Raw genomic sequence first — 144,179 nt, 5'->3', positions numbered from 1 at the left:
AAGGACAGGGGGGAGGCTACCACCCATACTGGACCCTAAAGGACAGGGGGAGGCTACCACCCATACTGGACCCTAAAGGACAGGGGGAGGCTACCACCCATACTGGACCCTAAAGGACAGGGGGAGGCTACCACCCATACTGGACCCTAAAGGACAGGGGGAGGCTACCACCCATACTGGACCCTAAAGGACAGGGGGAGGCTACCACCCATACTGGACCCTAAAGGACAGGGGGAGGCTACCACCCATACTGGACCCTAAAGGACAGGGGGAGGCTACCACCCATACTGGACCCTAAAGGACAGGGGGGAGGCTACCACCCATACTGGACCCTAAAGGACAGGGGGAGGCTACCACCCATACTGGACCCTAAAGGACAGGGGGAGGCTACCACCCATAATGGACCCTAAAGGACAGGGGGGAGGCTACCACCCATACTGGACCCTAAAGGACAGGGGGAGGCTACCACCCATACTGGACCCTAAAGGACAGGGGGGAGGCTACCACCCATACTGGACCCTAAAGGACAGGGGGAGGCTACCACCCATACTGGACCCTAAAGGACAGGGGGGAGGCTACCACCCATACTGGACCCTAAAGGACAGGGGGGAGGCTACCACCCATACTGGACCCTAAAGGACAGGGGGGAGGCTATCACCCATACTGGACCCTAAAGGACAGGGGGGAGGCTACCACCCATACTGGACCCTAAAGGACAGGGGGGAGGCTACCACCCATACTGGACCCTAAAGGACAGGGGGAGGCTACCACCCATACTGGACCCTAAAGGACAGGGGGAGGCTACCACCCATACTGGACCCTAAAGGACAGGGGGAGGCTACCACCCATACTGGACCCTAAAGGACAGGGGGGAGGCTACCACCCATACTGGACCCTAAAGGACAGGGGGGAGGCTACCACCCATACTGGACCCTAAAGGACAGGGGGGAGGCTACCACCCATACTGGACCCTAAAGGACAGGGGGGAGGCTACCACCCATACTGGACCCTAAAGGACAGGGGGAGGCTACCACCCATACTGGACCCTAAAGGACAGGGGGGAGGCTACCACCCATACTGGACCCTAAAGGACAGGGGGGAGGCTACCACCCATACTGGACCCTAAAGGACAGGGGGGAGGCTACCACCCATACTGGACCCTAAAGGACAGGGGGAGGCTACCACCCATACTGGACCCTAAAGGACAGGGGGGAGGCTACCACCCATACTGGACCCTAAAGGACAGGGGGAGGCTACCACCCATACTGGACCCTAAAGGACAGGGGGAGGCTACCACCCATACTGGACCCTAAAGGACAGGGGGGAGGCTACCACCCATACTGGACCCTAAAGGACAGGGGGGAGGCTACCACCCATACTGGACCCTAAAGGACAGGGGGGAGGCTACCACCCATACTGGACCCTAAAGGACAGGGGGGAGGCTACCACCCATACTGGACCCTAAAGGACAGGGGGGAGGCTACCACCCATACTGGACCCTAAAGGACAGGGGGGAGGCTACCACCCATACTGGACCCTAAAGGACAGGCTACCACCCATACTGGACCCTAAAGGACAGGGGGGAGGCTACCACCCATACTGGACCCTAAAGGACAGGGGGGAGGCTACCACCCATACTGGACCCTAAAGGACAGGGGGGAGGCTACCACCCATACTGGACCCTAAAGGACAGGGGGAGGCTACCACCCATACTGGACCCTAAAGGACAGGGGGGAGGCTACCACCCATACTGGACCCTAAAGGACAGGGGGGAGGCTACCACCCATACTGGACCCTAAAGGACAGGGGGGAGGCTACCACCCATACTGGACCCTAAAGGACAGGGGGGAGGCTACCACCCATACTGGACCCTAAAGGACAGGGGGAGGCTACCACCCATACTGGACCCTAAAGGACAGGGGGGAGCTACCACCCATACTGGACCCTAAAGGACAGGGGGGAGCTACCACCCATACTGGACCCTAAAGGACAGGGGGGAGGCTACCACCCATACTGGACCCTAAAGGACAGGGGGGAGGCTACCACCCATACTGGACCCTAAAGGACAGGGGGAGGCTACCACCCATACTGGACCCTAAAGGACAGGGGGGAGGCTACCACCCATACTGGACCCTAAAGGACAGGGGGGAGGCTACCACCCATACTGGACCCTAAAGGACAGGGGGGAGGCTACCACCCATACTGGACCCTAAAGGACAGGGGGAGGCTACCACCCATACTGGACCCTAAAGGACAGGGGGGAGGCTACCACCCATACTGGACCCTAAAGGACAGGGGGGAGGCTACCACCCATACTGGACCCTAAAGGACAGGGGGGAGGCTACCACCCATACTGGACCCTAAAGGACAGGGGGGAGGCTACCACCCATACTGGACCCTAAAGGACAGGGGGGAGGCTACCACCCATACTGGACCCTAAAGGACAGGGGGGAGGCTACCACCCATACTGGACCCTAAAGGACAGGGGGGAGGCTACCACCCATACTGGACCCTAAAGGACAGGGGGGAGGCTACCACCCATACTGGACCCTAAAGGACAGGGGGAGGCTACCACCCATACTGGACCCTAAAGGACAGGGGGGAGGCTACCACCCATACTGGACCCTAAAGGACAGGGGGGAGGCTACCACCCATACTGGACCCTAAAGGACAGGGGGAGGCTACCACCCATACTGGACCCTAAAGGACAGGGGGGAGGCTACCACCCATACTGGACCCTAAAGGACAGGGGGGAGGCTACCACCCATACTGGACCCTAAAGGACAGGGGGGAGGCTACCACCCATACTGGACCCTAAAGGACAGGGGGGAGGCTACCACCCATACTGGACCCTAAAGGACAGGGGGAGGCTACCACCCATACTGGACCCTAAAGGACAGGGGGGAGGCTACCACCCATACTGGACCCTAAAGGACAGGGGGGAGGCTACCACCCATACTGGACCCTAAAGGACAGGGGGGAGGCTACCACCCATACTGGACCCTAAAGGACAGGGGGGAGGCTACCACCCATACTGGACCCTAAAGGACAGGGGGGAGGCTACCACCCATACTGGACCCTAAAGGACAGGGGGGAGGCTACCACCCATACTGGACCCTAAAGGACAGGGGGGGGCTACCACCCATACTGGACCCTAAAGGACAGGGGGAGGCTACCACCCATACTGGACCCTAAAGGACAGGGGGGAGGCTACCACCCATACTGGACCCTAAAGGACAGGGGGGAGGCTACCACCCATACTGGACCCTAAAGGACAGGGGGGAGGCTACCACCCATACTGGACCCTAAAGGACAGGGGGAGGCTACCACCCATACTGGACCCTAAAGGACAGGGGGGAGGCTACCACCCATACTGGACCCTAAAGGACAGGGGGGAGGCTACCACCCATACTGGACCCTAAAGGACAGGGGGGAGGCTACCACCCATACTGGACCCTAAAGGACAGGGGGAGGCTACCACCCATACTGGACCCTAAAGGACAGGGGGAGGCTACCACCCATACTGGACGGGGGAAAGGAGACCACTCTAAAAGCTAATGAGACGACATTGAGAGTGTGTGATACCTTTAGATCCATAAAGTCCATATTAACCAGGTTGGTGAAGGCCAGCCGCCCCGTAGAGAGATCTGACAGGGAGACGAGAAACTCAGTTAGTTGGTTTGTTAGCTAACACAGCACACCAGCCTGATGGACATCACTGATCTATCACCTAGTGAAGGACAGGAGCCCAGCCTGATCTATCAACTAGTGAAGGACAGGAGAACCAGCCTGATGGACATCACTGATCTATCAACTAGTGAAGGACAGGAGACCAGCTTGATGGACATCACTGATCTATCAACTAGTGAAGGACAGGAGCCCAGCCTGATCTATCAACTAGTGAAGGACAGGAGAACCAGCCTGATGGACATCACTGATCTATCAACTAGTGAAGGACAGGAGACCAGCCTGATGGACATCACTGATCTATCAACTAGTGAAGGACAGGAGAACCAGCCTGATGGACATCACTGATCTATCAACTAGTGAAGGACAGGAGAACCAGCCTGATGGACATCACTGATCTATCACCTAGTGAAGAACAGGAGACCAGCCTGATCTATCAACTAGTGAAGGACAGGAGACCAGCCTGATGGACATCACTGATCTATCAACTAGTGAAGGACAGGAGAACCAGCCTGATGGACATCACTGATCTATCACCTAGTGAAGGACAGGAGACCAGCCTGATCTATCAACTAGTGAAGGACAGGAGAACCAGCCTGATGGACATCACTGATCTATCACCTAGTGAAGGACAGGAGACCAGCCTGATCTATCAACTAGTGAAGGACAGGAGACCAGCCTGATGGACATCACTGATCTATCAACTAGTGAAGGACAGGAGAACCAGCCTGATGGACATCACTGATCTATCAACTAGTGAAGGACAGGAGCCCAGCCTGATCTATCAACTAGTGAAGGACAGGAGAACCAGCCTGATGGACATCACTGATCTACTAATAATAAATACTACTAATAATAAATACTACTAATAATATTACTACTAATAATATTACTACTAATAATATTACTACTACTAAATGCCATTTTGCAGATGCTTTTATCCAAAGCCTCTTTGTGACACATGGAAACCATTTGACTTATGGGTGGAATGGACCCCAGGACCCTGGTGTTGGACCCACCATGCTCTACAGAACCACACTGGACCCCAGGACCCTGGTGTTGGACGCACCATGCTCTACAGAACCACACTGGACCCCAGGACCCTGGTGTTGGACGCACCATGCTCTACAGAACCACACTGGACCCCAGTACCCTGGTGTTGGACCCACCATGCTCTACAGAACCACACTGGACCTCAGGACCCTGGTGTTGGACCCACCATGCTCTACAGAACCACACTGGACCCCAGGACCCTGGTGTTGGACCCACCATGCTCTACAGAACCACACTGGACCTCAGGACCCTGGTGTTGGACGCACCATGCTCTACAGAACCACACTGGACCCCAGGACCCTGGTGTTGGACCCACCATGCTCTACAGAACCACACTGGACCCCAGGACCCTGGTGTTGGACGCACCATGCTCTACAGAACCACACTGGACCTCAGGACCCTGGTGTTGGACCCACCATGCTCTACAGAACCACACTGGACCCCAGGACCCTGGTGTTGGACGCACCATGCTCTACAGAACCACACTGGACCCCAGGACCATGGTGTTGGACCCACCATGCTCTACAGAACCACACTGGACCCCAGGACCCTGGTGTTGGACGCACCATGCTGTACAGAACCACACTGGACCCCAGGACCCTGGTGTTGGACTGGTGTTGGACCCACCATGCTCTACAGAACCACATTGGACCCCAGGACCCTGGTGTTGGACCCACCATGCTCTACAGAACCACACTGGACCCCAGAACCCTGGTGTTGGACGCACCATGCTCTACAGAACCACACTGGACCCTGGTGTTGGACCCACCATGCTCTACAGAGCCACACTGGACCCTAGGACCCTGGTGTTGGACGCACCATGCTCTACAGAACCACACTGGACCCTGGTGTTGGACGCACCATGCTCTACAGAACCACACTGGACCCTGGTGTTGGACGCACCATGCTCTACAGAGCCACACTGGAACCACAAACCAAGGTAACTGGTACAGTGTTTACCATCTCCATGTTCAGAGTGTCTTCCAGGGAGAGGTCCAGTCTGTGTGTTGGGGCCGAGGGAGGAGGCTCTAGTCCTGGGCTCTGTCTGGTCCAGATTCACCTTCACCAGCATGTCTGAGAACCGGTGGGCTGCTATGAAGTCATCTGCAGCATCTCTGAGAGGATGGAGAGAGAGAGACAGAGGGGATCCATGTGAGCAACATCGTTCACTGAAGCAAACATGGGGGATATTCACATCCCTAACCGCATGCAGGGTGAAGGAGCACTGGGGCTCCTTAACCCTGCATTTCCCCCCCACGGGGCTCCTTAACCCTGCATTTCCCCCCCACGGGGCTCCTTAACCCTGCATTTCCCCCCCACGGGGCTCCTTAACCCTGCATTTCCCCCCCACGGGGCTCCTTAACCCTGCATTTCCCCCCCCACGGGGCTCCTTAACCCTGTATTTCCCCCCACGGGGCTCCTTAACCCTGCATTTCCCCCCCACGGGGCTCCTTAACCCTGCATTTCCCCCCCACGGGGCTCCTTAACCCTGCATTTCCCCCCCACGGGGCTCCTTAACCCTGCATTTCCCCCCCACGGGGCTCCTTAACCCTGCATTCCCCCCCCACGGGGCTCCTTAACCCTGCATTTCCCCCCACGGGGCTCCTTAACCCTGCATTTCCCCCCACGGGGCTCCTTAACCCTGCATTTCCCCCCACGGGGCTCCTTAACCCTGCATTTCCCCCCCACGGGGCTCCTTAACCCTGCATTTCCCCCCCACGGGGCTCCTTAACCCTGCATTTCCCCCCCACGGGGCTCCTTAACCCTGCATTTCCCCCCCACGGGGCTCCTTAACCCTGCATTTCCCCCCACGGGGCTCCTTAACCCTGCATTTCCCCCCCACGGGGCTCCTTAACCCTGCATTTCCCCCCCACGGGGCTCCTTAACCCTGCATTTCCCCCCCACGGGGCTCCTTAACCCTGCATTTACGGTGTTCCTGAATATCATTATCTGCTTTTCAACTTCGGAGCACATGTGCTCCTTGGAAAACAAGTCAGCATAGAGCCCTGCATGACATGACTTTCACTGCTGCTAATATAAAAAAAACTCTTTGATACTCACAGCTCATCTTTGAAGCTGAGGGCAAATTTCCCCTGTTCCTTGTTGTTGGACTGAGAGTCAGCCAGAGAGAACCGACCGTCCTCCAGATATGACGCCTGGACGGCATTTACTCTGGAGAGAAAAGGACTGAGATTCATTTTTTTAGTAGTAGTCAGATAGTTATGAACACTGATCAGAGCTACATAACGGTAACGCTGTATTAGAAGGTTACCGAGCCAGAACCAAAACCCATATAGTTCTGCAGGGCCTTGTGTTCCAGTAACATTGATGTTGGCGTGACGGGTGGTGGGGGTAAGTGGTGCTGCTGACCCACCTGTTGTCGGACCCAGCTCTAATTTTAGCCACGGTGGAGGCAGCTACGGGCAGCCCCAGGGTGGAGGCCAGGGTGACGTTTCCCAGGGTGGCACGGCTGCTGCCCACAGAGGTAGACAGGAAACTGGGGAACGCCTCATCCTCGATGTTGCTGAAACTCTCTGTCATGATGCTGGGCTACGGTTAGGACCCAGCTACCTCAGGTTCTACTGCAGACCATCAACTGAGTGGAGAAAAAAAACATTCAGCACAATTCATGATAAACATGTCAGTTAGACGAGCAATAATTCAAGTTCATAGTGGAAAGTGTGTTGTAGTTAAAAGTGTCATGTAGATTCCTCCTCGTGATGTTCACATGACGGCAATGCCAAAAAGTACCCAGTCAGTTGACTCCAGTCCAAACTCAAAGCTACAAGGTAACCAAAACTAAAACAAAACACTGACACATTGTTCCAACTAGAGGGATATTAGGTGGATATTAGGTGGGTATCAGAGGGATATTAGAGGGATATTAGCTAAATATTAGAGGGATATTAGAGGGATATTAGAGGGATATTAGGTGGATATCAGGTGAATATCAGAGGGACAGATATGATATCTAGATACATCAATGCAGCCAGTCAGTTTGTCGTTGTGGCCTGGCAAAACAAACTTGTATTGACACAGAGGAAAGTTTGTCAAAGCTAGTTAGTTAGCTAGCTAGCTACAAACACTTTAACCAAAGTGGATGAGCACACAAATAAACCGTTTCCTAACTTACTGAATAGTTTAAGGCCAGTACTTCCCCCCCCCCCCAAAAAAAAAAATACCGAAAGTAAACAGAGCTACAAATTTCACAACAAATGAAGAAGTTTGTCTCCCGAGTGAAAACCGACTCGCAATAAATTTACCGAGACGGGGCCGCAAGACATGAAGTCCTCACAGTAATGTTACTGTTTCTAAAGTAGCAACACGTTTAAGTAATTATTACGCTACACAATTAACGAAAAGTTTTTTAAAAAAAAACACACAATAAAGTATTATTAAAGTTAGAAGTGGTAACAAACCGGACCAGTAGCCTCGGAGAAACACGGTATTCGGTTGGATCAATCACCGGAAGCCCGCGCTAAGCAACCATCACTATGGGCGGGACGTAGATAGAAAGAGACGTTTTGATTGGACTAACCTCTATGACCATGTGAAATGGTGTATCACCATTGGATTGTTATCCTGTCATTTTACTTGAATTAGTTCAATTGTAGAGGTATATATATATATATCAGATCAATGTCCTTACCAGATATGGTCCTTACATTTTGAAAGTATAGCATTGGATTGAAGTGCTTCTCATCAACTAATTGTTGTGATATATAGTTAAATTGTATTTAATTTTTTTTGCTCATGAAATGTATGTGATACATATATTCAAAATGTGTAGCACTTGTTGCAGATTCAATAGCATCCATATCATATCATAAATCCTAAGTCTAAGGAGTGGTCAGGGAACTTGCAGGAGTATCATATGTTCCCCACAGCAGCTGCAACCATCACTTGGCTAGCTGACAGCTGCACAGTAAATACAACACGCCATATCTGACTGACTGACATCTTTCTATAGACTTCAGAGATACTCGCTGTGATTTGTGTACAGTATGAGAACGACAGGTAGTTTCATGAGAGAAACCCAGTGGTAGAATGTAAAGTGCTCAGGGCCCCTCAGTCTGGTAGTTTCATGAGAGAAACCCAGTGGTAGAATGTAAAGAGCTCAGGGCCCCTCAGTCTGGTAGTTTCATGAGAGAAACCCAGTGGTAGAATGTAAAGTGCTCAGGGCCCCTCAGTCTGGTAGTTTCATGAGAGAAACCCAGTGGTAGAATGTAAAGTGCTCAGGGCCCCTCAGTCTGGTAGTTTCATGAGAGAAACCCAGTGGTAGAATGTAAAGTGCTCAGGGCCCCTCAGTCTGGTAGTTTCATGAGAGAAACCCAGTAGTAGAATGTAAAGTGCTCAGGGCCCTCAGTCGGCTGATTCACGGCTGACTCACATGGTAGTCAGTCATGGATGGCACATAGTGAGTGTAAAGGCTGATTCACATGGTAGTCAGTTATGGATGGTACATAGTGAGTGTAAAGGCTGAATCACATGGTAGTCAGTCATGGATGGTACATAGTGAGTGTAAAGGCTGATTCACATGGTAGTCAGTCATGGATGGCACATAGTGAGTGTAAAGGCTGATTCACATGGTAGTCAGTTATGGATGGTACATAGTGAGTGTAAAGGCTGATTCACATGGTAGTCAGTTATGGATGGTACATAGTGAGTGTAAAGGCTGATCACATGGTAGTCAGTCATGGATGGCACGTAGTGAGTGTAAAGGCTGATTCACATGGTAGTCAGTCATGGATGGCACGTAGTGAGTGTAAAGGCTGATTCACATGGTAGTCAGTCATGGATGGCACGTAGTGAGTGTAAAGGCTGATTCACATGGTAGTCATGATTGGTACATAGTGAGTGTAAAGGCTGATTCACATGGTAGTCAGTTATGGATGGTACATAGTGAGTGTACAGGCTGATTCACATGGTAGTCAGTTATGGATGGCACATAGTGAGTGTAAAGGCTGATTCACATGGTAGTCAGTCATGGATGGCACGTAGTGAGTGTAAAGGCTGATTCACACGGTAGTCAGTCATGGATGGTACGTAGTGAGTGTAAAGGCTGATTCACATGGTAGTCAGTCATGGATGGTACATAGTGAGTGTAAAGGCTGATTCACATGGTAGTCATGGATGGCACGTAGTGAGTGTAAAGGCTGATTCACATGGTAGTCATGGATGGTACATAGTGAGTGTAAAGGCTGATTCACATGGTAGTCAGTCATGGATGGTACATAGTGAGTGTAAAGGCTGATTCACACGGTAGTCATGGATGGTACGTAGTGAGTGTAAAGGCTGATTCACATGGTAGTCAGTTATGGATGGTACATAGTGAGCGTAAAGGCTGATTCACACGGTAGTCAGTTATGGATGGTACATAGTGAGTGCACACATGCATAGGATACACAGCTACATTGTATAACAGCGTTGGGTTTTAATGTTACTGTGGTGATGCTGTAGTCAGTACAGACATTTAAATGAGCGTTTATTCTTTAAAACCCATCTCATATGCATCGACTAGCCCCCATTTGATTAATGCAACAACATCAGGCTTGAAATTAAACACTCACACAGGAATAACACACACAGGAATAACACACACACACACAGAATAACACACACACACAGAATAACACACACACACACACAGAATAACACACACACACACACACACACACACAGAATAACACACACACACACACAGAATAACACACACACACAGAATAACACACACACACAGAATAACACACACACACACACACACACACAGAATAACACACACACACAGAATAACACACACACACAGAATAACACACACACACAGAATAACACACACACACAGAATAACACACACACACACACAGAATAACACACACACACACACACACACACACAGAATAACACACACACACACACAGAATAACACACACACACACAGGAATAACACACACACACACAGGAATAACTCACACAGAATAACTCACACAGGAATAACTCACTCAGGAATAACTGAATTAAAAAGATCAAATATATCTGGGGAATCATCACTCACAACTCTGGGTGACTACATCTGGGCAGACTGCCAGGGGGGGCAGACTGCCAGGGGGGGCAGACTGCCAGGGGGGGGGGGCAGACTGCCAGGGGGGGGGGGCAGACTGCCAGGGGGGGGGCAGACTGCCAGGGGGGGCAGACTGCCAGGGGGGGCAGACTGCCAGGGGGGCAGACTGCCAGGGGGGGCAGACTGCCAGGGGGGGCAGACTGCCAGGGGGGGCAGACTGCCGGGGGGGGGGGGCAGACTGCCAGGGAGATAGACTGCCAGGGGGGCAGACTGCCGGGGGGGGGGCAGACTGCCAGGGAGATAGACTGCCAGGGGGGGCAGACTGCCAGGGAGGCAGACTGCCAGGGGGGGCAGACTGCCAGGGAGATAGACTGCCAGGGGGGCAGACTGCCGGGGGGGGGGGGGGGGCAGACTGCCAGGGGGGCAGACTGCCAGGGTGGGCAGACTGCCAGGGGGGGTAGACTGCCAGGGGGGTAGACTGCCAGGGGGGTAGACTGCCAGGGGGGGCAGACTGCCGGGGGGGAGCAGACTGCCAGGGGGGTAGACTGCCGGGGGGGGGCAGACTGCCGGGGGGGGGCAGACTGCCAGGGGGGTAGACTGCCGGGGGGGGGCAGACTGCCAGGGGGGTAGACTGCCAGGGAGATAGACTGCCAGGGGGGTAGACTGCCAGGGGGAGCAGACTGCCAGGGGGAGCAGACTGCCAGGGGGGTAGACTGCCAGGGGGGTAGACTGCCGGGGGGGGGCAGACTGCCAGGGGGGTAGACTGCCAGGGAGATAGACTGCCAGGGGGGGCAGACTGCCGGGGAGGCAGACTGCCGGGGAGGAGAATTGTCAGTCAGCACTAGGGCTGTTTATATTATGGAGGCACTATCGTAAACAAAATGTCTAAGAAATCATTACATTTTTGCTTATCAAGATTCACCTGGTTTTATGCACCAACCAAACTGTTCTGGGAGAGGGGATGGTCTTCTTTTGATTAGTCACTAAGAAGCAGAGTACCATCCCAGTCAGCCGTGTTCAGGCAGGGTGTTGAGGCAGGGTGTTGAGGGCTCTAGAGGGTCAGCCGTGTTCAGGCAGGGTGTTGAGGGCTCTGGAGGGTCAGCCGTGTTCAGGCAGGGTGTTCAGGCAGGGTGTTGAGGGCTCTGGAGGATCAGCCGTGTTCAGGCAGGGTCAGTGTTGAGGGCTCTAGAGGGTCAGCCGTGTTCAGGCAGGGCGTTGAGGCAGGGTGTTGAGGGCTCTGGAGGATCAGCCGTGTTCAGGCAGGGTGTTGAGGGCTCTGGAGGGTCAGCCGTGTTCAGGCAGGGTGTTCAGGCAGGGTCAGTGTTGAGGGCTCTAGAGGGTCAGCCGTGTTCAGGCAGGGTGTTGAGGGCTCTGGAGGATCAGCCGTGTTCAGGCAGGGTGTTGAGGGCTCTGGAGGGTCAGCCGTGTTCAGGCAGGGCGTTGAGGCAGGGTGTTGAGGGCTCTAGAGGATCAGCCATGTTCAGGCAGGGTGTTGAGGGCTCTAGAGGGTCAGCCGTGTTCAGGCAGGGTGTTGAGGGCTTTAGAGGATCAGCAGTGTTCAGGCAGGGTGTTCAGGCAGGGTGTTGAGGGCTCTAGAGGATCAGCCGTGTTCAGGCAGGGTGTTGAGGGCTCTAGAGGATCAGCCGTGTTCAGGCAGGGTGTTGAGGGCTTTAGAGGGTCAGCCGTGTTCAGGCAGGGTGTTGAGGGCTTTAGAGGGTCAGCCGTGTTCAGGCAGGGTGTTGAGGGCTCTGGAGGATCAGCAGTGTTCAGGCAGGGTGTTCAGGCAGGGTGTTGAGGGCTCTAGAGGGTCAGTCGTGTTCAGGCAGGGTGTTGAGGGCTCTAGAGTGTGAGTACAGTCTGTGCAGGGACAGAGGGGATTGGGGGGGCTGGCCATGGATGGCCAGGGGGGACTGGGGCAGCTGGCTGTGGGGGAACCAGGGGGCGCTGGACTGGGCATCAGAGTGCTCTATCAGAGAAGGAGGGGGCAGCAGGTGGCCGTACCTGGACCCTGCCCTGGGGGCATCCAGAGGGGGGAAGAAATACCTGAAATCACAGACAGGAACAGGAAACAGACAGGAAACAAGACAACAATGGGATACAAAGAAATAAACAAAAACAGAGAAATGAGAAGTGAATTAAAATAGGAAGAGGGGGGGGGACGTGAACAGGCTACGGCAGCTGTAAAGAACAGGAAGAGGGGGGGGACGTGAACAGGCTACGGCAGCTGTAAAGAACAGGAAGAGGGGGGGGACGTGAACAGGCTACGGCAGCTGTAAAGAACAGGAAGAGGGGGGGGGACGTGAACAGGCTACGGCAGCTGTAAAGAACAGGAAGAGGGGGGGGACGTGAACAGGCTACGGCAGCTGTAAAGAACAGGAAGAGGGGGGGGGACGTGAACAGGCTACGGCAGCTGTAAAGAACAGGAAGAGGGGGGGGGACGTGAACAGGCTACGGCAGCTGTAAAGAACAGGAAGAGGGGGGGACGTGAACAGGCTACGGCAGCTGTAAAGAACAGGAAGAGGGGGGGGACGTGAACAGGCTACGGCAGCTGTAAAGAACAGGAAGAGGGGGGGGGACGTGAACAGGCTACGGCAGCTGTAAAGAACAGGAAGAGGGGGGGACGTGAACAGGCTACGGCAGCTGTAAAGAACAGGAAGAGGGGGGGGACGTGAACAGGCTACGGCAGCTGTAAAGAACAGGAAGAGGGGGGGGACGTGAACAGGAAACGGCAGCTGTAAAGAACAGGAAGAGGGGGGGGACGTGAACAGGCTACGGCAGCTGTAAAGAACAGGAAGAGGGGGGGGGACGTGAACAGGCTACGGCAGCTGTAAAGAACAGGAAGAGGGGGGGACGTGAACAGGCTACGGCAGCTGTAAAGAACAGGAAGAGGGGGGGGACGTGAACAGGAAACGGGAAGGGAAAGAGGAAGTGCAGAAGACACTGTATTCAGCAGAACTAACAGACACGTTACATTTCCCTCACTAACTTTAAACATCAGCTATCTGAGCAGCTAACCGATCGCTGCAGCTGTACATAGTCCATCTGTAAACAGCCCATCCAACTACCTCATCCCCATATTGTTTTTATTTCTGCTCCGTTGCACCCCGGTATCTCTACTTGCACATCATCATCTGCTCATCTATCACTCCAGTGTTAATCTGCTAAATTGTAATCACATTGCTACTATGGCCTATTTATTGCCTTACCTCCTCATGATGCCATTTGCTCACATTGTATATAGACTTATTTTTCTACTGTATTATTGACTGTATGTTTGTTTTATTCCATGTGTAACTCTGTGTTGTTGTATGTGTCGAACTGCTTTGCTTTATCTTGGCCAGGTCGCAGTTGTAAATGAGAACTTGTTCTCAACTAGCCTACCTGGTTAAATAAAGGACTTGTTCTCAACTGAAGGTCTACTACACCTGCTGTATTCAGCAGAACAGACAGAAGACTAATACAATTTAAATTTGATCTAAAAAATAAAGCCAGTATTTCTGAAGCAGTGGCCTCCTGGTCCGTTCAGGGTCACCAGGCTGCTCGCCAGTCAAACGGGCTCTAGATTAACAGCATGCAGGCTGGTGGAGTGTCTTCTGGGGCCAGTCGGACTCCGCAGGCGAGGGCTAAAGGGGATCCTCTGGCCGTTCCTGTGTGCAACAAGCAGCATCCTTCACGTCCAATAGACCACACAGGGATGAGTCCTTATTGAAATGGGACAATAATAATATGCAAGCAAACTATTTAATTTAAAAAATTAGATTTTCTGAATGAAATTGTACATACACACAGTCATGAACAAAATCACAATTCCGATGCATTTTATCAAGATTGACAAGAGTACAGAAAAAACGTTTGCCATTAAAAACCAGAGAAACATAACGCCATACAATGCAACAGGTTAGCAGAGGCTTTTCAGAACGGAGGGGATTTTAATTAACGCAGAATAGTCACCTCAAGGGAGGGATCATTTGGCTTTTCTTATGAACCAATATACAGTACTAGGAGAGAGAGTATAATGTAACTGAATATTGGTGTACAGTACTAGGAGAGAGAGTATAATGTAACTGAATATTGGTGTACAGTACTAGGAGAGAGAGTATAATGTAACTGAATATTGATGTACAGTACTAGGAGAGAGAGTATAATGTAACTGAATATTGGTGTACAGTACTAGGAGAGTATAATGTAACTGAATATTGATGTACAGTACTAGGAGAGAGAGTATAATGTAACTGAATATTGGTGTACAGTACCAGGAGAGTATAATGTAACTGAATATTGGTGTACAGTACTAGGAGAGAGAGTATAATGTAACTGAATATTGGTGTACAGTACCAGGAGAGTATAATGTAACTGAATATTGAAGTACAGTACTAGGAGAGAGAGTATAATGTAACTGAATATTGAAGTACAGTACTAGGTGGGAGAGTATAATGTAACTGAATATTGGTGTACAGTACTAGGAGAGTATAATGTAACTGAATATTGAAGTACAGTACTAGGAGAGAGAGTATAATATAACTGAATATTGATGTACAGTACCAGGAGAGTATAATGTAACTGAATATTGATGTACAGTACTAGGAGAGAGAGTATAATGTAACTGAATATTGAAGTACAGTACTAGGAGAGTATAATGTAACTGAATATTTGGTGTACAGTACTAGGAGAGAGAGTATAATGTAACTGAATATTGAAGTACAGTACTAGGAGAGAGAGTATAATATAACTGAATATTGGTGTACAGTACTAGGAGAGAGAGTATAATATAACTGAATATTTGGTGTACAGTACTAGGAGAGAGAGTATAATATAACTGAATATTTGGTGTACAGTACCAGGAGAGTATAATGTAACTGAATATTGGTGTACAGTACCAGGAGAGTATAATGTAACTGAATATTGGTGTACAGAACCAGGAGAGTATAATGTAACTGAATATTGGTGTACAGTACCAGGAGAGTATAATGTAACTGAATATTTGGTGTACAGTACCAGGAGAGTATAATGTAACTGAATATTTGGTGTACAGTACCAGGAGAGTATAATGTAACTGAATATTTGGTGTACAGTACTAGGAGAGAGAGTATAATGTAACTGAATATTTGGTGTACAGTACCAGGAGAGTATAATGTAACTGAATATTGAAGTACAGTACTAGGAGAGAGAGTATAATGTAACTGAATATTGATGTACAGTACTAGGTGAGAGAGTATAATGTAACTGAATATTGATGTACAGTACTAGGAGAGAGAGTATAATGTAACTGAATATTGATGTACAGTACTAGGTGAGAGAGTATAATGTAACTGAATATTGGTGTACAGTACCAGGAGAGTATAATGTAACTGAATATTTGGTGTACAGTACTAGGAGAGAGAGTATAATGTAACTGAATATTTGGTGTACAGTACCAGGAGAGTATAATATAACTGAATATTGATGTACAGTACTAGGAGAGAGAGTATAATATAACTGAATATTGGTGTACAGTACCAGGAGAGTATAATGTAACTGAATATTGAAGTACAGTACTAGGAGAGAGAGTATAATGTAACTGAATATTGGTGTACAGTACCAGGAGAGTATAATGTAACTGAATATTGAAGTACAGTACTAGGAGAGAGAGTATAATGTAACTGAATATTGAAGTACAGTACTAGGAGAGAGTATAATATAACTGAATATTGAAGTACAGTACTAGGAGAGAGAGTATAATGTAACTGAATATTGATGTACAGTACTAGGAGAGTATAATGTAACTGAATATTGGTGTACAGTACCAGGAGAGTATAATGTAACTGAATATTGGTGTACAGTACCAGGTGGAATATTGAATATAAACTCAGTAATATTAACCGTGTGTGTTAATAAAGCTGTAGCATGTATACCAGCCTTCAGTCATTATTTCATTCAGATTAATTGCAGATTACCAGCAGGTTAATAGGGATTATTACCAGATTATATTCCAGACATTCCTCCACCATGCAAAGATTTTGGCAACTTTTTTGCTAAAATAAAAAATAAATAAAAACCTATTGAAAAGATGAAATTTATTATTTATCAATATGTCCTCCACACATTCTATACATGCTATTATAAAATGAAATCAAAAGAGTAAATTATTCAATTTAGTAAGCCTGTAGGTTTGGCCCTGGTGTGTAAATGTATTGAAAATATGACATATTCTGTGGCATTATGTGAGGACGACAGATTCATCTGTAATTTTAAACTCATCTAAAATGTAAAAAAAAAAAACTATATTCTTCAAAATAACATTCAATGTTCCATCAACATAAAATTGTGTCAACAAATAAAATCACTAACAATTATCGTACAAACCAAACCATCAGTCTGCTGTTGAACTAACATTAAAAAACGGTAGCAAAAAAAAACCCTCCTCCCAAACACTCCTTTTATGACGAGCACACAGGTCTACCACAGGGAGCAACAGGCCTACGTGCTGGGGTCTGGCCTGCTGGGGTCTGGCCTGCCGGGTCTGGCCTGCCGGGTCTGGCCTGCCGGGTCTGGGCCACAAGCCAAGCTCTTTGCATGAGTGCAACACACAGGGCCAGATGTGATCAGTTGACCCAGGGAGGGGAAGGGGGGAGGGGTGGGTCAGCGTTGCAGGGTCAGTCAGGCCCAGAGAGAGCAAAGCAGTCAGTCGCCAGCTCTGGCCCGGGCCGACAGCGAGCGCGGCCTCCTACCTTCCTGCGGCAGAGCCGTTCAGTGCATTCTGGGAGGTCTGGACAGTCGACCCCACCATGTTATTCATGGCACCGGGTTGTCCTGACGACCCGTTAACCGGACTTCCGTCTCCCTTCAGGATGCCTGTACACTTCCAGTTGTCCATATAGTTGGCTGGGGACCAGAAGATGGGAACCAATGAGACAGTGTAAATGTGCGGGGGGAATTTTTACACAGCCACTTCTGTTTTCATTTCAGCTAAACCACGGACTTTAAAAATGACCGGATAGACTTTAAAAGCCTGGTCCCGAACCTGTTGGTGCTGCCTGGATAACTCTAGTGGTCGCCGCTGCAGCGTAGAATGACATAATACAACTAGTTCAGTCGTTTAAAAGATGCCCTCGCAAACATTTGTAACATTTTAGCCTGAAGTTTTGAAAAGGCTGAAACAGGTCCCTGTTTCTGTGCACTACGTCATCCATTCTGTTTCTTGTGCACCATGTCATCCATTTTGTTTTTTGTGCACTACGTCATCCATTCTGTTTTTTTGTGCACTACGTCATCCATTCTGTTTTTTTGTGCACTACGTCATCCATTCTGTTTTTTTGTGCACTACGTCATCCATTCTGTTTTTTTGGTGCACTACGTCATCCATTCTGTTTTTTTGGTGCACTACGTCATCCATTCTGTTTTTTTGGTGCACTACGTCATCCATTCTGTTTTTTTGTGCACTACGTCATCCATTCTGTTTTTTTGTGCACTACGTCATCCATTCTGTTTTTTTGTGCACTACGTCATCCATTCTGTTTTTTTGGTGCACTACGTCATCCATTCTGTTTTTTTTTGTGCACTACGTCATCCATTCTGTTTTTTTGTGCACTACGTCATCCATTCTGTTTTTTTGTGCACTACGTCATCCATTCTGTTTTTTTGGTGCACTACGTCATCCATTCTGTTTTTTTGGTGCACTACGTCATCCATTCTGTTTTTTTGGTGCACTACGTCATCCATTCTGTTTTTTTGTGCACTACGTCATCCATTCTGTTTTTTTGTGCACTACGTCATCCATTCTGTTTTTTTGTGCACTACGTCATCCATTCTGTTTTTTTGGTGCACTACGTCATCCATTCTGTTTTTTTTTGTGCACTACGTCATCCATTCTGTTTTTTTGGTGCACTACGTCATCCATTCTGCTTCTTGTGCACTACATCATCCATTGAGTGCTTTAAGCTGCAATATGTAACTTTTTGGGCGACCTGACCAAATACACATAGAATTATAAGTTATAGATCTGTTATTTTCTATGCTACCCGGTCTTGAATTTGATTTTTGTGTCTTTTACTTTTGTACACCAGCTTCAAACAGCTAAAAATACAATATGGTTATGGACAATATTTCACAGTACAATTATTACACTATAGTCCCATAGTGGGATACAGCCTGTTCAGTCTATACTAGATATATCACCTTCCCAGAGTGGGACACAGCCTGTTCAGTCTATACTAGATATATCACCTTCCCACAGCCTGTTGAGTCTATACTAGATATATCACCTTCCCATAGTGGGACACAGCCTGTTCAGTCTATACTAGATATATCACCTTCCCAGAGCCTGTTCAGTCTATACTAGATATATCACCTTCCCACAGCCTGTTCAGTCTATACTAGATATATCACCTTCCCAGAGTGGGATACAGCCTGTTCAGTCTATACTAGATATATCACCTTCCCACAGCCTGTTCAGTCTATACTAGATATATCACCTTCCCACAGTGGGATACAGCCTGTTCAGTCTATACTAGATATATCACCTTCCCAGAGCCTGTTCAGTCTATACTAGATATATCACCTTCCCATAGTGGGACACAGCCTGTTCAGTCTATACTAGATATATCACCTTCCCACAGCCTGTTCAGTCTATACTAGATATATCACCTTCCCACAGCCTGTTCAGTCTATACTAGATATATCACCTTCCCACAGCCTGTTCAGTCTATACTAGATATATCACCTTCCCACAGCCTGTTCAGTCTATACTAGATATATCACCTTCCCACAGCCTGTTCAGTCTATACTAGATATATCACCTTCCCAGAGCCTGTTCAGTCTATACTAGATATATCACCTTCCCACAGCCTGTTCAGTCTATACTAGATATATCACCTTCCCAGAGTGGGACACAGCCTGTTCAGTCTATACTAGATATATCACCTTCCCACAGCCTGTTCAGTCTATACTAGATATATCACCTTCCCAGAGTGGGATACAGCCTGTTCAGTCTATACTAGATATATCACCTTCCCACAGCCTGTTCAGTCTATACTAGATATATCACCTTCCCAGAGTGGGATACAGCCTGTTCAGTCTATACTAGATATATCACCTTCCCAGAGCCTGTTCAGTCTATACTAGATATATCACCTTCCCACAGCCTGTTCAGTCTATACTAGATATATCACCTTCCCAGAGTGGGATACAGCCTGTTCAGTCTATACTAGATATATCACCTTCCCAGAGCCTGTTCAGTCTATACTAGATATATCACCTTCCCACAGCCTGTTCAGTCTATACTAGATATATCACCTTCCCAGAGCCTGTTCAGTCTATACTAGATATATCACCTTCCCACAGCCTGTTCAGTCTATACTAGATATATCACCTTCCCAGAGTGGGATACAGCCTGTTCAGTCTATACTAGATATATCACCTTCCCACAGCCTGTTCAGTCTATACTAGATATATCACCTTCCCATAGTGGGACACAGCCTGTTCAGTCTATACTAGATATATCACCTTCCCAGAGCCTGTTCAGTCTATACTAGATATATCACCTTCCCAGAGCCTGTTCAGTCTATACTAGATATATCACCTTCCCAGAGCCTGTTCAGTCTATACTAGATATATCACCTTCCCACAGCCTGTTCAGTCTATACTAGATATATCACCTTCCCACAGCCTGTTCAGTCTATACTAGATATATCACCTTCCCACAGCCTGTTCAGTCTATACTAGATATATCACCTTCCCACAGCCTGTTCAGTCTATACTAGATATATCACCTTCCCAGAGCCTGTTCAGTCTATACTAGATATATCACCTTCCCAGAGCCTGTTCAGTCTATACTAGATATATCACCTTCCCAGAGTGGGATACAGCCTGTTCAGTCTATACTAGATATATCACCTTCCCAGAGCCTGTTCAGTCTATACTAGATATATCACCTTCCCAGAGTGGGACACAGCCTGTTCAGTCTATACTAGATATATCACCTTCCCATAGCCTGTTCAGTCTATACTAGATATATCACCTTCCCAGAGCCTGTTCAGTCTATACTAGATATATCACCTTCCCACAGCCTGTTCAGTCTATACTAGATATATCACCTTCCCAGAGCCTGTTCAGTCTATACTAGATATATCACCTTCCCACAGCCTGTTCAGTCTATACTAGATATATCACCTTCCCACAGCCTGTTCAGTCTATACTAGATATATCACCTTCCCAGAGTGGGACACAGCCTGTTCAGTCTATACTAGATATATCACCTTCCCATAGTGGGACACAGCCTGTTCAGTCTATACTAGATATATCACCTTCCCAGAGCCTGTTCAGTCTATACTAGATATATCACCTTCCCATAGTGGGATACAGCCTGTTCAGTCTATACTAGATATATCACCTTCCCAGAGCCTGTTCAGTCTATACTAGATATATCACCTTCCCACAGCCTGTTCAGTCTATACTAGATATATCACCTTCCCAGAGCCTGTTCAGTCTATACTAGATATATCACCTTCCCAGAGTGGGACACAGCCTGTTCAGTCTATACTAGATATATCACCTTCCCACAGCCTGTTCAGTCTATACTAGATATATCACCTTTCCAGAGCCAGTCTATACTATACTATACTATATATACCCTAACCCATCACCTTTACAGAGCCAGTCTATACTATACTATACTATACTATATATACCCTAACCCATCACCTTTCCAGAGTCGAACACAGCCGTCGTCTCCTGAGGAGGCCAGCAAAGTGCTGGTGATGTTCCAGGAGACTCTCCACACCTGGGAGTTGTGGTTGTCAAACTGGGCCACGATCTGAACCTCAAATTTAGTGGGGCCTGTTGAGCTGCTCTCCTTGCTGTCAGACGAGAGAGAGAGAGATATGCAGAACAGGTCAGTGTAATATATGGAGACTGTACAAGCTCAGAATGGGCTGTGATCTATTACTTAGACAATACAGCAAGTTTAACTATATATATATATATTTCAACTTGCTGCATTGTCTAAGTAATAGATCACAGCCCATATACTGACCTGTTTACACTTTTTACTAATGTTTTCTGACTTATAGGAGTACATATTGAGTTATATACAGCTAATATCTATTAGAAAACTCAATATGTACTCCTATAAGTCAGAAAACAGTAAAAAGTGTAAAAAAATTAATTAAATAAATTAAATCAACATTTATACACTCACCGTAAAGGAACCAACTTAAAGATGCGAACGTCCTTGGTTGCTATGGCGAGCACGTGGAAGGACCGCCCCAGGTTCGGGGAGAAGGCTATGTCGTGCACCGCATCAGTCACGGTCATCAATGTCTCTGCTTTCGCATATTTCCTGATCGAAGACGAGAGAGAATTTCCCTCTTAAAAAGTAGAGGAATCTCTAACAACGTGACGGTGCGATGTTGGTAAAGTGAACTAAATGTCTAGAATTTAATAATACTGGAGCGTACATCAACTACGACGTAATACAATAGAATAGCTTTATTTCTCCCAGGGGGACCTGGGGGTTCATGTACCCATCTGCTACACCTGTATAATGTAATAGCCAGGTAATAGGACCGACCTAGTGTTTTCATTGTACTAATAATGTAATAGCCAGGTAATAGGACTGACCTAGTGTTTTCATTGTACTAATAATGTAATAGGACTGACCTAGTGTTTTCATTGTACTAATAATGTAATAGGACTGACCTAGTGTTTTCATTGTACTAATAATGTAATAGGACCGACCTAGTGTTTTCATTGTACTAATAATGTAATAGCCAGGTAATAGGACTGACCTAGTGTTTTCATTGTACTAATAATGTAATAGCCAGGTAATAGGACCGACCTAGTGTTTTCATTGTACTAATAATGTAATAGCCAGGTAATAGGACCGACCTAGTGTTTTCATTGTACAAGCCAGGTAATAGGACCGACCTGGTGTTTTCATTGTACTGACAATGTAATAGGACCGACCTGGTGTTTTCATTGTACTGACAATGTAATAGGACCGACCTGATGTTTTCATTGTACTGACAATGTAATAGGACCGACCTGGTGTTTTCATTGTACTGACAATGTAATAGGACCGACCTAGTGTTTTCATTGTACTGACAATGTAATAGCCAGGTAATAGGAGTGACCTAGTGTTTTCATTGTACTAATAATGTAATAGGACCGACCAAGTGTTTTCATTGTGCTAATAATGTAATAGGACCGACCTAGTGTTTTCATTGTACTAATAATGTAATAGCCAGGTAATAGGACTGACCTAGTGTTTTCATTGTACTAATAATGTAATAGGACTTACCTAGTGTTTTCATTGTACTAATAATGTAAATAGGACTGACCTAGTGTTTTCATTGTACTAATAATGTAATAGCCAGGTAATAGGACCGACCTAGTGTTTTCATTGTACTAATAATGTAATAGCCAGGTAATAGGACCGACCTAGTGTTTTCATTGTACTAATAATGTAATAGCCAGGTAATAGGACTGACCTAGTGTTTTCATTGTACTAATAATGTAATAGGACTGACCTAGTGTTTTCATTGTACTAATAATGTAATAGGACCGACCTAGTGTTTTCATTGTACTAATAATGTAATAGGACTGACCTAGTGTTTTCATTGTACTAATAATGTAATAGCCAGGTAATAGGACCGACCTAGTGTTTTCATTGTACTAATAATGTAATAGCCAGGTAATAGGACTGACCTAGTGTTTTCATTGTACTAATAATGTAATAGCCAGGTAATAGGACTGACCTAGTGTTTTCATTGTACTAATAATGTAATAGGACTGACCTAGTGTTTTCATTGTGCTAATAATGTAATAGGACCGACCTAGTGTTTTCATTGTACTAATAATGTAATAGCCAGGTAATAGGACCGACCTAGTGTTTTCATTGTACTAATAATGTAATAGCCAGGTAATAGGACTGACCTAGTGTTTTCATTGTACTAATAATGTAATAGCCAGGTAATAGGACCGACCTAGTGTTTTCATTGTACTGACAATGTAATAGGACCGACCTGGTGTTTTCATTGTACTGATAATGTAATAGCCAGGTAATAGGACTGACCTAGTGTTTTCATTGTACTAATAATGTAATAGGACCGACCTAGTGTTTTCATTGTACTAATAATGTAATAGGACTGACCTAGTGTTTTCATTGTACTAATAATGTAATAGCCAGGTAATAGGACTGACCTAGTGTTTTCATTGTACTAATAATGTAATAGCCAGGTAATAGGACTGACCTAGTGTTTTCATTGTACTAATAATGTAATAGCCAGGTAATAGGACTGACCTAGTGTTTTCATTGTACTAATAATGTAATAGCCAGGTAATAGGACTGACCTGGTGTTTTCATTGTACTCGTAGATCTGAACCTTTCCACCGTACATCACGTTGCTGTCATCACTTCCCACTGCTATCATGGGAGGGTGGGCGCGAGAGCTAAGGAGACAATGATAGACAGTTATTAAACTAGGTAACATGCTAATAGGCATCAATACAATAGTCCTTTAGTATCTACAGCTGAAGGAGAGACAGTTATTAAACTAGGTAACATGCTAATAGGCATCAATACAATAGTCCTTTAGTATCTACAGCTGCTGATCGACAGTTATTAAACTAGGTAACAATACAATAGTCCTTTAGTATCTACAGCTGAAGGATACAGTTATTAAACTAGGCAGCTGAAGGAGAGCTCCAAATGCATTTTCACAGCAGTGGAACAACTCGAGTAACATCTCGAGAAACTCTACAGCCCTCAAGCTCAACTCTGGAACCTCGAAGCCAGTGTCACTGCATTTTTCCCCCACTAATTTAGACCGGGGACACCAGGTACGTGCAATTCCTTATCGGGTAGAACAGATAAGCAGCAGGCTCCGGACCTGGTCAGGTAAGAGTTGAATACCCAATGCTATAGAGAACGTGACACAGGGGTGTTACAGCTTGTGCCGTGTACAATCAGCAACACTGCCATTGCCTTCCCTGTGGCTCAGTTGGTAGAGCATGGTGTTTGCAACGCCAGGGTTGTGGGTTCGATTCCCACGGGGGGCCAGTACCCCCACATTAAAAAAATAAAAATTAAAAAAAAATATGCATGAAATGAAATGTATGAAATGTATGCATTCACTACTTTAAGTCGCTCTGGATAAGAGCGTCTGCTAAATGACTAAAATGTAAAACGTAAATGCCATTGGTTCATCAAAGCAGAAGTCACATTTCAGTTCATTGGACGTTGTGTACAATTGACAAATAAAATGATATTACTCTTAAAATCACTGACTGGTTTCACCTGTGGCTCAGTTGGTAGAGCATGGTGTTTGCTTACGCCAGGGTTGTGGGTTCGATTCCCACGGGGGACCAGTACGGAGAAGAAAAAAAAAAGGATGATATGTATGCATTCAGTACTGTAAGTCGCTCTGGATAAGAGCGTCTGCTAAAATGACTAAAATGTAAAATGCCATTGGTTCATCAAAGCAGAAGTCACATTTCAGTTCATTGGACATTGAGTTTACAGGAGATCTCGTGCTGCAGGGACCACTGGCTGAGGTTCACCTGGAGTGAATTGGGCCTACATCTACGGACTCAGAGGGAGCTGACCTGGAAGGATTCCAGGAGATACAGGAGCAGCTGAGTTTACAGGAGATCTCGTGCTGCAGGGACCACTGGCTGAGGTTCATCACGTCCGGAGCCTCGTAGATCCTCACAACCCCGTCCGCCGAGCACGTTGTCAGCATCAGACCCATGTGTTTAGGAGCGAACTTCACGTCCGTCACCGACGTCCTGCTGTCCACCAGAGTCGTCCTCTTTATCTAAAAACAGAATGACAAATTCGTTTCCGGATACTGGCACACCTAAGGACACATGTCTCTTTGACCCAATAACTTGGGTAAAGAATCACCTGACAGAAGCGGCTGGATTATAGCCTGGTACAAGATCGTTAAGGACGATACAAATATATGCGGGACGAGGCTCGTAGCTGAATGTCCAGGAGTCTTACCCAGTGGCTTTGCCCTCTCTGTTTGTCGTTAGACTCCCCAACTATCTCCTCCCACACAGCGGCTGTTCGGTCAAAGGAGCAAGAGGCCAGTACCTGTCCAAACTCAGGGTGGGCCCATGTCACCCTCCATACTGACCCGCTGTGTGTCTGCAAAGACGAGTCAAATAACAAAACCTTCATTCTACAGACCATTTCACAATTGAATAAGCAAAAAAAAATAAAAAAGACCTTTCAAAAAAAGGGAGAAGAGCTAGCTACAGCTAGGTCTTGTAGCTAGCTACAATTCAAAGCAAATACTTTTTTTTTTTTTTTTAAACACACTTTTAAATCTTGGCATGTAAGAAATAAAACAGACTTGCCTTCCAGCTGGCAGTGCAGTGCCACTCCCCACTTTCAGTCTTGTCCCAAACCTGAAGGATGCAGAACATTGACAATAGTTCACTAAAACAAGCTGTGGTTACAAGTCTGGGCGTTTTGTTGACATCCTAGCTAGCATAGCAAGCTAGCTGCATGGCTTAGCTGGCTAGCTTAGTTAACGTTAGCTAGCTTAACTGTTTTAAAACGGCAAATATTGTCAGTGAATTACTTCTCTAAAAGTGGGTAATAGTAATCAAGTAAACTAGCTATAGCTGCAGTTCATTTGTTTGCTGAATTAGCTGTTTAGTTCAAAATCAATAAGGTAAAGCGTTAGCTAGCAAGCTAACCTGCTACTAGCTAGCTAGCTAGCTTAGCTCACTAGTTTTTTTTTTTTTTTACCTTGACACTTTGGTCACTTGAACAAGTTGCCATTCTCCGGCCGTGAAAATCGTAGGAAACATCGTGGATTAGATCTTTGTGATCTGCTGCAATGCTACGAGCCACAAACATATTAATTTAGTAGGTAAATTGGTTCCTCCACCGAGCCTCCCCTTCTCCAGAACGGATGCTGCTGTCATGTGGCCGCGGCTCCCAGTCTCGGCGCCAGCAGCTTCACATGGTGACCACAAAGAGGCGTAAAAAACATTTATATTTGCTCGATTCAATCAAAGAGAGTGTAGCTACGCTAAATTAATGTACAATCTTAAATATATTTCGCTGGTTATGGGTGCCAGTCTTTAGTACTAATTTAAAACCATAAAAAACCTAATCATCAATACAACTAAAACACATCAACAAAAAAATAAGAAGTTTATTTTAAGCAAACTGAACATGTGTAAATATTTGTATGAATATAACAAGATTCAACAACTGAGACATAAACTGAACAAGTTCCACAGACATGTGACTAACAGAAATTGAATAATGTGTCCCTGAACAAAGGGGGGGGGTCAAAATCAAAAGTAACAGTCAGTATCTGGTGTGGCCACCAGCTGCATTAAGAACTGCAGTGCATCTCCTCCTCATGGACTGCACCAGATTTGCGAGTTCTTGCTGTGAGATGTTACCCCACTCTTCCACCAAGGCACCTGCAAGTTCCCGGACATTTCTGGGGGGAATGGCCCTAGCCCTCACCCTCCGATCCAACAGGTCCCAGACATGTTGGGATTGAGATCCGGGCTCTTCGCTGGCCATGGCAGAACACTGATATTCCGGTCTTGCAGGAAATCACGCACAGAACGATCAGTATGGCTGGTGGCATTGTCATGCTGGAGGGGCATGTCAGGATGAGCCTGCAGGAAGGGTACCACATGAGGGAGGAGGATGTCTTCCCTGTAACGCACAGCGTTGAGATTGCCTGCAATGACAACAAGCTCAGTCCGATGATGCTGTGACACACCACCCCAGACCATGACGGACCCTCCACCTCCAAATCAATCCCGCTCCAGAGTACAGGCCTCGGTGTAACGCTCATTCCTTTGACGATAAACGCGAATCCGACCATCACCTCTGGTGAGACAAAACCGCGACTCGTCAGTGAAGAGCACTTTTTGCCAGTCCTGTCTGGTCCAGCGACGGTGGGTTTGTGCCCATAGGCGACGTTATTGCCGGTAATGTCTGGTGAGGAACTGCCTTACAACAGGCCTACAAGCCCTCAGTCCAGCCTCTCTCAGCCTATTGCGGACAGTCTGAGCACTGATGGAGGGATTGTGTGTTCCTAGTGTAACTCGGGCAGTTGTTGTTGCCATCCTGTACCTGTCCCGCAGGTGTGATGTTCGGATGTATCGATCCTGTGCAGGTGTTGTTACACGTGGTCTGCCACTACGTGGATGATCAGCCGTCCGTCCTGTCTCCCTGTAGCGCTGTCTTAGGCGTCTCACAGTACGGACATTGCAATTTATTGCCCCAGTACATCACATCCCCACTACTTAGTGCTTGTTTAGCCAGTACATCAACATCCCCACTACTTAGTGCTTGTTTAACCAGTACATCAACATCCCCACTACTTAGTGCTTGTTTAACCAGTACATCCCCACTACTTAGTGCTTGTTTATCCAGTACATCAACATCCCCACTACTTAGTGCTTGTTTAACCAGTACATCAACATCCCCACTACTTAGTGCTTGTTTATCCAGTACATCAACATCCCCACTACTTAGTGCTTGTTTAACCAGTACATCAACATCCCCACTACTTAGTGCTTGTTTAACCAGTACATCCCCACTACTTAGTGCTTGTTTAACCAGTACATCAACATCCCCACTACTTAGTGCTTGTTTAACCAGTACATCAACATCCCCCACTACTAAGTGCTTGTTTATCCAGTACATCAACATCCCCACTACTTAGTGCTGGTTTAACCAGTACATCCCCACTACTTAGTGCTTGTTTAACCAGTACATCAACATCCCCACTACTTAGTGCTTGTTTAACCAGTACATCCCCACTACTTAGTGCTTGTTTATCCAGTACATCAACATCCCCACTACTTAGTGCTTGTTTAACCAGTACATCCCCACTACTTAGTGCTTGTTTAACCAGTACATCAACATCCCCACTACTTAGTGCTTGTTTAACCAGTACATCAACATCCCCACTACTTAGTGCTTGTTTAACCAGTACATCAACATCCCCACTACTTAGTGCTTGTTTAACCAGTACATCAACATCCCCGCTACTTAGTGCTTGTTTAACCAGTACATCAACATCCCCACTACTAAGTGCTTGTTTACCCAGTACATCAACATCCCCACTACTTAGTGCTTGTTTAACCAGTACATCAACATCCCCACTACTTAGTGCTTGTTTAACCAGTACATCAACATCCCCACTACTTAGTGCTTGTTTATCAACATCCCCCACTACTTAGTGCTTGTTTATCATCATCCCCACTACTTAGTGCTTGTTTATCATCATCCCCACTACTTAGTGCTTGTTTAACCAGTACATCAACATCCCCACTACTTAGTGCTTGTTTAACCAGTACATCAACATCCCCACTACTTAGTGCTTGTTTATCATCATCCCCACTACTTAGTGCTTGTTTACCCAGTACATCAACATCCCCACTAGTTAGTGCTTGTTTATCATCATCCCCACTACTAAGTGCTTGTTGACCCAGTACATCAACATCCCCACTACTTAGTGCTTGTTTAACCAGTACATCAACATCCCCCACTACTAAGTGCTTGTTTACCCAGTACATCAACATCCCCACTACTTAGTGCTTGTTTATCATCATCCCCACTACTTAGTGCTTGTTTAACCAGTACATCAACATCCCCACTACTTAGTGCTTGTTTAACCAGTACATCAACATCCACACTACTAAGTGCTTGTTGACCCAGTACATCAACATCCCCACTACTTAGTGCTTGTTTAACCAGTACATCAACATCCCCACTACTTAGTGCTTGTTTATCAACATCCCCACTACTTAGTGCTTGTTTAACCAGTACATCAACATCCCCACTACTTAGTGCTTGTTTAACCAGTACATCATCATCCCCACTACTTAGTGCTTGTTTATCAACATCCCCACTACTTAGTGCTTGTTGACCCAGTACATCAACATCCCCACTACTTAGTGCTTGTTTAACCAGTACATCAACATCCCCACTACTTAGTGCTTGTTTATCAACATCCCCACTACTTAGTGCTTGTTTAACCAGTACATCAACATCCCCACTACTTAGTGCTTGTTTAACCAGTACATCAACATCCCCCACTACTTAGTGCTTGTTTACCCAGTACATCAACATCCCCACTACTTAGTGCTTGTTTATCAACATCCCCACTACTTAGTGCTTGTTTATCAACATCCCCACTACTTAGTGCTTGTTTAACCAGTACATCAACATCCCCACTACTTAGTGCTTGTTTATCAACATCCCCACTACTTAGTGCTTGTTTAACCAGTACATCAACATCCCCACTACTTAGTGCTTGTTTAACCAGTACATCAACATCCCCACTACTAAGTGCTTGTTTAACCAGTACATCAACATCCCCACTACTAAGTGCTTGTTTAACCAGTACATCAACATCCCCACTACTAAGTGCTTGTTTAACCAGTACATCAACATCCCCACTACTTAGTGCTTGTTTAACCAGTACATCAACATCCCCACTACTTAGTGCTTGTTTAACCAGTACATCAACATCCCCCACTACTTAGTGCTTGTTTAACCAGTACATCAACATCCCCACTACTTAGTGCTTGTTTAACCAGTACATCAACATCCCCACTACTTAGTGCTTGTTTAACCAGTACATCAACATCCCCACTACTTAGTGCTTGTTTATCCAGTACATCAACATCCCCACTACTTAGTGCTTGTTTATCCAGTACATCCCCACTACTTAGTGCTTGTTTAACCAGTACATCCCCACTACTTAGTGCTTGTTGACCCAGTACATCAACATCCCCACTACTTAGTGCTTGTTTAACCAGTACATCAACATCCCCCACTACTTAGTGCTTGTTTAACCAGTACATCCCCACTACTAAGTGCTTGTTTAACCAGTACATCAACATCCCCACTACTAAGTGCTTGTTTAACCAGTACATCAACATCCCCACTACTAAGTGCTTGTTTAACCAGTACATCAACATCCCCACTACTTAGTGCTTGTTTAACCAGTACATCAACATCCCCACTACTTAGTGCTTGTTTAACCAGTACATCAACATCCCCCACTACTTAGTGCTTGTTTAACCAGTACATCAACATCCCCACTACTTAGTGCTTGTTTAACCAGTACATCAACATCCCCACTACTTAGTGCTTGTTTAACCAGTACATCAACATCCCCACTACTTAGTGCTTGTTTATCCAGTACATCAACATCCCCACTACTTAGTGCTTGTTTATCCAGTACATCCCCACTACTTAGTGCTTGTTTAACCAGTACATCCCCACTACTTAGTGCTTGTTGACCCAGTACATCAACATCCCCACTACTTAGTGCTTGTTTAACCAGTACATCAACATCCCCCACTACTTAGTGCTTGTTTAACCAGTACATCTCCACTACTTAGTGCTTGTTTAACCAGTACATCAACATCCCCACTACTTAGTGCTTGTTTATCCAGTACATCAACATCCCCCACTACTTAGTGCTTGTTTAACCAGTACATCCCCACTACTTAGTGCTTGTTGACCCAGTACATCAACATCCCCACTACTTAGTGCTTGTTTACCCAGTACATCAACATCCCCACTACTTAGTGCTTGTTTAACCAGTACATCAACATCCCCACTACTTAGTGCTTGTTTAACCAGTACATCAACATCCCCACTACTTAGTGCTTGTTTAACCAGTACATCCCCACTACTTAGTGCTTGTTGACCCAGTACATTAACTGCCTCGTTCCCCTCCACTCCTCCATGAGCTGGGACCCATGTAAATATTATCTGTATACCCATTTGTTTTCTCCTGCCATGGGTTTGTAGCACCTGATAAAGCAGGTCTTGTCTGCTACGTGATATAAAGGACGGGAAACTCATTAACACTGCCCATGAATCAGAGCAAATAACCACTCTTTCTGGCTTAACTTCCTCCACCCACTGCAAGGCCAACAGTATGGCCATCAGCTCTGCCGTATATATACAGCCAGATGATCTGGAATACGTTTCCTGACTTCCTCCACCCACTGCAAGGCCAACAGTATGGCCGTCAGCTCTGCCGTATATATACAGCCAGATGATCTGGAATACGTTTCCTGACTTCCTCCACCCACTGCAAGGCCAACAGTATGGCCGTCAGCTCTGCCGTATATATACAGCCAGATGATCTGGAATACGTTTCCTGACTTTCACCTCATATTCCTGCTCTATAAAACGCTGACCCAGTACTTCCTGTCCTTGGATCTTTTGAACCATCTGTGTATATGGCCACAACATCCTGTTACACAGTATCCAGACGTCTTTTAAACCAATCAGATGGATTAACACCCTCCGTGTCTTTCTGTAGTCCAATCAGATGGATCAATACCCTCCCTGTCTTTCTGTAGTCCAATCAGATGTATCAACACCCTCCCTGTCTTTCTGTAGTCCAATCAGATGGATCAATACCCTCCCTGTCTTTCTGTAGTCCAATCAGATGGATCAACACCCTCCCTCTCTTTCTGTAGTCCAATCAGATGGATCAATACCCTCCCTGTCTTTCTGTAGTCCAATCAGATGGATCAATACCCTCCCTGTCTTTCTGTAGTCCAATCAGATGGATCAATACCCTCCCTGTCTTTCTGTAGTCCAATCAGATGGATCAATACCCTCCCTGTCTTTCTGTAGTCCAATCAGATGGATCAATACCCTCCCTGTCTTTCTGTAGTCCAATCAGATGGATCAATACCCTCCCTGTCTTTCTGTAGTCCAATCAGATGGATCAACACCCTCCCTATCTTTCTGTAGTCTCTCCAGATGGATCAATACCCTCCCTGTCTTTCTGTAGTCTCTCCAATCAGATGGATCAATACCCTCCCTATCTTTCCCTAGTCTCTCCAACACTTCTAGATCTACTATTGGAGGTGGGAGTAGCCATGGTTAATTTACAGGAACAGCTACCGTTGGGCTAAACTCCCTTCCATACAGTCCCATCTCCTTCGCCTGGGTATTACCCCACCCACCCACAAAGCTTGTGTTCTGTCTTCGCTCATGTTCCCTGCATGCCTGTAAAATCCCTTTTCGCAGGATGAGATACCCCATGTCCCTGTGAAACTGACCCAATAATTCATTGCCAGCTGCTGTCTCCTAATCTGCAAAACATCAGGGACAGACTGATATTCTGCAAAAGGTTCAGGGATTGGACTGCTGAGGACTGGGGTAAAGTCATTTTATCTGTTGAATCCCCTTTCCGATTGTTTGGGGCATCCGGAAAAAAGCTTGTCCGGAGAAGACAAGGTGAGCGCTACCATCAGTCCTGTGTCATGCCAACAGTAAAGCATCCTGAGACCATTCATGTGTGAGGTTGCTTCTCAGCCAAGGGAGTGGGTTCACTCACAATTTTGCCTAAGAACACAGCCATGAATAAAGAATGGTACCAACACATCCTCCGAGAGCAACTTCTCCCAACCATCCAGGAAAAGTTTGGGGACGAACAATGCCTTTTCCAGCATGATGGAGCAACCTTGCCATGGCTCGGGGGAACAAAACATCAATATTTTGGGTCCATGGCCAGGAAACTCCCCAGACCTTAATCCCATTGAGAATTTGTGGTTAATCCTCAAAAGGCGGGTGGATAAACAAAAACCCACAAATTCTGACAAACTCCAAGCATTGATTATGCAAGAATGGGCTGCCATCAGTCAGGATGTGGCCCAGAAGTTAATTGACAGCATGCCAGGCCGGATTGCAGAGGTCTTAAAAAAGAAGGGTCAACACTGCAAATATTGAATCTTTGCATCAACTTCATGTAATTGTCAATAAAAGCCTTTTGACACTTATGAAATGCTTGTAATTACACTTCAGTTTTCCATAGTAACATCTAAAGACACTGAAGCAGAAAACTTTGTGGAAATTAATATTTGTGTCATTCTCAAAACTTTTGGCCACGACTGTAAGTTAACCCAGCCTTAACTATTACCCTTTTTCACCTCTGCCGTGCCGCAAACAACGCATAATTCACATCCTCCCTCCTGTCCAGCACTCCAGGATGCTCCTCCTCTCTTCTTCTTCTTCTCTCTCTCTCTCCCTCCCATTCCTCTGAAAAATTTGCTGAGCTATGCACTTAGACAAAAACGCTTTGGCCATCATATCTCTCTGCCTTCTCCTCGCCTGTTACAGCCACATCCTTCCCACTCGTCAACACTGGATAATCCCCACTCCCTTCTGACCCCACTCATCCTTTTAATAATCCACCACACTTCTCCCACAGGTGTGTCGCCCTTCCAATGGTGTCACAGAACCCGATGCCAACGTGACCTCTTTGCAATGACTGGAGGTTCTGGGGGGGGGGGGGGGGGGGGGGGGGTCCCCAGACTCTGTTCTGGGTGTACGTTTTGGCTGATTAAAATAATAACATTTTAGTCATTTATCAGATGCTCTTATCCAGAGCAATTTACAGTAGTGAATGCATACATTTCATACATTTTTTTCTCCGTACTGGTCCCCCGTGGGAATCGAACCCACAACCCTTAACATTGCAAACATCATGCTCTACCAACTGAGCCACAGGGGACCCCCAACCAACTCATAATCAAGCTTTGATTATTTGAATCAGCTGTGTAGCGTTAGAGCAACAACCAAAACGTGCACCCAGGACCGGGTTTGGGAACCCCCCTGGTGTAGATGACGTAGATCCCCCCCCACCACCACCACTCAGTCGGTGGCTGTCAGGTTGAGGCTAGCCAGCTAACTTACCATTGACAACGATAACATTCAAAACTATTTTCGCGCAAGACAGAAATAGCCAAAATACCAAAATGGATCAACAGTTTGAGGAAATTGATTCGTCTGGACAGTGGCAAAACCTTTATAATGTAAGTTGGGCATTCAATGTGTTTATTTATTTTTGCGTTGCTAACCTAGCAAACGTTAGCTAGCCAATTTAGTTAGCAACATAGCTATCTGCCGGTTACTAGCTAGCAATTATACACATTATCCATCATACTAGCTAGCCCAAAACGATGTAATTTTAACGGTATATTGAATGGATAATACTAGTCACACTGGTGTTGATCCTGAAAGATAAACGAAGCTTTACAGATAAAGAGTCAGACTTCCGGGAAACGTACATCAACATTAGCTTGCTAGCCTGTTTCTGAGAAATAGCAAAGACTTCCTGTAATAGTATGTGCGCATGTGTTGCCAATGTCATATCTAGGAAACTGGGCAGGTTACAGTGAAGTGGATGGAACACAAGTTAACTACAAACTATATAACTACCTACTATATAACTACCTACTATATCACTACCTACTATATAACTACCTACTATATAACTAACAATGTAACTACCTACTATATAACTACCTATATAACTACCTATATAACTACCTACTATATAACTACCAATATAACTACCTACTAAATAACTGCCTACTATAACTACCTATATAACTACCTACTACCTATATAACTACCTACTACCTATATAACTACCTATATAACTACCTACTATATAACTACCTACTATATAACTACCTATATAACTACCTATATAACTACCTACTATATAACTACCTATATAACTACCTACTATATAACTACCTACTATATAACTACCTATATAACTACCTACTATATAACTACCTATATAACTACCTATATAACTACCTACTATATAACTACCTACTATATAACTACCAATATAACTACCTACTATATAACTACCTATATAACTACCTACTATATAACTACCTATATAACTACCTACTATATAACTACCTATATAACTACCTACTATATAACTACCTATATAACTACCTACTATATAACTACCTATATAACTACCTACTATATAACTACCAATATAACTACCTGTCACATTTGTTGTCTTCGTCTTCTGACGATAATGCGAAATCGTCATCAGAAAATGTGGACCAAAACGCAGCAGGTACGTGAATGCTCATCTTGATTTTTAATTATCTTCAAAACCGAACATACAAAATAACAAAACACAAAAAACGAACACTCGACAAATAAACAGTCTGGTAAGGCACAAGGCTATACACAGAACAATCACCCACAATTCACACATACAAACACACCCTAATTATATGGGACTCTCAATCAAAGGCAGATAGACAACACCTGCCTTCAACTGAGAGTCCCAACCCCAATCAACCAAACATAGAAACACACAACCTAGACTAACCATAGAATTAACTAAACATAAACCAAAACCCGGAATTACTAAATCAAACACCCTTTACACAAACACACCACCCCGAACCACATAAAACAAATACCCCCTGCCACGCCCTGACCAAACTACAAAACAATTAACCTTATATACTGGCCAGGACGTGACAGTACCCCCCCCTTAAAGGTGCTACCCCAGAAGCACCTTAACAAAAAATAACCCCAAGCAACACCAACAAAAAGTCCCCTTTTCTAAAGGGAGGGAAGGGAGGGTGGCTGCTGTCAACGACGGCACTGTGCTACACCCCCCCTCCCCAACCCACCTATTTCTGGAGGTGGCTCTGGCTCCGGCCGTTCCAGGCTGTCGGGCCACTCTGGCATCGCCGAGGGGCAGTCGGACCAGTCTGGCATCGCCGGGGGGCAGTCGGGGCAGTCTGGCAATTCGGGACCAGTCTGGGCAGTCTGGCAATTCGGGACAGTCTGGGCAGTCTGGCAATTCGGGACAGTCTGGGCAGTCTGGCAATTCGGGACAGTCTGGGCAGTCTGGCAATTCGGGACAGTCTGGGCAGTCTGGCAATTCGGGACAGTCTGGGCAGTCTGGCAATTCGGGACAGTCTGGGCAGTCTGGCCACTCGGGCCACTCCGGCAGTTCAGGGCAGTCTGGCCACTCCGGCAGTTCAGGGCAGTCTGGCCACTCCGGCAGTTCAGGGCAGTCTGGCCACTCTGGCAGTTCAGGGCAGTCTGACCACTCCGGCAGTTCAGCGCAGTCTGGCCACTCCGGCAGTTCAGCGCAGTCTGACCACTCCGGCAGTTCAGCGCAGTCTGACCTCTCTGGCGACTGTTGACTGGCGGGCAGCTTTGACGACTGTTGACTGGCGGGCAGCTCTGACGATGACTGTTGACTGGCGGGCAGCTCTGACGATGACTGTTGACTGGCGGGCAGCTCTGACGATGACTGTTGACTGGCGGGCAGCTCTGACGATGACTGTTGACTGGCGGGCAGCTCTGACGATGACTGTTGACTGGCGGGCAGCTCTGACGATGACTGTTGACTGGCGGGCAGCTCTGATGAAGACTGTTGACTGGCGAGGCTGGGTTGACGCAGTTGTAGCCTGGTGCGTGGTGCTGGTACTGGGCTTACCAGATTATGTACACGCACCTCCAGGCTAGTGCGGGGAGCGGGAACAGGACGAGTCGGACTGGGTTGACGCACTTCCGGGTCCGCACGAGAGACAGGAGCTGGAAACCCAGGGCTATGGAGGCGCACAGTCGGTCTCGATCTTACCTCCTGCACAACCCGTCTTGGCTGGATGGAACTAGTAGCCCTGTACGAGCGGGGTGCCCGTACAGGGCAGACTGGGCTGTGCAGGGGCCTGATGGTAGCCGTGCGTAGAGCGGGAGTTGGGTAGCCTGGTCCTCGGAGGCGTACCGGCGACCAGATGCGCTGCGCAGGCATCCTCCTACCAGGCTGGATGCCCGCTCTAGCACGGCACCTGCGAGGGGCTGGAATAACGCGCACCGGACTGTGCGTGCGTATGGGTGAGATAGTGCGCTCCTCAGCGAAACATAGCGCTCTCCACCCCATACGCTCCTCCATATAACCACGAGTAGCTGGCTTCCGGCTCTTCTTACGCCTAGCCAAACTACCCGTGTGCCCCCCCCCAAAATTTTCTTGGGGGTGCCTTTCGTGCTTCTCCTTCAGCGCGTACTTGGCCTCGTACCACCGCCTCTCTGCCTTGGCTGCCTCAATTTCCCCCTGCGGGCGTCGATAATCCCCAGCCTGATGCCAGGGTCCGGCCCCGTCCAGAACTTCCTCCCAAGTCCACTTCTCCCGCCAGTCCAACTCGAACTCCGTCTGCTCCTTCCTCTGCTGCTTGGTCCTTTGGTGGTGGGTGATTCTGTCACATTTGTTGTCTTCGTCTTCTGACGATAATGCGAAATCGTCATCAGAAAATGTGGACCAATACGCAGCAGGTACGTGAATGCTCATCTTGATTTTTAATTATCTTCAAAACCGAACATACAAAATAACAAAAAACGAACACTCGACAAATAAACAGTCTGGTAAGGCACAAGGCTATACACAGAACAATCACCCACAATTCACACATACAAACACACCCTAATATATGGGACTCTCAATCAAAGGCAGATAGACAACACCTGCCTTCAACTGAGAGTCCCAACCCCAATCAACCAAACATAGAAACACACAACCTAGACTAACCATAGAATTAACTAAACATAAACCAAAACCCGGAATTACTAAATCAAACACCCTTTACACAAACACACCACCCCGAACCACATAAAACAAATACCCCCTGCCACGCCCTGACCAAACTACAAAACAATTAACCTTATATACTGGCCAGGACGTGACACTACCTACTATATAACTACCTACTATATAACTACCTACTAAACAACTGCCTACTATAACTACCTATATAACTACCTACTACCTATATAACTACCTACTATATAACTACTACCTATATAACTACCTATATAACTACCTACTATATAACTACCTATATAACTACCTACTATATAACTACCTACTATATAACTACCTATATAACTACCTACTATATAATTACCTACTATATAATGACCTACTATATAACTACCTACTATATAACTACCTATATAACTATCTACTATATAACTACTACCTATATAACTACCTACTATATAACTACCTACTATATAACTACCTACTATATAACTACCTATATAACTACCTACTATGTAACTACCTACTATAACTACCTACTATATAACTACCTACTATATAACTACCTATATAACTACCTACTATATAACTACCTACTATATAACTACATATATAACTACCTACTATATAACTACCTACTATATAACTACCTACTATATAACTACCTACTATATAACTACCTACTATATAACTACCTATATAACTACCTACTATATAACTACCTACTATATAACTACCTACTATATAACTACCTATATAACTACCTACTATATAACTACCTACTATATAACTACCTACTATATAACTACCTATATAACTACCTACTATATAACTACCTATATAACTACCTATATAACTACCTACTATATAACTACCTACTATATAACTACCTATAGAACTACCTACTATATAACTACCTACTATATAACTACCTATATAACTACCTATATAACTACCTACTATATAACTACCTACTATATAACTACCTACTATATAACTACCTATATAACTACCTACTATATAACTACCTATATAACTACCTATATAACTACCTACTATATAACTACCTACTATATAACTACCTATAGAACTACCTACTATATAACTACCTACTATATAACTACCTACTATATAACTACCTATATAACTACCTACTATATAACTACCTACTAATAACTACCTACTATATAACTACCTATATAACTACCTACTATATAACTACCTATATAACTACCTACTATATAACTACCTATATAACTACCTACTATATAACTACCTATATAACTACCTACTATATAACTACCTATATAACTACCTACTATATAACTACCTATATAACTACCAATATAACTACCTACTATATAACTACCTACTATATAACTACCTACTAAATAACTGCCTACTATAACTACCTATATAACTACCTACTACCTATATAACTACCTACTATATAACTACTACCTATATAACTACCTATATAACTACCTACTATATAACTACCTATATAACTACCTACTATATAACTACCTACTATATAACTACCTATATAACTACCTACTATATAATTACCTACTATATAATGACCTACTATATAACTACCTACTATATAACTACCTATATAACTACCTACTATGTAACTACCTACTATATAACTACCTACTATATAACTACCTACTATATAACTACCTACTATATAACTACCTATATAACTACCTACTATATAACTACCTACTATATAACTACATATATAACTACGTACTATATAACTACCTACTATATAACTACCTACTATATAACTACCTATATAACTACCTACTATATAACTACCTACTATATAACTACCTATATAACTACCTACTATATAACTACCTACTATATAACTACCTATATAACTACCTACTATATAACTACCTATATAACTACCTACTATATAACTACCTACTATATAACTACCTACTATATAACTACCTACTATATAACTACCTATATAACTACCTACTATATAACTACCTACTATATAACTACCTATAGAACTACCTACTATATAACTACCTATATAACTACCTATATAACTACCTACTATATAACTACCTACTATATAACTACCTACTATATAACTACCTATATAACTACCTACTATATAACTACCTATATAACTACCTACTATATAACTACCTATATAACTACCTACTATATAACTACCTACTATATAACTACCCAAATATCTACCTATATAACTACCTACTATATAACTACCTACTATATAACTACCTATATAACTACCTACTATATAACTACCTACTATATAACTACCTACTATATAACTACCTATATAACTACCTACTATATAACTACCTACTATATAACTACCTATATAACTACCTACTATATAACTACCTACTATATAACTACCTACTATATAACTACCTACTATATAACTACCTATATAACTACCTACTATATAACTACCTACTATATAACTACCTACTATATAACTACCTACTATATAACTACCTATATAACTACCTACTCGGTCACACGGAACACACAGTCCTGTTTTCTTATTCTAGTTATTAGGAGAGTGTTATAGTTCATGTTTGATTTTATTTATTTTTCATGCATTTACATGCACGCTAGTAGTCCATGAGCCAGGGGGCCTGTCGGGCTCACCTGGGCAGAGGGTTATAGACTGGTTATAGACTGGTTATAGACTGGTTATAGACTGGGTTATAGACTGGGTTATAGACTGGTTATAGACTGGTTATAGACTGGTTATAGACTGGTTATAGACTGGTTATAGACTGGTTATAGACTGGTTATAGACTGGTTATAGACTGGTTATAGACAGGGTTATAGACAGGGTTATAGACAGGGTTATAGACAGGGTTATAGAGGGTTTAGGCTAGGGATAGGATACAGGGTTATAGGCAGGGTTATAGACAGGGTTATAGACAGGGTTATAGAGGGTTTAGGCTAGGAATAGGATACAGGGTTATAGACAGGGTTATAGACAGGGTTATAGACAGGGTTATAGAGGGTTTAGGCTAGGGATAGGATACAGGGTTATAGACAGGGTTATAGACCAGGGTTATAGACAGGGTTATAGAGGGTTTAGGCTAGGGATAGGATACAGGGTTATAGACAGGGTTATAGACAGAGTTATAGACAGGGTTATAGGCAGGGTTATCGAGGTTATAGACAGAATTATAGACAGGGTTATAGGGGTTTTAGGCTAGGGATAGGATACAGGGTTATAGACAGGGTTATAGACAGGGTTATAGAGGGTTTAGGCTAGGGATAGGATACAGGGTTATAGACAGGGTTATAGACAGAGTTATAGACAGGGTTATAGGGGGTTTAGGCTAGGGCTAGGATACAGGGTTATAGACAGGGTTATAGACAGGGTTATAGACAGGATTATAGACAGGGTTATAGACAGGGTTATAGACAGGGTTATATGCAGGGTTATATGCAGGGTTATATGCAGGGTTATAGAGGTTCTAGGCAGGGTTATAGAGGTTCTAGGCTAGGGACAGGATATATGTTATAGACAGGGTTATATGCAGGGTTATTATAGACAGGGTTATAGTAGAGGTATACTCAGTAGCAAGCTGACCCAGCTAATTAGTTAGGTAGTGTATACCCAGTAGCCAGTAGTTAGCTGACCTAGCTTATTAGTTAGGTAGTGTATACCCAGTAGTTAGCTGACCTAGCTAATTAGTTAGGTAGTGTATACCCAGTAGTTAGCTGACCTAGCTAATTAGTTAGGTAGTGTATACCCAGTAGTTAGCTGACCTAGCTAATTAGTTAGGTAGTGTATACCCAGTAGCCAGTAGTTAGCTGAACTAGCTAATTAGTTAGGTAGTGTATACCCAGTAGTAAGCTGACCCAGCTAATTAGTTAGGTAGTGTATACCCAGTAGTTAGCTGCCCTAGCTAATTAGTTAGGTAGTGTATACCCAGTAGCCAGTAGTTAGCTGACCTAGCTAATTAGTCAGGTAGTGTATACCCAGTAGTTAGCTGACCCAGCTAATTAGTTAGGTAGTGTATACCCAGTAGCCAGTAGTTAGCTGACCTAGCTAATTAGTCAGGTAGTGTATACCCAGTAGCCAGTAGTTAGCTGACCTAGCTAATTAGTCAGGTAGTGTATACCCAGTAGCCAGTAGTTAGCTGACCTAGCTAATTAGTTAGGTAGTGTATACCCAGTAGTAAGCTGACCTAGCTAATTAGTTAGGTAGTGTATACCCAGTAGCCAGTAGTTAGCTGACCCAGCTAATTAGTTAGGTAGTGTATACCCAGTAGTTAGCTGACCCAGCTAATTAGTTAGGTAGTGTATACCCAGTAGTTAGCTGACCCAGCTAATTAGTTAGGTAGTGTATACCCAGTAGTTAGCTGACCCAGCTAATTAGTTAGGTAGTGTATACCCAGTAGTTAGCTGACCCAGCTAATTAGTTAGGTAGTGTATACCCAGTAGCCAGTAGTTAGCTGACCCAGCTAATTAGTTAGGTAGTGTATACCCAGTAGCCAGTAGTAAGCAGACCTAGCTAATTAGTTAGGTAGTGTATACCCAGTAGTTAGCTGACCCAGCTAATTAGTTAGGTAGTGTATACCCAGTAGTTAGCTGACCTAGCTAATTAGTTAGGTAGTGTATACCCAGTAGCCAGTAGTAAGCATACCTAGCTAATTAGTTAGGTAGTGTATACCCAGTAGTTAGCTGACCCAGCTAATTAGTTAGGTAGTGTATACCCAGTAGCCAGTAGTTAGCTGACCTAGCTAATTAGTCAGGTAGTGTATACCCAGTAGTTAGCTGACCCAGCTAATTAGTTAGGTAGTGTATACCCAGTAGCCAGTAGTTAGCTGACCTAGCTAATTAGTTAGGTAGTGTATACCCAGTAGCCAGTAGTTAGCTGACCTAGCTAATTAGTCAGGTAGTGTATACCCAGTAGTTAGCTGACCTAGCTAATTAGTCAGGTAGTGTATACCCAGTAGTTAGCTGACCCAGCTAATTAGTTAGGTAGTGTATACCCAGTAGCCAGTAGTTAGCTGACCTAGCTAATTAGTCAGGTAGTGTATACCCAGTAGCCAGTAGTTAGCTGACCTAGCTAATTAGTCAGGTAGTGTATACCCAGTAGTTAGCTGACCTAGCTAATTAGTCAGGTAGTGTATACCCAGTAGTTAGCTGACCCAGCTAATTAGTTAGGTAGTGTATACCCAGTAGCCAGTAGTTAGCTGACCTAGCTAATTAGTCAGGTAGTGTATACCCAGTAGCCAGTAGTTAGCTGACCTAACTAATTAGTCAGGTAGTGTATACCCAGTAGCCAGTAGTTAGCTGACCTAGCTAATTAGTCAGGTAGTGTATACCCAGTAGCCAGTAGTAAACATTTCTAAGAAGTCGATAGGTAACTTGTTTGTTAGTTCTCTTACTGCAGATGTCTGCTTGGTTAGTAGCTGTATGGGTCGTCAGACCTGGTCACATTTCAACTGACAGTCATTGGCTGGTTTTCGTTGTCATGTTTTTTTCCTCAGGAAATCCGAAGCCAAGCCAGTGACTATTCATATCAGATGGCAAAACGTCCAGAGAATCAGAACCGAAACCGGTACAGAGACGTCAGCCCCTGTGAGTATTTCTGTCTGTGCAACTATCGTTCATGAAGTAGCCTTACGCTAGTCGTCGTTGTGATGAACGTTTTTGCAACTTGACGATTCGCGATATTTTTTAAATTTTTTTTACACGTTTTTAAATATCTTTCGTCTCTGGTTTCAGATGATCACAGTCGCGTTAAACTTGAAAACTCTGAAAATGACTACATCAATGCAAGTTTAGTGATGGTGGAGGAAGCTCAAAGAATCTATATCCTGTCTCAGGTCAGTACATACAAGTAGTGAAGCTCAAAGAATCTATTTCCTGTCTCAGGTCAGTACATACAAGTAGTGAAGCCCAAAGAATCTATTTCCTGTCTCAGGTCAGTACATACAAGTAGTGAAGCTCAAAGAATCTATTTCCTGTCTCAGGTCAGTACATACAAGTAGTGAAGCTCAAAGAATCTATTTCCTGTCTCAGGTCAGTACATACAAGTAGTGAAGCCCCAAGAATCTATTTCCTGTCTCAGGTCAGTACATACAAGTAGTGAAGCCCAAAGAATCTATTTCCTGTCTCAGGTCAGTACATACAAGTAGTGAAGCCCAAAGAATCTATTTCCTGTCTCAGGTCAGTACATACAAGTAGTGAAGCCCAAAGAATCTATTTCCTGTCTCAGGTCAGTACATACAAGTAGTGAAGCCCAAAGAATCTATTTCCTGTCTCAGGTCAGTACATACAAGTAGTGAAGCCCAAAGAATCTATTTCCTGTCTCAGGTCAGTACATACAAGTATCTCAGACGTTTCCGTTCATTATGTACTGATCGTTTGAAGTGAGATTTTCTCTAAACACGCACTAAGGATTGTGGATGTTTATTTTGAAGGTTGGTCTGTGTTTCAGTTGGTGATGAAGCAGTGTGTTGTGTTTTCTCCCAAAGGGCCCCCTGAAGAACACATGCGGTCACTTCTGGTTGATGGTCTGGGAGCAGAACTCCAAAGCTGTTATAATGCTGAACAGAATCATAGAGAAAGGGTCTGTAAGTAGCCTACATAAATGTTATAATGCTGAACAGAATCCTACATAAATGTTATAATGCTGAACAGAATCCTAGAGAAGGGGTCTGTAAGTAGCCTACATAAATGTTATAATGCTGAACAGAATCCCAGAGAAGGGGTCTGTAAGTAGCCTACATAAATGTTATAATGCTGAACAGAATCCTACATAAATGTTATAATGCTGAACAGAATCCTACATAAATGTTATAATGCTGAACAGAATCCTAGAGAAGGGGTCTGTAAGTAGCCTACATAAATGTTATAATGCTGAACAGAATCCTAGAGAAGGGGTCTGTAAGTAGCCTACATAAATGTTATAATGCTGAACAGAATCCCAGAGAAGGGGTCTGTAAGTAGCCTACATAAATGTTATAATGCTGAACAGAATCCTACATAAATGTTATAATGCTGAACAGAATCCTACATAAATGTTATAATGCTGAACAGAATCCTACATAAATGTTATAATGCTGAACAGAATCATAGAGAAAGGGTCTGTAAGTAGCCTACATAAATGTTATAATGCTGAACAGAATCCTAGAGAAGGGGTCTGTAAGTAGCCTACATAAATGTTATAATGCTGAACAGAATCCTACATAAATGTTATAATGCTGAACAGAATCCTAGAGAAGGGGTCTGTAAGTAGCCTACATAAATGTTATAATGCTGAACAGAATCATAGACAAAGGGTCTGTAAGTAGACTACATAAATGTTATAATGCTGAACAGAATCCTACATAAATGTTATAATGCTGAACAGAATCATAGACAAAGGGTCTGTAAGTAGCCTACATAAATGTTATAATGCTGAACAGAATCCTACATAAATGTTATAATGCTGAACAGAATCCTACATAAATATTATAATGCTGAACAGAATCCTACATAAATGTTATAATGCTGAACAGAATCCTAGAGAAGGGGTCTGTAAGTAGCCTACATAAATGTTATAATGCTGAACAGAATCCTACATAAATGTTATAATGCTGAACAGAATCCTACATAAATGTTATAATGCTGAACAGAATCTTAGAGAAGGGGTCTGTAAGTAGCCTACATAAATGTTATAATGCTGAACAGAATCTTAGAGAAGGGATCTGTAAGTACCCTACATAAATGTTATAATGCTGAACAGTGAGGACCAACACACTCTACAGCTGATGTATTGTCCCCCCCCCCAACAGGAGAAGTGTCCTCAGTACTACAGCTGATGTATTGTCCCTCCCCCCCAACAGGAGAAGTGTCCTCAGTACTACAGCTGATGTATTGACCCCCCCCCAACAGGAGAAGTGTCCTCAGTACTACAGCTGATGTATTGTCCCCCCCAACAGGAGAAGTGTGCTCAGTACTACAGCTGATGTATTGTCCCCCCCAACAGGAGAAGTGTCCTCAGTACTACAGCTGATGTATTGTCCCCCCCCCCCCAACAGGAGAAGTGTCCTCAGTACTACAGCTGATGTATTGTCCCCCCCCCAACAGGAGAAGTGTGCTCAGTACTACAGCTGATGTATTGTCCCCCCCCCCAACAGGAGAAGTGTCCTCAGTACTACAGCTGATGTATTGTCCCCCCCCCCAACAGGAGAAGTGTGCTCAGTACTACAGCTGATGTATTGTCCCCCCCCCCCAACAGGAGAAGTGTCCTCAGTACTTCAGCTGATGTATTGTCCCCCCCCCAACAGGAGAAGTGTCCTCAGTACTACAGCTGATGTATTGACCCCCCCCCCAACAGGAGAAGTGTGCTCAGTACTACAGCTGATGTATTGTCCCCCCCCCCAACAGGAGAAGTGTCCTCAGTACTACAGCTGATGTATTGTCCCTCCCCCCCAACAGGAGAAGTGTCCTCAGTACTACAGCTGATGTATTGTCCCCCCCCCCCAACAGGAGAAGTGTCCTCAGTACTACAGCTGATGTATTGTCCCCCCCCCCCCCCCAACAGGAGAAGTGTCCTCAGTACTACAGCTGATGTATTGACCCCCCCCCCAACAGGAGAAGTGTCCTCAGTACTACAGCTGATGTATTGACCCCCCCCCCAACAGGAGAAGTGTCCTCAGTACTACAGCTGATGTATTGTCCCCCCCCCCAACAGGAGAAGTGTCCTCAGTACTACAGCTGATGTATTGTCCCCCCCCAACAGGAGAAGTGTCCTCAGTACTACAGCTGATGTATTATCCCCCCCCCCCAACAGGAGAAGTGTCCTCAGTACTACAGCTGATGTATTGTCCCTCCCCCCCAACAGGAGAAGTGTCCTCAGTACTACAGCTGATGTATTGTCCCCCCCAACAGGAGAAGTGTCCTCAGTACTACAGCTGATGTATTGTCCCCCCCCAACAGGAGAAGTGTGCTCAGTACTACAGCTGATGTATTGTCCCCCCCCCCCAACAGGAGAAGTGTCCTCAGTACTACAGCTGATGTATTGTCCCCCCCCCCAACAGGAGAAGTGTCCTCAGTACTACAGCTGATGTATTGTCCCCCCCCCAAACAGGAGAAGTGTCCTCAGTACTACAGCTGATGTATTGTCCCCCCCCCCCAACAGGAGAAGTGTCCTCAGTACTACAGCTGATGTATTGTCCCCCCCCCCCCAACAGGAGAAGTGTGCTCAGTACTACAGCTGATGTATTGTCCCCCCCCCCCAACAGGAGAAGTGTCCTCAGTACTACAGCTGATGTATTGTCCCCCCCCCCCCAACAGGAGAAGTGTCCTCAGTACTACAGCTGATGTATTGACCCCCCCCCCAACAGGAGAAGTGTCCTCAGTACTACAGCTGATGTATTGTCCCCCCCCCCAACAGGAGAAGTGTGCTCAGTACTACAGCTGATGTATTATCCCCCCCCCCAACAGGAGAAGTGTCCTCAGTACTACAGCTGATGTATTGTCCCCCCCCCCAACAGGAGAAGTGTGCTCAGTACTACAGCTGATGTATTATCCCCCCCCCCAACAGGAGAAGTGTGCTCAGTACTACAGCTGATGTATTGTCCCCCCCAACAGGAGAAGTGTCCTCAGTACTACAGCTGATGTATTGTCCCCCCCCCCAACAGGAGAAGTGTCCTCAGTACTACAGCTGATGTATTGTCCCCCCCCCCCAACAGGAGAAGTGTCCTCAGTACTACAGCTGATGTATTGTCCCCCCCCCAACAGGAGAAGTGTCCTCAGTACTACAGCTGATGTATTGTCCCCCCCCCCAACAGGAGAAGTGTCCTCAGTACTACAGCTGATGTATTGTCCCCCCCCCCAACAGGAGAAGTGTCCTCAGTACTACAGCTGATGTATTGACCCCCCCCCAACAGGAGAAGTGTCCTCAGTACTACAGCTGATGTATTGACCCCCCCCCCCAACAGGAGAAGTGTCCTCAGTACTACAGCTGATGTATTGTCCCCCCCCCCCCAACAGGAGAAGTGTCCTCAGTACTACAGCTGATGTATTGTCCCCCCCCCAACAGGAGAAGTGTCCTCAGTACTACAGCTGATGTATTGTCCCCCCCCCAACAGGAGAAGTGTCCTCAGTACTACAGCTGATGTATTGTCCCCCCCCCCCCCAACAGGAGAAGTGTCCTCAGTACTACAGCTGATGTATTGTCGTCCCCCCCAACAGGAGAAGTGTCCTCAGTACTACAGCTGATGTATTGTCCCCCCCCCCCAACAGGAGAAGTGTCCTCAGTACTACAGCTGATGTATTGTCCCCCCCCAACAGGAGAAGTGTCCTCAGTACTACAGCTGATGTATTGTCGTCGTCCCCAACAGGAGAAGTGTCCTCAGTACTACAGCTGATGTATTGTCCCCCCCCCCAACAGGAGAAGTGTCCTCAGTAATACAGCTGATGTATTGTCCCCCCCCAACAGGAGAAGTGTCCTCAGTACTACAGCTGATGTATTGTCCCCCCCCCCCCAACAGGAGAAGTGTCCTCAGTACTACAGCTGATGTATTGTCCCCCCCCCCAACAGGAGAAGTGTCCTCAGTACTACAGCTGATGTATTGTCCCCCCCCCCCCCAACAGGAGAAGTGTCCTCAGTACTACAGCTGATGTATTGTCCCCCCCCCCCAACAGGAGAAGTGTCCTCAGTACTACAGCTGATGTATTGTCCCCCCCCCAACAGGAGAAGTGTCCTCAGTACTACAGCTGATGTATTGTCCTCCCCCCCAACAGGAGAAGTGTCCTCAGTACTACAGCTGATGTATTGTCGTCCCCCCCCCCAACAGGAGAAGTGTCCTCAGTACTACAGCTGATGTATTGTCCCCCCCCCCCCAACAGGAGAAGTGTCCTCAGTACTACAGCAGATGTATTGTCCCCCCCCCAACAGGAGAAGTGTCCTCAGTACTACAGCTGATGTATTGTCCCCCCCCCCAACAGGAGAAGTGTCCTCAGTAATACAGCTGATGTATTGTCCCCCCCCCAACAGGAGAAGTGTCCTCAGTACTACAGCTGATGTATTGTCCTCCCCCCCAACAGGAGAAGTGTCCTCAGTACTACAGCTGATGTATTGTCCCCCCCCCAACAGGAGAAGTGTCCTCAGTACTACAGCTGATGTATTGTCCCCCCCCCCAACAGGAGAAGTGTCCTCAGTACTACAGCTGATGTATTGTCCCTCCCCCCAACAGGAGAAGTGTCCTCAGTACTACAGCTGATGTATTGTCCCCCCCCCCCACAGGAGAAGTGTCCTCAGTACTACAGCTGATGTATTGTCCCCCCCCCAACAGGAGAAGTGTCCTCAGTACTACAGCTGATGTATTGTCCCCCCCCCAACAGGAGAAGTGTCCTCAGTACTACAGCTGATGTATTGTCCCCCCCCCAAACAGGAGAAGTGTCCTCAGTACTACAGCTGATGTATTGTCCCCCCCCCCAACAGGAGAAGTGTCCTCAGTACTACAGCTGATGTATTGACCCCCCCCCCCCAACAGGAGAAGTGTCCTCAGTACTACAGCTGATGTATTGTCCCCCCCCCCAACAGGAGAAGTGTGCTCAGTACTACAGCTGATGTATTATCCCCCCCCCCAACAGGAGAAGTGTGCTCAGTACTACAGCTGATGTATTGTCCCCCCCAACAGGAGAAGTGTCCTCAGTACTACAGCTGATGTATTGTCCCCCCCCAACAGGAGAAGTGTGCTCAGTACTACAGCTGATGTATTGTCCCCCCCCCCAACAGGAGAAGTGTCCTCAGTACTACAGCTGATGTATTGTCCCCCCCCCCAACAGGAGAAGTGTCCTCAGTACTACAGCTGATGTATTGTCCCCTCCCCAACAGGAGAAGTGTCCTCAGTACTACAGCTGATGTATTGTCCCCCCCCAACAGGAGAAGTGTCCTCAGTACTACAGCTGATGTATTGTCCCCCCCCCCCAACAGGAGAAGTGTCCTCAGTACTACAGCTGATGTATTGTCCCCCCCCAACAGGAGAAGTGTGCTCAGTACTACAGCTGATGTATTGTCCCCCCCCCCAACAGGAGAAGTGTCCTCAGTACTACAGCTGATGTATTGTCCCCCCCCCCAACAGGAGAAGTGTCCTCAGTACTACAGCTGATGTATTGTCCCCCCCCCCCAACAGGAGAAGTGTGCTCAGTACTACAGCTGATGTATTGTCCCCCCCCCCAACAGGAGAAGTGTCCTCAGTACTACAGCTGATGTATTGTCCCCCCCCCCAACAGGAGAAGTGTCCTCAGTACTACAGCTGATGTATTGTCCCCCCCCAACAGGAGAAGTGTGCTCAGTACTACAGCTGATGTATTGTCCCCCCCAACAGGAGAAGTGTGCTCAGTACTACAGCTGATGTATTGTCCCCCCCCCCCCAACAGGAGAAGTGTCCTCAGTACTACAGCTGATGTATTGACCCCCCCCCAACAGGAGAAGTGTCCTCAGTACTACAGCTGATGTATTGTCCCCCCCCCCCAACAGGAGAAGTGTGCTCAGTACTACAGCTGATGTATTGTCCCCCCCCCCCAACAGGAGAAGTGTCCTCAGTACTACAGCTGATGTATTGTCCCCCCCCCCCAACAGGAGAAGTGTGCTCAGTACTACAGCTGATGTATTGTCCCCCCCCCCAACAGGAGAAGTGTCCTCAGTACTACAGCTGATGTATTGTCCCCCCCCCCCAACAGGAGAAGTGTCCTCAGTACTACAGCTGATGTATTGTCCCCCCCCCCCCAACAGGAGAAGTGTGCTCAGTACTACAGCTGATGTATTGTCCCCCCCCAACAGGAGAAGTGTCCTCAGTACTACAGCTGATGTATTGTCCCCCCCCAACAGGAGAAGTGTCCTCAGTACTACAGCTGATGTATTGTCCCCTCCCCAACAGGAGAAGTGTCCTCAGTACTACAGCTGATGTATTGTCCCCCCCCCAACAGGAGAAGTGTCCTCAGTACTACAGCTGATGTATTGTCCCCTCCCCAACAGGAGAAGTGTCCTCAGTACTACAGCTGATGTATTGACCCCCCCCCCCCCAACAGGAGAAGTGTGCTCAGTACTACAGCTGATGTATTGTCCCCCCCAACAGGAGAAGTGTCCTCAGTACTACAGCTGATGTATTGTCCCCCCCCCCAACAGGAGAAGTGTGCTCAGTACTGGCCTACAGCTGAGGGACACCAGTTGTCTTATACAGACACAGGGTTTGTTGTGACGCTGGTGAAGGAAGAGGACATGTCCTACTACGTCATACGAGTGTTGGAGCTGAGGAACACAGAGGTGAGATTCTACGTCTCCGTGGACGTCTCCGTTGTCACGAGGAAGTTGTTGTTGTTGTTATTAACATCGTCACTGTTATTAAATCACATGCCTTGTCCAGACAGGAGAAACCAGAGAGATATACCACTTTCACTACACCACCTGGCCTGATTTCGGCGTCCCAGAATCACCGGCCTCTTTCCTCAACTTCCTGGTCAAGGTGCGGGAGTCTGGCTCATTGGGGCCGGAGCATGGGCCGTCCGTGGTCCACTGCAGCGCTGGGATTGGACGATCAGGGACCTTCTCATTGGTTGACACGTGTCTCATCCTGGTAACCTCAATACTTCCTGTTTTACGTTGTTATTGAATTCCCTACTTGGTATGAAAGTAGACTAGCGTCCCGTTCAGGGGCTGTGATTGGACGTTAAGCTGGTCTCGGACAAGGCTTTACTACTTGGTGTTTCACACCAGCTTCCTGGTCAAACTGTATTTCTATTTATTTATTTCACCTTTATTTAACCAGGTAGGCCAGTTGAGAACAAGTCCTTTATTTAACCAGGTAGGCTAGTTGAGAACAAGTCCTTTATTTAACCAGGTAGGCTAGTTGAGAACAAGTTCTCATTTACAATTGCGACCTGGCCAAGATAAAGCAAAGCAGTTCGAAAGGCGGGTGAGGCAATAAATAGGCCGTAGTGGGTAAATTATTACAATTTAGCAGATTGACACTGGAGTGATAGATGAGCAGATGATGATGTGCAAGTAGAGATACTGGGGGTGCAACAGAGCAGAAATAAATAACAATATGGGGATGAGGTAGTTGGGTGGGCTATTTAGAGATGGGCTGTGTCTCCAGTCTAAATTCACTGTTCAGCATTATGTAGAACAGCCCGTCTTCACTCGTCCCCGACGTCGAAAGGTGACGTTCCGTCTTCACTCGTCCCCGACGTCGAAAGGTGACGTTCCGTCTTCACTCGTCCCCGACGTCGAAAGGTGACGTTCCGTCTTCACTCGTCCCCGACGTCGAAAGGTGACGTCCTGTCTTCACTCGTCCCCGACGTCGAAAGGTGACGTTCCGTCTTCACTCGTCCCTGACGTCGAAAGGTGACGTTCCGTCTTCACTCGTCCCCGACGTCGAAAGGTGACGTCCTGTCTTCACTCGTCCCCGACGTCGAAAGGTGACGTTCCGTCTTCACTCGTCCCCGACGTCGAAAGGTGACGTTCCGTCTTCACTCGTCCCTGACGTCGAAAGGTGACGTTCCGTCTTCACTCGACCCCGACGTCGAAAGGTGACGTTCCGTCTTCACTCGTCCCTGACGTCGAAAGGTGATGTTCCGTCTTCACTCGTCCCTGACGTCGAAAGGTGATGTTCCGTCTTCACTCGTCCCTGACGTCGAAAGGTGATGTTCCGTCTTCACTCGTCCCTGACGTCGAAAAGGTGATGTTCCGTCTTCACTCGTCCCCGACGTCGAAAGGTGACGTCCCCGACGTCGAAAGGTGACGTTCCGTCTTCACTCGTCCCCGACGTCGAAAGGTGACGTTCCGTCTTCACTCGTCCCCGACGTCGAAAGGTGACGTTCCGTCTTCACTCGTCCCCGACGTCGAAAGGTGACGTCATTCTCTGTAACGTCTGTCGTTGAAATGAGACCAAGGTGCAGCGGAGGATGTGTTCATGGTTTTTAATGACCGAATGAGAAGAAACCAAAAGAACGACCAGTAACAGTTCTGTCAGGATACAAACTCTAAACAGAAAACATTCACCCACAAAACGCCAAAAGGAAAAACAGGCTGCCTGTGTATGACTCTCAATCACCAACAACGATCTACACCCGTTCCTGATTGAGAGCCACACACGGCCGAAACCAAAGAAAACCACCAACGTAGAAAAAGAAACCTAGAACGCCCACCCATGTAACACCCTGGCCAAACCAAAAATAGAGAACTAAAAAAAAAACCTCTCTATGGCCAGGGTGTTACATTCTCTCTCTCTCTCTCTCTCTCTCTCTCTCTCTCTCTCTCTCTCCTCTCTCTCTCTCTCTCGTGTAGATGGACAAGAGGAAGGACCCGTCGTCAGTGGACATCCAGAAGGTTCTGCTGGACATGAGGGAGTACCGAATGGGTCTGATCCAGACTCCTGACCAGCTACGTTTCTCCTACAGGGCCGTCCTGGAGGGAGCCAAGAGCATCATGGGAGACTGCTCTGTACAGGTAACACCCCGCTGCTAACACTAACCACACACCTAGCTAGCTGGAGGGAGCCAAGAGCATCATGGGAGACTGCTCTGTACAGGTAACACCCCGCTGCTAACCCTAACCACACACCTAGCTAGCTGGAGGGAGCCAAGAGCATCATGGGAGACTGCTCTGTACAGGTAACACCCCGCTGCTAACACTAACCACACACCTAGCTAGCTGGAGGGAGCCAAGAGCATCATGGGAGACTGCTCTGCACAGGCAGGGAGACTGCTCCTCACAGGCAGGGAGACTGCTCCTCACAGGCAGGGAGACTGCTCCTCACAGGCAGGGAGACTGCTCTGTACAGGCAGGGAGACTGCTCTGTACAGGCAGGGAGACTGCTCTGTACAGGCAGGGAGACTGCTCTGTACAGGCAGGGAGACTGCTCTGTACAGGCAGGGAGACTGCTCCTCACAGGCAGGGAGACTGCTCCTCACAGGCAGGGAGACTGCTCCTCACAGGCAGGGAGACTGCTCCTCACAGGCAGGGAGACTGCTCCTCACAGGCAGGGAGACTGCTCCGTACAGGCAGGGAGACTGCTCCTCACAGGCAGGGAGACTGCTCCTCACAGGCAGGGAGACTGCTCCTCACAGGCAGGGAGACTGCTCCTCACAGGCAGGGAGACTGCTCCGCAGTAACCGAAAGGTTGCAAGATCGAATCCCCAGAGCTGACAAGGTAAAAATCTGTCGTTCTGCCCCCTGAACAAGGCAGTTAACCCCACTGTTCCCCGGTAGACCGTCATTATAAATAAGAATGTGTTCTTAACTGACTTGCCTCGTTAAATAAAGGTTAAATTTAATAAAATGCTGTATGGGAGAGTAGAGTGTCAATGTGAAACTAGATATTAGCAGAACTGTGTCTTCACTGAGGGACGATGTGTTTCTCCTACATCCAAACATGACTGTTCTACTGCCTTATAGTAACATGAACACCTCTGTCTGTCTGTCTGTCTGTCTGTCTGTCTGTCTGTCTGTCTGTCTGTCTGTCTGTCTGTCTGTCTGTCTGAGGAGCTGTTGGTCATTAACTTCCCTGGGCTAGGTCTAGGGTTAGGGTTAGGGTTAGGGTTAGGGCTAGGCTAACCCTAACCCTAACCCTAACCCTATTCAACAGCCAGTGGAATCGCGTGGCGCGAAATACAAATAGCTCAAAAACGCTATAACTTCAATTTCTCAAACATATGACTATTTTACACCGTTTTAAAGACAAGACTCTCGTTAATCTAACCACATTGTCCGATTTCAAAAAGGCTTTACAGCGAAAGCAAAACATTAGATTATGTCAGGAGAGTACCCAGCCAGAAATAATCAGACACCCATTTTCAAAGCCAGCATATATGTCACATAAACCCAAAACACAGCTAAATGCAGCAGTAACCTTTGATGATTTTCATCAGATGACAACCCTAGGACATTATGTTATACAATACATGCATGTTTTGTTCAATCAAGTTCATATTTATATCAAAAACCAGCTTTTTACATTAGCATGTGATGTTCAGAACTAGCATACCGGCAAACTTCCGGTGAATTTACTAAATGACTCATCATAAACGTTCACAAGAAACATAACAATTATTTTAAGAATTATAGATGCAGAACTCCTTTATGCAATCGCGGTGTCAGATTTTGAAATAGCTTTTCGGCAAAAGCACATTTTGCAATATTCTGAGTACATAGCCCGGCCATCACGGCTAGCTATTTTGACACCCACCAAGTTTGGGGCAACCTAAACTCAGAATTACTATTAGAAAAATTGTATTACCTTTGCTGTTCTTTGTCAGAATGCACTCCCAGGACTTCTACTTCAACAACAAATGTTGTTTTGGTTCCAAATAATCCATAGTTATATTCAAATAACTCCGTTTCGTTCGTGCGTTCAGGTCACTATCCGAAGGGTGACGCGCGAGCGCATTTCGTGACAAAAACGTTCTAAATATTCCATTACGCTGTTTAAAATCAATTTTTATGCTATTTTTCTCGTAAAATAGCGATAATATTCCAACCGGGCAACGTTGTATTCATTCAAAGGCTGAAAGAAAAAAATGGATAATTCTCGTGAACGCGCATCTCAGTCTCACTGTCCCCAGGCTGACCACTCACAAACTCTCCTGCTGTTCTTAGCCCAGAGACAGCAGACACCCCATTCCACTTTCTGGCGGCTTTAGAGAGCCAATGGGAGCCTTAGAAAGTGTCACGTTACAGCACAGATGCTGTATTTTCGATAGAGATGCAACAGAAGGACAACAAATTGTCAGACAGGGCACTTCCTGTATGGAATCTTCTCAGGTTTTGGCCTGCCATATGAGTTCTGTTATACTCACAGACACCATTCAAACAGTTTTAGAAACTTTAGAGTGTTTTCTATCCAAATCTACTATAATTATATGCATATTCTCGTTTCTGGGCAAGAGTAGTAACCAGTTTAAATCGGGTACATTTTTTATCCGGCCGTGCAAATACTTCCTCCCTAGCCCCAACAGGTTTTAAGTACTGTCCTGTCTGTCTGTATGAGGAGCTGTTGGTCATTAACTACTGGTCTGTCTGTCTGTCTGTCCAGAGCCAGTGGAGAGAGCTGTCCAGAGAGGACAGAGCGACCGTGTGTCAATCACCACCTGCCCCCCCTCCCAGATCTCTCTCCGACGCCCCCGCCCCTCCTCTACCCCCGCCACGCCCTTCAGACGGCCCCGCCCCCCCTCTACCCTCGCCACGCCCTTTAGACGCCCCCGCCCCTCCTCTACCTCCGCCACGCCCTTCAGACGCCCCCGCCCCCCCTCTACCCCCGCCACGCCCTTTAGACGCCCCCACGTCCCCCAGTTGGCCCTCAGAAAAGCCCAACGGCCAGCCACTGCCCTGTGTGGAGCCTGAAGCTGTGGCGTTGTCCAGAGAGGACCGGACGTCAGGAGACGGGACAGATCCAGACAGCTCAGAGAAGGACCTGGCGGAGGTGCCAAGGTCAGTACACCTGGAGGTGTATTCCCCTCTACTGCTTCTTTCTATTGTCTGCTTAACTCCCTCCTTCTGAAGCTGCCTGTGGGCCTTTAGTGCTGGACAGACTGTTTAGATGGCATTCAATTAGGACCCTTCCAGACTCACATGTTTAGATGGCATTCAATTAGGACCCTTCCAGTCTCACATGTTTAGATGGCATTCAATTAGGACCCTTCCAGACTCACATGTTTAGATGGCATTCAATTAGGACCCTTCCAGACTCACATGTTTAGATGGCATTCAATTAGGACCCTTCCAGTCTCACATGTTTAGATGGCATTCAATTAGGACCCTTCCAGACTCACATGTTTAGATGGCATTCAATTAGGACCCTTCCAGACTCACATGTTTAGATGGCATTCAATTAGGACCCTTCCAGACTCACATGTTTAGATGGCATTCAATTAGGACCCTTCCAGACTCACATGTTTAGATGGCATTCAATTAGGACCCTTCCAGACTCACATGTTTAGATGGCATTCAATTAGGACCCTTCCAGACTCACATGTTTAGATGGCATTCAATTAGGACCCTTCCAGACTGACATGTTTAGATGACATTCAATTAGGACCCTTCCAGTCTCACATGTTTAGATGGCATTCAATTAGGACCCTTCCAGACTCACATGTTTAGATGGCATTCAATTAGGACCCTTCCAGACTGACATGTTTAGATGGCATTCAATTAGGACCCTTCCAGACTCACATGTTTAGATGGCATTCAATTAGGACCCTTCCAGTCTCACATGTTTAGATGGCATTCAATTAGGACCCTTCCAGACTCACATGTTTAGATGGCATTCAATTAGGACCCTTCCAGACTCACATGTTTAGATGGCATTCAATTAGGACCCTTCCAGACTCACATGTTTAGATGGCATTCAATTAGGACCCTTCCAGACTCACATGTTTAGATGGCATTCAATTAGGACCCTTCCAGTCTCACATGTTTAGATGGCATTCAATTAGGACCCTTCCAGTCTCACATGTTTAGATGGCATTCAATTAGGACCCTTCCAGTCTCACATGTTTAGATGGCATTCAATTAGGACCCTTCCAGACTCACATGTTTAGATGGCATTCAATTAGGACCCTTCCAGACTCACATGTTTAGATGGCATTCAATTAGGACCCTTCCAGACTCACATGTTTAGATGGCATTCAATTAGGACCCTTCCAGACTCACATGTTTAGATGGCATTCAATTAGGACCCTTCCAGACTCACATGTTTAGATGGCATTCAATTAGGACCCTTCCAGACTGACATGTTTAGATGGCATTCAATTAGGACCCTTCCAGACTCACATGTTTAGATGGCATTCAATTAGGACCCTTCCAGACTCACATGTTTAGATGGCATTCAATTAGGACCCTTCCAGACTCACATGTTTAGATGGCATTCAATTAGGACCCTTCCAGACTCACATGTTTAGATGGCATTCAATTAGGACCCTTCCAGACTCACATGTTTAGATGGCATTCAATTAGGACCCTTCCAGACTCACATGTTTAGATGGCATTCAATTAGGACCCTTCCAGACTCACATGTTTAGATGGCATTCAATTAGGACCCTTCCAGACTCACATGTTTAGATGGCATTCAATTAGGACCCTTCCAGACTCACATGTTTAGATGGCATTCAATTAGGACCCTTCCAGACTCACATGTTTAGATGGCATTCAATTAGGACCCTTCCAGTCTCACATGTTTAGATGGCATTCAATTAGGACCCTTCCAGACTCACATGTTTAGATGGCATTCAATTAGGACCCTTCCAGACTCACATGTTTAGATGGCATTCAATTAGGACCCTTCCAGACTCACATGTTTAGATGGCATTCAATTAGGACCCTTCCAGACTCACATGTTTAGATGGCATTCAATTAGGACCCTTCCAGACTCACATGTTTAGATGGCATTCAATTAGGACCCTTCCAGACTCACATGTTTAGATGGCATTCAATTAGGACCCTTCCAGACTCACATGTTTAGATGGCATTCAATTAGGACCCTTCCAGACTCACATGTTTAGATGGCATTCAATTAGGACCCTTCCAGACTCACATGTTTAGATGGCATTCAATTAGGACCCTTCCAGACTCACATGTTTAGATGGCATTCAATTAGGACCCTTCCAGACTCACATGTTTAGATGGCATTCAATTAGGACCCTTCCAGACTCACATGTTTAGATGGCATTCAATTAGGACCCTTCCAGTCTCACATGTTTAGATGACATTCAATTAGGACCCTTCCAGTCTCACATGTTTAGATGGCATTCAATTAGGACCCTTCCAGTCTCACATGTTTAGATGGCATTCAATTAGGACCCTTCCAGACTCACATGTTTAGATGGCATTCAATTAGGACCCTTCCAGACTCACATGTTTAGATGGCATTCAATTAGGACCCTTCCAGTCTCACATGTTTAGATGGCATTCAATTAGGACCCTTCCAGACTCACATGTTTAGATGACATTCAATTAGGACCCTTCCAGACTCACATGTTTAGATGGCATTCAATTAGGACCCTTCCAGACTGACATGTTTAGATGGCATTCAATTAGGACCCTTCCAGACTCACATGTTTAGATGGCATTCAATTAGGACCCTTCCAGACTCACATGTTTAGATGGCATTCAATTAGGACCCTTCCAGACTCACATGTTTAGATGGCATTCAATTAGGACCCTTCCAGACTCACATGTTTAGATGGCATTCAATTAGGACCCTTCCAGACTCACATGTTTAGATGGCATTCAATTAGGACCCTTCCAGTCTCACATGTTTAGATGACATTCAATTAGGACCCTTCCAATCTCACATGTTTAGATGGCATTCAATTAGGACCCTTCCAGTCTCACATGTTTAGATGGCATTCAATTAGGACCCTTCCAGTCTCACATGTTTAGATGGCATTCAATTAGGACCCTTCCAGACTCACATGTTTAGATGGCATTCAATTAGGACCCTTCCAGACTCACATGTTTAGATGGCATTCAATTAGGACCCTTCCAGACTCACATGTTTAGATGGCATTCAATTAGGACCCTTCCAGACTCACATGTTTAGATGGCATTCAATTAGGACCCTTCCAGACTCACATGTTTAGATGGCATTCAATTAGGACCCTTCCAGTCTCACATGTTTAGATGGCATTCAATTAGGACCCTTCCAGACTCACATGTTTAGATGGCATTCAATTAGGACCCTTCCAGACTCACATGTTTAGATGGCATTCAATTAGGACCCTTCCAGACTCACATGTTTAGATGGCATTCAATTAGGACCCTTCCAGACTCACATGTTTAGATGGCATTCAATTAGGACCCTTCCAGACTCACATGTTTAGATGGCATTCAATTAGGACCCTTCCAGTCTCACATGTTTAGATGGCATTCAATTAGGACCCTTCCAGACTCACATGTTTAGATGGCATTCAATTAGGACCCTTCCAGACTCACATGTTTAGATGGCATTCAATTAGGACCCTTCCAGACTCACATGTTTAGATGGCATTCAATTAGGACCCTTCCAGACTCACATGTTTAGATGGCATTCAATTAGGACCCTTCCAGACTCACATGTTTAGATGGCATTCAATTAGGACCCTTCCAGACTCACATGTTTAGATGGCATTCAATTAGGACCCTTCCAGACTCACATGTTTAGATGGCATTCAATTAGGACCCTTCCAGACTCACATGTTTAGATGGCATTCAATTAGGACCCTTCCAGACTCACATGTTTAGATGGCATTCAATTAGGACCCTTCCAGTCTCACATGTTTAGATGACATTCAATTAGGACCCTTCCAGTCTCACATGTTTAGATGGCATTCAATTAGGACCCTTCCAGACTCACATGTTTAGATGGCATTCAATTAGGACCCTTCCAGACTCACATGTTTAGATGGCATTCAATTAGGACCCTTCCAGACTCACATGTTTAGATGGCATTCAATTAGGACCCTTCCAGACTCACATGTTTAGATGGCATTCAATTAGGACCCTTCCAGACTCACATGTTTAGATGGCATTCAATTAGGACCCTTCCAGACTCACATGTTTAGATGGCATTCAATTAGGACCCTTCCAGACTCACATGTTTAGATGGCATTCAATTAGGACCCTTCCAGACTGACATGTTTAGATGGCATTCAATTAGGACCCTTCCAGACTCACATGTTTAGATGGCATTCAATTAGGACCCTTCCAGTCTCACATGTTTAGATGGCATTCAATTAGGACCCTTCCAGACTCACATGTTTAGATGGCATTCAATTAGGACCCTTCCAGACTCACATGTTTAGATGGCATTCAATTAGGACCCTTCCAGACTCACATGTTTAGATGGCATTCAATTAGGACCCTTCCAGACTCACATGTTTAGATGGCATTCAATTAGGACCCTTCCAGACTCACATGTTTAGATGGCATTCAATTAGGACCCTTCCAGACTCACATGTTTAGATGGCATTCAATTAGGACCCTTCCAGACTCACATGTTTAGATGGCATTCAATTAGGACCCTTCCAGACTCACATGTTTAGATGGCATTCAATTAGGACCCTTCCAGACTCACATGTTTAGATGGCATTCAATTAGGACCCTTCCAGACTCACATGTTTAGATGGCATTCAATTAGGACCCTTCCAGACTCACATGTTTAGATGGCATTCAATTAGGACCCTTCCAGACTGACATGTTTAGATGGCATTCAATTAGGACCCTTCCAGACTCACATGTTTAGATGGCATTCAATTAGGACCCTTCCAGTCTCACATGTTTAGATGACATTCAATTAGGACCCTTCCAATCTCACATGTTTAGATGGCATTCAATTAGGACCCTTCCAGTCTCACATGTTTAGATGGCATTCAATTAGGACCCTTCCAGACTCACATGTTTAGATGGCATTCAATTAGGACCCTTCCAGACTCACATGTTTAGATGGCATTCAATTAGGACCCTTCCAGACTCACATGTTTAGATGACATTCAATTAGGACCCTTCCAGACTCACATGTTTAGATGGCATTCAATTAGGACCCTTCCAGACTCACATGTTTAGATGGCATTCAATTAGGACCCTTCCAGACTGACATGTTTAGATGGCATTCAATTAGGACCCTTCCAGACTGACATGTTTAGATGGCATTCAATTAGGACCCTTCCAGACTCACATGTTTAGATGGCATTCAATTAGGACCCTTCCAGTCTCACATGTTTAGATGACATTCAATTAGGACCCTTCCAATCTCACATGTTTAGATGGCATTCAATTAGGACCCTTCCAGTCTCACATGTTTAGATGGTATTCAATTAGGACCCTTCCAGACTCACATGTTTAGATGGCATTCAATTAGGACCCTTCCAGACTCACATGTTTAGATGGCATTCAATTAGGACCCTTCCAGACTCACATGTTTAGATGACATTCAATTAGGACCCTTCCAGACTCACATGTTTAGATGGCATTCAATTAGGACCCTTCCAGACTGCATGTTTAGATGGCATTCAATTAGGACCCTTCCAGACTCACATGTTTAGATGGCATTCAATTAGGACCCTTCCAGACTGACATGTTTAGATGGCATTCAATTAGGACCCTTCCAGACTCACATGTTTAGATGGCATTCAATTAGGACCCTTCCAGTCTCACATGTTTAGATGGCATTCAATTAGGACCCTTCCAGACTCACATGTTTAGATGGCATTCAATTAGGACCCTTCCAGTCTCACATGTTTAGATGGCATTCAATTAGGACCCTTCCAGACTCACATGTTTAGATGGCATTCAATTAGGACCCTTCCAGTCTCACATGTTTAGATGGCATTCAATTAGGACCCTTCCAGTCTCACATGTTTAGATGGCATTCAATTAGGACCCTTCCAGTCTCACATGTTTAGATGGCATTCAATTAGGACCCTTCCAGTCTCACATGTTTAGATGGCATTCAATTAGGACCCTTCCAGACTGACATGTTTAGATGGCATTCAATTAGGACCCTTCCAGTCTCACATGTTTAGATGGCATTCAATTAGGACCCTTCCAGACTCACATGTTTAGATGGCATTCAATTAGGACCCTTCCAGTCTCACATGTTTAGATGGCATTCAATTAGGACCCTTCCAGTCTCACATGTTTAGATGACATTCAATTAGGACCCTTCCAGTCTCACATGTTTAGATGACATTCAATTAGGACCCTTCCAGTCTCACATGTTTAGATGACATTCAATTAGGACCCTTCCAGACTCACATGTTTAGATGACATTCAATTAGGACCCTTCCAGTCTCACATGTTTAGATGACATTCAATTAGGACCCTTCCAGACTCACATGTTTAGATGGCATTCAATTAGGACCCTTCCAGACTCACATGTTTAGATGGCATTCAATTAGGACCCTTCCAGACTCACATGTTTAGATGGCATTCAATTAGGACCCTTCCAGACTCACATGTTTAGATGACATTCAATTAGGACCCTTCCAGACTCACATGTTTAGATGGCATTCAATTAGGACCCTTCCAGTCTCACATGTTTAGATGACATTCAATTAGGACCCTTCCAGACTCACATGTTTAGATGGCATTCAATTAGGACCCTTCCAGACTCACATGTTTAGATGGCATTCAATTAGGACCCTTCCAGTCTCACATGTTTAGATGGCATTCAATTAGGACCCTTCCAGACTGACATGTTTAGATGGCATTCAATTAGGACCCTTCCAGTCTCACGTGTTTAGATGACATTCAATTAGGACCCTTCCAGACTCACATGTTTAGATGGCATTCAATTAGGACCCTTCCAGACTCACATGTTTAGATGGCATTCAATTAGGACCCTTCCAGACTTCTCTGTCCATGTAATGAAACCCTCATCTTATTATCTAATTCCAGCCTGAGGAAGAGACACAGGAAGGAGCGTATTGCCAGCACGGCCCAGAAGCTTCACCTGATGAAACAGAGACTGACGGACACAGAGAGGCAGAGAGAACGCTGGTTGTACTGGAGACCTATCCTGCTCAACATAGGGGCTGGAGCTGCCGTGGCCTTGGGTCTAGTGGTGGTCTGGCTCTTCTCCCAGTGATACCCCCTCCCTCCCTCTGTCTGAGCTGCCGTGGCCTTGGGTCTAGTGGTGGTCTGGCTCTTCTCCCAGTGATACCCCCTCCCTCCCTCTGTCTGAGCTGCCGTGGCCTTGGGTCTAGTGGTGGTCTGGCTCTTCTCCCAGTGATACCTCCTCCCTCTGTCTGAGCTGCCGTGGCCTTGGGTCTAGTGGTGGTCTGGCTCTTCTCCCAGTGATACCCCCTCCCTCCCTCTGTCTGAGCTGCCGTGGCCTTGGGTCTAGTGGTGGTCTGGCTCTTCTCCCAGTGATACCCCTCCCTCTGTCTGAGCTGCCGTGGCCTTGGGTCTAGTGGTGGTCTGGCTCTTCTCCCAGTGATACCTCCTCCCTCCCTCTGTCTGAGCTGCCGTGGCCTTGGGTCTAGTGGTGGTCTGGCTCTTCTCCCAGTGATACCCCCTCCCTCTGTCTGAGCTGCCGTGGCCTTGGGTCTAGTGGTGGTCTGGCTCTTCTCCCAGTGATACCTCCTCCCTCTCTGACTCTTCTTTTTTTGCACCAGTACCTGGGACACAGTACCCTCTCTCTCTCTCTGTAGGTACATGGTCTGTTTGTTCATAACAGGAGTATTTATTTCTACAGGTCAAAACCAAGGTTAGGGTCAATTCCATTTTGATTCCTGTCAATTCAGGAAGTGCACTGAAATTCCAATTTCAATTCTCTTCAAGCCTTTTTTCTTTCTTCTTCAATGATTTTAAACATTTTGAATGTAGTTTTACTTTCTGAAGAATTGAAATGTTGTTGAGCTCAACCCCTGGTGAACAGATCAGAGCACTAGATCAAACCGTCCCGGTGGATATTTTGTTTCCTGTTAAATCTTCACGGTAACATCTTCTCTCAGTCTGTGTGGTTCTCCAGTTAGCAGAAGAAGCTGATGAATGTACTGTCTGAACCCGTCATGAACCCATCATGCCGCAGCAACAGACATGATGAGCAAACGACTCAGTACAAAACAACAAACGACTCAGTACAAAACAACAAAAGACTCAGTACAAAACAACAAACGACTCAGTACAAAACAACAAACGACTCAGTACAAAACAACATCTCGCCGTTTTGCTTTTCTTCCAGTCGTTCTTTATTTCATTTTAAAAGGTCAGGGTTTTTTTTCATTGATTTGATTGATGTACATATTTTGACATGAAGTAATTCAAAGGCTGTTTTTCACCTTTTTTTGATCCTTCAATAGAATTGTTTTATCTAGTTGGAGTATTATTCATCTGATTCAGAATGGGCTGGCTGGCTGGCTGACTGGCTGGCTGGCTGGCTGGCTGGCTGGCTGACTGGCTGGCTGGCTGACTGGCTGGCTGGCTGGCTGGCTGACTGGCTGGCTGACTGGCTGGCTGACTGGCTGGCTGGCTGGCTGGCTGGCTGGCTGACTGACTGGCTGGCTGGCTGGCTGGCTGACTGGCTGATGCCCAGCAGACAGTAAGGAGAAGTGATGTTAAGCAGTAGCCTTGGTCTCTGTGTTGCAGCATGGACAGAGAAACTCCTCTCTGTGTGTGTGTGTGTGTGTGTGTGTGTGTGTGTGTGTGTGTGTGTGTGAGTTCATGTCAGAAATGAGCCTGTCCTACAAGCTTATGGAGTCACAGGGACCAATGTAAAGACTCTATGTTCGTCGTGCAAATCCCAGGTTTGGTCAAAGCGCCTGTCAGTCCAAGGTGAAGGAAATGAACCTTGTTGAAAGCAAGCTCGGTGACAATATGACATGGATGTATCTTTTAGTTTGTGGCTTTTTAACCCCCCCCAATACTTGAATGTGCCTTTACGATAATCCCAGGGTTATTTTCCATAGTAACGTGACGGGGAACGGATCACGCTCTTTGCTAATAGGACAGAGTTTACGCCGTATAACCCCGGAGAGTTTACGCCGTATGACCCCGGAGAGTTTACGCCGTATGACCCCGGAGAGTTTACGCCGTATGACCCCGGAGAGTTTACGGCGTATAACCCCGGAGAGTTTACGCCGTATAACCGGAGAGTTTACGCCGTATAACCCCGGAGAGTTTACGCCGTATGACCCCGGAGAGTTTACGCCGTGTGACCCCGGAGAGTTTACGCCGTATGACCCCGGAGAGTTTACGCCGTATGACCCCGGAGAGTTTACGCCGTATAACCCCGGAGAGTTTACGCCGTGTGACCCCCTGAAGGGTCGTTGTCCTGTATACTGTTGATGAAAAATAAACAGTGTGGCTAAGTCAAATCGGAATGTATGGTCGTACGGCCCACGGGGTGCGTACCAAATGTGTCGTTAGCATGTACTAAACCCCTAGGGTGACATGTCTTCTTTATGTCATCCTGGGCACGAAGTCCTTGTGATAGAATGACTCATTGGTTACGTTCTCAATGGTGCCCTATTCTCTTTATAGTGCACTACTTTTTGCAAAGGGCTCTGGTCAAAAGTAGTGCACTATTTAGGGGAAAAGGGTGCCATTTGGGACTCGAACATTGTGATGACACTGGACGATCCTCCACCATTTGGTTATGGTTTAAGGTTTAGGCAGGGAATACTGGCCTCAGTAAATACTGGCCTCAGTAAATACTGGTCTCAGTAAATACTGGCCTCAGTAAATACTGGCCTCAGTAATACTGGCCTCAGTAAATACTGGCTGGCCTCAGTAATACTGGCCTCAGTAATACTGGCCTCAGTAAATACTGGCCTCGGTAAATACTGGCCTCGGTAAATACTGTCCTCGGTAAATACTGTCCTCAGTAAATACTGGCCTCAGTAATACAGGCCTCAGTAAATACAGGCCTCAGTAAATACAGGCCTCAGTAAATACAGGCCTCAGTAATACAGGCCTCAGTAAATACAGGCCTCAGTAATACTGGCCTCAGTAAATACAGGCCTCAGTAAATACAGGCCTCAGTAATACAGGCCTCAGTAAATACAGGCCTCAGTAATACTGGCCTCAGTAAATACTGGCCTCAGTAAATACAGGCCTCAGTAATACAGGCCTCAGTAAATACAGGCCTCAGAACAGCATGGACCATATCATTCCATTTGTTTGTTGTTTCCCATTCAGGTGAGTTTTGTGAAACTGTGGAGCTGCAGTTAGAACACATAAAAACAACCTGAAGTTGTTCAATAAAATGTATTTTTTTATAACCGAAACATGTTTATGGCTGAGTTGATCCGTTTTCAATCAGTGATGCTTCTACACAGGTCTTAGAAGAAACTGAAATGTCATGTTTATTTAGAAGGGAGAAGGGAGAGATGTGATTGTATACAAATGTTAGCGAGGTTTGAAAATTGACCGCAAGAAGCCCAAACAGATAATGTTTGACTAAAACATAATTTCATTCTACAAATGATTTGTAATTATGTTCCATCCCCCCTCCCCCTCCTCCGACCATCCAGCTGCTGAACCTAATTGATGATCTGTCCTCTAGACTATGTCCCCAAAATAACTACATTTAGGAAGTAGACCTCGTCTTGTTTCATCTGTGCTTGACAAAAGGTTAAAGTGCCCCCTCCCTCCCTCCCTCCCTCCCTCCCTCCCTCCCTCCCTCCCTCCCTCCCTCCCTCCCTCCCTCCCTCCCTCCCTCCCTCCCTCCCTCCCTCCCTCCCTCCCCCATAATTCCATCCTCCCACTCTGCTGTCTCAGCCTCTATCTGACGTCTGGACTCTGGTTGATCACGGTGATTTCATTGTGGTTTATGATGTGAATCGATGCAGGTACAACGAGGGACCACTCATGCCACATTTCCAGGAATGTATTCAAGTGTTTCTAGAAGAGGCCTTTTTTTGGGGGGTCATACATCCAGTAATTTTGTTTTTCTCCAGCCGCGTGGCCAGCAGCATCCATTTGCCCCACGCAGGACCGCCTTCAGAAAGTACATGTTTATACACGGTGCCTTCAGAAAGTACATGTTTATACACGGTGCCTTCAGAAAGTACATGTTTATACACGGTGCCTTCAGAAAGTACATGTTTATACACGGTGCCTTCAGAAAGTACATGTTTATACACGGTGCCTTCAGAAAGTACATGTTTATACACGGTGCCTTCAGAAAGTACATGTTTATACACGGTGCCTTCAGAAAGTACATGTTTATACACGGTGCCTTCAGAAAGTACATGTTTATACACGGTGCCTTCAGAAAGTACATGTTTATACACGGTGCCTTCAGAAAGTACATGTTTATACACGGTGCCTTCAGAAAGTACATGTTTATACACGGTGCCTTCAGAAAGTACATGTTTATACACGGTGCCTTCAGAAAGTACATGTTTATACACGATGCCTTCAGAAAGTACATGTTTATACACGGTGCCTTCAGAAAGTACATGTTTATACACGGTGCCTTCAGAAAGTACATGTTTATACACGGTGCCTTCAGAAAGTACCTTATGCACGGTGCCTTCAGAAAGTACATGTTTATACACGGTGCCTTCAGAAAGTACATGTTTATACACGGTGCCTTCAGAAAGTACATGTTTATACACGGTGCCTTCAGAAAGTACATGTTTATACACGGTGCCTTCAGAAAGTACATGTTTATACACGGTGCCTTCAGAAAGTACATGTTTATACACGGTGCCTTCAGAAAGTACATGTTTATACACGGTGCCTTCAGAAAGTACATGTTTATACACGGTGCCTTCAGAAAGTACATGTTTATACACGGTGCCTTCAGAATGTACATGTTTATACACGGTGCCTTCAGAAAGTACATGTTTATACACGGTGCCTTCAGAAAGTACATGTTTATACACGGTGCCTTCAGAAAGTACATGTTTATACACGGTGCCTTCAGAAAGTACATGTTTATACACGGTGCCTTCAGAAAGTACATGTTTATACACGGTGCCTTCAGAAAGTACTTCACTCCCATTGACTTTTTCCATGTTTTGTTTTGTTACAGACAGAATTTTAAATCTTTTTTTTTTGTCAATCAAGATATATATTTTTATTTATTTTTTTGTTACAAATATTATTTTTCTTCCCGTTTGACATTAGAGTATTTTGTGTAGATAGTTGATAAACAACGACAATTAAATTAATTTTAATCCCACTTTGTAACACAACAAAATGTGGAAAAAGTCAGAGGGTGTGAATACTTTCTGATAACCAGAGATATTAGAGAAAGGAGGAGATATGAATCCCACAACCAGAGATATTAGAGAAAGGAGGAGATGGGAATCCCACAACCAGAGATATTAGAGAAAGGAGGAGATATGAATCCCACAACCAGAGATATTAGAGAAAGGAGGAGATATGAATCCCACAACCAGAGATATTAGAGAAAGGAGGAGATGGGAATCCCACAACCAGAGATATTAGAGAAAGGAGGAGATGGGAATCCCACAACCAGAGATATTACGTGCCACGTTCAACCAGTTAGCAAGTCGAACATTTCCTGAGATCCAACAAGCACGTGAACGCAGCAATCAGGCCTGGAATTTAGTGGCAATTTCTGAAGGATATTACAAGACCCTGGTGCTAGCCTACGGAGCTGTGAGGGGAACGGCACCTCCGTACCTTCAGGCTCTGATCAGGCCCTACACCCAAACGAGGGCACTGCGTTCATCCACCTCTGGCCTGCTCGCCTCCCTACCTCTGAGGAAGCACAGTTCCCGCTCAGCCCAGTCAAAACTGTTCGCTGCTCTGGCACCCCAATGGTGGAACAAGCTCCCTCACGACGCCAGGACAGCGGAGTCAATCACCACCTTCCGGAGACACCTGAAACCCCACCTCTTTAAGGAATACCTGGGATAGGATAAAGTAATCCTTCTAACCCCCCCTTAAAAGATTTAGATGCACTATTGTAAAGTGGTTTTTCCACTGGATATTATAAGGTGAATGCACCAATTTGTAAGTCGCTCTGGATAAGAGCGTCTACTAAATGACTTAAATGTAAATGTAATTTTTGTCATATGAAACCTCTTGCATTTTTGATGCACTTTTGAGAACAGTGTTTTCCCACTAATTGCCATTTTGGAACATTTGTGCACATCTTGGCCATGTTCTGTTATAATCTCCACCCGGCACAGCCAGAAGAGGACTGGCCACCCCTCATAGCCTGGTTCCTCTCTAGGTTTCTTCCTAGGTTTTGGCCTTTCTAGGGAGTTTTCCCTAGCCACCGTGCTTCTACACCTGCATTACTTTCTGTTTGGGGGGGTTTTAGGCTGGGTTTCTGTACAGCACTTTGAGATATCAGCTGATGTAAGAAGGGCTTTATAAATACATTTGATTTGATTTGATAGCCTACTGCCTTGTGCTTTTATAATCCTGCCTCGTGATCATTGCTGTGTTTTTATAATGTGAAGAAATAGCCTAATTAGTCGATCAACATTGTTAAGCTAAACGTTCTGATCTTTTGCATTTTGCCTCATTGCTTTTAAAACGTTTTTTGTTGTTGTTGATGAACAGTGGTTGTATTCAGTTGTGATCTGAAACTGCACCAGAGTCTGTTTTAGAAAATGTATTTCTCGCAGAGGAAGGACAAGACGACCAATAGGACAGGTGAACTTTTTGTACTATGGGGGGAATAGTATGTTGCCATAGGCTGGTGCTTATGCTGTTCCTTAGGCCTACTGATCTGGTTGGCTGACGGAATAGGAAATATGGTGTCACGGTTGTCGTGGGAACGAGAGGACCAAGGTGCAGCGTGTGTGTTTGTTCCACATTTTTATTTACACTGTGAAACTATGCAATACATAAATAAACTGAAAGACAAAAAAAAAAAAAAAAACGTGACGTGAGGTGAAACATTTACAACTCAAAATTAATCTCCCACAAAACCCAGGTGGAAAGAAAACCCTACTTAAGTATGATCTCCAATTAGAGACAACGAGGACCAGCTGCCTCTAATTGGAGATCATCCCAAACAAAACCCCAACATAGAAATACAAAACTAGAACCTAAACATAGAAATAGAAAACATAGGGGGGGAAAAAATGGATAGCCTACTTCGGTGCCGAGATGTCTGTTAGAAGGACCTGATCACATGACGAACATTGACTAATAAGAATTTAGATAACTGACAGAGCCATGTGAGTGAGAGGTGCTTCGGAGCACGGCGATTGGCAGCTGGGAGAAGGGAATTATAACTATTATATTCCTCCCAAAGGGCACAACGGCCACTTTGGCTGAAAGCCATGGATTTCATTAGGGAGCATTATGATGCTGCTGGCAGTGACAGTGGAGAAACCTGCCTGTTTTCATCGACAGTATCCAACATAATGTAACTATTCTAAAGCTAAACGATATTACAGAGAATAAGTTAATTATTAAAGATTTATAATTGTTGTACTTCTTCATGAAATTCAATGCTAATGTTGGGCTTTTGAGCTAGCGCCCAATCGACTTCCACTGGATGAGTTCGAGCAGATCACTGTTGTGACTTGTCAAATGTATGAAATTGGTCCCAAAAAAAAAAGCATGTGATTTAAAGGTCATGATGTTTTGACTGCGAGTTTCTGCGGTGGCTCTTTTTCCAACTTCCTCCTGCAGCTATCGCCTGCATTGTGGGAGGATCTGTCATTAACCAATCATCAGGGTGTTTTTTGTGTGACCCATGTGACCAAAGACATGACTGAAACAGGAACCCCTTACAAAAAAAATGTACCGTGGTACTTTCACTGATACCACGGTACAGTCTGAATCATGTAAATGTACCACGGTACAGTCTGTGTCCTGTACGTTTGTAGGAGGAGACCAAGGCGCAGCGTGAATATCGTTCCACATATTTTATTATAATGTGAAACTACGCAAGGCAAACAATACACAAAACAACAAACCGTGACGACCGAGGTGCAACATGCACTAACTCAATCTCCCACAAACAACAGGTGGGAAAAACAAACTACTTAAATATGATCCCCAATTAGAGACAACGATGACCAGCTGCCTCTAATTGGGGATCATCCCCCCCCCCAAAAAAACATAGAAAAACAGAAACTAGAACCAAACAACATAGAACTAAATAAACTAGATAAACCCCCCCCCAAGTCACACCCTGACCTACTCTACCATAGAAAATAAGAGCGCTCTATGGTCAGGAGGTGACACACTGATACTGTCAGTGTATAGGTGATGAGGAAAGGAGTCAATCGCAGGACACCGAACTGAGTAAAAAAAATAAAATAAAGTAATTTACTCAAATAAAAATTCAGTTTACAAAATCCACGCAGGGAAAAGAAGAACTACAAACTCAACGAACAAAACCAACAGTAAGAACAACAACGCACAAAAACATCACGATGACCAGAGGGTTTAAATAGGGAAGTAATCATAACCAAATGGGAACCAGCTGTGAACAATCAAGACATAACCAATCGACAAAGAAACGTGGATCGGCGGCAGCTAGAAAGCCGGTGACGATGACCGCCGAACGCCGCCCGAACAAGGAGAGGCACCAACTTCGGCGGAATTCGTGACAGATACCGTGGTACAGTCTGAATCATGGAAATGTACCGCGGTACAGTCTGAATCATGGAAATGTACCGTGGTACAGTCTGAATCATGGAAATGTACCGCGGTACAGTCTGAATCATGGAAATGTACCGTGGTACAGTCTGAATCATGGAAATGTACCGTGGGTTTAGCCTTGAAATATGACGGTACTACCATGGTGCTGCCATTGTACCTAAATATTACCAATGGTATGGCATCATTTATACCACGGTATAGATATGGAAATGTACCGTGGTTTTAAACTGCATTATACAGTCTACCATAGAAATGCACAATTATTTATAAATGGTAGTAACAATTTATCATATTGTCACGTCCTGACCTTTAGAAAGCTGTTATTTTCTATGGTAGAGTAGGTCAGGGCGTGACGGGGGTTTTCTAGTTTAGTTTTTCTATGTTGTCATGTTCTAGTTTTGTATTTCTATGTTGGGTTTTTGTTTGGGATGATCTCCAATTAGAGGCAGCTGGTCATCGTTGTCTCTAATTGGAAATTATACTTAAGTAGGTGTTTTTCCCACCTGGGGTTGTGGGAGATTGGTTTTAAGTTAGTGTATGTTTCTACTCTGCGTCACGGTTTGTTGTTTTTGTTCGTTCAGTTTATTGTGTATGTATTGCATAGTTTCACAGTGTTAATAAAATGTGGAACGACACACACGCAGCACTTTGGTCCGCTCCTTCCTACGACAGCCGTGACACCTATGGTAGCATCTGTATTAATTGTGCATTACTGTAGTACAATGGCAATATAAGGCATTAAATTAATAAACTCCTCCAGGTCGAAAGAGGTTGTTGAAAAAGTCCCCAATTGTCATACTTGATTAAAGTAAAGATACATTCATAGAAAACTACTCCAATAAAAAGTAAAGTCACCCAGTAAATCTACTTGAGTAAACATCTAAAAGTATTTGTTTTTAAATATACTTAAATATCAAGAGTAAAAAATATAAATACTTTCAAATTCCTTATATTAAGCAAAGCAGACGGCAAAATGTTGTTGTTTTTAACATTTGCGGATAGCCAGGGTCAGAGTCCAACATCATTTACAGAAGATGTATTTGTGTTGAGTGAGTCCTCCAGATCAGAGGCAGCAGGGATGACAACTTGTTCTCTTAATACGTGTGTGAATTGGACCGTTTTCCTAACAAGGGAAAATGTACGGAGTAAAAAGTACATTTTCTTTAGGAATGTAGTGAAGTAAAAGTTGTCAGAAATGTATATAGTAGTACGGGTAAGTTTCTGATAAAGTCAGAGGCTGGCTGCTGTTGTGGATCCTAGTTTGTAACGTCAAAGAAAAAGTGGTCATACTTATGTATTGATACTACCGGGTTTTTTTGCTCATGTTTTGGGGAGAGAAACACCAGATAAACGAATATATTTGAAACGTTATCAGCATATGGTATGAAACACCAAGAAGCCGACTGTAACGGTATATGTTGTTGTTGTTTTGATAATTAAACGTCAGGCTAAAGTTAGCTCCAGTCAAGCTAGCCTGCGGGTGTCATGGCAACAGGACCGAGTGTAACGGTATATGTTGTTGTTGTTTTGATAATTAAACGTCAGGCTAAAGTTAGCTCCAGTCAAGCTAGCCTGCGGGTGTCATGGCAACAGGACCGAGTGTAACGGTATATGTTGTTGTTGTTTTGATAATTAAACGTCAGGCTAAAGTTAGCTCCAGTCAAGCTAGCCTGCGGGTGTCATGGCAACAGGACCGAGTGTAACGGTATATGTTGTTGTTGTTTTGATAATTAAACGTCAGGCTAAAGTTAGCTCCAGTCAAGCTAGCCTGCGGGTGTCATGGCAACAGGACCGAGTGTAACGGTATATGTTGTTGTTGTTGTTTTGATAATTAAACGTCAGGCTAAAGTTAGCTCCAGTCAAGCTAGCCTGCGGGTGTCATGGCAACAGGACCGAGTGTAACGGTATATGTTGTTGTTGTTTTGATAATTAAACGTCAGGCTAAAGTTAGCTCCAGTCAAGCTAGCCTGCGGGTGTCATGGCAACAGGACCGAGTGTAAACAGGAAAACATAACTTTCTGTTTTTAGGGATATGTTGACAATTATAGGATGAAAATCTATCTATGAGATAAGATGAGGATGTATACCTTTTTTACAAATAGTTTGTATTATTATTTTAGTATGTTGGCTATTTTAGAGTTGTATATGAGTATCCATCCCAAGTCAGTTGAATTAAGAGAGAGACAACTGAAAACTGCATTGAAGAGAGAAGCCTCTGATAAACTATTTTAAATCTTTCAAGGTTTCAGACTCCCTTCATTCTTCTCACCATACCCTATCCAGGTCCCAAGGTTTAATAGGGTACACTACTACACCATGTGTTGTGGTTTTACACTGAGTTAAAGGGGTTTAATAGGGTACACTACTACACCATGTGTTGTGGTTTTACACTGAGTTAAAGGGGTTTAATAGGGTACACTACACTACTACACCATGTGTTGTGGTTTTACACTGAGTTAAAGGGGTTTAATAGGGTACACTACTACACCATGTGTTGTGGTTTTACACTGAGTTAAAGGGGTTTAATAGGGTACACTACTAGACCATGTGTTGTGGTTTTACACTGAGTTAAAGGGGTTTAATAGGGTACACTACTACACCATGTGCTGTGGTCTTTCACTGAGTTAAAGGGGTTTAATAGGGTACACTACACTACTACACCATGTGTTGTGGTTTTACACTGAGTTAAAGGGGTTTAATAGGGTACACTACACTACTACACCATGTGCTGTGGTTTTTCACTGAGTTAAAGGGGTTTAATAGGGTACACTACACTACTACACCATGTGTTGTGGTTTTACACTGAGTTAAAGGGGTTTAATAGGGTACACTACACTACTAGACCATGTGTTGTGGTTTTACACTGAGTTAAAGGGGTTTAATAGGGTACACTACACCACTACACCATGTGTTGTGGTTTTTCACTGAGTTAAAGGGGTTTAATAGGGTACACTACACTACTACACCATGTGTTGTGGTTTTTCACTGAGTTAAAGGGGTTTAATAGGGTACACTACTACACCATGTGCTGTGGTTTTTCACTGAGTTAAAGTCGTTTAATAGGGTACACTACACTACTACACCATGTGTTGTGGTTTTTCACTGAGTTAAAGGGGTTTAATAGGGTACGAGGCCTATGCTTTGCCATTGCAGAGCTAGTAGTCAATGTTGCATTATGTGAGCACCATAAATTACTACGTTTCTGGTCACTTTACCCAAAAAACGGTGGGACACAGACCATCATAATACATTGTAAACAACTCCCATGTTTTCATGTTTCACTACATGCTGCTAGCACAAAACCATGGTTCATTTTTACCATGGTAGCTAATACCATGTAACAAAATGTTTTGGGGGTCACTACCATGGCAGTAAAATAACATGGTATTTTCCTGCCGTAGTAGGAAAATGAAAAAACGACCATGGTACGATCATGTTTTTTTTTTGGTCACTACTGTGGCAGGAAAATACCATGGTGTTGTCCTGCCATGGTATTGTCCTGCCATGCTATTGTCCTGCCATGCTGTTGTCCTGCCATGGTGTTGTCCTGCCATACTGTTGTCCTGCCATGGTGTTGTCCTGCCATGCTATTGTCCTGCCATGGTGTTGTCCTGCCATGGTATTGTCCTGCCATGCTATTGTCCTGCCATGGTGTTGTCCTGCCATGGTGTTGTCCTGCCATGCTATTGTCCTGCCATGGTGTTGTCCTGCCATGCTATTGTCCTGCCATGGTATTGTCCTGCCATGCTGTTGTCCTGCCATGGTGTTGTCCTGCCATAGTATTGTCCTGCCATAGTATTGTCCTGCCATAGTATTGTCCTGCCATAGTATTGTCCTGCCATGGTGTTGTCCTGCCATGGTATTGTCCTGCCATGCTGTTGTCCTGCCATGGTATTGTCCTGCCATGGTGTTGTCCTGCCATGCTATTGTCCTGCCATGGTGTTGTCCTGCCATGGTGTTGTCCTGCCATGCTATTGTCCTGCCATGGTATTGTCCTGCCATGGTGTTGTCCTGCCATGGTGTTGTCCTGCCATGCTATTGTCCTGCCATGGTGTTGTCCTGCCATGGTGTTGTCCTGCCATGCTATTGTCCTGCCATGGTATGTCCTGCCATGGTGTTGTCCTGCCATGGTGTTGTCCTGCCATGCTATTGTCCTGCCATGCTGTTGTCCTGCCATGGTATTGTCCTGCCATGGTGTTGTCCTGCCATGGTGTTGTCCTGCCATGCTATTGTCCTGCCATGCTATTGTCCTGCCATGCTATTGTCCTGCCATGCTATTGTCCTGCCATGGTGTTGTCCTGCCATGGTATTGTCCTGCCATGCTATTGTCCTGCCATGGTATTGTCCTGCCATGGTGTTGTCCTGCCATAGTATTGTCCTGCCATGGTATTGTCCTGCCATGCTGTTGTCCTGCCATGGTGTTGTCCTGCCATGCTATTGTCCTGCCATGATATTGTCCTGCCATGCTATTGTCCTGCCATGCTATTGTCCTGCCATGATATTGTCCTGCCATGGTAGTGCCCCAAAAACCATACTAGTAACGTTACCATGGTACATTTTTTGTAAGGGACCAACTTTGCCACGATTCATGTACAGTGAAGTAATACAAATAAATGTGATATTTGAGGCTCTGTCAATGATTGATTGTATAATGTAGCCAAATGATTTCAGCTTGTGAGTGTGTGTGATATGGAGGTTTGAAGCTATGTTTTACTTCTAAACAATGGCAACAGCGCCATGTTGATCTGAGCCTTGATGTCCAAAAACCATATTAGTGTCCGACTTTTCATCAGTTACAGAAACACTTCACCTGAATTCAGTCCCCTCGACTTTCGGTTTCACTCGGTTGTTTCCGCCTTTACGGACGTTGCACGGCGCGGCACATCGACGACGCATGGACAACGTACACGACGGACGTTTCACGTCTCCTGAGAAAACTACAATCAGTTCTGAAACTACAAACGGGTCCTTGTGGGTCCTTCTCTAACCGAGTTTATCGCTGACGATTTATAGAAATGTAAAAAATATTTCATTAAAAAAATAAAGCAAATACACGTTAAACAAGAAGTCAGTCTTCAAAGTGATGGTTTTATGTAATACTTGGTGTGATTATTGTTATTTAATGGAATGGTTTTGTCCTTAGTTGAGACTTGTATTAGACTAAAACCACGTCAGGCAATGAGGAAGACACATTGATGAGGAAGAGGAAGACACATTCCCTCTGCCGCCACAGTTTAAACTGACAGGTGTTATTGTTGTGGAGGTCTGGGATTGAACTGTTTTCTTAATCCATTTTACATGTAGCACTTGTTACCACACTTACAGTGTAGTGTTCATTTAGTAAAACAGGCGAAACGCGGGTGGAAGTCCACCAAGATGTCTCTACCACCGCAGAAAGCATCTGAACTAAAGCAGATCATACACAACCATCTGATCAAGGTAGATCGATACCGAAGCATTTAAAATTCATCCATTCATCCAATCTGATCGCTATGTGTGTTCAATACAATGGAGATAACTACTTGGTACCACGACTTTTCTCTTTTACTGATAGAGAAAACGAGCTAAAAAAAACATAACTAGATATAGCTAGTTATGTAGAGGGAAACACTTCTAGTTAAAGAGAGACTGTTTCCATTGAGGGAGAACCATTCTTGTTGTAAGATTTTGTGACTAGTAGTAACATGTGTGTTTTTTATTGTCAGATGAACATCCATGGGAAGATCAGGGATGTGTTAGCAGAAACCGTGAGAGAGGATCTGGACCCTGGACGTAGTTCTCTCTCTGAGGAGGACATCCTCCGGGCTCTGCAACGCAGGGGAATCGTAGACGATGTCATGAAGGATCTTCATTTCTCCAAGGTGAATTATGGGAAATCTTTCCCGGGTTCAGACGAAACGTTTTATTATCCGGAAGGTTGTGAATGCAGCTTTCTACGGAAGTCCAGAGAGGACATGAATACACAAAAATGAATTCCCTTGTTATGTCGAGATCATAACTTATCTCATGATCATTACGTTACAAAAGTTGTTGAATTGAGACCGCGAGATAATCGAAAGGACCACACATCATCCATTCAGTTGTTCAGATGCCCCCATGCATGAAAACCAGCTCATAAAGTAGCCCTGTGGCTGTATTGATCGCGATGCACTCCTGGGGCATTTAAGCCCTGAACAATACCTGACAAGCAGCTCTGTCTCCCAGGCTGTGTGCCGCCCCCCCCCAAGACCACAGCCAATCGCATGCAAGGAACAACGCAGCTAACTTGGCTCGTCTTGTGAGTGAGTAAGCGAGCTAGCAAGGTAGTTTTGTCAGCTAACTAGCTTGTTATCTGTGCTGGCTGTTATGTTGTTTAACGTGTGTCCCAAATATCAACACTGATCCACTCCTATTTATAGAGTTTATCTCGTCTTCTCAACAAAACAACTTTTGTTATGTCGTGTTCGTGACGTAAATACAACGTAACGAGGGGTTATGTCGTGTTCATGACGTAAATACAACGTAACGAGGGGTTATGTCGTGTTCATGACATAAATACGATGTGATCTCAACGTAACGAGGGGTTATGTAGTGTTCATGACATAAATACAACGTAACGAGGGGTTATGTAGTGTTCATGACATAAACACGATGTGATCTCAACGTAACGAGGGGTTATGTAGTGTTCATGACATAAATACAACGTAACGAGGGGTTATGTAGTGTTCATGACATAAATACAACGTAACGAGGGGTTATGTAGTGTTCATGACATAAATACAACGTAACGAGGGGTTATGTAGTGTTCATGACATAAATACAACGTAACGAGGGGTTATGTAGTGTTCATGACATAAATACAACATAACGAGGGGTTTGTATGATGTATTTTTTTTTACATGTCCTCTCTGGGCTTCCGTACCTTCTTAACGGTGACACTGTTTTTGATAGGAAGTGCCGGACACAGAGTTAGGACTCCAGAACATTCCAAAGCCTGCAACTCACTTTATTGACACGGATCCGACAAAACTCAAGAAAAGTAAGAAAAACTGTTACCGGGGGCGATTGAACGAGCAGTCCTCTTGTAGCACCTAAAGTTCCCTCATTACTGTTCAGTGTCAAATGATTGTATTTCTGTCCTCCCAGCCAACGTGGACCCAGCGAGGAGGTACCTGTACCTCCAGGTCCTGGGGGGTAAGGCCTTTCTAGAGCACCTCCAGGAGCCAGAGCCTCTACCTGGTCAGGTCTGCTCCACCTTCACCCTCTACCTGCACTTCAGGAACCAGCGTTTCCGCTCCAAGCCTGTCCCCTGTGCCTGTGAGCCAGACCTGCAGGAGGGCTTCCTGCTGGAGATACACAGAGAGGGACTGGGTACAGACTGGTTTACTTCCTGTTAGAGATACACAGAGAGGAACTGGGTACAGACTGGTTTACTTCCTGCTAGAGATACACAGAGAGGAACTGGGTACAGACTGGTTTACTTCCTGTTAGAGATACACAGAGAGGGACTGGGTACAGACTGGTTTACTTCCTGTTAGAGATACACAGAGAGGGACTGGGTACAGACTGGTTTACTTCCTGCTGGAGATACACAGAGAGGAACTGGGTACAGACTGGTTTACTTCCTGTTGGAGATACACAGAGAGGGACTGGGTATAAACTGGTTTACTTCCTGCTAGAGATACACAGAGAGGAACTGGGTACAGACTGGTTTACTTCCTGACTGCCTGATATTACACAACTGGTTTACTGTAGACAACATTTCCTCCTTTAATCTACCATTTATCTTTGATCCCTGTTTTAAAGTAGTCCTGTTTACTAGTAGACCTGTTTACTAGTTGACCTGTTTACTAGTTGACCTGTTTACTAGTTGTCCTGTTTACTATAGTAGTCCTGTTTACTAGTTGACCTGTTTACTAGTTGTCCTGTTTACTATAGTTGTCCTGTTTACTAGTAGTCCTGTTTACTAGTAGTTGACCTGTTTACTAGTAGTCCTGTTTACTAGTTGTCCTGTTTACTAGTAGTCCTGTTTACTAGTTGACCTGTTTACTAGTAGTCCTGTTTACTAGTTGACCTGTTTACTAGTAGTCCTGTTTACTATAGTTGTCCTGTTTATTATAGTTGACCTGTTTACTAGTTGTCCTGTTTACTAGTTGACCTGTTTACTAGTAGTCCTGTTTACTAGTGTCCTGTTTACTAGTTGACCTGTTTACTAGTAGTCCTGTTTACTAGTGCCTGTTTACTAGTGCCTGTTTACTAGTTGACCTGTTTACTAGTTGCCTGTTTACTAGTGCCTGTTTACTATAGTCCTGTTTATTATAGTTGACCTGTTTACTAGTAGTCCTGTTTACTAGTAGTCCTGTTTACTAGTGTCCTGTTTACTAGTTGACCTGTTTACTAGTAGTCCTGTTTACTAGTTGACCTGTTTACTAGTTGACCTGTTTACTAGTTGACCTGTTTACTAGTTGACCTGTTTACTAGTTGACCTGTTTACTAGTTGACCTGTTTACTAGTGACCTGTTTACTAGTTGTCCTGTTTTGACCTGTTTACTAGTGCCGAGGCGACGGCCTGTTTACTAGTTGTCCTGTTTACTAGTGCCGACGTGCCTGTTTACTAGTTGACCTGTTTACTAGTTGACCTGTTTACTAGTTGCCGACGGCCTGTTTAGGCCTGACGTGACCGACGGCCTGTTTACTAGTTGACCTGTTTACTGTGCCTGCGGACCTGACGGAAGGCAACATTGCCTCTTTTAATTTAGCTTCTCTCATTGATCCTTATTGTCCAATAGTGGATTTATATTTTAGGGCTAGTTTTACAGGCCTACACTGAGCTTACTCCCTGACAACAACAAAAGTATCGGGGCCTCCCGAGTGGCGCAGCGGTCTAAGGCACTACATCGCCACAAGGAGTCGCCACAAGGAGTGCTAGAGGTGTCACTACAGACCCGGGTTCGATCCCGGGCTGTATCACAACCGGCTGTGATCGGGAGTCCCATAGGGCGGCGCACAGTTGGCCCAGCGTTGTCCGGGTTAGGGGAGGGTTTGGCCGGGGGAGGGGCTTTCCTTGGCTCATCGAGCTCTAGCGACTCCTTGTGGCGGGCCAGGAGCCTGCAGGCTGACCTCTGTAGTCAGTTTGAACAGTGTTTCCTCTGACACATTGGTGCGGCTGGCTTCCGGGTTAAGCTGGCGGGTCGGCGGGTCATGTTTCAGAGAACACATGACTCGACCTTCGTCTCCGAAGCCCGTTTGGGGAGTTGCAGCGATGAGACAAGATCGAAATTGGGGAGAAAGAGGGGGTAATACCAACGACCACAACAACAACAAAAGTAATAATTGATAATCTCTGAACCTTTCCTTTTTCCTCTGTGTCTTACAGGCGATGGCAGTAAGATGGCAGATGCCACCACCATGTTGTCTATCTGTGACCCGGTCCACCTGGTGTTGATAAAGAGAGACACGTCCAGCGAGACCACCCTGGTCTCCTCTTACTTCCTGGACTGGAGGACCGTCCTCTCCTCTCCCTCCGGGAAGACCAGCATTGCTGTAGAGCTGCATGGTGTCGGTAAGGACACAAACTATTTGAGGTTTAATTTTCTGAAGGAAAGTTAAACCTGCATTTTCTGTTAATTAGCCTTGATTTACCACCCAGTAAAATGCATAGAAATTAAAGATAAAAGAGAGAGGGAAAACATTCTGTCTGCTGTTCTGGGTTTCTGTTCTGTTCTGTTCCAACTGGTAGTGAATGTAAGGTAACAGCTGGTCTGTCCTAACAGGTAGTGAATGTAAGGTAACAGCTGGTCTGTCCTAACAGGTAGTGAATGTAAGGTAACACCTGGTCTGTCCTAACAGGTAGTGAATGTAAGGTAACACCTGGTCTGTCCTAACAGGTAGTGAATGTAAGGTAACACCTGGTCTGTCCTAACAGGTAGTGAATGTAAGGTAACACCTGGTCTGTCCTAACAGGTAGTGAATGTAAGGTAACACCTGGTCTGTCCTAACAGGTAGTGAATGTAAGGTAACACCTGGTCTGACCTAACAGGTAGTGAATGTAAGGTAACACCTGGTCTGTCCTAACAGGAAGTGAATGTAAGGTAACACCTGGTCTGTCCTAACAGGTAGTGAATGTAAGGTAACACCTGGTCTGTCCTAACAGGTAGTGAATGTAAGGTAACACCTGGTCTGTCCTAACAGGTAGTGAATGTAAGGTAACACCTGGTCTGTCCTAACAGGTAGTGAATGTAAGGTAACACCTGGTCTGTCCTAACAGGTAGTGAATGTAAGGTAACACCTGGTCTGTCCTAACAGGTAGTGAATGTAAGGTAACACCTGGTCTGTCCTAACAGGTAGTGAATGTAAGGTAACACCTGGTCTGTCCTAACAGGTAGTGAATGTAAGGTAACACCTGGTCTGTCCTAACAGGTAGTGAATGTAAGGTAACACCTGGTCTGTCCTAACAGGTAGTGAATGTAAGGTAACACCTGGTCTGTCCTAACAGGTAGTGAATGTAAGGTAACACCTGGTCTGTCCTAACAGGTAGTGAATGTAAGGTAACACCTGGTCTGTCCTAACAGGTAGTGAATGTAAGGTAACACCTGGTCTGTCCTAACAGGTAGTGAATGTAAGGTAACACCTGGTCTGTCCTAACAGGTAGTGAATGTAAGGTAACACCTGGTCTGTCCTAACAGGTAGTGAATGTAAGGTAACACCTGGTCTGTCCTAACAGGTAGTGAATGTAAGGTAACACCTGGTCTGTCCTAACAGGTGTTTAGTATGTGATGTCTCCTCTGTATCCTAACAGGAAGTGAATGTAAGGTAACGGCTGGTGTTCTCAACATGAGTCTTGAACTTTACCCTCCTCCGTCAGAGATCCTGTCACCTGACATCATCACCACACAGGTCAGAGACTGGTCACGCTATGCTACTGCGCTATGCTACTGCGCTCTGTCATGTTGTCACGCTATGCTACTGCGCTCTGTCCTGTTGTCAGGCTATGCTACTGCACTCTGTCCTGTTTTCACGCTATGCTACTGCGCTCTGTCATGTTGTCACGCTATGCTACTGCGCTCTGTCATGTTGTCACGCTATGCTACTGCTCTCTGTCATGTTGTCACGCTATGCTACTGCGCTCTGTCATGTTGTCACGCTATGCTACTGCGCTCTGTCATGTTGTCACGCTATGCTACTGCGCTCTGTCATGTTGTCACGCTATGCTACTGCGCTATGCTACTGCGCTCTGTCATGTTGTCACGCTATGCTACTGAGCTCTGTCATGTTGTCACGCTATGCTACTGCGCTATGCTACTGCGCTCTGTCCTGTTGTCACGCTATGCTACTGAGCTCTGTCATGTTGTCACGCTATGCTACTGCGCTCTGTCATGTTGTCACGCTATGCTACTGCGCTCTGTCATGTTGTCACGCTATGCTACTGAGCTCTGTCATGTTGTCACGCTATGCTACTGCGCTCTGTCATGTTGTCACGCTATGCTACTGAGCTCTGTCATGTTGTCACGCTATGCTACTGCGCTATGCTACTGCGCTCTGTCCTGTTGTCACGCTATGCTACTGCGTTCTGTCATGTTGTCACGCTATGCTACTGCGCTATGCTACTGCGCTCTGTCATGTTGTCACGCTATGGTACTGTGCTCTGTCATGTTGTCACGCTATGCTACTGCGCTCTGTCATGTTGTCACGCTATGCTACTGCGCTCTGTCATGTTGTCACGCTATGCTACTGCGCTCTGTCATGTTGTCACGCTATGCTACTGCGCTCTGTCATGTGGTCACGCTATGCTACTGCGCTCTGTCATGTTGTCACGCTATGCTACTGCGCTCTGTCATGTGGTCACGCTATGCTACTGCGTTCTGTCCAGTTGTCACGCTATGCTACTGCGCTATGCTACTGCGCTCTGTCATGTTGTCACGCTATGCTACTGCTCTCTGTCATGTTGTCACACTATGCTACTGCGCTATGCTACTGCGCTCTGTCATGTTGTCACGCTATGCTACTGCTCTGTCATGTTGTCACGCTATGCTACTGCGCTATGCTACTGCGCTCTGTCATGTTGTCACGCTATGCTACTGCGCTCTGTCATGTGGTCACGCTATGCTACTGCGCTCTGTCATGTGGTCACGCTATGCTACTGCTCTCTGTCATGTTGTCACGCTATGCTACTGCGCTCTGTCATGTGGTCACGCTATGCTACTGCGCTCTGTCATCTTGTCACGCTATGCTACTGAGCTCTGTCCTGTTGTCACGCTATGCTACTGCTCTATGCTACTGCGCTCTGGCATGTTGTCACGCTATGCTACTGTGCTATGCTACTGCGCTCTGTCATGTTGTCACGCTATGCTACTGCGCTCTGTCATGTGGTGACGTTATGCTACTGCGCTCTGGCATGTTGTCACGCTATGCTACTGCGCTCTGTCATGTTGTCACGCTATGCTACTGCGCTCTGTCATGTTGTCACGCTATGCTACTGCGCTATGCTACTGCGCGCTGGCATGTTGTCACGCTATGCTACTGCGCTATGCTACTGCGCTCTGTCATGTTGTCACGCTATGCTACTGCGCTCTGTCCTGTGGTCACGCTATGCTACTGTGCTATGCTACGTTATGCTACTGCGCTCTGTCATGTTGTCACGCTATGCTACTGCGCTATGCTACTGCTCTCTGTCATGTTGTCACGCTATGCTACTGCGCTCTGTCATGTTGTCACGCTATGCTACTGCGCTCTGTCATGTTGTCACGCTATGCTACTGCGCTCTGTCATGTTGTCACGCTATGCTACTGCTCTCTGTCATGTGGTCACGTTATGCTACTGCGCTATGCTACTGAGCTCTGTCATGTTGTCACGCTATGCTACTGCGCTCTGTCATGTTGTCACGCTATGCTACTGCGCTCTGTCATGTTGTCACGCTATGCTACTGCGCTCTGTCATGTGGTCACGCTATGCTACTGCTCTCTGTCATGTTGTCACGCTATGCTACTGCGCTCTGTCATGTGGTCACGTTATGCTACTGCGCTCTGTCATGTTGTCACGCTATGCTACTGCGCTCTGTCATGTTGTCACGCTATGCTACTGCGCTCTGTCATGTTGTCACGTTATGCTACTGCGCTATGCTACTGAGCTCTGTCATGTTGTCACGCTATGCTACTGCGCTCTGTCATGTGGTCACGTTATGCTACTGCGCTATGCTACTGCGCTCTGTCATGTTGTCACGCTATGCTACTGCGCTCTGTCATGTGGTCGCGCTATGCTACTGCCCTATGCTACTGCGCTCAGTCATGTGGTCACGCTATGATTCGCTGACGTCTGTGTGTTGTTCCTTCCTAAGAGGCAGTCGTTGATAATGATTGTTCCTGGTGTTTTGTTATTTGCAGCGATCCCTGGAGAGGCAGAAGACTGCGGAGAAGGAGAGGCTTTTTCTGGTTTATGCTAAACAGTGGTGGAGAGAGTTTCTCGAGATCAGACAGGAAAACCAATCCAAACTGGTCAAGATCTTTGCACAGGTTCCATGTTTTTTGTTGTAATACTTGTTTCGTAACATTGTGTGTTTTTAGGATGAGAATGGTGTCAACCAGGCCAGTGTGTTAGCCGTACTGGGTGTTAGCCATGCTGGGTGTTAGCCGTACTGGGTGTTAGCCGTGCTGGGTGTCAACCGGGCCAGTGTGTTAGCCGTGCTGGGTGTTAGCCGTACTGGGTGTTAGCCGTGCTGGGTGTCAACCGGGCCAGTGTGTTAGCCGTGCTGGGTGTTAGCCGTACTGGGTGTTAGCCGTACTGGGTGTTAGCCGTGCTGGGTGTTAGCCGTGCTGGGTGTTAGCCGTGCCGGGTGTTAGCCGGGCTGGGTGTTAGCTGTTAGCCGTGCTGGGTGTTAGCCGGGCTGGTTGTTAGCCGGGCTGGGTGTTAGCCGTACTGGGTGTTAGCCGTGCTGGGTGTTAGCCGTGCTGGGTGTTAGCTGTTAGCCGTGCCGGGTGTTAGCCGTGCCGGGTGTTAGCCGTGCCGGGTGTTAGCCGTACCGGGTGTTAGCCGTGCTGGGTGTTAGCCGGGCTGGGTGTTAGCCGGGCTGGGTGTTAGCCGTTAGCCGTGCTGGGTGTTAGCCGGGCTGGGTGTTAGCTGCTCGCCGGGCTGGGTGTTAGCCGTGCTGGGTGTTAGCCGGGCTGGGTGTTAGCCGTGCTGGGTGTTAGCTGTTAGCCGTGCTGGGTGTTAGCCGTACTGGGTGTTAGCCGTGCTGGGTGTTAGCCGGGCCGGGTGTTAGCCGTGCTGTATTTGAACGTTGCTGCGTTGCTTGCAGGATGAGAACGGCGTCAACAGGCCGGTGTGTTCCTACGTCCGTGTCCTGCGTGCTGGTCGTCTCCTGGAGAGTCCCCGTCAGGCGGCCCGCTTCGTCAGCCTGCTGGGCCTGGAGAAAGCCCCCGTGGTGGGGGGAGGAGGAGGAGGCAAACAGGAGCAGTGGTGCTCACTCCTCGCTTTCCTCTGTAGAAACAAGGTGAGGACTGGCTCTGTTCTGACACACACACACACACACACACACACACACACACACACACACACACACACACACACACACAGCCTTAACCATTTAGACAGCTGTAATACTATTAAGTGTTTAACCTCAGTGGTGGAATTGTAAAATAATTGATTTATGAAACAGTTAAACTGTCTATTATGAGAAGATTTATTTATATCCTGATGGACGGTTCTGGGATTTCCCCAGTGCAGCAGAATGAATAAATGGGGAGAGGGGAGGGGAGAGGAGAGGAGAGGAGAGGGGAGAGGAGAGAGGAGAGGAGAGAGGAGAGGAGAGGAGAGGAGAGGAGAGGAGAGGAGAGGAGAGGAGAGGAGAGGAGAGGGAGAGGAGAGAGGAGAGGAGAGGAGAGGGGAAGAGAGGAGAGGAGAGGAGAGGAGAGGGAAGAGGATAGGAGAGGAGAGGATAGGAGAGGAGAGGATAGAAGAGGAGAGGAGAGGAGAGAAGAGGGGAGAGGATAGAAGAGGAGAGGAGAGGGGAGGAGAGGAGAGGGGAGGGGATAGAAGAGGAGAGAGGAGAGGAGAGGGGAGAGGATAGAAGAGGAGAGGGAAGAGGAGAGGAGAGGAGAGGAGAGGGAGAGGAGAGGAGAGGAGAGGAGAGAAGAGGGGAGAGGATAGAAGAGGAGAGGAGAGGAGAGAGGAGAGAAGAGGGGAGAGGATAGAAGAGGAGAGGAGAGAAGAGGGGAGAGGATAGAAGAGGAGACGGGAGGGGAGGAGAGGAGAGGGGAGGGGAGGGGAGGGGAGAGGATAGAAGAGGAGAGAGGAGAGGGGAGAGGATAGAAGAGGAGAGGAGAGAAGAGGGGAGGAGGAGAGGGGAGAGGATTTCTATCCCCCTCTCCCCTCCCTCTACAGTCCACATTACATCAGTCCTCCCTCTACAGTAGAGTACAGTCCACATTACCTCAGTCCTCCCTCTACAGTCCACATTACATCAGTCCACATTACATCAGTCCTCCCTCTACAGTCCACATTACATCAGTCCTCCCTCTACAGTAGAGTACAGTCCACATTACATCAGTCCTCCCTCTACAGTAGAGTACAGTCCACATTACATCAGTCCTCCCTCTACAGTCCACATTACATCAGTCCTCCCTCTACAGTAGAGTACAGTCCACATTACATCAGTCCTCCCTCTACAGTCCACATTACATCAGTCCTCCCTCTACAGTCCACATTACATCAGTCCACATTACATCAGTCCTCCCTCTACAGTCCACATTACATCAGTCCTCCCTCTACAGTCCACATTACATCAGTCCTCCCTCTACAGTAGAGTACAGTCCACATTACATCAGTCCTCCCTCTACAGTAGAGTTAGGAACTGAGACATGATGTTTTTTGATGTTTCCAGGGCGACTGTGACATCTCTCTGATCTGATTGGTTGTGTGTTTCCAGGGCGACTGTGAGGACCACGCCACCTTGCTGTGCAGCCTGCTGCTTGGCTTCGGCCTGGATGCCTACGTGTGTGTTGGCACTAAGCCCAAGGGTTTGGCACACACCTGGGTGATGACCAGGGGCACTGACAGCACCATCACCTTCTGGGAGAGCCTGACCGCACACAGGTGAGACTAAAGCCCGGTTCAGATACGACGGACCACGTGAGACGAGACGCAACCAGACTGTTTCAGAAAGGTTGTAGCTGACTGAAGACGAGACATTCAGATCAAAAAAAAAGACCAGCCCCCGGGGGGGGGCTTCCCGAGTGGCCAGCGGTCTGAGGTACTGCATCGCTGTGCGTTTAATGCTTCACTACAGACCCGGGTTCGGTCACAGGCTGTGTCACCACCGGCCTTGACCCGGGAGTCTCATTAAGACGGTGCATTTGTCTCATCGCGCTCTAGCGACTCCTTGTGGCGGGTCGGGAGCCTGCAGGCTGACTCCGATCATCAGTTGAACAGTGTTTTTCCTCCAACACGTTGGTGCGGGCGGGTGTGTTATAAGAAGCACGGTTTGGCGGGTCGTGTTTCAGAGGACACGTGACCTTGGTCTCTCGAGCCCGTTGGGGAGTTGCAGCGAGGAGACGAGACGGGAACTGAGGAGGAAGAAAGACCAGACACTGTTCAGACCGTTTCCATGGTAATGCTGCCTCTTCACAATGACAGGATTTCTTTGAAACAATGTTGCCTCTTGTTGTAGCAGCAAGGCAACAAGGTGTTGCAGCAGCAAGGTGTTGTAGCAGCAAGGCAACAAGGTGTTGCAGCAGCAAGGCAACAAGGTGTTGCAGCAGCAAGGCAACAAGGTGTTGCAGCAGCAAGGTGTTGTAGCAGCAAGGCAACAAGGTGTTGCAGCAGCAAGGTGTTGTAGCAGCAAGGCAACAAGGTGTTGCAGCAGCAAGGCAACAAGGTGTTGCAGCAGAAAGGTGTTGCAGCAGAAAGGTGTTGCAGCAGCAAGGCAACAAGGTGTTGCAGCAGCAAGGTGTTGCAGCAGCAAGGCAACAAGGTGTTGCAGCAGCAAGGTGTTGTAGCAGCAAGGCAACAAGGTGTTGCAGCAGCAAGGCAACAAGGTGTTGCAGCAGCAAGGTGTTGTAGCAGCAAGGCAACAAGGTGTTGCAGCAGCAAGGCAACAAGGTGTTGCAGCAGCAAGGCAACAAGGTGTTGCAGCAGCAAGGTGTTGTAGCAGCAAGGCAACAAGGTGTTGCAGCAGCAAGGTGTTGTAGCAGCAAGGCAACAAGGTGTTGCAGCAGCAAGGCAACAAGGTGTTGCAGCAGAAAGGTGTTGCAGCAGAAAGGTGTTGCAGCAGCAAGGCAACAAGGTGTTGCAGCAGCAAGGTGTTGCAGCAGCAAGGCAACAAGGTGTTGCAGCAGCAAGGCAGCAAGGTGTTGCAGCAGAAAGGTGTTGCAGCAGCAAGGCAACAAGGTGTTGCAGCAGCAAGGTGTTGCAGCAGCAAGGCAACAAGGTGTTGCAGCAGCAAGGCAGCAAGGTGTTGCAGCAGAAAGGTGTTGCAGCAGCAAGGCAACAAGGTGTTGCAGCAGCAAGGTGTTGCAGCAGCAAGGCAACAAGGTGTTGCAGCAGCAAGGCAACAAGGTGTTGCAGCAGCAAGGCAACAAGGTGTTGCAGGAGCAGCAGCAAGGTGTTGCAGCAGCAAGGCAACAAGGTGTTGCAGCAGCAAGGTGTTGCAGCAGAAAGGTGTTGCAGCAGCAAGGCAGCAAGGTGTTGCAGCAGCAAGGCAACAAGGTGTTGCAGCAGCAAGGCAACAAGGTGTTGCAGCAGCAAGGCAACAAGGTGTTGCAGCAGCAAGGCAACAAGGTGTTGCAGGAGCAGCAGCAAGGTGTTGCAGCAGCAAGGCAACAAGGTGTTGCAGCAGCAAGGTGTTGCAGCAGAAAGGTGTTGCAGCAGCAAGGCAGCAAGGTGTTGCAGCAGCAAGGCAACAAGGTGTTGCAGCAGCAAGGTGTTGCAGCAGCAAGGCAACAAGGTGTTGCAGCAGAAAGGTGTTGCAGCAGCAAGCAGCAAGGTGTTGCAGGAGCAGCAGCAAGGTGTTGCAGCAGCAGCAAGGCAACAAGGTGTTGCAGCAGCAGCAAGGCAACAAGGTGTTGCAGCAGCAGCAAGGCAACAAGGTGTTGCAGCAGCAGCAAGGCAACAAGGTGTTGCAGCAGCAGAAAGGCAACAAGGTGTTGCAGCAGCAGAAAGGCAACAAGGTGTTGCAGCATTTCGGCAGCTAGGTGTTGCAGCAGTAAGGTGTTGCAGCAAACAAGTTTCATGAAATACATTCTCCAGAAACGTTACACACTTTGTGACTCGTCAGTGAAATATCAACAAGCTGGACTAGCTATTACTGCATCAATACAGCTAGACTAGCTATTACTGCAGCAAAACAGCTAGACTAGCTATTACTGCAGCAATACAGCTAGACTAGCTATTAGTGCAGCAAAACGGCTAGACTAGCTATTACTGCAGCAATACAGCTAGACTAGCTATTACTGCAGCAATACAGCTAGACTAGCTATTACTGCAGCAAAACAGCTAGACTAGCTATTACTGCAGCAAAACGGCTAGACTAGCTATTACTGCAGCAAAACGGCTAGACTAGCTATTACTGCAGCAAAACGGCTAGACTAGCTATTACTGCAGCAAAACGGCTAGACTAGCTATTACTGCAGCAAAACAGCTAGACTAGCTATTACTGCAGCAATACAGCTAGACTAGCTATTACTGCAGCAATACAGCTAGACTAGCTATTACTGCAGCTAAACAGCTGGACTAGCTATTACTACAGCTAAACGGCTAGACTAGCTATTACTGCAGCTAAACAGCTGGACTAGCTATTACTGCAGCTAAACAGCTGGACTAGCTATTACTGCAGCAAAACGGCTAGACTAGCTATTACTGCAGCAAAACAGCTGGACTAGCTATTACTGCAGCTAAACAGCTGGACTAGCTATTACTGCAGCTAAACAGCTAGACTAGCTATTACTGCAGCAAAACAGCTAGACTAGCTATTACTGCAGCAAAACAGCTAGACTAGCTATTACTGCAGCAAAACAGCTAGACTAGCTATTACTGCAGCAAAACAGCTGGACTAGCTATTACTGCAGCTAAACAGCTGGACTAGTTATTACTGCAGCAAAACGGCTAGACTAGCTATTACTGCAGCAAAACAGCTAGACTAGCTATTACTGCAGCAAAACGGCTAGACTAGCTATTACTGCAGCAAAACAGCTAGACTAGCTATTACTGCAGCAAAACGGCTAGACTAGCTATTACTGCAGCAAAACAGCTAGACTATCTATTACTGCAGCAAAACGGCTAGACTAGCTGTCTGCTTGGCTAACTAGTTAGCTGCTTGGCTGAACGCAGAAAGTCAGCGAACTTGTTCTCTGATTTGGCTAAAGCGAGTCGCAAGTTTTTCGTTAAGATTTGACATGTTTAATTTTGGAAACTCCAGCAGCCGACGTGAGATGTTCCTTAATGAACCAGACCGGTTCAGATCAAACAAACTTTGTTCTTCAGCTGCATAAACACGTCAGGCGTTTTCGATGTGAACTGGGCTTATAAAACAAACTGCAATAATTTCTGCTCTGTCTCTCTGTCAGAGTTTCTACGAGGGTAACTGAGTCCCCTTCACCAGGGAGCAGCAATGTAGCTGCTGGTTTTTATTTTTTATTTTTATTTTACCGTTATTTTACCCGGTAAGTTGACTGAGAACATGTTCTCATTTACAGCAACGACCTGGGGAACAGTTACAGGGGAGAGGAGGAGGGGGGATGAATGAGCCAATTGGAAGCTGGGGATGATTAGGTGGCCGTGATGGTCTGAGGGACAGATTGGGAATTTGGCCAGGACACCAGGGGTTAACACCCCGACTCTTACGATAAGCACCATGGGATCTTTAAATGACCTCAGAGAGTCCAAGGACACCCCGTTTAACGTCCCATCCGAAAGACGGCACCGTACACAGGGCAATGTCCCCAATCACTGCCCTGGGGCATTGGGATATTTTTATTTTAGACCAGAGGAAAGAGCGCCTCCTACTGGCCCTCCAACACCTGTGATGATCCCTTACTCTAGTCTGTACGTCAGTGGCATGCCTTGTTCTACACAATATATTTCTACCTGTTCAACCATTTTGTTTGTGTGTGTGGTTTTTAGGTACCTCCACCAGGCCATTGACCCAGATGCCCCTCCGCTAGCCCCCCAGCCCCGTCCCTCCTATCCTTACCGGACCGTCGGCTGTGTGTTCAACCACAAGACCTTCCTGGCCAACTGCCAGCCGTCGGACGCCGTGGAACTCTGCGCGTTTGACTTCCACAACCAGTCCCGGTGGAAAGTTATGAGTGAGGAGGCCGTTGGCTCAGTTTGCTCCCCGGGTAGCACCACCTCTCTGCCACCTCTACCTCCTCTCTGTGGCCCCTCGCTGGAGCCCAGCGCTGCATCCAACCGGCTGGAACTGGAGATGAGGTACCTGGTGGTGGAACACAGGAAGGTGAGAGTGCAAAAAAACAACAGCGTACCTGGTCAGAGCCCGTACCTGGTCAGAGCCCGTACCTGGTCAGAGCCCGTACCTGGTCAGAGCCCGTACCTGGTCAGAGCCCGTACCTGGTCAGCTGTGTTGTGTTGTGTGAAATACAATACAGGATTATTAACACGGTCTCTCTGTGTGTGTCTAGTCATGTTGTATATCTACAATACAGGACCTGTATTATAGTAGATCTCTGTGTCTCCCTCCAGGACCTGTATTATAGTAGATCTCTCCCCTCCAGGACCTGTATTATAGTAGATCTCTCCCCTCCAGGACCTGTATTATAGTAGATCTCTCCCCTCCAGGACCTGTATTATAGTAGATCTCTGTGTCTCCCTCCAGGACCTGTATTATAGTAGATCTCTCCCCTCCAGGACCTGTATTATAGTAGATCTCTCCCCTCCAGGACCTGTATTATAGTAGATCTCTGTGTCTCCCTCCAGGACCTGTATTATAGTAGATCTCTGTGTCTCCCTCCAGGACCTGTATTATAGTAGATCTCTGTGTCTCCCTCCAGGACCTGTATTATAGTAGATCTCTCCCCTCCAGGACCTGTATTATAGTAGATCTCTCCCCTCCAGGACCTGTATTATAGTAGATCTCTGTGTCTCCCTCCAGGACCTGTATTATAGTAGATCTCTCCCCTCCAGGACCTGTATTATAGTAGATCTCTCCCCTCCAGGACCTGTATTATAGTAGATCTCTGTGTCTCCCTCCAGGACCTGTATTATAGTAGATCTCTCCCCTCCAGGACCTGTATTATAGTAGATCTCTCCCCTCCAGGACCTGTATTATAGTAGATCTCTGTGTCTCCCTCCAGGACCTGTATTATAGTAGATCTCTCCCCTCCAGGACCTGTATTATAGTAGATCTCTGTGTCTCCCTCCAGGACCTGTATTATAGTAGATCTCTCCCCTCCAGGACCTGTATTATAGTAGATCTCTGTGTTTCCCTCCAGGACCTGTATTATAGTAGATCTCTCCCCTCCAGGACCTGTATTATAGTAGATCTCTCCCCTCCAGGACCTGTATTATAGTAGATCTCTCCCCTCCAGGACCTGTATTATAGTAGATCTCTGTGTCTCCCTCCAGGACCTGTATTATAGTAGATCTCTCCCCTCCAGGACCTGTATTACAGTAGATCTCTCCCCTCCAGGACCTGTATTATAGTAGATCTCTCCCCTCCAGGACCTGTATTATAGTAGATCTCTGTGTCTCCCTCCAGGACCTGTATTATAGTAGATCTCTCCCCTCCATGACCTGTATTATAGTAGATCTCTGTGTCTCCCTCCAGGACCTGTATTATAGTAGATCTCTCCCCTCCAGGACCTGTATTATAGTAGATCTCTCCCCTCCAGGACCTGTATTATAGTAGATCTCTGTGTCTCCCTCCAGGACCTGTATTATAGTAGATCTCTCCCCTCCAGGACCTGTATTATAGTAGATCTCTGTGTCTCCCTCCAGGACCTGTATTATAGTAGATCTCTCCCCTCCAGGACCTGTATTATAGTAGATCTCTCCCCTCCAGGACCTGTATTATAGTAGATCTCTCCCCTCCAGGACCTGTATTATAGTAGATCTCTGTGTCTCCCTCCAGGACCTGTATTATAGTAGATCTCTCCCCTCCAGGACCTGTATTATAGTAGATCTCTCCCCTCCAGGACCTGTATTATAGTAGATCTCTGTGTCTCCCTCCAGGACCTGTATTATAGTAGATCTCTCCCCTCCCGGACCTGTATTATAGTAGATCTCTCCCCTCCAGGACCTGTATTATAGTAGATCTCTGTGTCTCCCTCCAGGACCTGTATTATAGTAGATCTCTCCCCTCCAGGACCTGTATTATAGTAGATCTCTGTGTCTCCCTCCAGGACCTGTATTATAGTAGATCTCTCCCCTCCAGGACCTGTATTATAGTAGATCTCTCCCCTCCAGGACCTGTATTATAGTAGATCTCTGTGTCTCCCTCCAGGACCTGTATTATAGTAGATCTCTCCCCTCCAGGACCTGTATTATAGTAGATCTCTGTGTCTCCCTCCAGGACCTGTATTATAGTAGATCTCTGTGTCTCCCTCCAGGACCTGTATTATAGTAGATCTCTCCCCTCCAGGACCTGTATTATAGTAGATCTCTCCCCTCCAGGACCTGTATTATAGTAGATCTCTGTGTCTCCCTCCAGGACCTGTATTATAGTAGATCTCTCCCCTCCAGGACCTGTATTATAGTAGATCTCTGTGTCTCCCTCCAGGACCTGTATTATAGTAGATCTCTCCCCTCCAGGACCTGTATTATAGTAGATCTCTCCCCTCCAGGACCTGTATTATAGTAGATCTCTCCCCTCCAGGACCTGTATTATAGTAGATCTCTCCCCTCCAGGACCTGTATTATAGTAGATCTATGTGTCTCCCTCCAGGACCTGTATTATAGTAGATCTCTCCCCTCCAGGACCTGTATTATAGTAGATCTCTCCCCTCCAGGACCTGTATTATAGTAGATCTCTCCCCTCCAGGACCTGTATTATAGTAGATCTCTGTGTCTCCCTCCAGGACCTGTATTATAGTAGATCTCTCCCCTCCAGGACCTGTATTATAGTAGATCTCTGTGTCTCCCTCCAGGACCTGTATTATAGTAGATCTATGTGTCTCCCTCCAGGACCTGTATTATAGTAGATCACTCCCCTCCAGGACCTGTATTATAGTAGATCTCTGTGTCTCCCTCCAGGACCTGTATTATAGTAGATCTCTCCCCTCCAGGACCTGTATTATAGTAGATCTCTCCCCTCCAGGACCTGTATTATAGTAGATCTCTCCCCTCCAGGACCTGTATTATAGTAGATCTCTGTGTCTCCCCTCCAGGACCTGTATTATAGTAGATCTCTCCCCTCCAGGACCTGTATTATAGTAGATCTCTCCCCTCCAGGACCTGTATTATAGTAGATCTCTCCCCTCCAGGACCTGTATTATAGTAGATCTCTCCCCTCCACGACCTGTATTATAGTAGATCTCTCCCCTCCAGGACCTGTATTATAGTAGATCTCTCCCCTCCAGGACCTGTATTATAGTAGATCTCTGTGTCTCCCTCCAGGACCTGTATTATAGTAGATCTCTGTGTCTCCCTCCAGGACCTGTATTATAGTAGATCTCTGTGTCTCCCTCCAGGACCTGTATTATAGTAGATCTCTCCCCTCCAGGACCTGTATTATAGTAGATCTCTGTGTCTCCCTCCAGGACCTGTATTATAGTAGATCTCTCCCCTCCAGGACCTGTATTATAGTAGATCTCTGTGTCTCCCTCCAGGACCTGTATTATAGTAGATCTCTGTGTCTCCCTCCAGGACCTGTATTATAGTAGATCTCTCCCCTCCAGGACCTGTATTATAGTAGATCTCTGTGTCTCCCTCCAGGACCTGTATTATAGTAGATCTCTCCCCTCCAGGACCTGTATTATAGTAGATCTCTCCCCTCCAGGACCTGTATTATAGTAGATCTCTGTGTCTCCCTCCAGGACCTGTATTATAGTAGATCTCTCCCCTCCAGGACCTGTATTATAGTAGATCTCTGTGTCTCCCTCCAGGACCTGTATTATAGTAGATCTCTCCCCTCCAGGACCTGTATTATAGTAGATCTATGTGTCTCCCTCCAGGACCTGTATTATAGTAGATCTCTCCCCTCCAGGACCTGTATTATAGTAGATCTCTCCCCTCCAGGACCTGTATTATAGTAGATCTCTCCCCTCCAGGACCTGTATTATAGTAGATCTCTGTGTCTCCCTCCAGGACCTGTATTATAGTAGATCTCTCCCCTCCAGGACCTGTATTATAGTAGATCTCTGTGTCTCCCTCCAGGACCTGTATTATAGTAGATCTATGTGTCTCCCTCCAGGACCTGTATTATAGTAGATCACTCCCCTCCAGGACCTGTATTATAGTAGATCTCTGTGTCTCCCTCCAGGACCTGTATTATAGTAGATCTCTCCCCTCCAGGACCTGTATTATAGTAGATCTCTCCCCTCCAGGACCTGTATTATAGTAGATCTCTCCCCTCCAGGACCTGTATTATAGTAGATCTCTGTGTCTCCCCTCCAGGACCTGTATTATAGTAGATCTCTCCCCTCCAGGACCTGTATTATAGTAGATCTCTCCCCTCCAGGACCTGTATTATAGTAGATCTCTCCCCTCCAGGACCTGTATTATAGTAGATCTCTCCCCTCCAGGACCTGTATTATAGTAGATCTCTGTGTCTCCCTCCAGGACCTGTATTATAGTAGATCTCTGTGTCTCCCTCCAGGACCTGTATTATAGTAGATCTCTCCCCTCCAGGACCTGTATTATAGTAGATCTCTGTGTCTCCCTCCAGGACCTGTATTATAGTAGATCTCTCCCCTCCAGGACCTGTATTATAGTAGATCTCTCCCCTCCAGGACCTGTATTATAGTAGATCTCTCCCCTCCAGGACCTGTATTATAGTAGATCTCTGTGTCTCCCTCCAGGACCTGTATTATAGTAGATCTCTCCCCTCCAGGACCTGTATTATAGTAGATCTCTCCCCTCCAGGACCTGTATTATAGTAGATCTCTCCCCTCCAGGACCTGTATTATAGTAGATCTCTGTGTCTCCCTCCAGGACCTGTATTATAGTAGATCTCTGTGTCTCCCTCCAGGACCTGTATTATAGTAGATCTCTCCCCTCCAGGACCTGTATTATAGTAGATCTCTCCCCTCCAGGACCTGTATTATAGTAGATCTCTGTGTCTCCCTCCAGGACCTGTATTATAGTAGATCTCTCCCCTCCAGGACCTGTATTATAGTAGATCTCTGTGTCTCCCTCCAGGACCTGTATTATAGTAGATCTCTGTGTCTCCCTCCAGGACCTGTATTATAGTAGATCTCTCCCCTCCAGGACCTGTATTATAGTAGATCTCTCCCCTCCAGGACCTGTATTATAGTAGATCTCTGTGTCTCCCTCCAGGATCTGTATTATAGTAGATCTCTCCCCTCCAGGACCTGTATTATAGTAGATCTCTGTGTCTCCCTCCAGGACCTGTATTATAGTAGATCTCTCCCCTCCAGGACCTGTATTATAGTAGATCTCTGTGTCTCCCTCCAGGACCTGTATTATAGTAGATCTCTCCCCTCCAGGACCTGTATTATAGTAGATCTATGTGTCTCCCTCCAGGACCTGTATTATAGTAGATCTCTCCCCTCCAGGACCTGTATTATAGTAGATCTCTCCCCTCCAGGACCTGTATTATAGTAGATCTCTCCCCTCCAGGACCTGTATTATAGTAGATCTCTGTGTCTCCCTCCAGGACCTGTATTATAGTAGATCTCTCCCCTCCAGGACCTGTATTATAGTAGATCTCTGTGTCTCCCTCCAGGACCTGTATTATAGTAGATCTATGTGTTTCCCTCCAGGACCTGTATTATAGTAGATCACTCCCCTCCAGGACCTGTATTATAGTAGATCTCTGTGTCTCCCTCCAGGACCTGTATTATAGTAGATCTCTCCCCTCCAGGACCTGTATTATAGTAGATCTCTCCCCTCCAGGACCTGTATTATAGTAGATCTCTCCCCTCCAGGACCTGTATTATAGTAGATCTCTGTGTCTCCCCTCCAGGACCTGTATTATAGTAGATCTCTCCCCTCCAGGACCTGTATTATAGTAGATCTCTCCCCTCCAGGACCTGTATTATAGTAGATCTCTCCCCTCCAGGACCTGTATTATAGTAGATCTCTCCCCTCCAGGACCTGTATTATAGTAGATCTCTGTGTCTCCCTCCAGGACCTGTATTATAGTAGATCTCTGTGTCTCCCTCCAGGACCTGTATTATAGTAGATCTCTCCCCTCCAGGACCTGTATTATAGTAGATCTCTGTGTCTCCCTCCAGGACCTGTATTATAGTAGATCTCTCCCCTCCAGGACCTGTATTATAGTAGATCTCTCCCCTCCAGGACCTGTATTATAGTAGATCTCTCCCCTCCAGGACCTGTATTATAGTAGATCTCTGTGTCTCCCTCCAGGACCTGTATTATAGTAGATCTCTCCCCTCCAGGACCTGTATTATAGTAGATCTCTCCCCTCCAGGACCTGTATTATAGTAGATCTCTGTGTCTCCCTCCAGGACCTGTATTATAGTAGATCTCTCCCCTCCAGGACCTGTATTATAGTAGATCTCTGTGTCTCCCTCCAGGACCTGTATTATAGTAGATCTCTGTGTCTCCCTCCAGGACCTGTATTATAGTAGATCTCTCCCCTCCAGGACCTGTATTATAGTAGATCTCTGTGTCTCCCTCCAGGACCTGTATTATAGTAGATCTCTCCCCTCCAGGACCTGTATTATAGTAGATCTCTCCCCTCCAGGACCTGTATTATAGTAGATCTCTCCCCTCCAGGACCTGTATTATAGTAGATCTCTGTGTCTCCCTCCAGGACCTGTATTATAGTAGATCTCTCCCCTCCAGGACCTGTATTATAGTAGATCTCTCCCCTCCAGGACCTGTATTATAGTAGATCTCTGTGTCTCCCTCCAGGACCTGTATTATAGTAGATCTCTCCCCTCCAGGACCTGTATTATAGTAGATCTCTCCCCTCCAGGACCTGTATTATAGTAGATCTCTGTGTCTCCCTCCTGGACCTGTATTATAGTAGATCTCTCCCCTCCCGGACCTGTATTATAGTAGATCTCTCCCCTCCAGGACCTGTATTATAGTAGATCTCTGTGTCTCCCTCCAGGACCTGTATTATAGTAGATCTCTCCCCTCCAGGACCTGTATTATAGTAGATCTCTGTGTCTCCCTCCAGGACCTGTATTATAGTAGATCTCTCCCCTCCAGGACCTGTATTATAGTAGATCTCTCCCCTCCAGGACCTGTATTATAGTAGATCTCTGTGTCTCCCTCCAGGACCTGTATTATAGTAGATCTCTCCCCTCCAGGACCTGTATTATAGTAGATCTCTGTGTCTCCCTCCAGGACCTGTATTATAGTAGATCTCTGTGTCTCCCTCCAGGACCTGTATTATAGTAGATCTCTCCCCTCCAGGACCTGTATTATAGTAGATCTCTCCCCTCCAGGACCTGTATTATAGTAGATCTCTGTGTCTCCCTCCAGGACCTGTATTATAGTAGATCTCTCCCCTCCAGGACCTGTATTATAGTAGATCTCTGTGTCTCCCTCCAGGACCTGTATTATAGTAGATCTCTCCCCTCCAGGACCTGTATTATAGTAGATCTCTCCCCTCCAGGACCTGTATTATAGTAGATCTCTCCCCTCCAGGACCTGTATTATAGTAGATCTATGTGTCTCCCTCCAGGACCTGTATTATAGTAGATCTCTCCCCTCCAGGACCTGTATTATAGTAGATCTCTCCCCTCCAGGACCTGTATTATAGTAGATCTCTCCCCTCCAGGACCTGTATTATAGTAGATCTCTGTGTCTCCCTCCAGGACCTGTATTATAGTAGATCTCTCCCCTCCAGGACCTGTATTATAGTAGATCTCTGTGTCTCCCTCCAGGACCTGTATTATAGTAGATCTATGTGTCTCCCTCCAGGACCTGTATTATAGTAGATCACTCCCCTCCAGGACCTGTATTATAGTAGATCTCTGTGTCTCCCTCCAGGACCTGTATTATAGTAGATCTCTCCCCTCCAGGACCTGTATTATAGTAGATCTCTCCCCTCCAGGACCTGTATTATAGTAGATCTCTCCCCTCCAGGACCTGTATTATAGTAGATCTCTGTGTCTCCCCTCCAGGACCTGTATTATAGTAGATCTCTCCCCTCCAGGACCTGTATTATAGTAGATCTCTCCCCTCCAGGACCTGTATTATAGTAGATCTCTCCCCTCCAGGACCTGTATTATAGTAGATCTCTCCCCTCCAGGACCTGTATTATAGTAGATCTCTCCCCTCCAGGACCTGTATTATAGTAGATCTCTCCCCTCCAGGACCTGTATTATAGTAGATCTCTGTGTCTCCCTCCAGGACCTGTATTATAGTAGATCTCTGTGTCTCCCTCCAGGACCTGTATTATAGTAGATCTCTGTGTCTCCCTCCAGGACCTGTATTATAGTAGATCTCTCCCCTCCAGGACCTGTATTATAGTAGATCTCTCCCCTCCAGGACCTGTATTATAGTAGATCTCTCCCCTCCAGGACCTGTATTATAGTAGATCTCTGTGTCTCCCTCCAGGACCTGTATTATAGTAGATCTCTGTGTCTCCCTCCAGGACCTGTATTATAGTAGATCTCTGTGTCTCCCTCCAGGACCTGTATTATAGTAGATCTCTCCCCTCCAGGACCTGTATTATAGTAGATCTCTCCCCTCCAGGACCTGTATTATAGTAGATCTCTGTGTCTCCCTCCAGGATCTGTATTATAGTAGATCTCTCCCCTCCAGGACCTGTATTATAGTAGATCTCTGTGTCTCCCTCCAGGACCTGTATTATAGTAGATCTCTCCCCTCCAGGACCTGTATTATAGTAGATCTCTGTGTCTCCCTCCAGGACCTGTATTATAGTAGATCTCTCCCCTCCAGGACCTGTATTATAGTAGATCTATGTGTCTCCCTCCAGGACCTGTATTATAGTAGATCTCTCCCCTCCAGGACCTGTATTATAGTAGATCTCTCCCCTCCAGGACCTGTATTATAGTAGATCTCTCCCCTCCAGGACCTGTATTATAGTAGATCTCTGTGTCTCCCTCCAGGACCTGTATTATAGTAGATCTCTCCCCTCCAGGACCTGTATTATAGTAGATCTCTGTGTCTCCCTCCAGGACCTGTATTATAGTAGATCTATGTGTCTCCCTCCAGGACCTGTATTATAGTAGATCACTCCCCTCCAGGACCTGTATTATAGTAGATCTCTGTGTCTCCCTCCAGGACCTGTATTATAGTAGATCTCTCCCCTCCAGGACCTGTATTATAGTAGATCTCTCCCCTCCAGGACCTGTATTATAGTAGATCTCTCCCCTCCAGGACCTGTATTATAGTAGATCTCTGTGTCTCCCTCCAGGACCTGTATTATAGTAGATCTCTCCCCTCCAGGACCTGTATTATAGTAGATCTCTCCCCTCCAGGACCTGTATTATAGTAGATCTCTCCCCTCCAGGACCTGTATTATAGTAGATCTCTCCCCTCCAGGACCTGTATTATAGTAGATCTCTGTGTCTCCCTCCAGGACCTGTATTATAGTAGATCTCTGTGTCTCCCTCCAGGACCTGTATTATAGTAGATCTCTCCCCTCCAGGACCTGTATTATAGTAGATCTCTGTGTCTCCCTCCAGGACCTGTATTATAGTAGATCTCTCCCCTCCAGGACCTGTATTATAGTAGATCTCTCCCCTCCAGGACCTGTATTATAGTAGATCTCTCCCCTCCAGGACCTGTATTATAGTAGATCTCTCCCCTCCAGGACCTGTATTATAGTAGATCTCTCCCCTCCAGGACCTGTATTATAGTAGATCTCTCCCCTCCAGGACCTGTATTATAGTAGATCTCTCCCCTCCAGGACCTGTATTATAGTAGATCTCTGTGTCTCCCTCCAGGACCTGTATTATAGTAGATCTCTGTGTCTCCCTCCAGGACCTGTATTATAGTAGATCTCTCCCCTCCAGGACCTGTATTATAGTAGATCTCTCCCCTCCAGGACCTGTATTATAGTAGATCTCTGTGTCTCCCTCCAGGACCTGTATTATAGTAGATCTCTCCCCTCCAGGACCTGTATTATAGTAGATCTCTGTGTCTCCCTCCAGGACCTGTATTATAGTAGATCTCTGTGTCTCCCTCCAGGACCTGTATTATAGTAGATCTCTCCCCTCCAGGACCTGTATTATAGTAGATCTCTGTGTCTCCCTCCAGGATCTGTATTATAGTAGATCTCTCCCCTCCAGGACCTGTATTATAGTAGATCTCTGTGTCTCCCTCCAGGACCTGTATTATAGTAGATCTCTCCCCTCCAGGACCTGTATTATAGTAGATCTCTGTGTCTCCCTCCAGGACCTGTATTATAGTAGATCTCTCCCCTCCAGGACCTGTATTATAGTAGATCTCTCCCCTCCAGGACCTGTATTATAGTAGATCTCTCCCCTCCAGGACCTGTATTATAGTAGATCTCTGTGTCTCCCTCCAGGACCTGTATTATAGTAGATCTCTCCCCTCCAGGACCTGTATTATAGTAGATCTCTGTGTCTCCCTCCAGGACCTGTATTATAGTAGATCTATGTGTCTCCCTCCAGGACCTGTATTATAGTAGATCACTCCCCTCCAGGACCTGTATTATAGTAGATCTCTGTGTCTCCCTCCAGGACCTGTATTATAGTAGATCTCTCCCCTCCAGGACCTGTATTATAGTAGATCTCTCCCCTCCAGGACCTGTATTATAGTAGATCTCTCTCCCTCCAGGACCTGTATTATAGTAGATCTCTCCCCTCCAGGACCTGTATTATAGTAGATCTCTCCCCTCCAGGACCTGTATTATAGTAGATCTCTCCCCTCCAGGACCTGTATTATAGTAGATCTCTCCCCTCCAGGACCTGTATTATAGTAGATCTCTCCCCTCCAGGACCTGTATTATAGTAGATCTCTCCCCTCCAGGACCTGTATTATAGTAGATCTCTGTGTCTCCCTCCAGGACCTGTATTATAGTAGATCTCTCCCCTCCAGGACCTGTATTATAGTAGATCTCTCCCCTCCAGGACCTGTATTATAGTAGATCTCTGTGTCTCCCTCCAGGACCTGTATTATAGTAGATCTCTCCCCTCCAGGACCTGTATTATAGTAGATCTCTCCCCTCCAGGACCTGTATTATAGTAGATCTCTGTGTCTCCCTCCAGGACCTGTATTATAGTAGATCTCTCCCCTCCAGGACCTGTATTATAGTAGATCTCTCCCCTCCAGGACCTGTATTATAGTAGATCTCTGTGTCTCCCTCCAGGACCTGTATTATAGTAGATCTCTCCCCTCCAGGACCTGTATTATAGTAGATCTCTGTGTCTCCCTCCAGGACCTGTATTATAGTAGATCTCTCCCCTCCAGGACCTGTATTATAGTAGATCTCTCCCCTCCAGGACCTGTATTATAGTAGATCTCTCCCCTCCAGGACCTGTATTATAGTAGATCTCTGTGTCTCCCTCCAGGACCTGTATTATAGTAGATCTCTCCCCTCCAGGACCTGTATTATAGTAGATCTCTCCCCTCCAGGACCTGTATTATAGTAGATCTCTGTGTCTCCCTCCAGGACCTGTATTATAGTAGATCTCTCCCCTCCAGGACCTGTATTATAGTAGATCTCTGTGTCTCCCTCCAGGACCTGTATTATAGTAGATCTATGTGTCTCCCTCCAGGACCTGTATTATAGTAGATCACTCCCCTCCAGGACCTGTATTATAGTAGATCTCTGTGTCTCCCTCCAGGACCTGTATTATAGTAGATCTCTCCCCTCCAGGACCTGTATTATAGTAGATCTCTCCCCTCCAGGACCTGTATTATAGTAGATCTCTCCCCTCCAGGACCTGTATTATAGTAGATCTCTCCCCTCCAGGACCTGTATTATAGTAGATCTCTCCCCTCCAGGACCTGTATTATAGTAGATCTCTGTGTCTCCCTCCAGGACCTGTATTATAGTAGATCTCTGTGTCTTCCTCCAGGACCTGTATTATAGTAGATCTCTGTGTCTTCCTCCAGGACCTGTATTATAGTAGATCTCTCCCCTCCAGGACCTGTATTATAGTAGATCTCTCCCCTCCAGGACCTGTATTATAGTAGATCTCTCCCCTCCAGGACCTGTATTATAGTAGATCTCTTCCCTCCAGGACCTGTATTATAGTAGATCTCTCCCCTCCAGGACCTGTATTATAGTAGATCTCTCCCCTCCAGGACCTGTATTATAGTAGATCTCTCCCCTCCAGGACCTGTATTATAGTAGATCTCTCCCCTCCAGGACCTGTATTATAGTAGATCTCTCCCCTCCAGGACCTGTATTATAGTAGATCTCTCCCCTCCAGGACCTGTATTATAGTAGATCTCTCCCCTCCAGGACCTGTATTATAGTAGATCTCTCCCCTCCAGGACCTGTATTATAGTAGATCTCTCCCCTCCAGGACCTGTATTATAGTAGATCTCTCCCCTCCAGGACCTGTATTATAGTAGATCTCTCCCCTCCAGGACCTGTATTATAGTAGATCTCTCCCCTCCAGGACCTGTATTATAGTAGATCTCTCCCCTCCAGGACCTGTATTATAGTAGATCTCTGTGTCTCCCTCCAGGACCTGTATTATAGTAGATCTCTCCCCTCCAGGACCTGTATTATAGTAGATCTCTGTGTCTCCCTCCAGGACCTGTATTATAGTAGATCTCTCCCCTCCAGGACCTGTATTATAGTAGATCTCTCCCCTCCAGGACCTGTATTATAGTAGATCTCTCCCCTCCAGGACCTGTATTATAGTAGATCTCTCCCCTCCAGGACCTGTATTATAGTAGATCTCTCCCCTCCAGGACCTGTATTATAGTAGATCTCTCCCCTCCAGGACCTGTATTATAGTAGATCTCTCCCCTCCAGGACCTGTATTATAGTAGATCTCTCCCCTCCAGGACCTGTATTATAGTAGATCTCTCCCCTCCAGGACCTGTATTATAGTAGATCTCTCCCCTCCAGGACCTGTATTATAGTAGATCTCTCCCCTCCAGGACCTGTATTATAGTAGATCTCTGTGTCTCCCTCCAGGACCTGTATTATAGTAGATCTCTCCCCTCCAGGACCTGTATTATAGTAGATCTCTGTGTCTCCCTCCAGGACCTGTATTATAGTAGATCTCTCCCCTCCAGGACCTGTATTATAGTAGATCTCTCCCCTCCAGGACCTGTATTATAGTAGATCTCTCCCCTCCAGGACCTGTATTATAGTAGATCTCTCCCCTCCAGGACCTTGGCCTGGCCACAGTGTGGGATGACCACCTCTCCTACGTCCTGTCCTCCGCCCTGGCGGCGTACGAGCTGGAGCGCTGCACGGGGACTTCCTGCGGTAACGAGGAGTTCCAGGACGCTGTGCGGAGGGCGGTGCCGGACGGACACACCTTCAAAGGTTTCCCTATCCACTTCCTGCACCTCAACGCACGCCGAGCCTTCGCTACTTGCCTCAGGTAACTATAGCAACGCACCGCAACACACGCCGAGCCTTCGCTACTTGCCTCAGGTAACTATAGCAACGCACGGCAACACACGCCGAGCCTTCGCTACCTGCCTCAGGTAACTATAGCAACGCACCTCAACACACGCCGAGCCTTCGCTACTTGCCTCAGGTAACTATAGCAACGCACCTCAACACACGCCGAGCCTTCGCTACTTGCCTCAGGTAACTATAGCAACGCACGGCAACACCTCACTGTTTTTTTTAAGATGATCAGATAAATGGGGGGGGGGGAGTGTGTGTCGTCATGGATACTGAAGGGGCATGTGACTTGTTGTTGTTCGGGCAGGTCTCCGTTCTGTGACGAGATCGTGTGTTGCCGTGGGGACCGCGTGAGGCTGGCGGTGCGTGTCCGGGTGTTTGCGTACCCTGAGTCCGCCTGCGCTGTCTGGGTGATGTTCGCCTGCAAGTATCGTTCTGTACTCTGACCCCTGACCTTTTGACCTTTTGACACACCCCCAGCGCTGGAGGAACATCAAGTTAAAATCACAGTACCAATATCCTTTACACAGGTATTGGGTTACCAGGGCCCTCAGCGTATTACCACCATACTGAGGTATTGATACCATATGTATTGGGTTACCAGGTACCTCAGCATACCATATGACCACCATACTGAGGTATTGATACCATATGTATTGGGTTACCAGGTACCTCAGCATACCATATGACCACCATACTGAGGTATTGATACCATATGTATTGGGTTACCAGGTACCTCAGCATACCATGTTACCACCATACTGAGGTATTGATACCATATGTATTGGGTTACCAGGTACCTCAGCATACCATATGACCACCATACTGAGGTATTGATACCATATGTATTGGGTTACCAGGTACCTCAGCATACCATATTACCACCATACTGAGGTATTGATACCATATGTATTGGGTTACCAGGTACCTCAGCATACCATATTACCACCATACTGAGGTATTGATACCATATGTATTGGGTTACCAGGTACCTCAGCGTACCATATTACCACCATACTGAGGTATTGATACCATATGTATTGGGTTACCAGGTACCATATGACCACCATACTTACTGTAGGTGCTGATACCATCCATATTTATTGCGATTCTCACCATTTTGTATGCATTGCGATTGGATACTGTGATTTTATTGTGATTCCCGTTGTCCAGACGTATAATAACATGTAAATAGCCTGATATGTAACTATTGATTCCCCCTCCGTCACTACAATGTTTTATGGTTTTATCTTTATACTGTCTTATTACACACTTTGTTTACTATATTAGAATGTATTTATATATTTTTTTTTCTAAATAAATAAATTACTTTTTAAAAAATTGATTGAGTTTGAATTGTAATTGAACTAAATGTGATTGATCAGAGCTTGTTCCTGTCACCTAGTCAATCAGGTGTGTTTTCTAGAGTTTAAGAAACCCACCATGACGGTATTAAACAGGTAGATGTGTAAAACATATTTCCACCACTAGGTGGCGAGTGAAGACCAGCAGAGACTGGTGAAGGTTGAACTGACTGGAGCGAAGGCTCCATTCGTCCAGTAGTAATGGTGTTCACCGTCTAGGGAATATCGACATGGTCCTCACATTCACTGATGAATTCACCGGGACTACAGTCAGGGAACCAGTCAGTACTGGACTGATGAATTCACCGGGACTACAGTCAGGGAACCAGTCAGTACTGGACTGATGAATTCACCGGGACTACAGTCAGGGAACCAGTCAGTACTGGACTGATGAATTCACCGGGACTACAGTCAGGGAACCAGTCAGTACTGGACTGATGAATTCACCGGGACTACAGTCAGGGAACCAGTCAGTACTGGACTGATGACTTCACCGGGACTACAGTCAGGGAACCAGTCAGTACTGGACTGATGAATTCACCGGGACTACAGTCAGGGAACCAGTCAGTACTGGACTGATGAATTCACCGGGACTACAGTCAGGGAACCAGTCAGTACTGGACTGATGAATTCACCGGGACTACAGTCAGGGAACCAGTCAGTACTGGACTGATGAATTCACCGGGACTACAGTCAGGGAACCAGTCAGTACTGGACTGATGAATTCACCGGGACTACAGTCAGGGAACCAGTCAGTACTGGACTGATGAATTCACCGGGACTACAGTCAGGGAACCAGTCAGTACTGGACTGATGAATTCACCGGGACTACAGTCAGGGAACCAGTCAGTACTGGACTGATGAATTCACCGGGACTACAGTCAGGGAACCAGTCAGTACTGGACTGATGAATTCACCGGGACTACAGTCAGGGAACCAGTCAGTACTGGACTGATGAATTCACCGGGACTACAGTCAGGGAACCAGTCAGTACTGGACTGATGAATTCACCGGGACTACAGTCAGGGAACCAGTCAGTACTGGACTGATGAATTCACCGGGACTACAGTCAGGGAACCAGTCAGTACTGGACTGATGAATTCACCAGGACTACAGTCAGGGAACCAGGCAGAACTGGACTGATGAGTGGCTGTGGAAGTCTGTAGAGATCACAGGTCCAGGCGGCAGGCTGGTAGAGAGAGCAAAGGTGAAAGGTCAAACTATGATCATTCAACCAACAAGCCTGTGCTACACTACATCATTGTGACCTGGTCTTAGGGGGTTTAGGCCGGGTTTCTGTTTCAGCGCTTGGTGACAAACTGCTGTCAACGACAAGTGGTGAGTAGCAGCTCCTCCTCAGTCCTGCAGAGCCCCCCAGCCCTAATACACTGACTGACTGCTCCTATCCTCCTCAGCCCTGCAGAGCCCCCCAGCCCTAATACACTGACTGACTGCTCCTATCCTCCTCAACCCTGCAGAGCCCCCCCAGTCCTAATACACTGACTGACTGCTCCTATCCTCCTCAGTCCTGCAGAGCCCCCCAGCCCTAATACACTGACTGGCTGACTGGCTGACTGACTGCTCCTATCCTCCTCAGCCCTGCAGAGCCCCCCCAGTCCTAATACACTGACTGACTGCTCCTATCCTCCTCAGTCCTGCAGAGCCCCCCCAGCCCTAATACACTGACTGACTGCTCCTATCCTCCTCAGTCCTGCAGAGCCCCCCAGCCCTAATACACTGACTGGCTGCTCCTATCCTCCTCAGCCCTGCAGAGCCCCCCAGCCCTAATACACTGACTGACTGCTCCTATCCTCCTCAGCCCTGCAGAGCCCCCCAGCCCTAATACACTGACTGGCTGACTGGCTGACTGACTGCTCCTATCCTCCTCAGCCCTGCAGAGCCCCCCCAGTCCTAATACACTGACTGACTGCTCCTATCCTCCTCAGTCCTGCAGAGACCCCAGCCCTAATACACTGACTGACTGACTGACTGACTGCTCCTATCCTCCTCAGTCCTGCAGAGCCCCCCCAGCCCTAATACACCGACTGACTGCTCCTATCCTCCTCAGCCCTGCAGAGCCCCCCAGCCCTAATACACTGACTGACTGCTCCTATCCTCCTCAGCCCTGCAGAGCCCCCCAGCCCTAATACACTGACTGACTGCTCCTATCCTCCTCAGCCCTGCAGAGCCCCCCAGCCCTAATACACTGACTGACTGCTCCTATCCTCCTCAGCCCTGCAGAGCCCCCCCAGCCCTAATACACTGACTGACTGCTCCTATCCTCCTCAGCCCTGCAGAGCCCCCCAGCCCTAATACACTGACTGACTGACTGCTCCTATCCTCCTCAGCCCTGCAGAGCCCCCCAGCCCTAATACACTGACTGGCTGCTCCTATCCTCCTCAGCCCTGCAGAGCCCCCCAGCCCTAATACACTGACTGACTGCTCCTATCCTCCTCAGCCCTGCAGAGCCCCCCAGCCCTAATACACTGACTGACTGCTCCTATCTTCCTCAGCCCTGCAGAGCCCCCCAGCCCTAATACACTGACTGACTGCTCCTATCCTCCTCGGCCCTGCAGAGCCCCCCCCAGCCCTAATACACTGACTGACTGCTCCTATCCTCCTCAGTCCTGCAGAGCCCCCCAGCCCTAATACACTGACTGACTGCTCCTATCCTCCTCAACCCTGCAGAGCCCCCCCAGTCCTAATACACTGACTGACTGCTCCTATCCTCCTCAGTCCTGCAGAGCCCCCCAGCCCTAATACACTGACTGGCTGACTGGCTGACTGACTGCTCCTATCCTCCTCAGCCCTGCAGAGCCCCCCCAGTCCTAATACACTGACTGACTGCTCCTATCCTCCTCAGTCCTGCAGAGCCCCCCCAGCCCTAATACACTGACTGACTGCTCCTATCCTCCTCAGTCCTGCAGAGCCCCCCAGCCCTAATACACTGACTGGCTGCTCCTATCCTCCTCAGCCCTGCAGAGCCCCCCAGCCCTAATACACTGACTGACTGCTCCTATCCTCCTCAGCCCTGCAGAGCCCCCCAGCCCTAATACACTGACTGGCTGACTGGCTGACTGACTGCTCCTATCCTCCTCAGCCCTGCAGAGCCCCCCCAGTCCTAATACACTGACTGACTGCTCCTATCCTCCTCAGTCCTGCAGAGACCCCAGCCCTAATACACTGACTGACTGACTGACTGACTGCTCCTATCCTCCTCAGTCCTGCAGAGCCCCCCCAGCCCTAATACACCGACTGACTGCTCCTATCCTCCTCAGCCCTGCAGAGCCCCCCAGCCCTAATACACTGACTGACTGCTCCTATCCTCCTCAGCCCTGCAGAGCCCCCCAGCCCTAATACACTGACTGACTGCTCCTATCCTCCTCAGCCCTGCAGAGCCCCCCAGCCCTAATACACTGACTGACTGCTCCTATCCTCCTCAGCCCTGCAGAGCCCCCCCAGCCCTAATACACTGACTGACTGCTCCTATCCTCCTCAGCCCTGCAGAGCCCCCCAGCCCTAATACACTGACTGACTGACTGCTCCTATCCTCCTCAGCCCTGCAGAGCCCCCCAGCCCTAATACACTGACTGGCTGCTCCTATCCTCCTCAGCCCTGCAGAGCCCCCCAGCCCTAATACACTGACTGACTGCTCCTATCCTCCTCAGCCCTGCAGAGCCCCCCAGCCCTAATACACTGACTGACTGCTCCTATCTTCCTCAGCCCTGCAGAGCCCCCCAGCCCTAATACACTGACTGACTGCTCCTATCCTCCTCGGCCCTGCAGAGCCCCCCCCAGCCCTAATACACTGACTGACTGCTCCTATCCTCCTCAGTCCTGCAGAGCCCCCCAGCCCTAATACACTGACTGACTGCTCCTATCCTCCTCAGCCCTGCAGAGCCCCCCAGCCCTAATACACTGACTGACTGCTCCTATCCTCCTCAGCCCTGCAGATCCCCCCAGCCCTAATACACTGACTGACTGACTGCTCCTATCCTCCTCAGCCCTGCAGAGCCCCCCAGCCCTAATACACTGACTGACTGCTCCTATCCTCCTCAGTCCTGCAGAGCCCCCCAGCCCTAATACACTGACTGGCTGACTGACTGACTGACTGCTCCTATCCTCCTCAGCCCTGCAGAGCCCCCCCAGCCCTAATACACTGACTGACTGACTGCTCCTATCCTCCTCAGCCCTGCAGAGCCCCCCAGCCCTAATACACTGACTGACTGCTCCTATCCTCCTCAGTCCTGCAGAGCCCCCCAGCCCTAATACACTGACTGGCTGACTGGCTGACTGACTGCTCCTATCCTCCTCAGCCCTGCAGAGCCCCCCCAGTCCTAATACACTGACTGACTGCTCCTATCCTCCTCAGTCCTGCAGAGCCCCCCAGCCCTAATACACTGACTGACTGACTGCTCCTATCCTCCTCAGCCCTGCAGAGCCCCCCAGCCCTAATACACTGACTGGCTGCTCCTATCCTCCTCAGCCCTGCAGAGCCCCCCAGCCCTAATACACTGACTGACTGCTCCTATCCTCCTCAGCCCTGCAGAGCCCCCCAGCCCTAATACACTGACTGACTGCTCCTATCTTCCTCAGCCCTGCAGAGCCCCCCAGCCCTAATACACTGACTGACTGCTCCTATCCTCCTCGGCCCTGCAGAGCCCCCCCCAGCCCTAATACACTGACTGACTGCTCCTATCCTCCTCAGTCCTGCAGAGCCCCCCAGCCCTAATACACTGACTGACTGCTCCTATCCTCCTCAGCCCTGCAGAGCCCCCCAGCCCTAATACACTGACTGACTGCTCCTATCCTCCTCAGCCCTGCAGATCCCCCCAGCCCTAATACACTGACTGACTGACTGCTCCTATCCTCCTCAGCCCTGCAGAGCCCCCCAGCCCTAATACACTGACTGACTGCTCCTATCCTCCTCAGTCCTGCAGAGCCCCCCAGCCCTAATACACTGACTGGCTGACTGACTGACTGACTGCTCCTATCCTCCTCAGCCCTGCAGAGCCCCCCCAGCCCTAATACACTGACTGACTGACTGCTCCTATCCTCCTCAGCCCTGCAGAGCCCCCCAGCCCTAATACACTGACTGACTGCTCCTATCCTCCTCAGTCCTGCAGAGCCCCCCAGCCCTAATACACTGACTGGCTGACTGGCTGACTGACTGCTCCTATCCTCCTCAGCCCTGCAGAGCCCCCCCAGCCCTAATACACTGACTGACTGACTGCTCCTATCCTCCTCAGCCCTGCAGAGCCCCCCAGCCCTAATACACTGACTGACTGCTCCTATCCTCCTCAGTCCTGCAGAGCCCCCCAGCCCTAATACACTGACTGGCTGACTGGCTGACTGACTGCTCCTATCCTCCTCAGCCCTGCAGAGCCCCCCCAGTCCTAATACACTGACTGACTGCTCCTATCCTCCTCAGTCCTGCAGAGCCCCCCAGCCCTAATACACTGACTGACTGACTGCTCCTATCCTCCTCAGCCCTGCAGAGCCCCCCAGCCCTAATACACTGACTGGCTGCTCCTATCCTCCTCAGCCCTGCAGAGCCCCCCAGCCCTAATACACTGACTGACTGCTCCTATCCTCCTCAGCCCTGCAGAGCCCCCCAGCCCTAATACACTGACTGACTGCTCCTATCTTCCTCAGCCCTGCAGAGCCCCCCAGCCCTAATACACTGACTGACTGCTCCTATCCTCCTCGGCCCTGCAGAGCCCCCCCCAGCCCTAATACACTGACTGACTGCTCCTATCCTCCTCAGTCCTGCAGAGCCCCCCAGCCCTAATACACTGACTGACTGCTCCTATCCTCCTCAGCCCTGCAGAGCCCCCCAGCCCTAATACACTGACTGACTGCTCCTATCCTCCTCAGCCCTGCAGATCCCCCCAGCCCTAATACACTGACTGACTGACTGCTCCTATCCTCCTCAGCCCTGCAGAGCCCCCCAGCCCTAATACACTGACTGACTGCTCCTATCCTCCTCAGTCCTGCAGAGCCCCCCAGCCCTAATACACTGACTGGCTGACTGACTGACTGACTGCTCCTATCCTCCTCAGCCCTGCAGAGCCCCCCCAGCCCTAATACACTGACTGACTGACTGCTCCTATCCTCCTCAGCCCTGCAGAGCCCCCCAGCCCTAATACACTGACTGACTGCTCCTATCCTCCTCAGTCCTGCAGAGCCCCCCAGCCCTAATACACTGACTGGCTGACTGGCTGACTGACTGCTCCTATCCTCCTCAGCCCTGCAGAGCCCCCCCAGCCCTAATACACTGACTGACTGACTGCTCCTATCCTCCTCAGCCCTGCAGAGCCCCCCAGCCCTAATACACTGACTGACTGCTCCTATCCTCCTCAGTCCTGCAGAGCCCCCCAGCCCTAATACACTGACTGGCTGACTGGCTGACTGACTGCTCCTATCCTCCTCAGCCCTGCAGAGCCCCCCCAGTCCTAATACACTGACTGACTGCTCCTATCCTCCTCAGTCCTGCAGAGCCCCCCAGCCCTAATACACTGACTGACTGACTGCTCCTATCCTCCTCAGCCCTGCAGAGCCCCCCAGCCCTAATACACTGACTGACTGCTCCTATCCTCCTCAGCCCTGCAGAGCCCCCCAGCCCTAATACACTGACTGACTGCTCCTATCCTCCTCAGCCCTGCAGAGCCCCCCAGCCCTAATACACTGACTGACTGCTCCTATCCTCCTCAGTCCTGCAGAGCCCCCCAGCCCTAATACACTGACTGGCTGACTGACTGACTGACTGCTCCTATCCTCCTCAGCCCTGCAGAGCCCCCCCAGCCCTAATACACTGACTGACTGACTGCTCCTATCCTCCTCAGCCCTGCAGAGCCCCCCAGCCCTAATACACTGACTGACTGCTCCTATCCTCCTCAGTCCTGCAGAGCCCCCCAGCCCTAATACACTGACTGGCTGACTGGCTGACTGACTGCTCCTATCCTCCTCAGCCCTGCAGAGCCCCCCCAGTCCTAATACACTGACTGACTGCTCCTATCCTCCTCAGTCCTGCAGAGCCCCCCAGCCCTAATACACTGACTGACTGACTGCTCCTATCCTCCTCAGTCCTGCAGAGCCCCCCAGCCCTAATACACTGACTGACTGACTGCTCCTATCCTCCTCAGCCCTGCAGAGCCCCCCAGCCCTAATACACTGACTGACTGCTCCTATCCTCCTCAGTCCTGCAGAGCCCCCCAGCCCTAATACACTGACTGGCTGACTGGCTGACTGACTGCTCCTATCCTCCTCAGCCCTGCAGAGCCCCCCCAGTCCTAATACACTGACTGACTGCTCCTATCCTCCTCAGTCCTGCAGAGCCCCCCAGCCCTAATACACTGACTGACTGACTGCTCCTATCCTCCTCAGCCCTGCAGAGCCCCCCAGCCCTAATACACTGACTGACTGACTGACTGACTGACTGCTCCTATCCTCCTCAGCCCTGCAGAGCCCCCCCAGCCCTAATACACTGACTGACTGACTGCTCCTATCCTCCTCAGCCCTGCAGAGCCCCCCAGCCCTAATACACTGACTGACTGCTCCTATCCTCCTCAGCCCTGCAGAGCCCCCCAGCCCTAATACACTGACTGACTGCTCCTATCCTCCTCAGTCCTGCAGAGCCCCCCAGCCCTAATACACTGACTGGCTGACTGGCTGACTGACTGCTCCTATCCTCCTCAGCCCTGCAGAGCCCCCCCAGTCCTAATACACTGACTGACTGCTCCTATCCTCCTCAGTCCTGCAGAGCCCCCCAGCCCTAATACACTGACTGACTGACTGCTCCTATCCTCCTCAGTCCTGCAGAGCCCCCCAGCCCTAATACACTGACTGACTGACTGCTCCTATCCTCCTCAGCCCTGCAGAGCCCCCCAGCCCTAATACACTGACTGACTGCTCCTATCCTCCTCAGTCCTGCAGAGCCCCCCAGCCCTAATACACTGACTGACTGACTGACTGACTGACTGCTCCTATCCTCCTCAGCCCTGCAGAGCCCCCCCAGCCCTAATACACTGACTGACTGACTGCTCCTATCCTCCTCAGCCCTGCAGAGCCCCCCAGCCCTAATACACTGACTGACTGCTCCTATCCTCCTCAGCCCTGCAGAGCCCCCCAGCCCTAATACACTGACTGACTGCTCCTATCCTCCTCAGTCCTGCAGAGCCCCCCAGCCCTAATACACTGACTGGCTGACTGGCTGACTGACTGCTCCTATCCTCCTCAGCCCTGCAGAGCCCCCCCAGTCCTAATACACTGACTGACTGCTCCTATCCTCCTCAGTCCTGCAGAGCCCCCCAGCCCTAATACACTGACTGACTGACTGCTCCTATCCTCCTCAGTCCTGCAGAGCCCCCCAGCCCTAATACACTGACTGACTGACTGCTCCTATCCTCCTCAGCCCTGCAGAGCCCCCCAGCCCTAATACACTGACTGACTGCTCCTATCCTCCTCAGTCCTGCAGAGCCCCCCAGCCCTAATACACTGACTGGCTGACTGGCTGACTGACTGCTCCTATCCTCCTCAGCCCTGCAGAGCCCCCCCAGCCCTAATACACTGACTGACTGCTCCTATCCTCCTCAGTCCTGCAGAGCCCCCCAGCCCTAATACACTGACTGGCTGACTGGCTGACTGACTGCTCCTATCCTCCTCAGCCCTGCAGAGCCCCCCCAGTCCTAATACACTGACTGACTGCTCCTATCCTCCTCAGTCCTGCAGAGCCCCCCAGCCCTAATACACTGACTGACTGACTGCTCCTATCCTCCTCAGCCCTGCAGAGCCCCCCAGCCCTAATACACTATAATAACAGGTGAGTAGTGTGACTCAATGACTGGCTGACTGGTTGACTGGCTGGCTGACTGGTTGACTGGCTGGCTGACTGGTTGACTGGTTGGCTGGCTGGTTGGCTGGTTGGTTGGCTGACTGGTTGGCTGGCTGACTGGTTGGCTGACTGGCTGACTGGTTGACTGGTTGGCTGGCTGACTGGCTGACTGGTTGGCTGACTGGTTGACTGGTTGGCTGGCTGACTGGTTGGCTGGTTGGCTGGCTGACTGGTTGGCTGGTTGGCTGGCTGACTGGTTGGCTGGCTGACTGGTTGGCTGGTTGGCTGGCTGACTGGCTAGCTGACTGACTGGCTGACTGGCTGTCTGACTGACTCCCTGAATGCCTGGCTGTCTGACTGCCTGGCTGACTGGCTAGCTGACTGACTGGCTGACTGGCTGTCTGACTGACTCCCTGAATGCCTGGCTGTCTGACTGCCTGGCTGTCTGACTGCCTGGCTGGCTGGCTAGCTGACTGACTGGCTGACTGGCTGTCTGACTGGCTGGCTGACTGACTCCCTGAATGCCTGGCTGGCTGGCTGCCTGGCTGGCTGGCTAGCTGTCTGGCTGGCTGGCTGACTGGCTGGCTGGCTGACTGCCTGGCTGACTGGCTGCCTGGCTGACTGGCTGACTGGCTGGCTGAATGCCTGCCTGGCTGGCTGCCTGAATGCCTGGCTGACTGGCTGACTCCCTGAATGCCTGGCTGTCTGACTGCCTGGCTGGCTGGAGGAGAGGAGATTGCCTGACCTTATTGTTTGCCTTCGTCTTCTCTCTGTTCTTCAGAAATGAAGGTGTTTTAATAAACTGAAAGGGCCCGTAGAGAGATGAAAGGGGGTTTGCAGTGAGGTGTGCTACAACGTGGCAGGAATAGCAGAAGCTCATCAGGAAATAACAAAGGTGCCGCTAGAAGATAAGGCTGCTGCCAGAGATTATTCCATCTGCTCTGATTGTTTTCTTTAATAACAGTCTTGCTACGGCAAGCGATAAGTTTGCTGAGTAATTTGGTTTTTTGTCTGGAGAGGGGAAGGGGTGCTCCAAAAAAAATATTCAGGTGTGCTCTGGGTAATTTATTTCCTTTCCCGCAAAGAAAAGAAAAGAAAAGATGAAACTCTGAAGTGTTTTGACTTGCTGCCTTTACTTCCCCCTTGGATTCATTAACTAGCTCTGTTCCAGACCATAAGGAGAGGAGAGTGCAGCGCTTCAGAAAGCCATTTTGTCCTCTCTGCACACAGGCCCATTGTAGAGGACTCTAGAGATAGACAGGCAGGCAGGCAAACAGACAGACAGGCAGGCAGGCAGGCAGACAGGCAGACAGACAGACAGACAGACAGGCAGGCAGGCAGGCAGGCAGGCAGGCAGGCAGGCAGGCAGGCAGGCAGGCAGGCAAGTGTCAGGCAGACAGAAAGACAGACAGCAGTCAGTCAGACAGACAGGCAGCAGACAGACAGACAGACAGGCAGGCAGGCAGACAGACAGACAGACAGACAGACAGACAGACAGACAGACAGACAGACAGACAGACAGACAGACAGACAGACAGACAGACAGACAGACAGACAGACAGACAGACAGACAGACAGACCACTGTGTGACATTTTGATAAGCTTGCAAATTAATGTAAAGAACAATAAATTAAAATCTATTAGTTCACTAATGAAAAGAGGGCATGCAGTCAGACAATGTTAATTTGGTTGCATAAATGAAATATGTAAATAAGGTTTAGAACGGGTGAAATGTTGCTTGCGGTCTGTCCCCAGAAGCCTTTGCAGTTTCTTCCAACATAATCGTTCTGTCTCTCCTCTTGGGGAGCTCACTAATATAGAGGTCAGGTTCTCTCGCTACGAAACATATGGGATACCGTGAAGGAGCCTTGGTCTAACACTCAGAACAGATGGAAAGCCTTGGTCTAACACTCAGAACAGATGGAAAGCCTTGGTCTAACACTCAGAACAGATGGAAAGCCTTGGTCTAACACTCAGAACAGATGGAAAGCCTTGGTCTAACACTCAGAACAGATGGAAAGCCTTGGTCTAACACTCAGAACAGATGGAAAGCCTTGGTCTAACACTCAGAAGAGAAGGAAAGCCTTGGTCTAACACTCAGAACAGATGGAAAGACTTGGTCTAACACTCAAGACAGAAGGAAAGCCTTGGTCGACCACTCAGGACAGAAGGAAAGCCTTGGTCGACCACTCAGGACAGAAGGAAAGTCTTGGTCTACCATTCAGAACAGAAGGAAAGCCTTGGTCTATCATTCAGAACAGAAGGAAAGCGTTGGTCTAACATTCAGAACAGAAGGAAAGCCTTGGTCTAACACAGAACAGAAGGAAAGCGTTGGTCTACCATTCAGAACATCAGGAAAGCCTTGGTCTACCATTCAGAACAGAAGGAAAGCCTTGGTCTACCATTCAGAACAGAAGGAAAGCCTTGGTTTATCATTCAGAACAGAAGGAAAGCTGTGGTCTATCATTCAGAACAGAAGGAAATTATTCCTGTAAAACAATGACGGTGGCAATAATATTGATCTCCTCCGTATCCAGTGGAGAGTACTATGTTTATTTATTTAGCACCACAGAACAGCACCACAGAACAGCACCGCAGAACAGCACCGCAGAACAGCACCGTAGAACAGCACCGCAGAACAGCACCGCAGAACAGCACCACAGAACAGCACCGTAGAACAGCACCGTAGAACAGCACCATAGAACAGCACCACAGGACAGCACCAAAGGACAGCACCACAGGACAGCACCGTAGAACAGCACCGTAGAACAGCACCGCAGAACAGCACCGCAGAACAGCACCACAGAACAGCACCACAGAAGAGCACCACAGGACAGCACCGTAGAACAGCACCATAGAACAGCACCGCAGGACAGCACCGCAGGACAGCACCGCAGAACAGCACCGTAGAACAGCACCGCAGAACAGCACCGCAGAACAGCACCGCAGAACAGCCCCACAGAACAGCACCACAGGACAGCACCATAGAACAGCACCACAGGACAGCACCGCAGAACAGCACCGCAAAACAGCACCGCAGGACAGCACCGTAGAACAGCACCGCAGAACAGCACCGCAGAACAGCACCGCAGAACAGCCCCACAGAACAGCACCACAGGACAGCACCATAGAACAGCACCACAGGACAGCACCGCAGAACAGCACCGCAAAACAGCACCGCAGGACAGCACCGCAGGACAGCACCGCAGAACAGCACCGTAGAACAGCACCGCAGAACAGCACCACAGAACAGCACCATAGAACAGCACCACAGAACAGCACCACAGGACAGCACCATAGAACAGCACGGCAGAACAGCACCGCTGAACAGCACCGCAGGACAGCACCACAGGACAGCACCGTAGAACAGCACCGCAGAACAGCACCGCAGAACAGCCCCACAGAACAGCACCACAGAACAGCACCACAGAACAGCACCATAGAACAGCACCACAGAACAGCACCACAGAACAGCACCACAGGACAGCACCACAGAACAGCACCACAGGACAGCACCGTAGAACAGCACCATAGAACAGCACCGCAGGACAGCACCGCAGGACAGCACCGTAGAACAGCACCGTAGAACAGCACCGCAGAACAGCACCGCAGAGCAGCACCGCAGAACAGCACCACAGAACAGCACCACAGAACAGCACCACAGGACAGCACCATAGAACAGCACCGCAGAACAGCACCGCTGAACAGCACCGCAGGACAGCACCACAGGACAGCACCACAGAACAGCACCACAGAACAGCACCATAAAACAGCACCGCAGGACAGCACCGCAGAACAGCACCGCAGAACAGCACCATAGAACAGCACCACAGAGCAGCACCACAGAACAGCACCACAGAACAGCACCACAGGACAGCACCACAGAACAGCACCACAGGACAGCACCGTAGAACAGCACCATAGAACAGCACCGCAGGACAGCACCGCAGAACAGCACCATAGAACAGCACCGCAGAACAGCACCACAGGACAGCACCGTAGAACAGCACCATAGAACCGCACCGCAGAACAGCACCGCAGAACAGCACCGCAGGACAGCACCGCAGAACAGCACCGCAGAACAGCACCGCAGAACAGCACCACAGAACAGCACCAGAGAACAGCACCAGAGAACAGCACCACAGGACAGCACCACAGAACAGCACCGCAGAACAGCACCATAGAACAGCACCACAGAACAGCACCACAGAACAGCACCACAGAACAGCACCACAGAACAGCACCACAGGACAGCACCGTAGAACAGCACCATAGAACAGCACCGCAGGACAGCACCGCAGAACAGCACCGTAGAACAGCACCGCAGAACAGCACCGCAGAACAGCACCGCAGAGCAGCACCGCAGAACAGCACCGCAGAACCGCGCCGCAGAACAGCGCCGCAGGACAGCACCGCAGAACAGCACCGCAGAACAGCACCGCAGAACAGCACCACAGAACAGCACCAGAGAACAGCACCACAGAACAGCACCACAGAACAGCACCGCAGAACAGCACCAGATAATGTTTAGTGGCTGTGGTCTGGAACTGCTGTAATGTCAACGTGGAACTGAAGTGTCTCCATTATAGCCGCTCGTCAAATAGCTCCCTATTCCCTACATAGTGCACTACTTTAGAACAGTGCCCTATGGACCCTGGACAAAAGTAGTGCACTAGGAATAGGGTGCCATTTTGGACATACCCTGTGGCTGTGGCCTGTCTGTATTAATGGGGTTTCAGATTGGGTAGAACATCTTGTGGCCTGTCTGTATTAATGGGGTTTTAGATTGGGTGGAACATCCTGTGCCATGTCTGTATTAATGGGGTTTCAGATTGGGTAGAACATCCTGTGGCCTGTCTGTATTAATGGGGTTTCAGACTGGGTAGAACATCCTGTCTGTATTAATGGGGTTTCAGATTGGGTAGAACATCCTGTGGCCTGTCTGTATTAATGGGGTTTTAGATTGGGTAGAACATCCTGTGGCCTGTCTGTATTAATGGGGTTTCAGACTGGGTAGAACATCCTGTGGCCTGTCTGTATTAATGGGGTTTTAGATTGGGTAGAACATCCTGTGGCCTGTCTGTATTAATGGGGTTTCAGATTGGGTAGAACATCCTGTGGCCTGTCTGTATTAATGGGGTTTTAGATTGGGTAGAACATCCTGTGGCCTGTCTGTATTAATGGGGTTTCAGATTGGGTAGAACATCCTGTCTGTATTAATGGGGTTTCAGATTGGGTAGAACATCCTGTGGCCTGTCTGTATTAATGGGGTTTCAGATTGGGTAGAACATCCTGTGGCCTGTCTGTATTAATGGGGTTTCAGATTGGGTAGGACATCCTGTGGCCTGTCTGTATTAATGGGGTTTCAGATTGGGTAGAACATCCTGTGGCCTGTCTGTATTAATGGGGTTTCAGATTGGGTAGAACATCCTGTGGCCTGTCTGTATTAATGGGGTTTCAGATTGGGTAGAACATCCTGTGGCTTGTCTGTATTAATCTTGCATCTAGACATTCCGCTAGCGGAACGCCTCGCCAAATATCCAATGGAAGAACGTGGCGCGAAATACAAAAAAACTAAAAAATGCAATAATTTCAATTTTTCAAACATACGACTATTTTACACCATTTTAAAGACAAGACTCTCGTTAATCTAACCACATTGTCCGATTTCAAGAAGGCTTTACAGCGAAAGCAAAACATTAGATTATGTTAGGAGAGTACCCTCCCAAAAATAATCACACAGCCATTTTCAAAGCAAGCATATATGTCACATAAACCCAAACCACAGCTAAATGCAGCACTAACCTTTGATGATCTTCATCAGATGACACTCCTAGGACATTATGTTATACAATACATGCATGTTTTGTTCAATCAAGTTCATATTTATATCAAAAAACAGCTTTTTACATTAGCATGTGACGTTCAGAACATGCATTCCCACCCAAAACTTCCAGTGAATTTACTAAATTACTCATCATAAACGTTGACAAAATACATAATTATTTTAAGAATTATAGATACAGAACTCCTTTATGCAATCGCTATGTCAGATTTTAAAATAGCTTTTCGGCGAAAGCACATTTTGCAATATTCTGAGTACATAGCTTAGCCATCACGGCTAGCTATTTTGACACCCGCCAAGTTCGGGGCTCACTAAACTCAGAATTACTATTAGAAAAATTGTATTACCTTTGCTGTTCTTCGTCAGAATGCACTCCCAGGACTGCTACTTCAACAACAAATGTTGTTTTTGTTCCAAATAATCCATATTTATGTCCAAATACCTCCGTTTTGTTCGTGCGTTCAGGTCACTATCCGAAGGGTGACGCGCGAGCGCATTTTGAGACCAAAAAATTCGAAATGTTCCTTTACCGTACTTAGAAGCATGTCAAACGCTGTTTAAAATCAATTCTTATGGTATTTTTCTCCTAAAATAGCGATAATATTCCAACCGGACAATAGTGTATTCATTCAAAGACGAAAATAAAAAACAGCATGGTCGCGTGACCGCGCATCTCCAATCTCTTAGTCACCAGGCAGACCACTGACAAACTGAGCTACCATACTCTGCCCAGAGACAGGAGATGGCTCAATCCACGTTCTGAAGGCTTTAGGGAGCCAATGGAAGCCTTAGAAAGTGCTTCGTAACTGCTCAGATACTGTAGTTTCGATAGGGAACCAAAATAAGAACTACAAATTGACAGACAGGCCACTTCCTGCTTGGAATCTTCTCAGGCTTTTGCCTGCCATATGAGTTCTGTTATACTCACAGACACCATTCAAACAGTTTTAGAACCTTCAGAGTGTTTTCTATCCAAATCTACTAATACTATGCATATTCTCGTTTCTGGGCCAGAGTAGTAACCAGTTTAAATTGGGTACGTTTTTTTCATCCGGCCGTGAAAATACTGCCCCCTATTCACAACAGGTTTTAAGAAGCCCTCCTGTTCTCCAATCATTACCTGTATTAACTGCACCTGTTTGAACTCGTTACCTGTATAAAAGACACCTGTCCACACACTCAGTCAAACAGACTCCAACCTCTCCACAATGGCCAAGACCAGAGAGCTGTGTAAGGACATCAGGGATAAAATTGTAGACCTGCACAAGGCTGGGATGGGCTACAGGACAATAGGCAAGCAGCTTGGTGAGAAGGCAACAACTGTTGGCGTAATTATTAGAAAATGGAAGAAGTTCAAGACGACGGTCAATCACCCTCGGTCTGGAGCTCCATGCAAGATCTCACCTCGTGGGGCATCAATGATCATGAGGAAGGTGAGGGATCAGCCCAGAACTACACGGCAGGACCTGGTCAATGACCTGAAGAGAGCTGGGACCACAGTCTCAAAGAAAACCATTAGTAACACACTACGCCGTCATGGATTAAAATCCTGCAGCGCACGCAAGGTCCCCCTGCTCAAGCCAGCGCATGTCCAGGCCCGTCTGAAGTTTGCCAATGACCATCTGGATGATCCAGAGGAGGAATGGGAGAAGGTCATGTGGTTTGATGAGACAAAAATAGAGCTTTTTGGTTTAAACTCCACTCGTCGTGTTTGGAGGAAGAAGAAGGATGAGTACAACCCCAAGAACACCATCCCAACCGTGAAGCATGGAGGTGGAAACATCATTCTTTGGGGATGCTTTTCTGCAAAGGGGACAGGACGACTGCACCGTATTGAGGGGACGATGGATGGGGCCATGTATCGCGAGATCTTGGCCAAAAACCTCCTTCCCCCAGTAAGAGCATTGAAGATGGGTCGTGGCTGGGTCTTCCAGCATGACAAGACCCGGAACACACAGCCAGGGCAACTAAGGAGTGGCTCCGTAAGAAGCATCTCAAGGTCCTGGAGTGGCCTAGCCAGTCTCCAGACCTGAACCCAATAGAAAATCTTTGGAGGGAGCTGAAAGTCCGTATTGCCCAGCGACAGCCCCGAAACCTGAAGGATCTGGAGAAGGTCTGTATGGAGGAGTGGGCCAAAATCCCTGCTGCAGTGTGTGCAAACCTGGTCAAGAACTACAGGAAACGTATGATCTCTGTAATTGCAAACAAAGGTTTCTTTACCAAATATTAAGTTCTGCTTTTCTGATGTATCAAATACTTATGTCATTTAAATAAAATGCAAATGAATTACTTAAAAATCATACAATGTGATTTTCTGGATTTTTGTGTTAGATTCCGTCTCTCACAGTTGAAGTGTACCTATGATAAAAATTACAGACCTCTACATGCTTTGTAAGTAGGAAAACCTGCCAAATCGGCGGTGTATCAAATACTTGTTCTCCCCACTGTATCTGTGTTCCAGAGATATTTCTCCTTGAAATGTAGGCCACCTCCGCGTAGAGGGAAAAGACAAAAGACTGCGACCTATCCAATGACAGCAGGGGGGTCTGAATGGAATGGATGATCTGCCGGTGTGGTTCTACCTATCTAATGACAGCAGGGGGGTCTGAATGGAATGGATGATCTGCTATTTCTACTGGACTGGGGATAGCTGTACTACACTAGAGATCTGCCGGTGTGGTTCTACCTATCTAATGACAGCAGGGGGGTCTGAATGGAACTGATGATCTGCTATTTCTACTGGACTGGGGATAGCTGTACTACACTAGAGATCTGCTGGTGTGGTTCTACCTATCTAATGACAGCAGGGGGGTCTGAATGGAATGGATGATCTGCTATTTCTACTGGACTGGGGATAGCTGTACTACACTAGAGATCTGCTGGTGTGGTTCTACCTATCTAATGACAGCAGGGGGGTCTGAATGGAATGGATGATCTGCTATTTCTACTGGACTGGGGATAGCTGTACTACACTAGAGATCTGCTGGTGTGGTTCTACCTATCTAATGACAGCAGGGGGGTCTGAATGGAATGGATGATCTGCTATTTCTACTGGACTGGGGATAGCTGTACTACACTAGAGATCTGCTGGTGTGGTTCTACCTATCTAATGACAGCAGGGGGGTCTGAATGGAATGGATGATCTGCTATTTCTACTGGACTGGGGATAGCTGTACTACACTAGAGATCTGCTGGTGTGGTTCTACCTATCTAATGACAGCAGGGGGGTCTGAATGGAATGGATGATCTGCTATTTCTACTGGACTGGGGATAGCTGTACTACACTAGAGATCTGCTGGTGTGGTTCTACCTATCTAATGACAGCAGGGGGGTCTGAATGGAATGGATGATCTGCTATTTCTACTGGACTGGGGATAGCTGTACTACACTAGAGATCTGCTGGTGTGGTTCCACCTATCTAATGACAGCAGGGGGGTCTGAATGGAATGGATGATCTGCTATTTCTACTGGACTGTTACTGTTACTCAGTTACTATCTTCACAACCAGACCCCAGTTACTATCTTTACAACCAGACCCCAGTTACTATCTTCACAACCAGACCCCAGTTACTATCTTTACAACCAGACCCCAATTACTATCTTTACAACCAGACCCCAATTACTATCTTTACAACCAGACCCCAATTACTATCTTTACAACCAGACCCCAATTACTATCTTTACAACCAGACCCCAGTTACTATCTTTACAACCAGACCCCAGTTACTATCTTTACAACCAGACCCCAGTTACTATCTTCACAACCAGACCCCAGTTACTATCTTTACAACCAGACCCCAATTACTATCTTTACAACCAGACCCCAGTTACTATCTTTACAACCAGACCCCAGTTACTATCTTTACAACCAGACCCCAATTACTATCTTTACAACCAGACCCCAATTACTATCTTTACAACCAGACCCCAATTACTATCTTTATAACCAGACCCCAATTACTATCTTTACAACCAGACTATCAATTACTATCTTTACAACCAGACCCCAGTTACTATCTTTACAACCAGACCCCAGTTACTATCTTTACAACCAGACCCAGTTACTATCTTTACAACCAGACCCCAATTACTATCTTTACAACCAGACCCCAATTACTATCTTTACAACCAGACTATCAATTACTATCTTTACAACCAGACCCCAATTACTATCTTTACAACCAGACCCCAGTTACTATCTTTACAACCAGACCCCAGTTACTATCTTTACAACCAGACCCCAATTACTATCTTTACAACCAGACCCCAGTTACTATCTTTACAACCAGACCCCAGTTACTATCTTTACAACCAGACCCCAATTACTATCTTTACAACCAGACCCAGTTACTATCTTTACAACCAGACCCCAATTACTATCTTTACAACCAGACCCCAATTACTATCTTTACAACCAGACTATCAATTACTATCTTTACAACCAGACCCCAATTACTGCCTTTACAACCAGACCCCAATTACTATCTTTACAACCAGACTATCAATTACTATCTTTACAACCAGACCCCAATTACAATCTTTACAACCAGACTATCAATTACTATCTTTACAACCAGACTATCAATTACTATCTTTACAACCAGACCCCAGTTACTATCTTTACATCCAGACCCCAATTACTATCTTTACAACCAGGCCCCAATTACTATCTTTACAACCAGACCCCAGTTACTATCTTTACAACCAGACCCCAATTACTATCTTTACAACCAGACTATCAATTACTATCTTTACAACCAGACCCCAATTACTATCTTTACAACCAGACTATCAATTACTATCTTTACAACCAGACCCCAATTACTATCTTTACAACCAGACCCCAATTACTATCTTTACAACCAGACTATCAATTACTATCTTTACAACCAGACCCCAATTACTATCTTTACAACCAGACCCCAATTACTATCTTTACAACCAGACTATCAATTACTATCTTTACAACCAGACTATCAATTACTATCTTTACAACCAGACCCCAGTTACTATCTTTACATCCAGACCCCAATTACTATCTTTACAACCAGGCCCCAATTACTATCTTTACAACCAGACCCCAGTTACTATCTTTACAACCAGACCCCAATTACTATCTTTACAACCAGACTATCAATTACTATCTTTACAACCAGACTCCAATTACTATCTTTACAACCAGACTCCAATTACTATCTTTACAACCAGACTATCAATTACTATCTTTACAACCAGACTATCAATTACTATCTTTACAACCAGACCCCAATTACTATCTTTACAACCAGACCCCAATTACGATCTTTACAACCAGACTATCAATTACTATCTTTACAACCAGACTCCAATTACTATCTTTACAACCAGACTCCAATTACTATCTTTACAACCAGACCCCAATTACTATCTTTACAACCAGACTATCAATTACTATCTTTACAACCAGACTATCAATTACTATCTTTACAACCAGACTATCAATTACTATCTTTACAACCAGACCCCAATGAATAAGAGACGCTGCCCTCCATCTCGCTGTCTCTCTTTCTGTCTCTCTCTGTCTGTCTCTCAGTCTCTCGCTCTCCCTCTCTCTCTCTCTCTCTCTGTCTGTCTCTTTCTCTCTCTCGCTCTCCCTCTCTCTCTCACTCTGTCTCTCTCTCTCTTTCTCTTGCTCTCCCTCTGTCTCACTCTCTATCTCTCTCTCTGTCTCTCTCTCTCTCTCTCTCTCTTTCTCTCTCTCTACAGCTGCACACTTAAGGCCCATGTTGTATTATGCTGCTAAGAAAGGGCAGGGAGGGAGGGGGAGGAGATGAGAAGACAAAGACAAGGCCTCCGCTGCAGCAACGTTCAGACCTCATTAACTTTTGTCTTGTTGTAACAGACAGACCTCTCAGATTATAGAGCTGTCCATCTACTCTGCTCCTCCCGCTCCTCTCCTCTCCCTCTCCTCCTCTTCACCCCCTCCTCCTCTCCTCCTCTTCTCCCTCTCTTCCTCCCCTCTCCTCTTCAACCCCTTCTCATCTCCTCATGCCTCCTCCTCCTCCTCTCCCTCCCCTCTCCTCTCCCTCTCCTCTTCCTCTCCTCTCCCTCTCCTCCTCTTCAACCCCTCCTCCTCCTCCTCTCCTCCTCTTCTCCCTCTCTTCATCCCCTCTCCTCTTCAACCCCTCCTCCTCTCCTCATGCCTCCTCCTCCTCTCCAGCCCCTCCTCCTCTCCCTCCCTCCCTCCCCCCCCTCCCTCCCTCCCTCCCTCCCTCCCCTCCTCTTCTCCTCTGCCCCTCCTCCTCTCCTCTTCTCCTCCTCCCCTCCTCCTCTCCCTCCCTCCCTCCCTCCCCTCCTCTCCTCCTCTCCCTCCCTCCCCTCCTCTTCTCCTCCTCCCCTCCCTCTCCTCCCTCTCCTCTCCTCCCCTCCTCTTCTCCTCTGCCCCTCCTCTCCTCCTCTCCCCTCCTCTCCCTCTCCTCCACTCCCTCTCCTCTCCTCCTCCTCTCCTCTCCCCTCTACAGTATTACTCAGAGAGAGATATTGCATACTGTATCATTCCATCTCTTTGTTGCAGCAGTGTATCACCAATAGGAAGATTTCTTTGACATTGTAAAAGGAATTGCTTTTTGCTGGGGTCCACTTGGGATGAGCTTCATATAGGGACAGAGGATCTGTCTTCAGATCCTGGCTGGTAGAGGAGGTTGTCTGTGTAACTGTCTGGCTGGTAGAGGAGGTTGTCTGTCTGCCTGGTAGAGGAGGTTGTCTGTCTGGCTGGTAGAGGAGGTTGTCTGTCTGGCTGGTAGAGGAGGTTGTCTGTCTGGCTGGTAGAGGAGGTTGTCTGTGTAACTGTCTGGCTGGTAGAGGAGGTTGTCTGTGTAACTGTCTGGCTGGTAGAGAAGGTTGTCTGTCTGGATGGCATATGAGGTAGTCTGTCTGTCTGATTGTAGAGGAGGTTGTCTGTCTGCCTGGTAGAGGAGGTTGTCTGTCTGGCTGGTAGAGGAGGTTGTCTGTGTAACTGTCTGGCTGGTAGAGGAGGTTGTCTGTCTGGCTGGTAGAGGAGGTTGTCTGTCTGGCTGGTAGAGGAGGTTGTCTGTGTAACTGTCTGGCTGGTAGAGGAGGTTGTCTGTGTAACTGTCTGGCTGGTAGAGGAGGTTGTCTGTGTAACTGTCTGGCTGGTAGAGGAGGTTGTCTGTCTGCCTGGTAGAGGAGGTTGTCTGTCTGGCTGGTAGAGGAGGTTGTCTGTGTAACTGTCTGGCTGGTAGAGGAGGTTGTCTGTCTGCCTGGTAGAGGAGGTTGTCTGTGTAACTGTCTGGCTGGTAGAGGAGGTTGTCTGTGTACCTGTCTGGCTGGTAGAGGAGGTTGTCTGTCTGGCTGGTAGAGGAGGTTGTCTGTCTGGCTGGTAGAGGAGGTTGTCTGTGTAACTGTCTGGCTGGTAGAGGAGGTTGTCTGTCTGCCTGGTAGAGGAGGTTGTCTGTGTAACTGTCTGGCTGGTAGAGGAGGTTGTCTGTGTAACTGTCTGGCTGGTAGAGGAGGTTGTCTGTGTAACTGTCTGGCTGGTAGAGGAGGTTGTCTGTGTGCCTGGTAGAGGAGGTTGTCTGTCTGGCTGGTAGAGGAGGTTGTCTGTGTAACTGTCTGGCTGGTAGAGGAGGTTGTCTGTCTGCCTGGTAGAGGAGGTTGTCTGTGTAACTGTCTGGCTGGTAGAGGAGGTTGTCTGTGTACCTGTCTGGCTGGTAGAGGAGGTTGTCTGTCTGGCTGGTAGAGGAGGTTGTCTGTCTGGCTGGTAGAGGAGGTTGTCTGTGTAACTGTCTGGCTGGTAGAGGAGGTTGTCTGTCTGGCTGGTAGAGGAGGTTGTCTGTGTACCTGTCTGGCTGGTAGAGGAGGTAGAGGAGGTTGTCTGTCTGCCTGGTAGAGGAGGTTGTCTGTCTGGCTGGTAGAGGAGGTTGTCTGTGTAACTGTCTGGCTGGTAGAGGAGGTAGAGGAGGTTGTCTGTGTAACTGTCTGGCTGGTAGAGGAGTAGAGGAGGTTGTCTGTGTAACTGTCTGGCTGGTAGAGGAGGTAGAGGAGGTTGTCTGTCTGGCTGGTAGAGGAGGTTGTCTGTGTAACTGTCTGGCTGGTAGAGGAGATAGAGGAGGTTGTCTGTGTACCTGTCTGGCTGGTAGAGGAGGTTGTCTGTGTACCTGTCTGGCTGGTAGAGGAGGTTGTCTGTCTGCCTGGTAGAGGAGGTTGTCTGTCTGCCTGGTAGAGGAGGTTGTCTGTCTGGCTGGTAGAGGAGGTAGAGGAGGTTGTCTGTCTGGCTGGTAGAGGAGGTTGTCTGTCTGGCTGGTAGAGGAGGTTGTCTGTGTAACTGTCTGGCTGGTAGAGGAGGTTGTCTGTCTGCCTGGTAGAGGAGGTTGTCTGTGTAACTGTCTGGCTGGTAGAGGAGGTTGTCTGTCTGGCTGGTAGAGGAGGTTGTCTGTGTAACTGTCTGGCTGGTAGAGGAGATAGAGGAGGTTGTCTGTGTACCTGTCTGGCTGGTAGAGGAGGTAGAGGAGGTTGTCTGTGTACCTGTCTGGCTGGTAGAGGAGGTTGTCTGTCTGCCTGGTAGCGGCGGTTGTCTGTCTGCCTGGTAGAGGAGGTTGTCTGTCTGGCTGGTAGAGGAGGCAGTATCCCTAGCCGTGTCCTCAGACCAAGTCCAGACCAGACTGCATCCCTGGCTTTAATAATGGAACACCAGTCCTTAATAAGGTTTACATACTGTTTAACTCATTTCATATGTATATACTGTATTCTAGTGTTTAATAATGTTTACATACTGTTTAACTCATTTCATATGTATATACTGTATTCTAGTGTTTAATAAGGTTTACATACTGTTTAACTCATTTCAGATGTATATACTGTATTCTAGTCCTTAATAAGGTTTACATACTGTTTAACTCATTTCATATGTATATACTGTATTCTAGTGTTTAATAATGTTTACATACTGTTTAACTCATTTCAGATGTATATACTGTATTCTAGTCCTTAATAATGTTTACATACTGTTTAACTCATTTCATATGTATATACTGTATTCTAGTGTTTAATAAGGTTTACATACTGTTTAACTCATTTCATATGTATATACTGTATTCTAGTGTTTAATAAGGTTTACATACTGTTTAACTCATTTCATATGTATATACTGTATTCTAGTGTTTAATAATGTTTACATACTGTTTAACTCATTTCATATGTATATACTGTATTCTAGTGTTTAATAAGGTTTACATACTGTTTAACTCATTTCATATGTATATACTGTATTCTAGTGTTTAATAATGTTTACATACTGTTTAACTCATTTCATATGTATATACTGTATTCTAGTGCTTAATAATGTTTACATACTGTTTAACTCATTTCATATGTATATACTGTATTCTAGTGTTTAATAATGTTTACATACTGTTTAACTCATTTCATATGTATATACTGTATTCTAGTGTTTAATAAGGTTTACATACTGTTTAACTCATTTCATATGTATATACTGTATTCTAGTCAGTTTCATCCTAATTAACTATTACTGTATATATACTATTCTATACTGCGTATTCCACAGATGTACTACATATTGTATCATATACTGTTCATAATGTCTATACATCCCATCACACATATCAATATATATATATATATATATATATATTTTTATTTATTTATTTATTTATTTATTTACTATTTTCTACATTGTTGAATAATAGCGAAGACATCAAAACTATGAAATAACACTTATGGAATCATGTAGTAACCAAAAAAGTGTTAAACAAATTCAAAGAAACCACTACTAAAGGACACCAATAATAATAAGAAGAGACTTGCTTGGGCCGAGAAACACGAGCAATGGACATTAGACCGGTGGACATCTGTCCTTTGGTCTGATGAGTCCAAATTTGAGATTTTTGGTTCTAACCGCTGTGTCTTTTGTGAGACGCAGTGTAGGTGAACGGATGATCTCTGCATGTGTGGTTCCCACCGTGAAGCATGGAGGAGGAGGAGGTGTGGTGGTGCTTTACTGGTGACACCGTCTGTGATTTATTTAGAATTCAAGGCACACTTAACCAGCATGGCTACCACAGCATTCTGCAGCGATACACCATTCCATCTGCTTTGCGCTTAGTGGGACTACCATTTGTTTTTCAACAGGACAATGACCCAAAACACCTCCAGGCTGTGTAAGGGCTATTTGACCAAGAAGGAGAGTGATGTAGTGCTGGGTATAGGGGTAGGGTTTCATTTAACACTTTTTTTTTGGTTACTACATGATTCCATATGTGTTATTTCATAGTTTTGATGTCTTCACTATTATTCTACAATGTAAGAAATAGTAAAAATAAAGAAAAACCCTGGAATGAGTCGATGTGTCCAAACGTTCGACTGGTACTGGACTGAAGTAATATATCTATATTTCTTAATTTCATTCTTTTACTTTTAGATGTGTGTGTATTGTTGTGAATTGTTAAGATATTACTGCACTGTTGGAGCTGGGAACACAAGCATTTCACTACACCCACAATAACATCTGCTAAATATGTGTATGTGACCAATAACATGTGATTGGTCAAATACAAGAACAAAGGCTGGGAATAGAGGGTAGGGCTATGGGGAATAAGGATGGGTATAGGGGGTAGGGCTATGGGGAATAAGGATGGGTTTAGGGGGTAGGGCTATGGGGAATAAGGATGGGTATAGGGGGTAGGGCTATGGGGAATAAGGCTGGTATAGGGGGTAGGGCTATGGGGAATAAGGATGGGTATAGGGGGTAGGGCTATGGGGAATAAGGCTGGTATAGGGGGTAGGGCTATGGGGAATAAGGCTGGGTATAGGGGGTAGGGCTATGGGGAATAAGGCTGGTATAGGGGGTAGGGCTATGGGGAATAAGGATGGGTATAGGGGGTAGGGCTATGGGGAATAAGGCTGGGTATAGAGGGTAGAGCTATGGGGAATAAGGCTGGGTATAGGGGGTAGAGATATGGGGAATAAGGCTGGGTATAGGGGTAGGGCTATAGGGAATAAGGCTGGGTATAGGCTGGGTATAGGGGGTAGGGCTATGGGGAATAAGGCTGGGTATAGGGGGTAGGGCTATGGGGAATAAGGCTGGGTATAGGGTAGGGCTATGGGCAATAAGGCTGGGTATAGAGGGTAGGGCTATGGGGAATAAGGCTGGGTATAGGGGGTAGGGCTATGGGGAATAAGGCTGGGTATAGGGGGTAGGGCTATGGGGAATAAGGCTGGGTATAGGGGGTAGGGCTATGTGGAATAAGGCTGGGTATAGGGGGTAGGGCTATGGGGAATAAGGCTGGGTATAGGGGGTAGGGCTATGGGGAATAAGGCTGGGTATAGGGGGTAGGGCTATGGGGAATAAGGCTGGGTATATGGGGTAGGGCTATGGGGAATAAGGCTGGGTATAGGGGGTAGGGCTATAGGGAATAAGGATGGGTATAGGGGGTAGGGCTATGAGGAATAAGGCTGGGTATAGGGGTAGGGCTATGGGAATAAGGCTGGGTATAGGCTGGGTATGGGGGTAGGGCTATGGGGAATAAGGATGGGTATAGGGGTAGGGCTATGGGGAATAAGGCTGGGTATAGGCTGGGTATAGGGGTAGGGCTATGGGGAATAAGGATGGGTATAGGGGGTAGGGCTATGAGGAATAAGGCTGGGTATAGGGGTAGGGCTATGGGGAATAAGGATGGGTATAGGGGGTAGGGCTATGGGGAATAAGGCTGGGTATAGGGGTAGGGCTATGGGGAATAAGGCTGGGTATAGGGGTAGGGCTATGGGGAATAAGGCTGGGTATAGGGGTAGGGCTATGGGGAATAAGGATGGGTATAGGCTGGGTATAGGGGGTAGGGCTATGGGGAATAAGGATGGGTATAGGCTAGGTATAGGGGATAGGGCTATGGGGAATAAGGCTGGGTATAGGGGGTAGAGCTATGGGGAATAAGGCTGGGTATAGGGGTAGGGCTGTAACCTCTCGTCCCTCTTTCCTGTCCTCGCTAGCTGTCCTCGCTGGCTGTCCTCGCTGGCTGTCCTCGCTGGCTGTCCTCGCTAGCTGTCCTCGCTAGCTGTCCTCGCTAGCTGTCCTCGCTAGCTGTCCTCGAGCTGTCCTCGCTAGCTGTCCTCGCTAGCTGTCCTCGCTAGCTGTCCTCACTAGCTGTCCTCGCTGGCTGTCCTCGCTAGCTGTCCTCGAGCTGTCCTCGCTAGCTGTCCTCGCTAGCTGTCCTCGCTAGCTGTCCTCGCTAGCTGTCCTCGCTGGCTGTCCTCTAGCTGTCCTCGCTAGCTGTCCTCGCTAGCTGTCCTTGCTAGCTGTCCTCGCTGGCTGTCCTCGCTAGCTGTCCTCGCTAGCTGTCCTCGCTAGCTGCCAGTGTATGTTAGGCAGGTTAAACATCTCCACTAGTGTATCCAGCAGCCACAGACGTTCTGTACAGGCCACTTGCTCAATGGGAATTTCATACTTCTTTGTCTCAATAAAGTTTCATTCGAATCAGCAGAATGTAGTAGTTAATGGAACCTGGTTAAAAGCACCCAGCTGCACAACAACCAATCAGGGAGAGAGTACCACCATGCTGGGCCAATCAGGGAGAGGCTACCACCATGCCGGGCCAATCACGGAGAGGCTACCACCATGCCGGGCCAATCAGGGAGAGGCTACCACCATGCTGGGCCAATCAGGGAGAGGCTACCACCATACCGGGCCAATCAGGGAGAGGCTACCACCATGCCGGGCCAATCAGGGAGAGGTTACCACCATGCCGGGCCAATCAGGGAGAGGCTACCACCATGCGGGGCCAATCAGGGAGAGGCTACCACCATGCCGGGCCAATCAGGGAGAGGTTACCACCATGCGGGGCCAATCAGGGAGAGGCTACCGCCATGCGGGGCCAATCAGGGAGAGGCTACCGCCGTGCGGGGCCAATCAGGGAGAGGTTACCACCATACCGGGCCAATCAGGGAGAGGCTACCACCATGCCGGGCCAATCAGGGAGAGGCTACCACCATGCCGGGCCAATCAGGGAGAGGCTAACACCATGCGGGGCCAATCAGGGAGAGGCTACCACCATACCGGGCCAATCAGGGAGAGGCTACCGCCGTGCGGGGCCAATCAGGGAGAGGTTACCACCATACCGGGCCAATCAGGGAGAGGCTACCACCATGCCGGGCCAATCAGGGAGAGGCTACCACCATGCCGGGCCAATCAGGGAGAGGCTAACACCATGCGGGGCCAATCAGGGAGAGGCTACCACCATGCCGGGCCAATCAGGGAGAGGCTAACACCATGCGGGGCCAATCAGGGAGAGGCTACCGCCATGCGGGGCCAATCAGGCTACGGTCCTCCAGCAGGCTTGGTGCATCTGGAGGGACAATGTCTGTATCAATACAGGGCCCTGTGAGGGACTGAATGCATTCCCCTGAAACCAGCTGCAGATGCTCCAGTCAGATGTGTCCTGCAGTTATATTTGTCTCTCATTGGCTTTACAGCTAAATGTATTTTGGATCGGAAAAGCAACTCCCTGAAGTCACTGTTCTACCATGGCTACGGGTGCCATCAGTGCGGTAATTAAAAGCTTCTCCAAACACCCTTTAAGTCTCTCTCTCTCTTTATCTTCCTCTCTCTCTCTCTCTCTCTCTCTCTCTCTCTCTCTCTCTCTCTCTCTCTCTCTCTCTCTCCCTCTCTCTCTCTCTCTCTTTATCTTCCTCTCTCTCTCTCTCTCTCTCTCTCTCTCTCTCTCTCTCTCTCTCTCTCTCTCTTTATCTTCCTCTCTCTCTCTCTCTCTCTCTCTCTCTCTCTCTCTCTCTCTCTCTCTCTCTCGCTCTCTTTATCTTCCTCTCTCTCTCTCTCTCTCTCTCTCTCTCTCTCTCTCTCTCTCTCTCTCTCTCTCTCTCTCACTCACCCAACTACAGCAGTCTTCCAGAGGTTTCTGTGTTGTCCCTGTCAGTGCCTGTATAGTGGCACCTCTCCCCCATCAGGTCAGCCAGCCAGGACAGCATCTCCCCCCCCCCCCCCAGCCAGGACAGCATCGCCCCCCCCAGCCATGAAATCACCTCTCCCCTGTCAGGTTCCCAGCCAGGACAGCATCTCCCCCCAGCCAGGACAGCATCTCCCCCCCTCCCCCCCCCCCCCCCCCCCCAGCCAGGACAGCATCTCTCCTGAGTGTAGTGGTGGGGGAGCTAGCGGGCTGGACAGCTGTATGCTGGGAATGTGTCTTGGAAAATAATAATATCTCTCATTAATGAATCCTATATTGCGTGATATTACCAGCTCTGAATTTTTGTGACCTTAACTCTGATTAATATAAAGTGAATCTCTTTTCTAAATCAGAGACTTTGACCGAGCTCTACGACGATGCAATGACAGGTGGAATCAGAAAACGATGAATAGGCTCATAATTAAAATACTATTCTAGGACAGGTAGAGAAATGATTTAATCAAGGTTTAATTAAGCTAAACTTCCTCTCTCCGTCCATCTTTAGCGTACCCATCCCCAGAATCCTCAGGGATTATGATTAAAATGTTTACACTATTCCACTTCAATGGCATTGGTTCTGATTACTGACTCGTTACAAAGGGGTTGGAACCCAAAATTATTTACCGTTTGTTTCGTTCTGATCAGAACCAACTTTTTTTTCTTCTTTTCGTTCTGTTCCTCTGTTTCCGACCAGAAAATTAAAGTTCTGAACCGGTTCAAACTAAGAAAAGGACTGGTTCCTTTCTGTTCCTTTTTTAAACTTGTGAAATCAACAATTGTTTACATTGAGCTCATTAAATGACTTCACCAAATCAGTGAGGATAGAGCAGGAAAAGATAGTTGTTTAGACCAATCAGTGAAGACATAACAGGCAAAGATAGTTGTTTAGACCAATCAGTGAGGACAGAACAGGCAAAGATAGTTGTTTAGACCAATCAGTGAGGACAGAACAGGCAAAGATAGTTGTTTAGACCAATCAGTGAGGACAGAACAGGCAAAGATAGTTGTTTAGACCAATCAGTGAGGACAGAACAGGCAAAGATAGTTGTTTAGACCAATCAGTGAGGACAGAACAGGCAAAGATCGTTGTTTACATCCGTGATGGACAGACAAGTGTTGCCTATGGAGCAAGATGTGAGGGACATTTTGCAGGTGGGGAGAGAGGGGTCTTGGCTAGAAGGGATACAGCTTTTGTTAAGTTAAGTTTGGCTAAAATGGCCAATAATTCATCTTTTGATGTTAATTTGACAAAAGCTGTATCCCTAATAGCCATGACCCAGAGAGGGTTGAGGAGGAGGCTTGAAGCGCTGGGCATCTTGTTATAACATCATTATCTATCTATCTATCTATCTATCTATCTATCTATCTATCTATCTATCTATCTATCTATCTATCTATCTATCTATCTATCTATCTATCTATCTATCTATCTATCTATCTATCTATCTATCTATCTATCTATCTATCTATCTATCTATCTATCTATCTATCTATCTATCTATCTATCTATCTATCTATCTATCTATCTATCTAACAAGCTTCTGCTTGCAGAGCGGCACCAGAATTAAAAAAACACCTATTACCTGTTTGTAGTTAATAAATCCAAACGTGATATCTAGGCCTATTGTATCCTTAACTAGCATTGAAAAGGGAATCCATTCTTCTCTAGCTAATTTAAAGCTCTCTCTCCCCAAAGCCCAGGGAAGATGTTTGGGGGTGTGGGGCACAGACATGTTTTTTTTTAAATCAGTTTTTTAAGGGTTTGCGGCAAAACCGTCAGCACCCTTCTGGCCGCTCTGTCTCTCCCTGTTTCCTGAATGAAGCTTGACCTGTTACCTAATGCTTCAGAGTGGGAGAGCAGGTAGCATAAACATGCACAAGCACAGGCAAAGAGTTCCAGCTGTCAGGAAGACATAAATATGTTTCTGAGTGACAGAGGGAGATTTTTGCATAGTTGCGTTTTTTTTTTTTTTTGGGGGACTAGAATTAAATGCCTGGAATGTAAAATTACATTATTAACCGGTTCCAATGCTTTTAAAATAAGGGTTCTGTTCCAAAACAGTATGGATCGCTTTCGTTCCAGGTTCTGTTTCTATTCTTTGAAAAATATTATTTTCCGGTTTTCTGTTCTGTTCCCTGAACAGAACCTTGCCCTGTACATTCATGAGGAACCTTGTATTTTCACTATGCTGATCAACTCATTGTGTACAACACAGTCCTGAATGCAGTCTGCCAAGGCCATTCTAAAGAGCAGAGAAGTCACTGTAGGTCTGGGATAGACTGTTTGATTTGGTGGTATATGCCCAGAATGCATTGCTTGCAAAGCCAGGGTTTTGATTCTGACCTGGCTGGGTGGTGATTCTGACCTGGCTGGGTTGTGAATTTGACCTGGCTGGGTGGTGATTCTGACCTGGCTAGTTTTTGATTCTGACCTGGCTGGGTTGTGATTTTGACCTGGCTGGGCTGTGATTTTGACCTGGCTGGGCTGTGATTTCGACCTGGCTGGGTGGTGATTTTGACCTGGCTGGGCTGTGATTTCGACCTGGCTGGGTTGTGATTTTGACCTGGCTGGGCTGTGATTCTGACCTGGCTGGGTGGTGATTTTGACCTGGCTGGGTGGTGATTCTGACCTGGCTGGGTTGTGATTCTGACCTGGCTGTGTGGTGATTTTGACCTGGCTGGGTTGTGATTCTGACCTGGCTGGGTGATGATTCTAACCTTGCTGGGTTGTGATTTTGACCTGGCTGGATAGGGATTTTGACCTGGCTGGGTGGTGATGTTGACCTGGCTTGTTTGTGATTCTGACCTGGCTGGGTGGTGATTCTGACCTGGCTGGGTGGTGATTCTGACCTGGCTGGTCTATGATTTTGACCTGGCTGTGTGGTGATTCTGACCTGGCTGGGTGGTGATACTGACCTGGCTGGTCTATGATTTTGACCTGGCTGGGTGGTGATTTTGACCTGGCTGGGTTGCGATTTTGACCTGGCTGGGTGGTGATTTTGACCTGGCTGGGTTGTGATTTTGACATGGCTGGGTGGTGATTTTGACCTGGCTGGGTTGTGATTCTGACCTGGCGGTGTGGTGATTCTGACCTGGCTGGGTTGTGATTTTGACCTTGCTGGGTAGTGATTTTGACCTGGCTGGGTGGTGGTTTTGACCTGACTGGGTGGAGATTTCGACCTGACTGGGCTGCGATTTTGACCTGGCTGGATAGTGATTTTGACCTGGCTGGGCTGTGATTTTGACCTGGCTGGGCTGTGATTTCGACCTGGCTGGGTGGTGATTTTGACCTGGCTGGGCTGTGATTTCGACCTGGCTGGGTTGTGATTTTGACCTGGCTGGGCTGTGATTTCGACCTGGCTGGGTGGTGATTTTGACCTGGCTGGGTAGTGATTTTGACCTGGCTGGGTTGTGATTTTGACCTGGCTGGGTGGTGATTTTGACCTGGCTGGGTTGTGATTTTGACCTGGCTGGGCTGTGATTCTGACCTGGCTGGGTGGTGATTTTGACCTGGCTGGGTGTTGATTCTGACCTGGCTGGGTTGTGATTCTGACCTGGCTGTGTGGTGATTTTGATCTGGCTGGGCTGTGATTTTGACCTGACTGGTGGTGATGTTGACCTGTCTGGGCTGTGATTTTGACCTGGCTGGGTGGTGATTCTGACCTGGCTGGGTGGTGATGTTGACCTGGCTTGTTTGTGATTCTGACCTGGCTGGGTGGTGATTTTGAACTGGCTGGGTTGTGATTTTGACCTGGCTGGGTGGTGATTCTGACCGGGCTGGGTTGTGATTTTGACCTGGCTGGGTGGTGATTTTGACCTGGCTGGGTTGTGATTTTGACCTGGCTGGGTGGTGATTTTGACCTGGCTGGGTTGTGATTCTGACCTGGCTGGGTGGTGATTCTAACCTTGCCTGGTTGTGATTTTGACCTGGCTGGATAGGGATTTTTGACCTGGCTGGGTTGTGATTTTGACCTGGCTGGGCTGTGATTCTGACCTGGCTGGGTGGTGATTTTGACCTGGCTGGGTGGTGATTCTGACCTGGCTGGGTTGTGATTCTGACCTGGCTGTGTGGTGATTTTGACCTGGCTGGGCTGTGATTTTGACCTGACTGGGTGGTGATATTGACCTGGCTGGGCTGTGATTTTGACCTGGCTGGGTTGTGATTTTGACCTGGCTGGGTGGTGATTTTGACCTGGCTGGGCTGTGATTTTGACCTGGCTGGGTGGTGATTTTGACCTGGCTGGGTGGTGATTTTGACCTGGCTGGGTTGTGATTCTGACCATGCTGGGTGGTTATTCTAACCTTGCCTGGTTGTGATTTTGACCTGGCTGGATAGGGATTTTTGACCTGGCTGGGTTGTGATTTTGACCTGGCTGGGCTGTGATTCTGACCTGGCTGGGTGGTGATTTTGACCTGGCTGGGTGGTGATTCTGACCTGGCTGGGTTGTGATTCTGACCTCGCTGTGTGCTGATTTTGACCTGGCTGGGCTGTGATTTTGACCTGACTGGGTGGTGATGTTGACCTGGCTGGGCTGTGATTTTGACCTGGCTGGGTGGTGATTTTGACCTCGCTGGCTGGTGATTTTGACCTGGCTGGGCTGTGATTCCGACCTGGCTGGGTGGTGATTCTGACCTGGCTGGGTAGGGATTTTTGACCTGGCTGGGTTGTGATTTTGACCTGGCTGGGCTGTGATTCTGACCTGGCTGGGTGGTGATTTTGACCTGGCTGGGTGGTGATTCTGACCTGGCTGGGTTGTGATTCTGACCTGGCTGTGTGGTGATTTTGACCTGGCTGGGCTGTGATTTTGACCTGACTGGGTGGTGATGTTGACCTGGCTGTGTGGCGATTTTGACCTGGCTGGGCTGTGATTTTGACCTGACTGGGTGGTGGTTTTGACCTGACTGGGTGGTGATTCTGACCTGGCTGGGTGGTGATTCTAACCTTGCTGGGTTGTGATTTTGACCTGGCTGGATAGTGATTTTGAACTGGCTGGGTTGTGATTTTGACCTGGCTGGGTGGTGGTTTTGACCTGACTGGGTGGTGATTTCGACCTGACTGGGCTGTGATTTTGACCTGGCTGGATAGTGATTTTGACCTGGCTGGGCTGTGATTTCGACCTGGTTGGGTGGTGATTTTGACCTGGCTGGGCTGTGATTTCGACCTGGCTGGGTTGTGATTTTGACCTGGCTGGGCTGTGATTTCGACCTGGCTGGGTGGTGATTTTGACCTGGCTGGGTGGTGATTTTGACCTGGCAGGGCTGTGATTTCGACCTGGCTGGGTGGTGATTTTGACCTGGCTGGGTGGTGATTTTGACCTGGCTGGGTGGTGTTTTTGACCTGGCTGGGTTGTGATTCTGACCTGGCTGGGTGGTGATTCTGACCTGGCTGGGCTGTGATTCTGACCTGGCTGGGTGGTGATTTTGACCTGGCTGGGTGGTGATTCTGACCTGGCTGTGTTGTGATTCTGACCTGGCTGTGTGGTGATTTTGACCTGGCTGGGCTGTGATTTTGACCTGACTGGGTGGTGATGTTGACCTGGCTGGGCTGTGATTTTGACCTGGCTGGGTAGTGATTCTGACCTGGCTGGGTAGTGATTCTGACCTGGCTGGGTAGTGATTCTGACCTGGCTGTGTAGTGATTCTGACCTGGCTGGGTAGTGATTCTGACCTGGCTGGGTAGTGATTCTGACCTGGCTGGGTAGTGATTCTGACCTGGCTGGGTGGTGATTTTGACCTGGCTGGGTCGTGATTCTGACCTGGCTGGGTAGTGATTCTGACCTGGCTGGGTAGTGATTCTGACCTGGCTGGGTAGTGATTCTGATTCTGACCTGGCTGGGTGGTGATTCTGACCTGGCTGGATGGTGATTCTGACCTGGCTGGGTAGTGATTCTGACCTGGCTGGGTAGTGATTCTGACCTGGCTGGGTCGTGATTCTGACCTGGCTGGGTGGTGATTCTGACCTGGCTGGTCTGTTTATTTGTCTCCCTGCTTCTCCATCTTTTTTCTGATTTCCATCCATCTCTGCGGAATCTTAATTTGACCGCCTCACATGGCAACTGAAAGTAGGAAGCAGAGAGATCATCCCTGTTCTGTTGTTGTTTGTGTTTACCTTTAATTTAACTTTATTTAACAGTAGACCAATTAAAACCCGAACTCTAACTCTTGATGTGACAGTAACGGCTGTAGTAAACAGGGTTCAGCGTCCTTTTCGCCTCGTGTTGTCCATCATACGTCGGGGAACCCCTAAACAAATCCTTCGCCTGGGGGTGGCAGCAGGTGGCCGTCTGGGCCAATCAGCTCAGAGTCAACAGGACCAGTTTGGGGTAAGAGAGGAGGAGGGGGAAACCCCACTTGGACTAGATCTGATTACCATGTGAATCAGAGAATTGGGTCCTATGCCAAGTGAGATCAGCGCCAGGGTAACAGTCCTGCTCATCAGTAATGTCGACGTCAATAATCAGGAAATATTACGCAAACAGAACTATCGGATCGCACTTGGTTCTGTTCCAGTTTGGGTTCATGGTCCGAGCAGCACCAGAGGGATGGTAGAAATGGAAGTTAGGTGCTGTGATACATGGGAACTACAACATAATCACATTATACATTATACATATCCCAATACAGATCAATAGACTGGTATTATTTGGAAGGGTTGAAGACATTGGACTGTTATCCGATTGTAATGGTTGTTTTACGGTTATCAAGTGGTTCCGTTCATCATTCAGATCTGTTTCCCTTCAGGCAGTTTCAACCTCTAATAAAAATCTACATTTTGACACAGAATGACAAATAAAATCTACATTTTGACACAGAATGACAAATAAAATCTATATTTTGACACAGAATGACAAATAAAATCTACATTTTGACACAGAATGACAAATAAAATCTACATTTTGACACAGAATGACAAATAAAATCTACATTTTGACACAGAATGACAAATAAAATCTACATTTTGACACAGAATGACAAATAAAATCTACATTTTGACACAGAATGACAAATAAAATCTATATTTTGACACAGAATGACAAATAAAATCTACATTTTGACATAGAATGACAAATAAAATCTATATTTTGAAACAGAATGACAAATAAAATCTACATTTTGACATAGAATGACAAATAAAATCTACATTTTGACACAGAATGACAAATAAAATCTATATTTTGACACAGAATGACAAATAAAATCTATATTTTGACACAGAATGACAAATACAATCTACATTTTCACACAGAATGACAAATAAAATCTACATTTTCACACAGAATGACAAATAAAATCTACATTTTGACACAGAATGACAAATAAAATCTACATTTTGACACAGAATGACAAATAAAATCTACATTTTGACACAGAATGACAAATAAAATCTACATTTTGACACAGAATGACAAATAAAATCTACATTTTGACACAGAATGACAAATAAAATCTACATTTTGACACAGAATGACAAATAAAATCTACATTTTGACACAGAATGACAAATAAAATCTACATTTTGACATAGAATGACAAATAAAATCTACATTTTGACACAGAATGACAAATAAAATCTACATTTTGACACAGAATGACAAATAAAATCTACATTTTGACACAGAATGACAAATAAAATCTACATTTTGACACAGAATGACAAATAAAATCTACATTTTGACACAGAATGACAAATAAAATCTATATTTTGACACAGAATGACAAATAAAATCTACATTTTGACATAGAATGACAAATAAAATCTATATTTTGACACAGAATGACAAATAAAATCTACATTTTGACACAGAATGACAAATAAAATCTACATTTTGACACAGAATGACAAATAAAATCTATATTTTGACACAGAATGACAAATAAAATCTACATTTTGACACAGAATGACAAATAAAATCTACATTTTGACACAGAATGACAAATAAAATCTACATTTTGACACAGAATGACAAATAAAATCTACATTTTGACACAGAATGACAAATAAAATCTACATTTTGACACAGAATGACAAATAAAATCTACATTTTGACACAGAATGACAAATAAAATCTACATTTTGACACAGAATGACAAATAAAATCTATATTTTGACACAGAATGACAAATAAAATCTACATTTTGACATAGAATGACAAATAAAATCTATATTTTGACACAGAATGACAAATAAAATCTACATTTTGACATAGAATGACAAATAAAATCTACATTTTGACACAGAATGACAAATAAAATCTACATTTTGACACAGAATGACAAATAAAATCTACATTTTGACACAGAATGACAAAT

General features: G+C 46.9%; 4 protein-coding genes and 1 long non-coding RNA gene across 16 annotated transcripts in view; 2 read left to right on the top strand and 3 right to left on the bottom strand.

Moving 5' to 3' along the window:
• LOC106590754 (centrosomal protein of 192 kDa) overlaps nt 1–8,267 on the bottom strand; it is a 97,306-nt gene extending 89,039 nt beyond the window's left edge. For 6 of the 11 annotated variants that reach the window (XM_082972291.1, XM_082972300.1, XM_082972294.1 and 3 more), the window contains exons 1-5: nt 8,160–8,267; nt 7,115–7,336; nt 6,802–6,927; nt 5,701–5,855; nt 3,586–3,647 (exon numbers count right to left, since the gene is read on the bottom strand). In XM_082972291.1, coding sequence (XP_082828417.1) covers nt 3,586–3,647; nt 5,701–5,855; nt 6,802–6,927; nt 7,115–7,281 — 510 coding nt within the window. In that variant the 5' untranslated portion in view covers nt 7,282–7,336; nt 8,160–8,267. Of the gene's footprint in view, nt 1–3,585; nt 3,648–5,700; nt 5,856–6,801; nt 6,928–7,114; nt 7,337–7,873; nt 8,095–8,159 lie in introns of those variants that run through there. The other 5 variants (XM_082972296.1, XM_082972292.1, XM_082972297.1 and 2 more) reach the window with 5 other exon arrangements.
• Nucleotides 8,268–18,612: 10,345 nt separating this feature from the next.
• LOC145876910 (uncharacterized) lies at nt 18,613–21,467 on the bottom strand. The gene is made up of 2 exons (XR_014391562.1): nt 20,707–21,467; nt 18,613–20,668 (listed from the first exon to the last, which is right to left on the bottom strand). It is a non-coding gene; the product is annotated as an uncharacterized LOC145876910 (long non-coding RNA).
• A 4,624-nt stretch (nt 21,468–26,091) lies between these two features.
• Nucleotides 26,092–26,698, bottom strand: LOC100286521 (SEH1-like (S. cerevisiae)). The gene is given in 1 exon segment (NM_001146460.1): nt 26,092–26,698. A coding segment is annotated over 1 exon segment (132 nt). The 5' UTR covers nt 26,646–26,698; the 3' UTR covers nt 26,092–26,513.
• Nucleotides 26,699–34,437: 7,739 nt separating this feature from the next.
• LOC145876911 (tyrosine-protein phosphatase non-receptor type 2) lies at nt 34,438–66,918 on the top strand. Of its 2 annotated transcripts, XM_082972302.1 has the most exons (9): nt 34,438–34,618; nt 43,707–43,797; nt 43,945–44,045; nt 44,697–44,795; nt 51,344–51,481; nt 51,582–51,791; nt 53,504–53,665; nt 56,250–56,644; nt 63,587–66,918. In XM_082972302.1, exons 1-9 carry the CDS (start codon nt 34,562–34,564, stop codon nt 63,774–63,776), a joined length of 1,443 nt encoding a protein of 480 aa, XP_082828428.1. In that variant the 5' UTR covers nt 34,438–34,561; the 3' UTR covers nt 63,777–66,918. The 2 variants fall into 2 exon arrangements, with proteins under 2 accessions (XP_082828428.1, XP_082828429.1); XM_082972303.1 differs by lacking the exon at nt 51,582–51,791.
• A 10,504-nt stretch (nt 66,919–77,422) lies between these two features.
• LOC106606153 (centrosomal protein of 76 kDa) lies at nt 77,423–107,202 on the top strand. The gene is made up of 12 exons (XM_082972290.1): nt 77,423–77,680; nt 77,947–78,102; nt 79,172–79,259; nt 79,367–79,591; nt 81,597–81,782; nt 83,019–83,116; nt 85,600–85,728; nt 86,511–86,705; nt 88,140–88,306; nt 92,330–92,663; nt 105,611–105,828; nt 106,165–107,202. The coding sequence occupies exons 1-12, from the start codon at nt 77,618–77,620 to the stop codon at nt 106,301–106,303; spliced, it is 1,998 nt and encodes a 665-aa protein (XP_082828416.1). The 5' UTR covers nt 77,423–77,617; the 3' UTR covers nt 106,304–107,202.
• Nucleotides 107,203–144,179: the final 36,977 nt, after the last annotated feature.

The sequence above is a fragment of the Salmo salar genome, unplaced genomic scaffold (genome assembly GCF_965601325.2).
Source record: "Salmo salar unplaced genomic scaffold, fSalSal1 ptg000635l, whole genome shotgun sequence".
In the NCBI taxonomy this organism is placed as follows: Eukaryota; Metazoa; Chordata; class Actinopteri; order Salmoniformes; family Salmonidae; genus Salmo; species Salmo salar.
The sequence above is the reverse complement of the archived record's forward strand: the minus strand, read 5'-3'. Positions and strand labels throughout refer to the sequence as shown.

Bases quoted from the DNA above. Each gene is read 5' to 3' on its own strand.
- LOC145876911 (XM_082972302.1), top strand. From the start codon at position 34,562: ATGGATCAACAGTTTGAGGAAATTGATTCGTCTGGACAGTGGCAAAAC. The intron at 43,798-43,944 runs GTGAGTATTTCT...CTCTGGTTTCAG, and splicing joins GTACAGAGACGTCAGCCCCT to ATGATCACAGTCGCGTTAAA. The intron at 51,792-53,503 runs GTAACCTCAATA...TCTCTCGTGTAG, and splicing joins TTGACACGTGTCTCATCCTG to ATGGACAAGAGGAAGGACCC.
- LOC106606153 (XM_082972290.1), top strand. From the start codon at position 77,618: ATGTCTCTACCACCGCAGAAAGCATCTGAACTAAAGCAGATCATACAC. The intron at 78,103-79,171 runs GTGAATTATGGG...TGTTTTTGATAG, and splicing joins AGGATCTTCATTTCTCCAAG to GAAGTGCCGGACACAGAGTT. The intron at 83,117-85,599 runs GTCAGAGACTGG...TGTTATTTGCAG, and splicing joins CTGACATCATCACCACACAG to CGATCCCTGGAGAGGCAGAA.